The sequence below is a fragment of the Colius striatus genome, chromosome 1, assembly GCF_028858725.1.
Source record: "Colius striatus isolate bColStr4 chromosome 1, bColStr4.1.hap1, whole genome shotgun sequence".
Classification (NCBI taxonomy): Eukaryota; Metazoa; Chordata; class Aves; order Coliiformes; family Coliidae; genus Colius; species Colius striatus.
The window spans coordinates 101462961-101607139 of NC_084759.1; the positions used below are offsets into that span (position 1 = coordinate 101462961).

Sequence of the window (144179 nt, forward strand, 5' to 3'; positions counted from 1 at the left end):
GTATGGGGTTATGTTCTAGATTTGTCCTGAAAAGAGGGTTGATAACACTGAGATGTTTTAGTTATTACTGACTAGTGCTTGCACAGAGTCAAAGTCTTTTCTGCCTCTCACCCCATCCCACCAGCAAGAAGGCTGGGAGTGCACAAGTTGAGAGGGGACACAGCTGGTACAGCTAACCCAAACTGATCAAAGGGATACCCCTGATCATAGGGCATCATCCTCAGCATACAAAGCTGGAGGGAGAAGAAGGAAAGCAGATGTTAGGAGTGATTTGTTTTGTCTTCCCAAGGAACTGTTCATTGTGACAGAGTCCTGCTGCCTAGCAATAGCAAATGGTGGATGAATTCCTTGTTTTGCTTTTGCTTTGGTTTTGCTATGCTGATTAAATTCTCTTTATCTCAACCCACAAGTTTTCTCACTTTTATCTTTCTGATTCCCTCCCCCATCCCACCTGGGGAAAGAGAGCAAGCAGCTATGTGGTGCTTACTTCCCAGCTGGGATTGGACCTTGACACTGTAGTACCATAGAGAAAAAAAGTAATGCTAGCTTAAGTTTGATAACATCAAATAAGTCCTATATCATGGTCCAGAAGACTTAATTTTAATTAAAAGAAATTAAAAATATATTATTAGTTGACATCACAATACCCAGACAGTTTGAAATGATAAAAATCTTCCTCTTGTGTACCAGTAGTGAGCATGTCTTTGGTGCACTTTTATACAGTTCATAAAGAGTATTTTTTTCACAGTCTGATCTCTGACTGGCATTAGCAGAGTAGGAGGGAAGGATGGGAAAACCTTGAAAGACCAGAACATTGCTAAGTCTGATAGCTTAAAATGCATATGTGCATTTTAACATTTACATATGTGCACACCTAATATAAACCTTGCTTTGTACAAACCTAAATTTTGCTCATTCTGGTCAATAATACCAAAACCTATCTTCCAGGAGTTATCAATGTTACTAATATTATCCATCCATCTGGATATCTTAGTTAAAAAAGATAGCAAATTATTTGATAAGACTTAATTTCTGTGAAGGCAGATGCAAGTGGCATTGAAGATCATCAGGCTGTTCAAATATTTGTGTGCTAGCTTGAGTGGTCTGCTTACCAATGTGCCTCTCAAGAAATACTGACCAAACAGACACTGCAAACTCTACAGTGTTGGTGCCCTCTATTTATACTGTCGTTATATATTCAGAAAGAATTTGTGGACCAGCTGAGGAAAAATAACAGAAATTCTGTAACTGGTGCTAAATACTGTGTCCAGTTTTGGGATCCTCAGCTCAAGAGGGACAGAGAGCTACCAGCCCAGAGCTCCCAAGATGATCAGGATACTGGAGTATCTTTCATATGAAGAAAGGCTGCAGGAACGGGGGCTGTTTAGTCTAGAGAAGACAAGACTGAGGGGGATCTCATTAATATTTACAAGTATAGAAATGGTGAGTGTCAGGAGGTTGGGGTATCCCTCTTTTCTACGGTATCTAGCAACAGGACTAGAGGTAATGGAATGAAGCTGGAACACAGAAAATTCCCTTTAAACATAAGAAAAAAACCTATTTTACTGTGAGGATGAGGGAGCAGTGGAACAGACTGGCCAGGGGAGGGTGTGGAGGCTTCTTCCCTGGAGGTCTTCAAGACTCTCCTGGACATTTTCCTGTGCCACCTAGTGTGGATGGACCTGCTTCTGCAGGGATGTTGGACTAGATGATCTCTAAAGGTCCCTTCCAACCCCTACCATTCCATGATTCTATGAATCTATTAAACCCATCAGGGTTAATTTGGCTTTTTAGATAGTCAGCAAATGTATATGTCAGAAGGTATATCATATCCTCCATGGTTTTGCAAGAAAAATGCAGGTAGTGGTTTGTGAATTTATTACATCATGTGAACTCCATGTGGTTAATGGTCTTTGGTGTGCAGATTATAAGAGAATGTACTTTATCAAAGGATAGCTTAATAATCAGCCTGTTATTATTGAGTACCTGAGACAACATTCCTCGTTTTACTGCAGTGATAGACAAGGTATTTTATCTTCCAGTGGTTCCCCAGTTAAAGTACCATGTATCCCAAAGTCTATTTGGAAAAGTATTCTGTCCTAGATAATTCTATTTTCAATGCTGTGAATTGGAATGAAATTATAAAAAATGAAATTAAATGAAAACTTCCATAAGTAACTGAAGAGATTGTTGGCTATTATAATGCTTTCTTTATTCAAATGAGAATTCAGAAGGATGTTTTTTTCTTCTACAGATCACATAGGAGGGCCATCATATAACATATTAGCCTCAAAAGCTTTGAGCTATCTAAATATCTCAGAGAGTGACACTTCAGCCTCTTCAAAAAGAAAGCCATTTTAGAAGTAGTATTCAAATACAGCATTCAGTAATTGAGATGTCATAACTGGTCCAGGAAATTCTGATCCAGGAAAGTTGCAACAACAACGGATGTATCAGTGCTCAGAATTCCTGTGGCAGGAGCTGCAGGCGTCTGCAACCGTGGACAGTTCCAACATATGCTTTCTTCATAGATTGATTACTTGCCATTTTAAAACACGTCCATTTTTGCCACCTCTAACATATATTTGAAAGACTGTCCCAGAAAGTCATGTGTACTCTCATTAAAAACTTTCTATTAATTTTAGGGTATATATATTCACAGAGAGCTAGTACCTGTTTGAATTTGTACAGATGAAAGATTAATGGTTTTTTTCTGGAACGGCCATACGTTGATCTAAGTAAATGTTTTTTACATAGTTAAGGGTAGCCCAGTGAGTGATCTTCCTGTTAGACAGAATGAAGCCTTGGAGTTCTTCATGAGATGATTTTGAGTGGAGAAAGAAGGGAATAGGAAAAGGAGAGAAAGTTTTCCTAAGTTAATCGGTGTCACTAAAGTAAAAGAAACACGAAGTACTGTCCTTTTGTCAAGTCTGAGTCAATTTGTTCTTCTAGATTCATTACTTACTGTACATACTAAATCTTCTTTTCCCAAGACTTTCTTAAAAAAAGATTATATGATCTAACAATTTTCCATATGTACATCTTCTGGATATACTGATCCAGAGAGGAGTAGCCTGACTGTGAGAGAAAAGCTGTTCCTGCTGCTTTGCAAAAGGTAACTAATTACAGTGAGTTTAAAAGATATAAGATTTCTCTTTTTTTCATTTTATATTTAGCTATTTACTTTAGAAAAAGTGAACTTTCCAGCAGGAAATCAGGTACCTCTGATGTTTCTTCAGTTTTAATTCTAGTTTCTAGAAAATTTTAGACTGAGTTGACATTTTAATGATTACTCAAGTAGTTAAAACAGAGTGTTTTCTTGCAATGAAAAAATCCATTTTAATGACCCCTGAATGTATTGTTTTAAAGTACAATTTAGAGACAGCACAAACAAAAAATGGCAAGAATCACTGTTACATGAGCCTTAAGACAACCTCACATAATCAACTTAGAACTGTCAGTAATGTCTTTATTTTATGGGTGTTATTTGGCCTTGGGCTGAGTGGGACTGAGCTGGCTTTACCAAGCACCCTGTGACCAAGTGCCTGTTGCTCAACCTGTCTGGTCTCCAGCCCTGTGAGTCCTCCTGCTGAAGGGGCTGAAGATGAATAACTCCCAGGGGTACTGGGGAGCTGTGGAGCAGCTTTCATCCTTTCCCTAGAAGAGAAGAAACTTCAGAAGAGTTTGCATGGGCTAGCTGAACCTAAAGCATATTCCACTTGCCTTCATTGCAAGCAAAACTGAACCCTAATTTAAAATGCAGCTGAAGAAATAGAAGAGTAAGAAAAAGACACAAGATACATGTCATAGAGATCCTCTTTATAAACAGACAACTATTTTCCCTCCTATTTACTTGAAAGTCCTTGTTGTTGATGATGTCAATAGTATCTGACATATCAAGGACATTTTGAAGGTGATTTGTGACTGTTTGGCTCTCCATATTTCTTGTTCAAAGGTCAAGAAAACTGAGCTGAGTTTTCCTTTTACCAATTATTTACAATCTGTCAGCTTAAAACCCTTTAACAGTAAGAAAACGAAATAGAGTTGTTCTTTATGAAGTATCTATCTTTCTCCTTATGGCTTCTGAATGTAGTCCAACATTTACAAAAACATGCAAATGAAAAAATCATGTAAAAATAAGAATGGAACTTTTTGTAGAGATAAAAATTAAGTTACTCTGGGGAACACAGTGATCTTACTAGAACTGAGTTGGTGGTAGGAGGAGCTGTCTGGAAGGCAGCAATACAAAAGTACTGGGAGATGCATCAAGTTACATCTTGAGATTTGTCATTATCATGCAAAGCTTTTCCTAATTTAATATCTAATTAGGTCCCACCTCTATAGCTGTGAGACGCTCAGGTGTTGCCAACAGTCAACAGAAAATCTTCCAGTTATCTAACAATGAGGTATTTTGAGTATCCAGAGCCTTTAAAAATGGGGGTATGAGCAGGAGTGAGTGGAAAACGAGAAATAATGAGATACAGTCAGAGCACAACTGAATTCATTTATTTTTATTTGAGATCTTTCAATCAAAACTTTAATTTGGAAATTAAACTAACTAACTAGGGATATCAGTTCACATATAGGCCATCTTTATTTTTGTAATTCATAACCTTTTTTGAAGCCTACATGACTGGATCAGAGTTCAGGGCCATAACCCTTTCCCCAAAATAGCTTTCATGCTGTTGTGCCCAAGAATAATGATCTAAATAGAAATTTCCTCTGTCATATTCAAACTTTTTTCCCATCTACTACTGTTGTTGAGCTTGATTTAACCTCGTTAAAAATCCTGCAGAGAAGAAAACATTAAATTGTGTATAAAATCAGCATTGCATTGGAGTTCTTAACATCATGGAAAACCTTTTGAGATATTTCTGGGTTTTATAAACAAGGTTTCCATGAGGCAAAAAAAAAAAACGAAGCCTTATTTTTTTCAATGTTGGAAAGTTTGAATCATTGTAATCATATCAATGTATGCCCTTTCAAATATACGAAGTTTATAAAATAGCAACATTGACACAGATAATAGTAAAGCAGAACCTAAGAAATATTTGTGTCATCATAATTTGCATTATCAAAGGTGGGAATTAATGCTGAAAAAAAAATCTCTTCCTCTGATTAAAAAAAAACCCAAAACCTAAACAAAAAAACCCAAACCGCTAGCTTTTACTTCTTTTTTATCTTTCTTAAACTGAGAGATTTCAACAAAAAATAATCTGAATTAATTTTGATTGGCATGTTACTTTTTCCCCCAAGTATTTGACTAGAAAGTGAATCTTGCAGGTATATAGGCACATTTATTACTGTACGATTCATATTTCAGGAGTTAATGCTGTCATCTGGAATACCTTGCTTTACTTGATGTTTTTTGAAGAGACAATCATTTTATCAAGAAGCATAGGGTATGTGACCATCAGGTTCCAAGTGAACAAAAGAAACAAATAACTGGTAATTACTCAGAGACCAAAATGTAATGCTTAAAGCATCAGTGGAACGATTTCTGATAACTGCAACTTTTCTCAGAAACAAAGTCTGTTTGCAGCAGTTTTCTGGATTTTCCTAGCTGTGACAATAACAACAAAACCACAAGTGTGCTGTGGAGTAGGAAATCAATGCTGTTAAATTCTTCCATTTTTGTGTAGTTCAAACTGATATCTATTATTTTTATCAAAACTGCATAGACTTGAAAAAGCATACATATGTAATGCTGCACGCTGATTAATTTACTACGTGTCTTTTCAGAGTTGCTTGTTGAAACCCAGGTTTGTTAATACTTGTTTCATTAAGGCTGTCCTTTTTTTTTTTTTTTTTTTTTTTTTTCCCAAATAGTGGAGGGAAAAAAAGAGCTCGGTGAAGAGCAGCACTGCCCTCCGGTGGCCACATTAATCCTCCACACAGGTAAGCCTTAGTTTTTCCTTCAATGCCTCAAAGAGGTTCGCTTGAAAAGCAGCGCCTAGAACTGTACTGCCAACAAAACATATAGACATGGGATTGACATTTTCAAGTTAGGGCTTGAAAATAAAAATTTTAAACCTTTTCTTTTGTGTTTTGTTTGTTGGATTTTTTTTACAAGAATCTGTAAAATGTTTCCATGTTAAAAATCACTGCAAAATAAAAGTGGAGTAAATCTGGTTTTGGTAGGCTATAAGCACTACAGTGTTGTCCTGGTTTAGCCAGGAGCAGCTTTTGGCTTGGTAACAGGGGGAGCGGGTTGCAGTGAAGACCCTCCCCTGGCTCCTAGGTTCAGACCCACCTCCGGCCCGGCTGGGCCAATCTGGCGCCTCTGCGATCACTATTTAGGGGACGGGAATTTGAAATGCGAGTCGGGAGGTGGAGAGTGATACAAGATGGAGGCCACCACGCGGACCCTTCAGCCAGAGAAGGAGGAAGGAACGAGAAGCAGTAGACCGGAGACCCCTCTGCAAGCCGTGGCGAGAATACAAGCTGTGCCCCTGAAACCTATGGAGATTCGTGGCAAGACTGAGAGCCACCAACAGCTCCGTGTGAGTGAGCCCAGACGGGCGGGGGACTGTGTGGGGAGATGGCCATGGCCCAGGCCGTGTTGGAGAGCCTGCGCGCGGCAGAGCAGCCCCACACGAGAGGCAGAGAGGAGCTGCAGCCTTTGGAATAAGTGGGCATCGGAGCAGCCCGTGCAAGTCTGCCATGCTTGTGAGTTACCCCACGGACTTGCAGGGAGGACTGGTGTGGAGTTCACCCGTCCTGAGGAGGGACAAACGGCAGAAGCTCTCGGAAACCGACTGACTGAACCCCCCACTGCCTGCCCCCCCGAACCGTTCAGGGGGGGGCAAGGTAAAAACACCGGGATCAGGGCTCTGAACCCGGGAAGAGGGGAGGGGTGGCAAGAAGGTGTTCTTAAAAAGGCTGGTTGGACTCTCCATTGATGTATTACTCTGGGTTGTTTCATTTTGGTTATGTTTTGGTTGATTTTGCATTAAATTATTTTCTGTTTTCTTCCCCAAAACCGAGTAGCCTGGTCTGTTTTGTCCTGAACCTTAAGCGGCAATTAAGCCCTCCCTGCCCTCGAGCAATCCTCAGCCTCTTCGGTACTCGAGGCTAATCGTGGCCTTTGTTCCCTGATGGGCCTAAACCACGACAAGTGTTTATAAATGAACTCACTTACTTCAGTCTCAATCACTGTCTAATGAGTTTTGATCATCGTCTCACAAATTTTCAACCTCAAGATGGCACATTTAATGAAGATCTGTCATTAATCTGTTTAGAATTAAATATTCAGCTTTTGAGGTCTTAATGTTTTGTTACTGGACAAAGCACAGTAGACACTAGCTCAGATAAACAGAAAAATATTCCTGTTCGAAGACAATCTTAAAAACGTAGAAGAATAAAATGTGTATATTTTAATTTTGTGGGTATACAACTATGTTTACGTAGAGTTTATGTTGTTAAGCAGTTGTTTCAACTTAAATGTAATCCTTATGAAACTTACATTCTTCCACCTTTTTAAGATCACCATTGCCAGCCCTCTGAGATTGAATTTTCAAAATACTTTGTATCCACCTTGTAAAATTTCATTATGAGAAATTTTCATTTAAAACAGAATCAGAGCTCTACTTAAGCCAAAACATCTGACTGACCCAATCTACAATTATTCTTGAAGTATCCGTGTTCTAAGTGTTTTTGTTTTCTTACCATCTCGCATTCCTTTAGGATGCTTACAATTACTCAAACAATTCTTTTCCACTGTTTTTGGATGTTTCCCCATGAATTGTACCTGTACAGATAGATTTGTGGGTTTCAGTCAGTTCTTTATTCCTTTTTGTAAATATATTACATAGTAGTCCTTCTACTGTAATTTAGCATTTATATTTTAAGAATCCTTTAGAGAGGGGGGTTGGGATTTTTTTTAAGTGTCTTAAGAAAAATATACTCGGGCTTATTTAACTGAAAACATTTAATTAATTCAAACTACTGTCTAACCTGTTTTCTTCCGCCAGACATCAAGCTGAGACTTTGACCTGCTCATTTTAATATTTATTTCTTTAACCAGATGAATATTACTGAAATTCTAATTAAGAAGTAATATTTGCTTCTTTGCTCTTTTTATTGGCATATCTTTCCTTACAAGTGTATTTTTCAAGCTCTAATGTAATTTTTTTCTTCTCTTATATAGTCTCCCTGGATCAACAGAAATTCCTCAAAGGAAGTATTTTTCAACTCCCCCTGTTCTTCACTTAGATACTGATGTGACTTTAGCAGGTCTATGCCAGTTGTAAGACAGATAGCTTTCCTGATTGTGACATAATCTTGTGTTTCTCACCCATTCAGATATCATCTGTTTTACATTAAAAATATATATTTAAACAAATATGTTGCTTATGATCTTTGTTTTCAGCTGGATCATTGAGTATGTCGTTACCAAACCACTGTGTGCTAGTATCTTAGTGTTCATGACAGATTCCATTTCCCCTGCCCATCTTCTCAAAAGATATAAACTCATTCTTGAAATTTTATTCTGGAACATTCCTTTTCTTAGTGTGTACTCTAATTTACTTATTCATGTTGGCTGCACATTTCCAAATGTTGTGTAAATATGTTTCACTCAAAAACTAATTTGTTTAGCATTCATGGACATGCAAGATATTTTTAGACTCTTCTCAAGCTGATTATCAGCTCATCTCACCCAAACACTTTTTAAAACATGGATTAAATTTCATCAATTTTCAAGCACACATTACTTGAAATAATTGTTGCTTTTAATGTTGCTTAGATTCTTTTTAAATACTAACAGGAGTTCAAAACTAAGCTAACACTTTTATAAATATAGTAACTGAAAAAAAATACGCATTGCAAATTGTTAGAAAATCACTTTTAAATGTGTTTTTTTAAATATGTATTTAAGAAGTTGTATGTTTATATGTGCAAAATGCCATTGAAATCTGGGATACTCACTGTAAATTCAGATTTTAATTAACCTCTATAAATACATAATGCATATCTGGTTTTTTTATATATATCTTTTAAAATATAATCACCATTCGGTGACATCCTAGGACTTGTTTCATGACCAGGTATCAATGATGACAGCAATAGCAATGTCAGTGAGAGTCTCCTTGTTCAAGTAAGCTTTGGATCAGGCCTACTAGCAACAATTTTCAACTGTGAACAACTGAATTCATGGGAGTCTACATAATACCTAAAAAAGTAGTGAGCTATTCCTAAATAATCAAATGCATTACACCCCTAAGCTTAGCTGATCCTTCCAGGTATTAGAACAGGTAACTTAATTATCTGTATCTGTACATTTTGGGTGATAAAAGAGCCATATCTCCTTGCTATCTAAATGTCAGTATATAAAAAAAAGACCTAATGAAGCTGAACTTGCAGGTGCAGGAAAGAGCACTTTAGTTCTACTACTCTGCAAAACTGCAACAAGACTAATACAGCCTGAGGAAGATTGTAAAATGAATTATCCTTAGCTGCACTTTCTCTTATGGCCTGATTCCAAAGCAAAGCACTTCCCTTTCATTTGCTATAAATATCTTTTCCTGTCATCCACCAGTTTATTTTACTTTAGGGACATGATCAGCTTTTATCTGAGGATCCATTTCTGATAGCAGGTAGCATCATTTGGAATCTTTTGGCTTCACTATCACTTTAGAGTTTTTGTGCATTGAAACTGGTCCTTTTTTTCCTTCTTATATTGGAGATAGTGAAAGCTGATGCATCAGCCTCTGATGTTTCATTTTGGGATAAAAAGAATGACCAGACAAAAAAGCAAAGTCTAAATAAGATCAACACAGACACAAAAAATTCAATGTGATGGGTTTTTTTAAATCAACTTTTAATTTAGATAGAATTTCATACTGATTCTACAAATTAAGAAAGACTAACTCTCTCTAAAACCACTTTATTTAACAACTGAAAGCTAAAGTCCTCGTTTACCGTGCATGGAGGGTACACTGTATTAACTTTGTCACTTTACATACCATGTTGTCTATATTCAAGGGAGCAATGAATGATTCAGTGTGCTTGCAGAGCTTCCAGACCCTGGTTCCCTATACAGTCCTGTGTGTAGATCCTGCATATATCTCCTTTATCCATGCCACTTAATCTGTTTATCATCACCAAAATCACCTGGATCATCTGTCTGGATACACTCTGATGTTAGCAAGCAGTTACAAAGAGTCCATGTGCTTTGAGCTGAATGGCACAGAAGTGAAGGATTAATGTACTCTCATCCCTCTTCTATCATATCTGGCATAGCTGAATCACTGCAAGGAATATAATTTTAATCTGACACAGGCCAATGAAAAAACAAAAAATTGCATTTAGGGATCCCCGAAAGGACTTAGAAACCACTAAAAGTTGGGTGACTTGGAGAAATATGCCTGGACTGGAGTTCATTTGGGCTTTACCTAAATCTGCACTTAACACTTATGAGTAATACCAGGTTGTCGTATGTGGTCTTAGAACAACTAAAAATAAGCTGTTTACCATTTACATTGAAAGACAGCCTAACATTCTATTGCATTTTATCTTTGTGCACTGCTTATGTTACGGAATGAAATATTATGCCAAGAAAGGTGTAAAACAGAAAAGAAAAGTGAGATTAACTAATAATTTCTTGGAGAAGAATAGATTTACAAAATGGAATAAGACATAATTTTTCATTAACATTTAATGTTATGTTCATAATTTTCTGTTTCTTAAAAAATTTTTAGACATCCATGTCAAATTCTAATCATCATAGTATACCTAAAGTACTATGAAAACAAATATATGGCTTGGAAATAGATAACATTTGCTTAAAAGTTAATTTTGCACACTGAAAACTTGAGGAAAACCTTTGAATCCTTCTGGTGTGTATTTTTTTTTTCTTGGAAAACTCTTAGTTTTTAGTATACACAATAACCAAGACAAAAGTTCAGAACCTGTCAGAAGTTGTTGGAAAAGTTCCTTTGACATCGCAGGAGCCTAAAATCTGTGTAGATTAACCACTCCTTATAAAAGTGGGCTCTTAGAAACATATATCTTAAGATGTCTGAAAATAGACTGCTGTCAAGCAGGTTCCAAATTCATCTTTACTGAAATGATGTTCAGAGAGCATAGCATATATGTTACAGTCAAGTGTCTTTTTAAAATTTTTAATATGAACTTCACTACACAGTCAAACATCACTATGAAAGTAACACAGAAGAGATGCTCAGTGTAACTACTGCAGCACAATGCAGAAAACTTCATGATTCACACAGTAGCATAAGATCTCATCAGTGAGAATCAAAAATCTTCTTTTCTGATAATGGAAGAAGAAAACTATGTTTCATATGTCCAAGTTAAAATAGAAATAATGTAAAAAGAATGAGATTCAAAGATAAACAAAGGGGCTCCTTTTTGATAGCTAATATGTTTTTCCCAAGGGGCAACAAATCGAATAAGAAAGACGATTTTTAACTTAAGAAGGACTCTGAAATTTAAAAATAAAAATGTTTAGCTCAACAGAAACATTAAATCTTGCTTTGAAGTTGGGCTAATGTGTAAAGAAAATTCACAAGAGCTAAAAAGCAACTAGTTAAACAGTTCTATTTTCCAGAACAAGGACCAGCACTACAGGTTTTGGTGCAGCTTCCTGAGAAATAAAAACTTAACTCTGTTGCTTAACAAATTATAGATAATATCTGACAAATGTTAGACTTAACACAATTTTAATGCCTTCACAGACATACCAGTGAGATTTTTTTTTTTTTATGAAGTCATGGTAAGAGATGTATATATATATATATATAAAACACTAAAAAGTGTTTAATAGTGAGGACATATGAGTATATCTAACTCTACCCTTGGGAAAGAGAAAGGAAGCATGGGGTGAACAAAGATCAAAAATTGTTTTGGTTGCAGTCCTAAATATTCTACTCTTTCATGTACTACCATATTCAATATATGAAGTTATTTCATATGTATCCATTAGTAGTCTCCTGTGCATAGAACAGAGATTAGTAGATTATTTGGTAGTAGAAGAGCAGCTATAAATTAGCTAGCATATATAAACTCTATTATTAAATATTAAGAAAAGGTGATCTGTAAAGCAGAAAGTTCTAATTCAAATTGTTAATAAAAGCCCAGCATATAAAGCATGAAGTTAGAAGTGCATTTTCATAACCAAAGTGCTGAGTAAGATTACATAACATTCCTGTACTGTAGTGTCATAGAATAATTAATTTGTCATGTGATAACTTATCTTTTTTAATCATGGTAAATGATAGGGAAATTACATTAAAAAATATTTCACCAAGTGCCATCCACTTTTAACACTGTGTCATTTTATCATGGTATTTTTGTTGTGAAGTCATCCATTACACACGCTAAATCTGTTTGGTTTTTAGATTCAGATAAATTCTGCTTTGTAATCACAGAATGTTAAGGGTTGGCAGGGACTTTGAAAGATCATCCTCCTGCCAGAGCAGGACCATCTAGAGTAGATCACACAGGAACTCATCCAGATGGGCTTTGAATGTCTCCAGAGAAGGAGGCTCAACAACTCATCTGAACAGCTTGTTCCAGTGCTCCATCACCCTCACCATAAAGAATTTTTATCTTGTGTTTGTTTGGAATCTCTTATGTTCCAGCTTGTGTCCCTTACCCTATCATCAGATATCACTGAGAACAGCCTAGCTCCATCCTCCTAACATCCACCCTTTACATATTTGTAAATATTAATGAGATCACCCCTCAGTCTCCTCCAAGCTCCTCATCATAAGGGAGATGCTCCACTCCCTTCATCATCTTGGTGGCCCTGCCCTGAACTCTCTCAGGTAGTTCCCTGTCTTTCTTGAACTGAGGGGCCCAGAACTGAACACAAGATTCCCCTTTCAGTCTAATCAAAAATTACTTTTCATATTTTGAAGTCTGTGATTTTTCTGCTTTATCTTGGTACCATTAGTTTTATTTTCAAATTTTAATAAATTTAATGAATTATGCAAACTGTAACAGAAAGTAACAGTGGAGGTAAAAAAGCCTTAAACACAGGCAGACTAATTAAAAATAAGCAAAGTCCAGTACTCTGTAACTCTTATATCATTTGTCAGCTGTTGCAAAAATTTAATATACCTTTTTATAACTGGTTGCTAAGAGATATGATTAACAAAAAGATATTTTATCTTAATAAACGTTCCTGTATGTTAGAGTTGAACATTTGAAACTAATAAGCATCAGTAGTTTACTGGTTCCGATGAGTAAGTAAATTATACTTTTCATTAATACTTTGCTTTCCATCACAGGTATTTTAAAGGAACTTCATAATTAATGTAACATTCTTGATCATGTATCAATACAATTTATTTTTATGTCTAATCATGGAATTGTAGAATGGTTCAGGTTTGAAATGACATTTCAAGATTATCTAGTCCAAATCTTCTGCCATGGGCAGGGACATCTTCAACTAGATCTGGCTGCTCAAGGTCCTATCCAACCAAACCTTGAACATTGAGGGTTGGAATAGATGATCTTTCAAGGTCTCTTCCAACCCTTAAGATTCTGCAATTTCCACAGACATGACATCCATAACCTCTCTGAGTAATCTGTTTCAGTGTCTGTTTCAGGTGGATTTTTCACCATCCTTACTGCCAAAAATTTTTTTCTTTATATCTAATCTGAAATAGTCCTCTTTTAATTTAAAACTATTGCCCCTTGTCACATTGCTACAGGCCCTGTTCCCATCTGTTCCTAAATTTTTTGTAAGCTTTCTTTACATATTGAAAGGCCGCAGTAAGATCTCCCTTCTTCAGCCTGAACAATCCCAATTCTCTCATCCCGTCTTCATAGGAAAGGTATTCCATCCACCCCATAAATTTTTGGCCCTCTTCTGGACCCACAAGTCTATGTCTTTCTTGTGCTAGGGACCCCAGAACTGAATGCACTACTCAAGATGTGGTCTCATGAACGTAGTGTAGCATAGAGAGGGAGAATCCCTTCTCTCCACGTGCTGGAGACATTTCTTTTTATGCAGTGCAGGATACAATTGGCTTTTGGAAGAGATAAGGGCTCTAGTTTTATATCAGAGGAAATTAAATCTGCACAAAGTACAAAAATTATTATCTTAGAAGGCAAAAGTTCATTCAGCAGTGAATAATTAATCAATTCCAGTTTCCTGGGATACTTGGTGATAGTGTGCAAAGTGTCTGAAAGAATCTGTGTACATCCACTCAGTGCCTGAATTGTGCTGTCTCTTTTGCTTTCTGTACATAAATCAACTTTATGGGACCTTTCCAGTAGTTCTGTGGCAATTTAATTTCTTTAATACTTCTTTATATGGAATCTTGTTAAAATATTTTGAAAAGTGTGATATTTCCACCATATCCCTTTATCAAAATGTCTATTGCCATTCTCACAGCACATATTTCCAAAATACCGACTTAAATGTTATTGACTACTGTTTCAAAATTACACAAACAATTTTGTTCATCCAAAAATACAGACATTCAAAAACACTGAAGATAACTGTTCAATTAACATTCCTCATATTTTTTTGTATCCTTGAGTTTATCTACAACACAATGACTTTACTCTCAAAGTTTCTTTCAACGGTTTCTTCTTAAAATTCTGTTTACCAAATAATTTCTTCATTTTTACATGCAAAATTTCAAGTTACTGTACAGGATGAGTTCCTTTAAGAAAGAAAATCTGTCATAATAAATGTTTTAATTACTCATAGTTGATATAAAATATTTTTTGCACCTTAGTCTACATATCTTCGTGTTTTTCAAAATTTATGAGGCTTCCTTTGTATTTTTTTTTTAAATTTTCCAGTATTTCTGGGTTTTTTTACCTTATTTTGCAGGGGTTTTACCTGTATTTTATTTTGCTTTTTGTTTTCTGGTTTCTCCTTCCAATATTCCTTCTTTAACTTTTATCTCTAAATTTTAATCTCATTTTCACAAAAATCTCCTAATTTTTTGTATATGTATTTTGCAGTGAAGATTGCTCTGTTCAGAGGATATTATTTTTAGAAATATTTATTTTTTTGTACTTTAGCTAACAAATAGTTTGTTTCTGTGACTCTTGAATGAATAAGAGTACTCTGTTGACTTTCCCACGTAAAAGCTATTAGTTGTCCCATCTTTACTGTTTCAAAAATGTCATATTTTTAACGTTTTTAGAAAACAGTTTAGAAATCATTTCTAAACATATTTCAAATTATTTTAGTTCATTTCACATAATTCCTAGCCAAAAGAAAACAAAACTGAAATGATAACAATAAATGCTTTTTATAATTCCATCATGCTCTTATTTCTCAAATTTTTATAGTTTGTAGAAATATTGTTGTTTGTATGGTTGCATTACTACATAAGTTAATAGGCATTTTACTGAACAGTTTCACCCTGAAAAATTGTCCTTTTTCTTTGTACTTTACTATTCATGTAATCACATGTGACTTCAGTGAAAATCATTGTTCTGGGAGATTATGCTGTTTCCAGCCACCATACAATCTTTTTTTAAAAAACGCTGCAAAAAATGCACGTGGTGACAAAATATGACAAAAAACCTGACAAAAACTTGATCTCAAAAATAAAGTCTCAAACATAGCCAGCAAGAACAAACATTACTGGAGGGAAAAAAAGAAACATGTATACTGGTCCAAGCAAAACACTAGTGTCCTAAATGAGTGCTACAGTGTAAGAAAATATTTTAAATAAATACTGAGATGTTTTATAAAATATTTAAATTAAAGTATATTTATTTTTCATGCCTGTTCTTTTAAAAAGAGTCATCTATCTCAATTAATCTTTGTTATTTTGGAAAAAAAAAAACTCAGAGTTAATATTTGTTATAAAAGATGTGGAACTCAGCTAACTCAGCATTTACAAATTCTATATACTACATCTGTGTTGCCCCACCACCCTAAATCTCTGAAAACTTGTTCAATCTATGGGTTCTTATTCCTCTAGAGTAGAGTCTTGGAGGAAAATTTCTATCAGACTGTGCTAAAATCTTTTTGCCCCCAAGACAGCAAATCTAATAATTCTTAATATATATGGATTTTTTTTGTTGTTGTTGATAGCAACAGGAAAACCTTACAATATGGTTGTACTTTATCAATGATGTCTTAGAATACCTGTACAACACAATCTAGCCTCTGAATTTAAATTAAAGGTGACTCTTTTGTGACTGAAAACAGTTAATTTTTCACTTATAATTTAAAGAATTGACACAGACATGAGAAAGGAAATTAATTGTTTTTCAATCAACAGAGTTGCCAGACTAATTCTATTGCTGTAATAAATTATCACTTCTAAATATAAACAACAAAGAAGAGAGATCTCAAATCTATTTGCAGGACTAGTACTTAATAAGACCAATTTCTAAGGATAAACTGATTCAAAATGGGTTGCTTACACAAAGTTGGGAAAAATCAGGTTTACAGGCAGGATAGTGATTACAGGGTTTTGACATTTCTATCAAAATAATTGACACATCTGTTAGCAGGAAATGCCAAAATTTTGAGTACTTGTATAGCAACAGTAAAATAGATAAACACAAGCTAAAATACTGATATAGTTGCAAAACTTAATTTTTTTTCTTGTAGAATTATATTGAAGTATCCCCTTCCCATTCCCTGTCTCTCCCTTCTAATGAGGGAAAGAATATTATTTCAAATCTGAAATATTGATGTCATCTATAGGGAATAATTTAAGGACTGATTTTTTGGCAGAATTATCATTTAGTCAATTTGAAGGAGATGGGGAGGGAGTACTTTTTGCCACATTTCAGTTTGACTTAAAAGAGTAACTGTTTTTCTAATTTTCTTTTCTATTTTCCTTAAAAGCATACCAAACGTGTCAGAGCTGATTTACATTTGTATGTAAATCCTTCCATGCAGAGTAGTCCTGTGCCTCAGTTGTCCAGTTTTCACTGGTTTTGAGTGGCAATTCTGATTCTTAAAGGAAGACAAATTGAGGCTGAAAACTTGTCCTAGAAAACAGTTATAAAATTTAAAATATTATTGCTAGTATTTCATGTATTCCGTTATATTTGATGTCAAGCATTTCCCAAATTGGATAGATATTAAAATAAAGAAGTCATCAATAGTTCTAACACAAAATTATTAAACATTTTACCCTTCAGCATCTTGGGAGCATTTAAACCGTTTTGAAAGAGATAGTCTTATCTTTGTAACACTCAAAATCGACAATGAGGAGCAATATGAACACAATGACCAAAATTTGAACTCCTGTTCAAATAAATGAGTCCAATCACATGAACTTTTGAGAAAGTAATTACATGCCTGGTTGACCTCATTTTGAAAACCTAAGACCATTTTCCTCATCCTTCTCTGTTATCTGTCAGCCACTGTTAAAATAATTATCATGAAAAATACAAAAATAAGAAACCCATTGTAAATTCTTTGTTTTATTTCTCCATCATCTTGTTAAATATCCAATGTTAAAAGTCAATTTAGTGGAAGAAGCTAAATGGATTATCCCAGAGGTCTAATTTTTCTGTATCTACTTAAATGAATATAAATTATCCTGTATTAAGTACTTATTTTCTGGAAGTACAGAGGATAAGAAACTAAAAATGATCAGATCATTTTGTGATCTAACTTTTGATCTCTGTTATCTTGTTTGGGGGATCTTGAAAAAGAGAGTAAATAGTTTATTTATCCTTTCCTCCAAAACATATACATAATTGATACCCTATTGTTATGTTAGGTAAAAAGTAGAATTTCTCAAAGGATTCTGCACTGATGTAACTCTTCCTTGATTTAAGCTCAGCTTCTACTGAAAGTTTTACCACAAATTTCAAAAGGAAACAAGCAAGAGTGAGGATGACTGGTTTTGAAAGGATATGCAAAGTATTTTAACATCAAAATCTGTCATACTGTCAAAATGTTTTGCAATATGTGTAGGGAGAGCAAGCTTATGCTTCCATTTGACACACTGAGTAGTAGGTAAATGCTTCTCAGTACTCTTTTACAGATTTCAGTTTTCTCCTCATTTTGTGCACTTTTTTTATGAGTGAACTCCAAGAATTTCAGATTTACCTCTTCCTATCTTCTCCTGTAACTTGAGTATTCTCTGTCTGACTCGTGTATCTGATTTTCCTTTGCTCTGGCTGATGCAGCCAATCAGAAATAAACCGTAAGAGGTGGGTTTGTTTCTCATGGTCTGCCTTTCAGAATTCAGTGCTGTCACATCGGTAATATAGCTTCACAGAGGATTACAAATGTTTCATAAAACCAACATACAGATTTCTCATATCATTCCAAAGGCTTAAAGACCAGTTCAATTATCTTGACCTTCATAGTATTGAATATATATGTTAGAAATAGAAATAATTAGTGCTTCTCGGGCATTTCTTATTCCTCCTGTTATGGAGGAACAGATATTTCCCTAGATCTCATTTGCCTTGAGAGTTGGGCAGAGAAGAACCTCAAGAGATTCAACAAGGGCAAGTGCAGAGTCCTGCACCTGGGAAGGAACAACCCCACGTACCAGTACAGGCTGGGAGTCGAACTGCTGAAGAGCAGCTCTGCAGAAGGAGACCTGGGAGTACCGGTTGATAAACTATGAGCCAGCAATGTGCCCTTGTGGCTAAGAAGGCCAATGACATCCTGGGATGCATCAAGAAGAGTGTAGCCAGCAGGTCAAGGGAGGTTCTGCACCCTCTCTACTTTGTCCTGGAGAGGCCTCATCTGGAGTCTTGCATCCAGTTCTGGGCTCCCCAGCTCAAGAGGGACAGAGAACTTCTGGAGAGAGTCCAGCGCAGGGCCACCAAGATGATCAGAGGACTGAAGTGTATTCCTTATGAGGAAAGGCTGTGGGAATTGAGACTGTTCAGCTGGGAGGAGATTGAGGGGGAAATCTCATTAATACTTACAAGTATTTAAAAGGTATATGTCAAAAGGATGGGGTGGCATTTTTTTCTGTAGTGTCCAAAGATAGGACAAGGGCTAATGGACTAAAGCTGAAACACAAAAAGTTCCACAAAAACCATTTACTGTAAGAGTGACACAGCACTGGCACAGGCTGCCTAGAGAAGTTGTGGAGTCTCCTTCTCTAAAGGTATTTAAACCTCTCCTGAACACATTCTTGTGCAACCTGATCTAGGCACACCTGCTTTAGCAGGGCGGTTGGACCAGAGGTCCTTTCCAACTCCTATCATTCTGTGATTCTGTGAAATATACAGTGGTAAAAAAGCTGTGTGTCTCGTGTAGATAAAGTAGTTTGTATATAGTCTATCATTCTAAGAAAAAGCTAAGGAAGATGGGAGAACCACGCCTCTGCCATTTTAATTTTCTTTTCAATGCTTCCATGTTAGCTTATAAGGCACAAATCTATATTCACAGTAGTGTTGATGAAATTGCTTTCATTCATAGCTACTGTTACATTGAGGTAAATTTACTGTTTTCAGCTGGTGCTCAACACTGACTTTTACATTAATTCAATCAGCACATCAATAGCTTTGATACTTCCTCTTGACCATTGTCTTTTACCTGCTTCTTTTGCTGTTCAGTGTTATTATTTCAGTTAAGACTGGTTCCTTCCCATGTGTGCCATATCTGATGCTACCTCATCATATTTACATGTCTCAGAGAATTGTGCATTGCTATGCTCTTTTCATTACTTAGATGGTTCACACTATTTTGTTTTCTTTTGTCATCGGCCTTCACTATGTTTATATGTTGATTGCTATTATTTTCACTTTGTTCCCATGAATATAAGAAGGCATGTGCATCTAGGGGTGCAAATCATCTATGGGTGCAAATCAAGCTAACATATTCAATATGACTAAGTAACCTACTTTATCAATGGAAGGCATTATGTTATACTCAGCTCACCTAGTTTTAACTACCTAAAATTTTTATATTTATGTTTTAAATATTTATTCATAATGTTTCTTTATGCAACGAAGAGGTATTGACTACCTCCATAAGAAAATTCTTTCCCTTACCCTTAGATCTCTAAATTTGGGTGAATGTTTCCCTTTACTCAGTGCTAGCTGCTAGCTCTGTGATCACTTCTGCTGCAGTAAACTGGATTCATCACAGATTTCTAGGTACTCTTAATCTATCCTACTTTTATCATAATCTCTTAAGAAATATATCTGTCTTAAAGTAGGATTCTCTGATTCTGTCTTAGGAATGGGTAGAAAAGTAAGCTGCAGCTGCTCAAAATCAGACAAAATGTTGATTGATCTGGAAAGAAACATCAGTGTTGTTCTGTGAAATCTTTCTGGACTTGCTTAAACTATGGCAGTTATGATTTTGTTGGTGCTGGGTTGTGGGTTTTTGTTTGATTTTTTTTTTTTTGTTATGTTTTCTTTGTTTTTTGGGGGATTTTGGTTTGTTTTTTTAAATCTTCCTCCAAATTATCGGAAAAGTAATATATTCCGCTTTTACTTGCTCTGTACTTTTTTTTTTTCATGAAGCCGGTCTGAAGTATTAAAACTCTTAATGCTACCAGTGCATTTTTAATTACTTTCCTGATATGGATCAATTAATACAGAGATAGATTAGTTTCCAGCAATCCATTTGGGTCATTTCATGGAATAGTTAATTTTAATCCATATTTCTGAATCCTACTCATATACAATACATATATTCATCTCCTATATGGGTTGTATAAAATCCATGGGGGTTCAGTGCTTTTTTTCCCCCTTTTTGTTATAGGCTTATTGGAAGTCAGAATTTAATTAAATTGTGGATGCACAAAACAGCATAGATATAAGCTCATGTGATAGGAATCTAAAACTCGTCAGAATCCTTTGTCATAATTTCAGCATGGTCTTCCATATAAAGTAAACATATTAGTTACTTAATTGCTCTCAGTTACCCATTACTGTATGATATTGCACACTGCACAACCCATCTGTTTAGTGATCACCCCTGGGAAATTTATTTCTTGTTGTGTGTATGTGAAAGTTCTTGGATAGCATCTTAGAGCAAATATCCTTCTCAGATTACTCCCACTAACCAGTAAATTTTCCAGTCTGATGAGATCTGTCAGATATCACTCAGAGTTTTCAGCAATTGTTATTTCCTTATATTTTTAAAGCCCAAATTTGGAGAGTGCTTAGGGACTGAAGGCGGGAATCAGTGTTCAGTTCCCTTTTATACCTTCCCATCTCTTCAACATATCTTAGTCTAATAGAGACCTACAGTACCTAGGCCTTTGAGCTGTTATACTTGTCACACAACCCTGAAACTAGGTTTCTTTTTTGGTTTGGCTTTGGAGGGTTTTGATTGATTGGATTTTCTAATTAGCTCAATCTATACGACTTCAGGGAGAAAATAGAGACATATTCCTTCAAACCTTTCTCTTGACTATAATACAGAACTTTCCAAATGTATTCAACTTTTTTGTGTTCTATATCATCAGTGTTGTCATCATATCTAGTCCAATTTAAAGAAAATTACTAGTTATTTGTATCTTTGATACTGTATGCATTTTTTTAAATTTTGTGATTTTGTCTAAAAATCTCAAGATAAGAAATATCATCCTAAAAACCTGAAGATTCAGCAATTCCTCCAAGTGGGATTGCCCTGGAAATGGGTGAAAATAGTATATATAGAAAGACTATGTAGTCCTCTCCTAAGTCATGACTCTTCTGACAAGCTCTGTCTTGCTGGGTCAAATACTCATGAGAGGACGTTTGAAGAGAGAATAGCACATTAGTGATGTATATTATATCACTCTTCCTTGAGCGATATTAAATAATGGATTACAGAAAGAATCATATATTTTTAACTAATAAAAATTCTGATAACCTATTTAGTAAATGAGGTCCATGTTTTTCATTTCATGTGAAGCTTGATAGCTGGCTGATCTCTACCACATATCTTCCTCATCCTCAATACATGTAGTTGGATGAGCTGAAGGTAATGAATATGCAGGTTTTTTATTTTTTAAATATGGCATTACTGAAAATTCCATTTTAAAATTCTCTTTATGATGTTATAGTACAAATAAGCTCATGATCTGTTTCTGTGCTTTCACTGCAGATCCATTGATTTGATTTTCTACCTTCCTCTATAGAAGTCTGCATAGCAAAAGGGACAAATCATTTAGACATCTGAAAGCTGCAATAAGAAAGATTATATTCATTTAATTTTGCTAGGGGAAGGCAAGACTGTGTGGGTAACCAAAACATTTTCCCATAGGTAGCTAGCTGTTAATGGAATGTCAGGCTTTAGGTATGTTTGTGATAGACTGAGTATTAGCAGAATTATCTGAACACAACATCCTATCCTTTCTGCGTCAGCAATCTTTCCACCCTGTACTGGAGATTGATTGAACAACAAAATAAAAACAGCCCAATAAGGCTATAAAACCCTTGGAGCTGCACATGTGGATGTAATATAAACAAACTAAATTATGGATCTGTTAGACTTCTACTATGGCAATGACTTCTTTCTTTAAAAATTACCTAATCTCATGTCTTATTAGTATGACTATAGTAATAATTAAAAAAAAATCAGTACTTCAAAAAGTTAATATCATTTCTCTGGTTTTGAACACATTAATAGAATGTTTGCCTTTATACTCTTTAGCTATTTTTAAATCATGGTGTAATTGTTTTATTATACAATTGAAAATTTGTATCATAAAACTAAAGCTTAGAGAATAATATACAATTGTATTCATCAGTCTCCTATTTGCAAACTGGAGATAGACTTAAATAATTTGGTTTATTTTATATTATTTTCTCCAATTATTATTTTCTCTGCTGCAAGCTGTTCATGACCTATAAATACTCACAACTTGAAATAGCTTCTCTCGGGTTTGGTAGGAAGATGGGTAAACATTCACTCTTTTCCTGAATGGATCACACTTATTTATCACTTTAGTCATGTAACAAACCAGCTAAATAGAACTTTCAAGAGTCCTGCCTGTCTATAGAGAACATGGAAGTGAAAAATAAATTTTAGAATTCTAACCAATAGAAAGAATATGCAGCTGAAACTGAAGGACAATGAATAAGAAGGAGCCAAAAGGGGATTTACCTGTGGGCTGGTGATTGAACTGCTGGAGATCAGCTCTGTAGAGAGAGGCCTGGGAGTCCTGGTTGATAATAAACTAACCATGAGCCAGCAATGTGTCCTTGTGGCCAAGAAGGCCAATGGCACTCTGGGATGCATCAAGAGTGTGGCCAGCAGGTCAAGGGATGTTCTCGTCCCCTTCTCCTCTGCCCTGGTGAGGCCTCATCTGTTGTCCTGTGTCCAGTTCTGGGCTCACCAGCTCAAAAGTGACAAGGAACTTCTGGAGAAAGTCCAGTGCAGGGCCACCAAGATGATCAGGAGACTGGAACATCTTCCTTATGAGGAAAGGCCGTGGGAACTGAGGCTGTTTAGTCTAGAGACAAGGAGACTGAGGGGAACTCTCATTCATATTTACAAATATCTAAATGGTGGGTGGCAGGATGTTGCAGTATTACTTTTTTTTCTGTTGTATCTAGTGACAGGACAAAGGATAATGGGAAGAAGCTGGAACACAAAAAGTTCCATTTAAACATAAGAAAAACTTATTTTACTGTGAAGGTGAGGGAGCCCTGGCACAGACTGCTCAGGGAGGGTGTGGAGTCTCCTTCTCTGGAGGTTTTTAAAACTTGCTTGGATGCGTTCCTGTGTGACTTGATCTAGGTGGACCTGATTTGGAAAGGGAGTTGGACTAGATGATCTCTAAAGGTCCCTTCCAACTCCTACAATTCTGTGACTCTATGATTCTATGAAATGAGGAATAAAAGAGCAGAAGAAAGTCAATGACTAAAAGGAAATTTGCAGTTGCAGGATGTACTTGTCACTAAAAGACATAGAAATGGTCTGACATCATAAAGCTCAACCAACTTCAACAAATGCAAAGTCCTGAGTGTGGGATGGAATAACCCTACGTACCTGTAATGCCTGGGGTCTGACAAGGTGGTAGAGGTGTCTAATTGCTGTTTTCAGTATAGCAGAGCAGATGGAGACAGATTCAGAGTTGTTTAGTTAAAGCCCAAGAGAACAAAAATTACAGCAACTGAAATTCCAATGAGAAATGAGGGGAAAAAAATACCACTATGCAGGTAGTCAGTGCTGGCATAAGAAATTTTTCCAGAGTGGTTATGGGTTTTTCCACCTTGGAACTGTAAAGATCTTGCCTGGACATGGCCCTGAACAGCTTGATCTAACCTCAGTTAGTACTGGCTGGAGCAGAAGGTTGGACCAAATGAATTCATAGGTCCCTTCCAGCATAAATTGCTGTGCTATTGTAATTCGCGATTAATGATAAGCTAGCACTGACAACGTCTTCTCCGAGCATTCTGAAGATTTACAAACAAATATGTGAAATCATAGGTTCTTATATTCTTTTTTAACGACTGGCAAGTAGCACAGACTATATGTTACAAATTAACAAAAGAGCTCACCCTTAATTATTATCAGCTCAGAGTCCATGACTCGCCTAATAATTATTGCTACTATGACCTTGTTGCCAGCTAGAGTTGTTTAACAAACAGGAGTCACAACTCCAACTGGAGACTATGCATGCTATGTCCTCAGCTAGACCGTAATCAATGTGTATGAGCACATATACAAGCCGACTATCCAATATAAGGTGCTAGTAAAAGAAATGAACTGAAAATGCCTACAATTCCATTTAATCTCTTGATCATAAAAGCATAAATTCAGAATTTAAAAGTCAGTGACATTTTTTGGTAATAGTGTTCATCTCTCACCAGTAATATATGACGTCAGTGATACAAACAGTTAAATTATTCCAAACATAACAGAGGAATCCAAAGTCCATCTGAAAAAAAACCTCCTCATATCCATGGTAGAAAATGTCATAATAGGAATAAGATAGTAATAAACCAGTATTGTTTCATGAAGCATGGATGACTGCAGTGAGTTAAATTTGGCTGGATACCAGAGGTCCGTATAGACACTTCCTCACTCCCCCTCCTCAACAGGACAGGGGATGAAAACAGGAAAAAGTATAGGGACATCACTCACTGATTATTATCACAGGCAAAACAGACTTGGCTTGGAGAAAAGTAATTTAATTTATTACTATTTCCAAGAGGTGCAGTGGGATGAGGACTGAAAAGTTGTGATCAGTCCATAACAGTTTCTCTCTGCTGTTCCTTTCTCCTCACATTCTTCCCCTGAATCCTCCGTGGATCCTTCCATGGGTTGTAGTCCTTCAAGAAAAACCTACTTTAACCTGGGTTTTCTCACAGCTGGCAGTTCCTTCTTGAAATTGTCATTTGCTGCTCCTGTGAGGTCCCTCACAGCTGCAATGTGGATATCTTAACCATCATTTTAAAAAGCAATTCTTGGTTCTTGCTTTGGTTCATGAACCATAATGACTCAAAGATCTCATTTATTTGTAGGATACAGACTAAATTAACTCTTGCTCTTTAAGGGCAAAATGATTAAGCTGTCCTGAATTTTGTTTTAAAAACTGGATTTAAGTAAATTATTATTTGTCATTAGTAACGGGAAACATTACTGAATTTCTTTCGTTGTGTTATGATATTATACAAGGACACTATGGTCAGGCCAAGAATTTGTAATTTGAGAATGCTTTAAACCTGATCAGTTTTGTTGCAAGAGCTTTCAAATATCTCATTTCTCAAAGACTAGGCAGAGAACTGTTGTTATTCAAGAGTTTTATTTCAAGCATTTCTAATTTCTTCTCAAGTTTTATTATCCCCACTCAGTCAATTTACAGGTAGCTAGAGCCTGTCTCTTCCAAAGATTGCCTCAGGTAAGTTTCCATTTCCTTTTATAGGCAGGAATATGGCTGGTGTGCTCAGATTCTCCAGTTACATATGGAGAGCTGAGAATTATCGCACCATAAATCTGGCTTTAAGACCTCTGATCCAGAGTCAAAAACAGTAGCTCAAAGAACACAAAACATAAAATCAATATGACTTCACTCTTCTGGAGCTGATATACTCAAAAGTTTAGACAGATTAAATACGTAACAAAAAGTTTTGGACTGGTTGGTACATCGTTTAATTTACTATGTTAAGCATGCATCACTGGCCATTCACAATGCTTTAGCTTTATCAAGGGATTACATCTCATGGTACTTTCATGCCTGGCAACAAAATATAAAACAAGCATATATTTATTAATATCTTCTCTGATTAGTTCTCCAAATGTCTTTCAAATATCATAATGAAAGAACCATGACTTACAGATTAAATTTATACTGCTGAATTACTGTTCAGTAATGTTCAGCCAAACATTTTGCTGAACTATTGCACAGTAGTGAGCAAGTCATTGGCCAGTGTTTCCTATATGCATAAAATTAATTTTAAAGCAAAATTTTAAGCAAAATGATGAAAGATATGGCTTTCACTCTTGTCCCCATAACTGAACATATGAAGAGTTACCCAAAAAAATTGTACATGCAGTAAATCCAATAGTAGGATATTAATTTATGCTTCACTTTAAAACATCAAATGAAAATAAATAGTACAAATCCAGTGACCAAACATATTTCTGTTATTTTGCTTATCCTTTATCTGAGACATAATTCTGTTTGCTTTCTGAAGAGTTTTCTTTTCTTCATATTTGCATATCTTGTACATGAATATGACTGCTTGGGAATGTTGTAAAAACCTATGTCAATTCAGTTTTATGGTGTAATTGATTTCCAAGTGTCTCCTATAAATATCTGCTCGTGTGAACAATTGCTCTGCTTTTCAGGTAGTGTCTTTTTTCAGTCCTTAAGTCATACATTATTCCAAGGCAGAAATGAAGCTTAAAAAGTCATCTGATAAGAAATCTGTTTCTCTTAGTTACTATGAAATTTTGTTTGCTTCTCTGTTTGCATTTCTTGTGTGTGTTTGTGTTGGACTGATTGTACTTTCGTGGTTATCAACCCAGGAGTTAGAACAAGGTAAGTAGCTGATATTTAACCTTTTCAGAAGTTCTTCAGTACACTTTCAGATTTCAAAGCCAGTGGTCTTGTCACTGTAACTGTATTTCATATTTCTTACTATGCTTTTAATGCGGGGTGGGGAGGAGGGTGGATGCCCGTGTGTCTTACTTTCACTTTCTCCCAGAAACTGATGTGAGCAAAATAGGGAAAAAATATAAGCATTTAAAGCATGTTCTGAAGCCATAGAAAGTAATTTTCATGCTTTAGACTTTGGAAGAGGACCCTGGAATGCAATCCAAGCTATAAAGCCTTGGTTATTCAATTGTACTCATCAACTAAAGAAGGTTATATGACAAACTGTGAATTCCTACTTTTTTCTCCAATGAGGTTTGACCTAGAAAGGCATTGATAAACCACTGAAATCTGTGTAGAGCTTTAGGTGTTTTTAATCTCTTAGAATCTTGTATTTTTGTTTAAAAAATAGTCTTTTAAATTAATTGGTTGATGTGAAAGATCCTGCATTAGGCAGTCATGTCCCAACCCTATGTAAAGTTAAAGTAACTCATTCTTAATATTTACCCAATGCTCAGAACATGATAGAATCGAGTTACTGATAGACAAAGTAAGTCAAATTTATAATTCAGTATAGGATGATTTTCAAGTGGAACTGAACTTTCAGTTTACAGATCTTGTGGATGTATGTTAACTGTGCCCTAGTAAGGCCAAGCCTAGAGTACTGTGTCCAGTTCTAGGCTCTCCAGTACATGAGAGATAAGGAGCTACTGGAGATATTCCAGTAAAGGACTGATGAGATTATGGAGTCTCCATCCTTGGAGATATTAAAAAAACACCTGAACAAAGCACTGGGCAACTGACTGTAGGCAGATTTGCTCGAGCAGAGGGATTGAATCAAATGACCACTAAAGCTCTCTTCCAATCTCAGCTCTTCTGTGATGTAGCTATTTGATTGGAGAGAAATGTATTTAGGTCTATGAAGACCTCACAGCTAATAGCAAAAAGATCTTTTGAAATGAGGTGAAGGAGACAGGTTAGGCAAAATGTCCAAGAAATATTTTCTTTTCATTGCAGTGACTTTAGTACCTGAAAAAACAATTCTAATATGCTGAAGTTCTGGTGCTTTCATTAACTAAAATTCCATACTATTTAATGCTGAAGCATGTAAGAATAAACTAGCTGAAAGCCATATTTTTTAAAAAACCTCTTTTTTGGTCAGAATATTAATGTTTTCCCTTTAGTTGCTACTGCTTTTCATTCTAGATATTAAAACTTGTTCTCCCTACCAACTTTCTTCCTCTCCTACCAGAATACTATTACATTCCACTAAAATAAAATGAGATTAAAGGTAATGATGGTGTATTAGTGTAGCTGGAGAAAGAGTTTAAATTAATGACTTAGGTTTTCGAAGGTGAATAGGCAAGGATTCAATCATGTACAAACAATAATTATAAAACGTTTTTATGAATTATATTGGCATATGTAACAAAAAAAGGACTTTATTTGAAACATTTTTTTAACAGATTCACATTTGTTGTAAGGATAAATGGCTGTCAAAGAAGCCCAAAGTTGACTGCTGCTACTAGTTGATAGTAGTAAAATGGTATCATTAGGCAGAGCTTTCCATCACAGTGATGTAATCAAAAAGAGTGTACATTGATATTAAAAATCCACAGCATTTGATACAAGTAGTGAAGTAGTAATTCTTAATATTTTTAATTCAAAACACTCTAAAAACTCATAATTCCCCATTATTCTTCCCATGTATCTTTTTCTCGTGTTAGATATCACTGGACATATCTTTATCGATTCACTATACTTGAAAACAATATTTACAACAGAATTGAAAGTAACAAGAACCAAGGACAAATAGTATTCATAAAAACATGCTTACAGTTGTAACTATTTTAAGCATTGAAAAATGTCTATCATGTTTTTAAAATCAGCATTAGGCAAAATATCTCTGATTACAAAGCCAAATAGAAAGCTAAAAATATTGTATTGATGATGTGTGGAGTACAATCTAATATAGTGCTTTTCATTCATTTTCATATCATTCAAAAATTGAATTTTTATTTTATTAACCAGCTGAAGTATATGGGAATACTTATGGCTACATTGGAACATTTCAAATACTCTCTGGAACATCATTCACTCCCACTTTGCAAAACAAATTATCATCTGATTTCAAAGTCCTTTCCTTTGATGTTGAACAATTGGTAAGAATCTATTGGTCTCTGGTTAATTCAAGACTATTTGTTAAGTATATTAATTCTCTAACGTGACCTACTGTTGGCTTTTTCCTCTCTCCCAGATGATATACATTAGATCCTAAGTTTGATCAGAACTCATTATATTCTTTTTTGTTTAAATTAGTGAAGTGTCAAAGAAAAAGTTTGTCTCTGCAGTTGAGAGTTGGGAAGGAAAAGTTATTAAGTGTTAAAAACATTAATGCAGTGAGCACTGGGTGTATTTTTGGTTACTGCAGTGGTTTAAGATTTCTCTTTTCTATATAGATACAAGAAGTCTTTCAAGCAAGTGATCTGAAAAATGAATTTAGGAGATGTGAAATTTCCCAGTTTAAGTAGGTACAATTTATTTAAACTTTGCAAATAAACATAAAAAATAAATATCAAAAGTCTTCACTTAGCTATTAGTCTTAGGTGTGCTTACCAATACCTTGCTTTTCAAGAGATCCTGGGAAACATGCTGCATTATTCCTTTCACATTTTGCGTCCTCCAAGTGCTGCTGCACTAAGTTTGACACCATGTTTCCTCAGGCAGAATTGCTTCTGACTCCTTTATGTCCATGCCATGACCAACCCAGTAAGGCTGAGCCCTAAGATGAACTAAAAAAATTTCTGTATTTTAAAGAATTGTTAATTTATTTAATATTTTCCCCCAAAGTTTATTAGTTTTTTTATTTGTTCAGGGTTGCTGGCCCTTGTCATCTATAAGAAAGTTCAGGTTAGAGATCTGATGGCATAAGCTGAATGGAAATCTGCTGATTTGTGTACATGAATCCACATGTGGCAAGTGAGGCTGCCATTTGACAGCACATAAAGCTGCATCCTATATGTCCTAAAAGCTCCATAAAATAAGAACAGCAAAATCTGTTTCATTTATGAAAGCTTATTTGATGTCATATTGCAATATCCTGTTATGTTGGTTGTCCTAATGAAAGTCAACTGGCAAAAAAAGTTTTATGTATACAGTGGGACCTGTAGTGTTAATTCTATCTTCACTATTCTTAATAAGGTTCTGATTCAGCAAAACACATGTAACGTTGTCTCCAATTTTAAACACTTTCAGAACAATCTTCTATCCTATCCACCACATTATAAACTCAAGAGAAATAATATACTTCTGTGTTGTGGGATTTTTTTATTCTGTTTTTTTTTTTTCTACAGGGAATCTGAAGACGGCCATGAAAGAGAGTCAGAGGGGTAACTGCATATGACCAAGTTTACTTAAAATATAGGCAATAGACAATAATGCTATTAATTTAGAAATTTCCTCTTTGAACAGTGAATAGATGAAAAAATACATCTTTAGAGATCTAAAGAGCTTATGAAGCTTCAAGACACAACTTTCCCCCAAAAGCATTCTTTAGAATTAGAAGGGAAAAAAAGAGTCCCTAGGACAGTCGGTTTTGAAAGAAAAATGAGAAAAGTCCAGTGAAGTAGGTGGGAAACTAGATAGAAAGGATATCCGTTTTTGCTGAGCTTGCTTGCTGAAAGCTGCTTAGATTGGGTAACAGATCCCATATTATCATTGGTAGCTTAAGTTTTAAATAAAGAAAGATCTGATGACACACTGGGATAGGCAAGAACAAAACAGAGGACAAAATATTAAGACTCTAGAAGAACTGGAAGACCTTGAGAAATGAACTATATAATTACTTGTCTTCTAGGTGAGACCACAAAATTAACATGCACATTACATGACACTAAATGATAAAATTCTGTGATTCTGTGGTACAAGTTGTTGTGATAAACATGTTTTCTGTGAACACATAAAGTAGATAAATATTCAGAGGAGAGACATTTAATTTGAGTGACTCTACTTGCAAAGTAAAAATGTGTATTAGCCAACCATGAATACATGTATGATGAAAATGGGAAACAGATTTTAATTAGAATAATTGTTTTATTGTAACAGTGAGGACATAAAACTAATTAACTAGGAAGCTGCAGTATGATCACTTTGTGAAGGATTTCATAACATCAAGAGAATGGAGCACACAGTGGTAGGAGTAGGTCACTTCCAGGTTTTTGTATTTGTGAAAGTAGATCAAATCAGCATACTTTGGTTTCTACACATAGAAGGGGACTGGTTCTCACCAAAATTTGCTCATCAAAGATGGAGACATCTCTGAGCTCGTAGCTCAAGACTCTGTGAGTAATGGGGTTTTAAAGTTTTCTTATCTGATCAGTTTAGACCCCTCTTTTAGGAAGAGACCGATTATGCCAATGAACAGATTATTTCTTTCATCAACTACAATGGGAATCTAGACATTTGCACTGTAAACATCTATATTTGGTAAAATTAATTCCATCCTGTATCTTGACACAAATACCACAGAAATCACAGAAAATCTGATGTCAGTGACTGTTGGATCTGACTTTTAATACATTGGTATGGATTTGTCTTCACCTCATCTTTGAAATAATACTTGAAATATTATTTTATCTCAAAAAATATTTTCCAGTAGACTCTTTTAATTTAGAGTGTTTACCCCTTTGGGCAATCTCCTTGTTATTTCACTCTTGAAACTGCTGAGTTACAAGTACAGCAATAAAAGTTTTTGCTTGCTCAGCATGGCCTAGAGGTTATCAGAAACATGTAAGAAATTAGAGTGGATTTTCTTTCCATATATTGCAAACTGCAAACTATGCCCAGCAAAACAGCAGGTTTAATCACCTCTTATCAAAAAGCACTACTGAGTCAGTTGCAACTGGATGATATGAATGTTTAAGTATAAAAAACTTTGCACCTAACTTTAAGTAAATGGATACTTATCAAGTGTCATACTTTGACACTACCTTCATCTAGCTACAAATTTAAAATTTAATAATACTATCTAGAAGGAATGGGAGAGAGTAAACAGAAAACACTCTGGATAAGATTCAGGCCCCATCAAAGTTAAACGTTGTTTTACCATTTATTTCCAAATATGTGTACTTTCAGCCATTACTGTTGCCATATGAGAATACAGGTAGTCACATAGTAGATCCTCGTAGATGCAGAATCCACAGATGATGTTTGCTTCCAAAAGTGATCACTTTGTATTATAGTTTTGTATAATGAATATTTCCTAATGCGTCAAGGTTAACCATCGCTCTTTTAGGGCTTGAAGTGGCAGACTTGTTGAATAGCAATAAACCTTCCTCTCTCAGGTTTTTCAAATTCAACTCTGTTGCAGCAATTGATATGAATGTTGGTTTGTGTTTTTCCACAGTGAAAATAAGAGCAAAAAAACCCTGCTTCTCTGAAGTTCAAACCTACCTGATAATTAAGAGGTGCTTCTTTATGTGTGACCTTTGCCAGTCAACACTTCAGGACACTGACTTTGAAATGGAACTTGTGTTGGAATGAATTATTGTCTAGATAATAAGTCATATAGTAGACTTACTTCATTAGCTTGTATAACTAATCACCTTCTCCGTTTTGTACTCCTAGTGTTGTTGTGATCTTCAACCTTTATTTGACTCAAATGGTAACAGTTGAGAAAGTTAAAAAGGAACTGCGTGAGGGTATCAATGCAAATAAAACCAATCTTACACAGACTTTAAAAATTGATGAAAACAGCATACAAATCACAGGTAATCCTACCGAACATTCTTTCTCTATATAAATCCTTGAGATCTATAGGCAACATGAATGAGAACTTTGGGTCCCAAATAGCATTGGGACAGCATTGTATATGTTCATTAAGGAAGGAGTAAAGGACAAAGCAGTGATTGCCCAGTGAAAACCACTCCATTTGATCTCCTTTATGTAGCATAACAGTCGTAATTTCATTATCCCTCAAATTAAAGCAATTAAGCCCCAATTGTGTTGTTTCATAAGTAAATGCAATTATCATTTTGTTTTGCTAAAGAATGAGGAAAAGGGCTCAGCCTCACAGTAGGTGAAGACTTGTTTATTGAAAAGATGTCAGTAAAAATAATAAACTGAATACAGAGTGTGGCTTCTAGAGAAGTATGGCCAAGGAACTGACTTCACATTCCTTTAAAGCTTAGATGAAGTGCAATTGGGAAAAAAAAAAAAAAAGAAAAAGAAAATAATATTGTTTTAAACACTAACTAGTTTTAAATTCTGCAAATATACAAATACAATGGTCTTATGTAAGTAATGGAAAATTTATCAAAGCCTAAGTGGAAGCCCAATAAGATCAATAAAAACCCTTTTTTTAAATTTCAATAAGCTTCGAAATAGACCTTCACTGAGGCTAAGGATAAAAAATAATTGGAATCTTTTGAAGCGGAAGTTGATTAGCTGACATTTGAAGGCCTTCTGGAGATACTACTAAGTAGCAATTGAATGCTTTAAGAGGAATGGGACATCTGGTGTGCAGTATCTCTTATTCTGTTCTGAAAGGTGCATTTTTTGCTAAGCAATTTAGTTCTTCAAAGGGTAAATTCAGAGTCTTGACATCTTTATTTCTCTTTACTACCTCAACCACATATAAAAATTTCTTCTAAATAACTCATCACTGTGGAAAGTGATTGCTCATTATACTTCAAAAATGCCACCAAAGAAAATTATAAAGAGCTTTTTAAAAGGTTGTGTACCTATTGATGAACTTTGAAATAGTCAAACTTTTTTTTGCCATGGATCATTTAAATGCCTCTTTTCATAAGAGATATCACCTGTCCATTCCATCAGGAGTGTCTCAATAAAATAACAACTGTAACTAATGAACAATCATAATCATATAAGGCACTTTTGCATTCTATATCTCAGTGTGCTCTGCAAGGGAAGTCGTATTCCTATTTCAGAGAGGGAGGTAACTACTACACAGAAGTGACTTGCTTGAAATCAGTTTTCACAATGATTAAAGGAACTTGCTTTCTTGCAAATTATCCCAGGTCAATTTTCACTCATTTATCTAATCTAAGTATTGTTCATCAAAATACAGGTGCTTTGAAAATCTCCATAGTTTAAAAAGTATCAAGACAGAGATTTCCCAGATGAAGACATTTACTATAATAATACAATATAACAATACTATAACAATACAATAAGAAATAATACATTTAATAGAGATTGAGTCTTGAAAGGGACTAGTTTTAAACTTTCCTTCTTAAGAAGATCATAGAGTTTGAGGAAAAACCTGGAAGCAGAATGACATAGTCAAAAGGAGGGAAGCAGGACAATGACAGAAATTCAAAGAAAGATAGTCACAGCTGATTTTTATTTTAATTTTTAATCTTTTTTTCCCTGAGTTGTGTAAAACTACATATTATGCAATAAAAGTTTATAATGAACTTGTTTTATTCCAGTAGCTACTGAAAGTCTTACTACAACGATGCCTTTAACTTCACCAGGTCAGTATTTTTCATAACATAAACTATTTTTTGTTACTGATAAACAAGACTTGCTGTTCAGACAGTATAACTTGGTAAATTTGCCTTGCTGTAGTTCTGGCTTGGCTGCTAGGGTACATTCAGTGATCGCCACATTTCATTGTTTCTTACTGTTTGAAAAAGCAATGATTTGAAGTCTATACAAAAGCTCTAAGATATTAAAGAGTGGATCAAAATAGAAGTTGAGTGTCCAGCTGAGTCAAAAGCTGACGTTTTCATGAATTTAGGCAAGTAGATAAAGCCATGGAGTCTTCTCATGGTGTGGTTAACAGTATATTGAGCAATGTTGATAGATAGACATTCCTTCTACTACCACTGGAAGGCTTATCATGAAAGGATATGAAGCAGACACAACTCCTTTGTCTCACAAATTCACAAATCTGCCAAAAGTCAGTCAGACATCTGAACAATAGCTGAATAGCAGATGTCTTGCAGCAGGAGATGCAAGCAGAGTTGTTGCATACAAACTGCATCTAAATTAACACATAGAATTTCTCCATGCCATGGTACTCAAAACAAGAGCTTTGTGTAATTTATGTGAGCTAAAGAAATATGACTACAGGAGACAAGTATTTATTGTTAGTGTAATTGCAGTCATAACATGGGAAGAGTTATTAGTCTACTGACTGAGCTACCAACAGGTATAGTCCAAAGTGTATAGTTATAACTTATTCCTAACGATACATTTAAAACTGCTAGCAATTTTTCTCCTACCTATCCCTTCCTCTGGTATGCTATCTCAATGTTCCCCTGAGTCCTAAGTTCAATGTTGCTAATCATACTCAAGAAGAAATAGGGAACGATAGTGAGGAGTGGGGAATGTGCCTGAGTATATTTGCTAACACTATCTGATTCCTTGCTTTTTCTGAGTGTAGCTGTGTGAGAACAGTTCATCCAGCTGCGCCTTCCCTGTACCTTTTTCTGGATCTTTTTAATCTCTGCCAGAGGAAATGTGTCCTTAAATTTGATGACATAGAATACTTTATAATCCATTTAATACAAAATGGCCTATCTTACCTTAATAGTGTTTCCCAAATTAGCATGTTGTAGGAAGTCCTTGTGCACATTTCTTCACTAGTAATATGAGAGTAGGAACATCTAACAAAAGTCTATAACCAACAAACATCAACTTTTGACAGCAAAACTAGTAGATGAAAAACTGTAGAGAAAGCCTTACTGAATCTCTCACTTTATTCCTTCTGACTTTCCATCTTACAAACTGCAGTGATACGGGCATTCTTTTCTGCTGAGGAAGTAATTATTCTACCCATATATTTGAGTCCTAATGCAGAAATTAGAAATAATAAACACAGATACTAATGCAAATTCAAAAAGTGAAGGGAAACTATTGGAGAGCTGGAAACACCAGGGGCATATTCTGTGACCATAATTAAAGGCATCAATAAGTGGAAGTTGTTTTGCAGTAATCACAAATAAATATTCAATTTTTCCAGAATATTTTGCAATTTGGTTACTAACACAAATCTGCCTATGTTCCTGTGAATTTGTTCATGGGTAAATATGAATACACACAGGTATGTATGTATGTATGTATGCGTGCTTGTAGGTAAACATACAAATACTAGATAGTTTTGAGGTTCCTCTTCTCCCACTGCAATAATTGTTTTGTTGAGTAGTGTTATTTATAAGAAAATGTACATATACATTTTAGTACTAATATTAAAGTTGCCTTTTCTTGTTTCAACAGATCCCACAAGCCTAATTACAAGTTCCTTGACACCATCTTCAGGTCAGAACTTTTACACACCAGGGGAAGGAAGCAAATAAAGCACTTCTGTTATTTTAGTTGAGACGAGGGGAGTCCTTTGGAGTTGATGAAAAGCATGTGACTAGAATTTTAAGAATAAGATTTAAACTATGCTGGGGTTCCACTAAATTTTTCTTACGTTTATTGTGACATTTTACCTTCAGGATCAAGCCACTCAATATGGTATTATCTAATCAGTACCTAAGCTGTGGTTTGGGGATGCAGCAAGTAATGCACACACAAGAGCAGATTAGCTGCTGCTTAGTTCTGCCCAAGCAACTGCAGAGGTGCTCTAAGAGAGCAAGAAATAGAGTTCTAACTTTGGACTGTGTTTGCCTATGTTCAGGACATCTCACCACAAGCAAGACTTCACCGACTTCAGGTAGGTAACTATGTATGGGGAGAAGCAGGGAGATTATATGAACAGTTTAAGCCTGCAAGGACTTCTAAAACTGTATGTTCCACAAAAATTGAGTATGTGTTGTTTATATTGATATATAGATTGACACTCATGGTGATTGCTTATTTTTGTTTCCTATTAGTTCTTGGGGCTTTTTGAAAAAAAAAAATCAAACAAAAACTAAACTAAACTAAAAGCTGTTAGCAAACTCTTATGTGAAGACGGATAGAAAGCCAAATCTGTTCATATCTTTGAAAATCGCTCCTAGCCTTACTATATAGTTGAATATAAATGGCATTCATTATAATTTTCAAATGTGTCTAGTGCATTTACTGCTATTTTTCAGTTGACTATAGAAATTACGTCATAATTTACAGCCATCTGCTGTAAAAAAAAAAAAAAAAAAAAACTAAAAATCTAGAAAATGTTAATTTATTTCTATCCAGTAGGTGGCAATGCTGATTAGTTTTCCGAGTTGAAGAACAATACTAAATGATGGTGTCTGTCAAAGATGTTTCCTTGCATACTGGGCTTGTGCAAAATGTATTCCTAGATTATTGGTTGAGGTCTTTTTTTTCTGGGTCTAGAATGCACAGTTTTGTCTCTGCTTATCCATATCAATTCATTCATTGGCATTGTATGACCTCTGACACTTGGCTAAAGCATGTTTTGTTTGGGTTCAAAATGGTAGCTCTCTTGCTTCACACTGTCTGCATTGTTAATACAAAAAGTGTTTTGTATAGTACTTTGAAATGCTATAATATATCCAAACCAATTTCAGTCTTTGTCACTTATACTGATATATAATACAATATCATACAAGCATATATTAATCTGATTACAGAACTAAGTTTTAAGAACAATTGAATCTAGCAATAATGGCTAGAGGCAGCAAGATGAATTTTACAGATTCATATTTGTCCTTCTTACATAATAAATTTTGACCTTTTCCAGTCAATATTTACTGAAGTAAAATAATTATGTAAATATTGCTAGGTGAATAGTTTCAACATCATCTAATGTAATTTTCAATAATTTTTGATTTAGGAGTTATCCAAAGCTTATTTTAGCTGCATAGTTTTTCTCATTTTAATAGGACCTAATTGACTTCTGTAGATATCTAAGACTAAAATCATCTAAAGACTAAAACAGCATGTTTGCAGTGAATGAATATATTTATGTCTAGAAAAACAGTTCAAGTGAGATTCCATGACTTTAAGAATCTGATCATACATTCTTTTTGCAAATAGCTGCTCTTAACTTATGAATTTAAATCACAACTCTGATATTCTTGGCCTTTCAAAATCCAATCTTCAAGACTTTAATTTTCAATATATGCTGGTTAAAAAATGGGATTCTTTAGCATGATGAATTGCAACATTGGAGTCTGATGAGGTTGAAGAAATTTAATTAAATAGTATTCAACTAAAACTAGAGATTTTGCACTGGTATTTAAACAAAAGAATAGTTTTCTTATGTTATTCAAGCATAAGAAAAAGGAAAATGTCATTTATTATATTGCATCGTTTATGTGGTTAGAGGAAGGAAAAGTTCATAGAAATTTTATTCCAGTCCTACTGCAAGTTTAGTTTCAAAAATTACATAACTACTTAGAATTTCCTCTGTTCTATGCCAAATTTTTCTTTTCTTTTAGTATGTGATATTTCATTCCAGGCTTCTAAAAATTCAGTTTTGTAAGACAAAATAGAGAAGATTATTTGATTTGTGCTGAAGTAATGAGATGTAAATAATTTTCCTTTGTAGTGAAACTGTGATATTGTTAATGTTATTGTCCTCATTATTTCAGCTGAGTGTTTGCCAGCCACTAAACTTTGTGATGATGGTGTAACCTGCATTGAAAAAGATTTATTTTGTGATGGAGTCTCGGACTGCCCAGATGGTTCAGATGAATATGAGAAAGAGTGTGGTAAGAATATAAACCCCTGTAACAAACTTAAACCTGTCTGTAGACAGGGAATAGTTCATTAAATGCACAATGAAGTTCAATTCCACTAAAAATAAAAACAAGGGTAAATGTCATAAACTTTGTCTTGTAAATGGAGACAATTTTAAAAAAATTCTCATTAATGAAGAATATGTTTAATAAATAATAAAAAAATAATACAATCTGGCTATATTGATAAAAATAATAAAAATAATGTTTTTACATGAATCTTAATTACATATAAATATAATGTAAATTTTTTATTGCATAGAAATACATTAAGACATTTTGTAACAGTAATATCAAATAACATTTTTTCCAAATATAAATTTAAATTTTGACTCTATACAGATATAAACCTAGTGTGATAAACCAGACAATGGAATGTCTGGAGTTACAGGTTTCTGTTTTGATTCCAGTATTAAAAATATCATCATACAAAACACTACAAGCAGCTTTTCCCAGGTTAGTATGTACACTGAGACACACTGATATTATACATCCAGAAACTCAGATAGGGCAATGGGTCGGGTGGGTGGAGGGTGGGCAGTGACAGTATTTTGCGGACAGGACTGGTGAGTATGACTGCTGCTGCAGCAGGATGGTGCCCTGGCAGAAACCCCAACTCTGTTGGCCACTCACCTGCATTTCACTACATTGAGCATTAGGGAATGGGACTGTCTGTATGACTGACACAAATGTTTGCGTTGCTACCACCACAGTAATAGATGCTAGATGATGTTGAGAAAATCTGGGCAATGACCTCTAGCTAGCCCTTCTTGAGCCAGAAGTTAGTACCTTCCAACTTCAACCTCTTGGTGATACTGGGAAAATCTTACAAACCTGCAACCTGGTTGGGATTCTGTCCTTCAGCATCAGTGCTTTTGCTTGCCTTTATCTGACTGCCTGGTTTACCTGAGCACCTTTTCATGCAGAGCAGCCACTGGTCTATGTAGCGGTGAACACAGGGAGTCTGACAGCATTATTGCTTACTAGAAGGTGTGTGATTTTTGGTAGGGAGGAATGCATAATAATATTTTACACATTGCTCTTCAGAGCCTAAGCTCTCAGTTAAAAATCTGTAAAATCTTCTTGTAAAGAAAACTTTTGCAGATGTTTTATGAGAAGATGGAACAATTAACTCCCTGAGTGGTGGGTTTGCTTGTTCTTTATAGAATTCTAATCTAGAAATCTGAAAAGCTTGTATCCTTTCTACTGTGAGGACAGCCTTCTGGGCTTTCTTGAGAATGGTGAGGGCAGTCTAGCCTGACCTTTCAGAAACATGTAAAGTGCTGGTCTTTGGTTTAAAAACAAACCAACAAGTAAAATATCACTTTTTTTAAAGAATATACAAGTCTGATTCTGAAGGCTGGTGACATGCTGATCTCTTCCATTAGAAGTGAAATTTTCTTAAAAAAATATGTGAATTGCAGACCTACCCTTACCTGCTATTTTCTGAGCACAGCCAACTCAGAAGGAAGATTTAGATTAACTTTTGGGGGAAAATATCCATCAAAATACTGAGTGGAACAGTCGATGAAACACACACAAATGTCTATTTAGCATAACAGCTGCATCCAGATAGATCATAACAGCGTTAGGCTCTGTGCAAGACCTCCTACAATTGAGGAAATCAGAAGGTCCTAAAGTAGCCTCCAGCTAGGTCTTTGTTCTACTGCAAGTGTTAAGGTAACACAACCCTAAAGAGTTATCCATCCATTCATTTCTACCATCATACTATTGTTTTGACACACAGATTGTGTCTGGGGTGTATTTTTTTTTATTTAAATATAACTAATTTTTTTTTAAAAGATCCTTATAGTTAAGACATTTTATTACACGTTTCATTAAAACTAATAATTTTTATCGACTATGAATTATTAAGTCTGAATTTAGAAGTTTTGCTCACATTTTGTTAGAGATACTACATTCAGATTTGTTATATAGTCCAGAATTTAATTGATATTCAAACAGTGGCAAATGCAAAAATAAGCTCACCTATTTGCAGTCAAAGCTATGTAGACATGACTCAGTTGTGCCCTCGAGGTTACACAGTGGTTTAAGTTATGAATCATGCTTGAGTAGAATTTTTTAGCTGAGGCATAGCCTCTTATGCAAATGGCTCTGGGATCTGATTTGCATCTTACCTTGAATCTCTGCTAAATATAAGTTGTGAATGCCTTGCTCCTTTATAATTGAGGAACTTGGTTTTTAACTAGCATTTTAACAGTGACTGAAAAATATTTACAACTGAGCTGAAAATTTCAGGAATTTCAGGAATGTGCATACAAGTAAAAATAGAACGTCCAAAGGAAACTAGCTATGGTTACAGTCCACTTCAGGGAGCTGGATGATTTGCTCCTGTTCGTCTTTACTGATGTATTTCCAAGCAGTTCATCCAGTTACCATTAGTTTAGCAGTTTCAGCTCATAATCTTACAGAAATACATTGGCTATCACATTGACTATACATTGACTGGAGGACAAATTGTTGCTCCATGACTCTTATGCTACATTTTCAGCCTTTAAATTTTCCATTGAAAAACTCAGAGCTTTTCTATATTTATATATATACAGATTTCTTAGCAGACTTTGCAAAACCAGTGAAATGAACAGCAGTAAGCCATATACACTTTTGGGATTTCTGCCAATTTTTCCACCTCTTTGTTTTTTACTTGTGTCACACCCCTAGAGTAACTTAATAGTCACATAAAAGCTAAAATTGTCTAGATTTTCTAAAACACTTCAAAGAGATTTATAGCCAATTCATAATTCATGCTACAAATGCTCATGCACACAACAGAATTGCTGACCTTTAAACATATTGGTTTGCTATTTTTTCATCTTGATTATGAGTCCCTTTAGTATTTCTGATTTTCAACTGTTAGTGGTTTTAAAATATGGGATACAAGGGGGAATTTTATTAGACTTTTCCTGCATTAGGCAAAAATCAGTGAAGTCTCAAATTCTCAGCAGCTATTCAGGCAACAGAGAACCTTAATTTTTGGGAGTTTATTGTTTTAAATTATATTGAAAGGTTTCTTTCTGGCTCTGCAATGCAGTGCACTAACAAAAGGCATTGCAGAGCTGCAGTTAGCAGTTTCAATGAAAGGGTCTCTAGAGAAATGTGAAAGTCTGAACAGCAGCTATTAATAATGGCTGGCATTGCTGAAAAGCAGCCATGTAACATATAAGTGTAAGGAAAGGGAGACTGGAGGCTGATCCCAGGAGATGTTTTTCTTTGCAGACTCTCTTTGCAGTTATTATGTGTCTAGGCTAACATTTTGTGATTACCTACCTTGCAGCATCACTACAGTACTGAGATATTAATCATATGTAAATCAGGAAGTATTGTACTGCCCTTGGCAGAGAAAGATCCTGTCAAGCAAAATATGTGGGCTTGATCTGATCAATTCAGGGAGCTTTTCTATGCAATTCAAGGATAACAAGATTAAGCTCTCCTAATGTGCCCTGTATTCCATGTAAATAACTAGGAATGGACAGTAAGATGCATGTTGGGGAAGCAGTGAAAGTGATTTCTGCAAAAGATATCTCCTGTTCCATGAGTAGACAACTGAGGTTTTTCTGAGGGCTCGGAAAGAAGGCAAAAAGTAATTATTTCAGTGGTTTTGCCTGCCTTTGACAACAGCTGGCACTTTCCTGCAATGAGGACGTACTGTGAGGTTCTTCAGGGAAATAGGACCAATCTGATCCATCTTCTTATTCACTTCTGAGATAGTAAGTAGGAACAATCACTCAGCTGTGAATGAGCAGCCTAAGGACATTTGCCTGAATCTTTCTGTCCTGTTTCAAATTCCTTACTGTCTTTTAAGCGATAAGAAGAAACAAATAAAAGGAAACAATAACAGAAATTAATTGTTGATAAGAGCAAACTTGTCATTACATTTATTAGTTATTTATTTGTAACTTCTTTATAACTTTATTAGCTATTTCTGGTTTTATTATTGCCAGTGCTATAAACTCCTTTTTAGATCAGGATGTATCTTGATAACCATTTGTAACCATACCACTTTTTTCATACTTCAGTAATAACAAACTGAGCACTTTCCTTCTTCTCATAGTGATATTCTTCTTAATGGGAACTGGTTGTAAATATTAGGTAAGGATAGAAAACACATTAATTAAAATGGCAGAAAAAATATTTCTATACCAATATCTAGCCTACTCTGATATGAAAAGGTTATACAGAATAGTAACTCTCTTCAATGGACCTTTTTTCTCAATGTGTTTAAATGTTATGTGTTCTGTTTTTCTCTCAAAGGCCATGAAGACTGCAAAACAGAGTATGTTTCTATTCCAGTTCATACATTAGACATATCATTGTTAATGATGTTCATTCTGCATAGTCTTTATTAATAGTTCATGCCTGAGCCTGATTGAAACAAACCTTAATTTTTATGTTATGTTTACTACAGTGCTAGTCAAAAAGAATTTTACACTTATAAATTGAACATATAAGGAGCCCTCATTCATCATTTTATATATAATTTCCCAAAGGAAGGGTATGCTAAATAAAATTTCCATTTAATTTTTTATTTGATTGATTATTCATAATTTGGATAGTCATTGTAGGTATGATTTCATTTCTGATGTTAATGAAAATCTCCATCTAATGTCTAATTATCTTCCTCAAAATGAGGAACTTGTCCTTACCTCTCCAGATAATCATGTACAGTACTGATTTTATCTTTGTTCAAAGGCTCTATGATGCTTTCTGAAAAACTGAAGAAATATCATCATCAGATAGATTCCTAACATAATGTTCAAGACATGTAGCAAAATCTTCAACAATGCTTCATTGTCTGCTGAAATAAAATAGCTCTACGTGAACTATCATTTCCAATCTTGCTGAGGCTTAAAAGTATTTTTTTAATAACTGCTTTTTAGAATGAAGAACATGCATAGAATGAAATAACAGCACCAAGGAAACAAAATTGATAAAAGCTTTTTTAAAAAATATTCAATGATGGATGCCATTTAACTCAGATGAATAAATGCGATAGCTGGCAGGAAATGGGATATTCACTTATCTCTTTGAGTACTTAGTAATATATGAAGCAAGGAACTAGGAAGCTAATAAAAGTAGAGATAGTGATAGTCAACTGTACCCCTTCTTGCTTTAATTCACATGATATCAAATTGTTTCTGGTAATGCAAACAGTTTCCTAACTTAAAGTAGCTGTAGATGAGAACAGTTAAAGCAAGATCCTGTTTCCTTATAAATGTCTAAGATAAAATGAAAGGAAAAGAGTTGGATTAGTTGAATTCCACAGTTGTATTTTGATTTTTTGGACTTGTTTGGACTAGTTAGGATTACCTGGATTGTCTCTAATTTAAAAGTAGATTATCTGTACTGCTTTTCTTCTCATATAGTATTTTGAGAACAAATGATCACAGGAACCAAAAGTGAGAGTAAGTGAGCAATGTGTTTTACTTTGTCTTCCCATTGTTGTTTACAAAGCATTTCCAAGCTAATCCATGTAAATCAATATCAAAGGTCACCTTCATTTTGGCTCTGATTCTGTTTTTCATATGGCATTTAGACAAACATTCTTCATTATATCTTTACAGCTACAGTTTGTGATGGAAAATTTATGTTGACTGATTCCTCTGGGTCTTTTCATTCTATGAATTACCCAAAGCCATATAATGCAAATATCATTTGCCAATGGATTATACGGTAAGCCATTTTCCAATAATTTGCTACCTAACTTTTTTGTTATTACTGGTATTGTTTCAACTTTATGCCATATATTTTTATCCCCAAACACCCCATCACAGAAAATATGTAACAGCATTTGCTCTTTCATATTTATGTAGCTTTTATTTAAAAATTTGCATGCCTAACCCCATAACTATATCAATAATTTTCCCAATTACAAAAAATCTTAGATGTTATTTTTAAGACATCCTGTGTATTATATGCATAGACAGCAACACACTTGTAAGTTTAAAATAAATCATGTAACTCAAAATAATAGTAAGATACTTGTTTTAAAGTATCACAGTAAATACTGCTGTTTAGGTTATAGCTGTATATGATATAACTATTAGTAACAGCTGGAATTTTCAGGAATTCCATGTCATTTATGGATATACATTTAATCAGGGTGTTGACTAAACAGCCCCAGTTCCCACTGCCTTTCCTTGTAAGAAGATGGTCTATACCACTCATGTACAAAACAGAAGCTAAATTTTTGAAAGAATTATGAATAACTGCAAATAGTATTATACAGGTGCTGCAGAGCTACTATAGGTTGATAAATGACAAAAACAACCATCTGTTTTAAAAAAACCTGCTTTTACCTGCTTTAAAAAAAAAAAAAAAAGGCAACACTGATAGTAAAAGCCTGGAACATTCAATGTGGTGTTCACATTTTGTCTCCCTTTTAAACAGAATTGTTTCTATGAGGGAGGAGTCTTTTGGATTTTTAACTAACCAATGAGAGAGATGCTGTTTTAATGTTTTTATTATCCCTATAAAAATGTTTTACAAGTCACTTTATAATATATCCAAGATTTTATTTCTCTTCTCTTCTAGGAAGATTCAGTTCCTAATATATACTTAACTGCAGTGAATAAAGGAATTATTGTACTGTTACAGAAGGTTTATGCCCCATTCCTTTGGTAGTTTTACAAACTAGATGTTTGCCAAATAGGTCACCTTGATTAATGTAATTTTAAATTGTTCATGACTTAATATAATTCAAGCATGCAATGAATTTAAAAAAACGATTTTTTTTAAAAAAAAACAACATCATTTTCAGTTTGGAGGTTTATTTTTCTCTTTGTTTCTTTTTATTTTTAGTGTGCCTCAAGGGTTATCCATCAAACTGAACTTCACTTCTTTTGATACACAATCATATACGGACAATTTAGATATTTTTGAAGGTATAGGACAAACCAAGGTTTTAAGAGGTAATGTTATTTTTCAGCTAATTTCACCTCCTCATTAATAAAATTAAACTAGCAAAATATGCATTTTGAAGTGAAAAAAATTGTGTGCATATGTTTAACTGGGAGAATGCACCTGCATAAAACTTCCTTTTTTAGACAACTGATGTCAATATACATATCTGTTCTTACAAATTGGCCAGATAGATGCTTCTTTAATACACTAAGAAACCTCTACTTTTTTAAAAGACCTTATTTGAACAACTTTGATAACTTGACTAGAGCTATGGTCTTGTGGGGTCCATGTTTCATTGGAAATTTGTTAGAAGATCCTGTAACATCACATGTAGTAACACAACATGAAAACACCTCAACTGAGACTGTGCTATGATAGTCCCTAAAATTCATTACAGGCATGGTATTGATTTCCTCAGACCTTGAAATATTTATACCTTTATCTCTGTCTCTATATTCTATTTTGGAAAACTGGGATTTTGCCAATTTTTCACAAGACTCAGTCTATCCGTCTGAATTCTATCAGAAGTGGAGTACATACATATACTTAAATACATAGAGATGTCAGAAAGACACATTACTTATCATTATTTATAGAAGTAGGGACAGAAAGGGAACAACATATAATAAAAAACCTGCAACAAAGAATGGAGAAAATCTACCCTTTGGTATTATTTTGAATTTGACCTCCCTTTGGAATTGCAATTTAGGTGTAGATTCCTTCGATAATATTTGCTCTACATCAACCGTTAACTCACATGGTTTTAAGGAATGCTTGCAAGGGGACCATTGATACCACAAAGACATAAAGACAATGGTCAAGACTGTCCTTCAGTTGAACGCCTAAAACTTTGCAGTTTCAGGGGTAGACTTCCAGGTATTGGAAATATGAAATGTAGAAAAAAGGACTAGAAGAAAATTCTAGATTAAGACTGGTAAAAGAACATGGCAATGATGATAGGGGGGAAAAGCACATATAATTAGAAGTTTTTCAAATATATAGTATTACAAGTATGTAAATAGCTCCTTCTCAGAAAAACAGTCTCTCTGTGCAAAATTGGACAAGGACTTCCAAGGAGAAAGAACAAAGACAAAAACTCTCACAGAACTGTGAGGAATTCAGGATTTTCATTATCTTGAATACAGTCACTAGTCAAACTATTGTTGCTTGACATCATATCAGCTTTAGACAGGGGAATGTATTTTACTGTGTGATGACTTGTAGCAATAATTTTACATACATGGAACTTATATGAGTGAATTTAAATTAATTTAGTACTTAAAGTCAAAATTTAGGTGCATTGTATCACAGAATCATAGCACTGCTCAGGTTGCAAGAGACCTTGACAGATCCTCTCGTCCAACTTATCATGGAAATAAAAGTATAGATGAGATTATCTAGCACTCTCTTCAGGCAAGTTTCAGAACATTCCAGTTGTTCCTGTGCTATATTTCTTCATGCATACATCACAAAAGGAAAATCCTATGTAATTTCATGGTTTCCTTGATCTTTTAATATCTATAAGTGTATGTGCTAATTTTTAACTATGAGAGTAAGTATATATAACAAAATATGTCATTAATACTGGGATTCTAGAGTTTGAGTGACTTCTGTGAATTTTGATAACATTTACAGCATAAGCATAAATATGAAGATTAAAGTGTTGCATATGTGTACTATAAGAGACATTTCTCAACTAGCTGATATGCACATTGATAGATATGAGAGATGGGATATCCAGAATATTTAGATGGCAGCCAAACTAAATGCCTTCAGAATTTTGAAGCTATTTTGCACAGTATCACAGTACAAGACGGAAAGCATTATTTGAGACTTAAAAAACAAATCCACTGTATATTTTTGACAGCACTGGGGGTTTTAATGTGCATGGGATTGTTTTCTTTCTGACTACTTAACTGTTTATTTGTTCTCAGCTTCCTTATCAGGATCTAATCCTGAGACAATCTTCATTTTTTCTCATGAGGCTACAGCACAGTTTATGTCTGATTTTCTTGAAAATTACAATGGCTTTAATGCAACCTACACTACATTCAACATAAATGAACTAAACAGTAAGTGTTCTTTTTGTTTGAGTGAGTTCATTACCCTTAAAGTTTGGTGAAACTGTATTTTTAATTTGATAAAGTAGAGATGAAAAGGGAAACAGTATTTTCTGGCCTCAGTTCACTAACTAGAAAGAAGAAATCTCACATAATTTTAAAGATCAAATAATTCATTTCAGTAAGACTGTCCACAGGTTTACAGGTCTGTATCTGGCAGTAGAGTTATGTATTGCAAAGTTAAAACTCTGGCTTTATCTTTAGATCCCTCTCAGCCAGTTTGTTCACTGAGGAACACTGACACTAATCATGATTTTGTGATTGCCTGACAGTACCTGGTCTCCAGAGCTTCTAATGTCCTAATTTATTGCCTTAAGTAGTAGTTCCAAATAGTAAAACTAGCATTCAGGAAAATACCTGCTTCAATAAATAGGCAGTGAAAAAAAGTCCAGATGGAGCAAATCAAATCTCCAGTGAGAGCAAAATTCAACAATATGACTCATGCATTGTTGTTCTTCAATAGTCGGGGGAACAAAAAAATGCAGATTGGCCAAATGAAGGCTTCTTCAGTCATTAAATTTTGAATAGGGCATGTGATTGGATATGGATATGCTGTAAGTAGCACCAGCAAACTGCTGTCGTGTGCAAACTCTTGCTGGAGGCTGACCTGAACTTCAAGGCGACATGAAGACACTGAGAAAAATATCATGGGAGCAAATGTGACAAGCATATTGCAGCAAATATATGTGATCAAAGAAGGAAAAGGAAAGGGGCATCCCTGGTGCATGGAGCACAGCACTTACCACAGCTGGAGAGATTCGGACTTTGGCAAAGAAAGGGAAAAGAGCAGGGTTAGACCTTAGTATTAACTAAGTAAGGAATCCTTTCATCCTTTCATTCCCCCATCACATCACTGGTGAAAGAATTAAAAAAAAAAAAAAAAAAAAAGAAAAGGTTCATAAATGAGAGTAAGATAATTTAGGGCCACTTTCATCAGTAGTATTTTGTTACCGAGTACACTTGACATGTTCATTTGAGTAATTACATTGTATTGCATTGCATAGAAGAGGAAATTGTGTCATCATGGCCTCCATTTTTTAAACATATTTTAAAATTTACATTTTTTGTCACTCATTCTTATGTAATTCAGAAAAAAATACTTAAAATCTTAATCATTTTTATTTACTAGAACTTCTTATTCACAGATTATGAGAAAGTCAATTGCACTTTTGAAGATGGATTTTGTTACTGGATACAAGATTTAGATGACGATTCAGACTGGGAGAGAGTTCAGGGTCCTACCCATCCCTCCATGACTGGTCCTAATTTTGATCACACATTTGGCAATGTGTCAGGTAAGATCAAGTACAAGTTGCTTGTAGATCAAAGGAAAAGCTTGATTTATCTCATGTTGTACCACTGTATCACCATGGATTCCTCAAAGTGGTATTACCGAATTTTATTCTGCCATAAAAACAAGTCCAGGCTACAAGACAAAATGCTTTATGCTACTGATTGCTATCTCATGGAAATACATCAAAATTAAAAGAGGAAGTTAAGTAATACATACACTGATTAAAGTGTGAGATATTGAAAAATTTAAATGCTATTAATATGCCTAAGTGCCTTATCTGAGAATGGAATTTCTACTATGCAACAGTGTCATAGGTCAAATAACTGTATGTTTACCCACCCTCCCAAAAAAAAAAAAAAAACCCAAATATAATTACATTTTAGGGAAATAATTTCTATTTCTTCTCTACCGGTCACACCCTTATGGTTGCCACAGAATAATTTTTATTTAACATAAAGTTCACCTGCAGGGCACATCGGACACCTGTGTCCCTGGTTAGAATCACTGAACCAAACATGCTCATTTTCAACACATTCAAAACACACGAATACTCCAGCAACTGCTATAGCAAAATAACTTCATTGGAAGAGTGATCACATAAAATTTGGTTTTAATAAAAGAGACAGTAATATTTTGAATGTATATAATGAATGCTTATCCCAGAATTAGACTCCAAAAGTTTTTTTTATTTCAAGACAATCTCCCTCTTAGCTGATTTGTCATTCCAGATAAAACTAATAAATATCATTTTGATTTTGCAATGGTATGTGTATTCTTCACAAGACTTATATGGAACATATTCAGTGAAAAGTACCTGGAAAAATTGAAAATTATTCTGGAAAAAGTTAGTCCCAGGAAAAGAAAAATGTTATTCAGCACATTATTGTATAGAAATCATATGCTCTCTGACTAAATGCACGTTTTCTAAACAATCTTCGGAACACTGTTTTATCTTCCTGCTTGACTCCTAGGTGATAAATCAAATGAAAGAACATGAAATCTGTTTAATAAAGCAACTGGCAATGATTTCTAGCTCTCTCGAAAATACTAATTTTAGGAGATCTCTCTTTCTCTGTGCCGGATCTAAGCTGACATATGTAATGTTGCTATATGTAATGTTGCAATTATATCGAATATTTCAATTTCTGCAACCTACATTTAACATAAAGTGTGAGTTGCATCATTAATATCTAGCTATTACATATATTCAGTGAGAGTGTATTTGTGGCATGCTGCTCTTGAAAAGCAAAGGACTTTAATACATACTCTACAATCGATTCTGAATGTTCAGAACTGATGAAAGAGTATTGCCACTTTACCTATTTGAAGGCCTTTTCTGGAAAAGGATGCTATGTTCATTTTCTTCAAGTTAGACATCATGTATATTTTCATGCATGTTCTGTAATTCAATAAAGGTAATGAAAGGTCCTATTCAGATTTAAGACTAATTTTCAGATACTTCCCACATGTAAAATCTAGCCAATCCAGAAGTATAATAAAATAATATAATATATATATAATTTAAATTATATAACTATATTTATTTGCAGATAAAATCTAAGATTACAGCCATGATTTCAACAAAGCAAGAATTTTATTTTAGGACTTTTTTCTTGTGACAAATCACCATGCTTCTGTAGCCTGGCTTCACATTGTATTTCCATATGGCTGCAGGAAGTCTGAATTCAACTCAGAAAAAGTAAAAAATGCAGCTTCCCCAAATAATATATTTCCCTTATGTAAAGTGCTTCACCTTGGTACAAAATATTCATGTAGTTAGTCATTCTCTCACCTTCCTCAACATGCAAATGCTATTTCTCATTATTATGTGGATAAAAGTTATAAAAAAATGTTAGAAAATTCTTCTACAAAATCACACACAATGTCAAACAGCAAGATATTTTCATAAGCTAGAAATCATTCTGGTGAATCTTTGCCTTCACTAAACAAAATCAAATCCAGTTCTGAGGAGTGTCTGACAAGCTTAAAACCTAGTATGTTGTAGACTGATGAATACAACTTGGGAAAATACTAAACATTTATTGTGTCAGGAATCTTCCCCGTTATGCAACATTATTTGGCCTTGACAATATTGATAGTATTTTTAATATTAAAAAAATTTCATTTTAAAAAATTAAATAAATAAACCCTCAGCAATTCTGTACTGACTAAAATGTGCTCATTATCTTGCAGGATTTTATATTTCAACACCCATAGGACTCGGATTTGGAGAAGAAAGAGCCCGGATTCTGAGTTTGCCTTTGGTCTCTTCAGATTCATCTTGTTTAAGCTTTTGGTATTCTTACATAATTCATAAATGTATCTTTTGTTTAAAAATAAAATCAAATAACTTTCATATTAATTTCAGTTAGTGTGCCAGCAATACAGCATGCTTCTGTTTGGATTTCTTGTGCTCAGATTTAATGTATTTTCTTTTTCATCCTGTATCCGATATTAATTTCTATATAAAAACGATATCAAGAATTTCTGAAATATCTTTTCTCATGAAGTTTAACTAGACCTCTACAGAAAATACAACAAAGTACCAAATACAATTTCCAGGTGTAATCTGAATGTAAGTAATTTTATTTTCATCTTACTACAAACTAGTCCTAATTCTATGAAACTCTTTCTAAAATGAGAAGGTTCTATGATTCTATGATTCTCTTTTTTTTTTTTTTTTTTTGTGAAATTTCATTTTGTTCTAATAATGCTAAATTTGCTCTTCCCTTTCTAGGTATTTCATGTATGGTAGTAATGTTTACCGTTTAAGAGTTAGCATAAGTAATGAATATGATTTGGAAAAGATCATTTTCCAGAAAGAAGGCAACTATGGAAACAACTGGATCTATGGACAAGTAACTTTAAATGAAACATCTGATTTTAAGGTTTGTTAAGCTGCTAGTTCTTTTTAAATTTTATTTTAGTTAAACAGATGATTCTTCTGCTAAATGAACCAATTGATCCTTATCTCCAAAGATAATATCTAGTACTACTTATTAATTCATGCCATGTGAGCATGCAGAGGACTGGAGATTTCATTTGAATTGCCATCTCACACCTTTCCTACTCTAGAATTAAAATATAATCATTGTATAAGAGAGAAAACCCTAACATTGTCATGGGACAATCAGTGTTATCAGGAAAGAAGCTTTGCACAAAGCAAAGGTGTTCAAAGCTTATTAAAAATTAAACTTGGAGTTTAAAATCTCACAGTGATATGAAGCAATTAGCTGAGAGAAGCAAATTAAGTAATATTTAATTTCTTTAATTAATCTTTAACTGTAAAGAATATGCTAGACAATTTCTACAGCAACTCTTTATTGAAAAAAAGTTATTTTTATCAGTGTTTGAGATGTCTTGTCCCTCTATAGTTTTGATGGATGCAAAAGCACTGACAGAAAGATGCATTTAACGTCTGAAGACATAAATGCATTTGTGACAGGGCTGCATCAAATTTCCAGCAAATGCTTGTTGTCTGTGATCTAAGGAAGAGTGCTATACCTAGCTGTATTTTACCAGCACAAATTTCTTGCTAGCAGGATTACTTTAAATATATGGATACTAAAGAACAATGACAAACAAATGAGGTTAATTAAATTTTTTCATGGAGATGTGACACTAGATCTGTAAAAGTTTGGACTAATGAGTGATACAGAATTTGTGTTTCAAAACTTACATACACATGTAAATAAAAAAAAAAAGGCTATTGAATAGCTTTAAACAGTGTTCACCATTTATTTATAGAAGTCCCCTCACTCCTTCGAATGACCCACTTAGTTTGCATACTGCTGGGGTTTTTTGTGAGAAATATTGCCTCATTCCTAATGTCTTCTGACTGTTTCACCAGCATAGTTTACTGTAGAAATGAGAACATTCAAGAAAGAAGGCAGAAGAGTTCATTGTAGGAAACTGAAAAATTCTAATTATTTTTTTTTTGTGAACTACAGATTATTTTTGACGCATTTAAAAAGCCTGGTCGCAGTGATATTGCCGTGGATGACATTGGCCTAACAAAGGGAAAGTGTGATGAAAGTAATTATGTAGAGCCAACTTTTACTCCAACTGTTACTACTGTGCCTTCTGGTCCTAGTAAGTAAAAACTAAATTACAGCTGACTGGCATTTCCTATTACTGTATTTGTGTGTAAGTGAATCAGAATTTTCAGCCTTCAGTTTTATGAAAGTCTCTCTTCAGCATTATAAAATTATTTTCAGGGTAACATACCAGGGATCCAGTTCCCTGCCCATGACTCCATTGATTGCCACAGAATTGGAAGACTCAGAGCTTAAACTATAGGTACATTATCTTATATAATCGTTGTATCAGAGCAATAAGAAAATGAGCACAGTCACATAATAATATCACTGGGGATCTCAATAGCAAAAAATCACCAAGCTCTGGGAGCGCATGCACATTGTCACCTCCCATATTTAGGTGGATGAATCAATAATAATCTGGGAATGGTTTAAGAATGGAGTGCTTTCTATCTGGAACAAGATTCACAATTAATGAGTTCTTTCCAATATGCATTTGGATGTATTGTTATTCCCACTACATCTGATTACATTACAAAAAGGAAAACAAAAGCAATATTTGCCTTGAAAGAAAATTTAAATAGAGAAACAGAAAGGAAGAGAGAGTTAGCAGTTCTGGTTTTCAGAGAAAATGAGTGGATAAAAACACTAATCAATTCCTTGATATAACAACAGGTTTCGATATTTGCATACATTATGGAATGTATCAAAACCTAATCCTGATTTGTTCAATTGTAGCTTTGCTAACATTGGAGAGTCAGTGCTGATAAGTGCTTGCTCTAGTAATGATGGGTCTTTGTTTCCTACTCTATGGACTCCATGTCATTTCATCTCAGTGTCTTCTTATGAACCTTATGAATTCCAGGTTCAATGGTAAACTGGAGGAGAGTTGGTCTTGTTTGCACATTTTTACCATCTTCTCCAAGTCAAATAGAAGTTAATGAAATATTACATGTCACTACCTATAGCACATATGCAATTTTCCAGGCATGTTGCACATATGATCCATCATATTGCAGTCTTTTAGTGGAAAGCACTGAGATTCAAGCTTCCTCAAAACCCTTCAGTTTCACAGAGCTAATTAGAAAAATTTCACTTAAAAAAACATTAAAAAATACCTCTAGCCATCATTATGAATCTGGAAAAAGTATTCAAAACAGGGAAGACTGCACATGACGTTAACCAGGTTCATGCACTTTCAAAGCAAAAACTGATGCAAATATGAATAGAACTTATGGAAAAAATATCTGAGATGACTTTGTAATTTAGTGTGAAAGAGGCATGAATTTTTTGGGGGGGAAAAAATAAAGAGATTTCTGTGAAAGACCTATTCACAGATGACTTCAAATCATTAAAACAAAGAGTGAATATGTTCTTAGGCTGCCTCCTGTTACATTTAATATCACTAACAAAGCACAACTAGTTGCTCTTTTGACTGTATATGATAAAGAAAAACGGTCAAAATTAAAATAATAGAAAAAGGCTATTTGCCTTTAAAGTAATGCTGGGGAGAGGTGCTGATGCCTGCTGCCTCCTTTAGGTGTTGTGCATAAACGTGCAAGTTAACATCAGAAGACTGTGTGGTAAATAGTAGCTAAGTGCATCTATCAAAACACCAAAGAAACATAATTCAAACTACAAATCTCTATCCAAAAATACAGTTAACCATAAATTTTTAAAATTTTAAAAGAAAAAAGGCAGTGGTCATGTGGCATATAAGTCCTTATGAGACAGACTAGAAGGATCTCTACTATCCTTCAATATGATACAAAAGCACAGTCTAAGCTGTCGCTTGGAATAAAACAACTTGTTTGGATAACTTTGTTGAGGCGTGCTACATATATGTTATCTGTAACCTGCTGAAAATAAATGAACATTATAAATCATCTTCAAAGAGGTATGAAATTTCTTTGATGGATGTCATGCAAGCTTGCTAACACTAATGGTTCCACTGCAAATGTCACTTCTATAAACAAGAGATGAAAGAACTTGTGCTGAGCCAATTTCTTTTGCTAGTCTTAGACTTCCAGTAAGAGGCACTGGCATTATTCACAGTGCCACAAAAGAGCATTGAAAAGTCAAGAAAAAGAGTTTTGTGGTGGTATAGGGAAACTAGATTTGCTTTTGTCTTTTGCACAAGACTATCAATTTACACTTTGATCAAAAACAAAGATTTCTTTCATCTTTACATTAATTTGTAACCTGCCTTTTAACACAAACAAGAGTGTGGAAATTACAGTGTAGATTCAACACTTAGGATGTGTATGTCAATATACATAATTTTAGCCAAAGCACAGAGGAATTTTTTAATCAATAGATTATATATTATTTTCTACAATGGTCAGAAAATCAATTATGCTCAGGAAAGGACTAAAAAGGTCCAAAAGACCAAAAGATCAATATAAATTTAAGGATCACTGGAATTTTTTCCAGGCTTTACACATAGTCAAAAGCAGATCACATTTACGTTGTCGTTGTTTTGCTATTAAGAAAGTTAAGGAGGGCAGGCGAGGTACCTGAGGACTGGGGAAAGGCCAATGTCACTCCAGTCTTCAAAAAGGGCAGGGAGGACGACCCAGGAAACTACAGGCCAGTCAGCCTCACCTCCATCCCTGGAAAGGTGATGGAACAACTCGTCCTGAATGTTATCACTGAACATATGAAGGAAAAGATGGTTTTCAAGGGAATCAACATGGCTTCACCAAGGGGAAATCCTGTTTGACCAACATGATATCCTTCTATGAGTGCATAACCAGCTGGCTACATGAGGGGAGAGCAGCAGATGTCATCTATCTTGACTTCAGCAAGGCTTTTGGCACTATCTCCCATAACATCCTCATCAAAAAGCTCAAGAAGTGTGGCTTGGATGAGTGGACAGTGAGGTGGATTGAGAGCTGGCTGAATGACAGAGCCCAGAGGATGGTGATCAATGGCACAGAATCGACTTGGAGGCCTGTGGCTAGAGGAGTTCCATAGGGATGGGTTCTGGGGCCAGTCTTGTTCAACATCTTCATCAACGACCTGGATGAGGGGACATGGTGTACCCTTAGCAAGTTCCCTGATGACACCAAATTGGGAGGACTGTCTGATTCCCCAGAAGGCTGTGTTGCTATTCAGCGAGATCTCAACTGGCTTGAGAGTTGGGCAGAGAGGAACCTCATGAGATTCAACAAGGACAAGTGCAGAGTCCTGCACCTGGGAAGGAACAACCCCCTGCACCAGTACAGGCTGGGGTCAAACTGCTGAAGAGCAGCTCTGCAGAGAGAGACTTGGGAATCCTGATAGATAATAAGCTAAACATGAGCCAGCAATGTGCCCTTGTGGCCAAGTAGGCCAATGGCATCCTGGGATGCATCAAGAAGAGTGTGGCTAGCAGGTCGAGGGAGGTTCTTCTCCCCCTCTACTCTGCCCTGGTAAGGCCTCATCTGGAGTCCCTTGTCCAGTTCTGGGCTCCTCAGCTCAAAAGTGACAGAGAACTTCTGGAGAGAGTCCAGCACAGGGGACTGGAACATCTTTTATACGAGGAAAGGCTGCAGGAACTGGGGCTGTTTAGTCTAGAGAAGAGGAGACTGAGGGGAGATCTTAACATTTACAAATATCAAAATGGTGGATGTCAGGAGGTTAGGACATCCCTTTTTTCTATAGTAGCTAGCAACACAACAAGGGGTAATGGGATGAACCTGGAACACAAAAAGTTCCACTTAAACATAAAAAAACCCCATTTTACTGTGAGGGTGAGGGAGCAGTGGAACAGGCTGCCCAGAGGGGTTGTGGAGTCTCCTTCCTTGGAGGTCTTCAAGACCCACCTGGACATGTTCCTATGCAACCTGATCTAGGTGAACCGGCTTCTGCAGGGGGGTTGGACTAGATGATTTCTAAAGGTCCCTTCCAACCCCTACCATTCTATGAAAGTTGATTTTGTTCTGCTCATATCATCAGATAAGGGCCATATATTTTTCAAGCAGCTTTACAATAGCTGTGTTTCTGTTTGTATATACAGTAACATTCCATCAGAAAAAAGCCAACACAATCTTTATTTTTTGTTAATGATATTTACAGAAAGTAGTCGTCATTGAGAGCCATACAGCTGAAACGTAATATGCTTGTTTGTCAACATGTGACTGTTAACAATTCCTTTTCCTTTCAAAGAATCCAGCTTTTCTTGCCAGGAGTAACTTGCTGAAATAGAAAGTTCTATAAAATGGCTGTCATGAGCAAGTTCAAACCTGTCTTGTATTTATTGGAAGTTCCTCCCAGTGGGATTCAACAGACAAATTCAATAGGATTATACCTGTAGATTATGCAATGCCTAAACAATTGGCTCAGAGTATGTGACACTGAAACACATAATTAGAGTTTGTAAAAAGTCTAAAAGTTTTAAATGAATCAATTTTGATTTAATGTATAAACCACCAATAAACCAAAATTTAAAAGGCAGGTTTCTTCAGCCTTAACTTCTATTTCCTGAAGCAGGTGCAGAAGCATTGTTTATTTTTTAATAAAGTAATCGCAAGCAACACAAATGGCAAAGCACCACAGTTCATTCTGATGGTACAGGTGAAAAAAAAGAATAGTTCTTAATACGAAGTAAAGTTTTAGGATATGGAGCTGACATACTTCTGATGTAAACAATCATATAAACTATATACTAAATATATGTAGTACTGTTAGCTAGGTCTACGTCTGTGAATGTACATATACATATCTACAATATTTGATTTTAAAGAAATTTTATTCATTTGTATATACAAGTGCAGTTATACGTGCTTATGATAAAGCCTTTTTCTTATTGGACCAAAAGTTTCAAAAAAAGTCAATGGCTGTTTTTACCAAGTAACTGCAAATGTTTTCAGGGTCCTGATGAAATCAAGATAACAGTATAAGCAGTTTTTTGCTCTCAAGCTTATTTGCTAGATCACGATATGTGCTTTCTGCTTGAGTATTTCTACTAATGCTGCAAGAAAATCAGAGAATAAGCAAGACATACAAGCTAAGTGCATAACAGGTTATATTTGAGGTAGAGGTGGGCTTTCTTCTCTGACATTTTCTAGCTTTTACATTAATGCACTAGTAAATTATACAGATGAGCAAATCACATTCTTTTCTTCATATTTTCTGTTATGTGCACAGTTTACAGACTAGTAACCACCAAATGAAGGACAATGTCCTTCTCCTAACTATATGGGAAAGACTTCTCATAGCACCATGGTGGATACAGCTGTGCACCTGGGCATGTGGCACTTCACAAACAGCAAGAAATTAAATATAGCTGTAGATAACACTAAGGTATTGATTCTATATGTCATAAAGTCTGACTTAGACATCATAACTAATAAGGGTGGTGAATTCCTTACACACCTTGTTTGCTTAATATTCTATATCCTTACCAAATGTTGGCTTCTCACAACTCCTTATTCAAGCTTTATACCAACGCCATCATAAGTGAATCCTTACACTGATGAAGTTAGATTGAATATCATCTTCATAAAATTATTTTTTCCAAATTATCTTTCTTACAATGAATTGCAAAAGTAAAACAATAACTTTATTAAGTTTTTGAAATGTTTTCCTTTTCAGCTGACTGTGGAGGGCCGGTTGAACTCTGGGAGCCAAACAGTACATTCAGCTCTGAAAACTTTCCAAACAATTATCCTAATCAAGCCACTTGTAAGTCATTGTTCTCCAAGACTTTAGGAAAAGTTTAGCCATATAAAAGGAGAAATACTAAATCTGCTTTCCCAAGTCAGATGCTGTCAAGTGAAGATCTAAACTGTATACAGTGGATTGTCTTAACTGAAGTCTATATAGCACTTACCAGAAGCTAAGGAATGGTGTACCAGTTGAATAAAAAGCGATGAAGACAACCATAATCCCTTGGAATAGGTTCAGACAGGCCAATTCCATCATGTCTATTATATCCAATATTTTTAGATCAATGCAGTAACAGATGAGATGCCGAAAGTCCGCATTTCACCATTATACCTCAATGTATATGCCAGGTTGATATCATCATCTCTTGTGTTAAATAGTTAACCTTTGCTAGGGGCAAAGAATGTGTGTATGCATTTTGCAAGGGTTCTTCCCTTTAGTGAATGTTTCTTAATATACTAGTGAGAAGACATTCTTAAATGTCTTAAAGACAAAACATATTCTAATGATGTTACTTGAGTTAGATTAAGCTACAGCTGGGAAAAGTGAAAATGTTTCAAGATTGCCATTGTGATGTTCATGAAACAAGGATGAAGCAAGGAAGATAACTTTGTCATCACTTCTTAATGGAATTGTAATTATTTATTACTTCAGTTTTAACTGAAGAATTGTTTAGGATGTTAATCACAAGAGTTGTAATTTTGTTTTTGTCCCACTTGAGATATGAAGATTATTCCCAAGTATTAATTTCACAAATACCCAAATGAGATTCCTTACTAGTGGGAAGATACTTTTCATTATATGACCAGACTTTTTAAAAGTTGTTATAAGATTTCCATAGTATCCATACTTGCATAGATAAATATTATAAAGTATAGATTAAACAGAAATAAATATTTCTTCTCTAAAAACACATCTAACTTTAAAGACAGGCTTCTGTGACCAATTATATAAATTAGCTAACTATCAGATAAGACTTAGGTGACAAGACTATTTGTTGTATTTTCACAAAAGACATAGCTTCACTACTTTAGGAAAACTCACATTTGTCACGAAGCGTAAAAAATGCATCTGTATATGTCTTAGGAGCCTAAATCTAGTCTTCAAATGTGTTTTAGAGAATGAGAGTCAATTGAATTTTGGACATGGACTGCATATGTTCCTTATTTAAAGATAAGATTTAGGCTTCTAAATCTCCTAGGCAATTCTTAACACTTTAGCAGAGGTGTTTTTTCAAAAAAACCCTTCTTCAACATGAAAATGATACAGTAAATATCACAACTGAAATGGCGATTTTTGTGTGTGTGTGTTATTATTTCCTAGGTGTGTGGTACTTAAATGCTGAAAAGGGAAAGAACATTCAACTTCATTTTCAGGTTTTGGATCTGGAAAATATTTATGATGTAGTTGAAGTCAGAGATGGCAGAGGACCAGATTCCTTACTTTTGGGCAAGTAATGACATTGGGTACAAAAACTAATGTAATCAAACAGCTTGAGCAAACTGATGGATATAATACAAAAGGAATCAATTCTCTCTAATTTCATTATACATTCCTTCACCTTTTTGGATCCCTGAAGTTAGAAGGAGAACTTGAGAAAGTATAATGTGTGTGACAACATATTTCCCAAAAGTTTGCACACATTCAACTTTCTATGTAATCCAAAAAAAAATTAACTTCTCAATAAATAAGACTCCTCATCTATGTAAACAAACAGAAGCATAACCTCTTAGTCAAACCTTATTTTTCTATACTGATATGGCAAATTTGCAGTTGAGCTTTGATCATTGTGGTCAGATAGAGGTTAGATTTGGGGGAATAATATATCCATGTGGAAAGAGTATTTGCTGTTAAGCTCGAAACATTTTGAAATACTTAAAGACAAAATAGCTTAAATGTATTCATGTTCTCCTGGAGAATAGCTGTCTATACAGGACAAGACCCATTGCCAGATGTCTTCTCTACAACAAATCAGATGACAGTAACACTCATTACGGACGAGGCTGAAACAAGGAGGGGATTTCTTGCAAACTTTACTACTGGCTACTATCTAGGTAAGCGTAAAAACTCTTGTGTTTAAAAGGTTGTGTTACTGGTCTAATACATCTGAGAAACAGTGGAGAGTGGAAGGTGACTCTCAGTCCTCAATCTACTGAAATATGAAAAAATTAAAGAAGGCTAGCAGTTATCCAAATTTTATGTTTTCTAGCAAGACAAGTGACATCTTTGTTGCTTTAGTGTAATGTCTGTATCATCTGCAATTCTGTGTGATATTATGTGAAACAATGACTCAGTATTTGGACAGCAGTGTTTCTGATCCCAGCCAATCCTCTTCTGAAAGATTCCCGATTTGGTTGATGACTGCAATTAGGCTTTTCACTCATATAACTAATTGAGGAATCAGCTCTCCAAAAACATGCAAAATGTAGCCAAATGCTGAAGTACATGGAACAGCAATAAATCTATCAGGACAAATACTCACACTAACTCCAAACCAAAATTTGACAGAATTAATTAGAGGCTTTATATTACTTCTGTTGATGTCTGACAGCAGAGAAAAAAAAAAAAAGAAAAAGTTTGTATTCAGAGATGTGTGAAGTACCATTCATTTTCATCAACACAGAATCAACAAGCATCTGTGTCCTTTTTCTCAATTTCAATATCATAAAAGGCAAATATCTCCCAGAATGTTTATCTAGCTGCAGTCTTTTGATAGATTAATAGTTATTATTTTTCTTAATCTTTAAAAAAGTCATAGCCATTGCTTTACCTTTGTAATATCAACTCCTTTTAGTCCTGTTGTGCAAGAGACTGAGAGGTAGGTTTAAATGGACAGATGATAATTTTGCTGTTTCTTCTGCTTTCTCACAGAATCACAGAATTGCTCAACCCAATACCTCTATGCTCTTTTTTAGCTGATTCCACATCTTTGCTGAGTCAGCTTTGCCCATACTTTGTTGGAAAATGAAAATTAAGCTTAACAAAGCAGAGTTCTCAGTGTCCATTGACAGTTGTGGTTAGATATATTAATAAGGTTCCATTTGCAAAAGAATTATGCTTATTCATGATCTTTGCAGCCAAAGGACAGAGGCTGACATCATTAGCACACAGGCCCAAGTATAAAAGGAACATCAGTAAATAAATTAATTTTACAAGAAAAGCAGACTTTTCAGCGGGACACACAGCGGAGGCAAGGCTCATTTATTTGCAGCTGAGTGGCCAATTGAGGTAATCCACAGGTTCCTGGAGCATGAGGAGCAGAGAAGAAGTGAGGAGACCTGCCAGGACCACACAGCTCTTGCAATGGGATGGTCCTGCTGGGAGGCAGAGCTGCAGCAACCACAGGGGATTTAAACATTCCCCAGGGAGCACGAACGACCAGTAGAATGGCAAATAGGATGGGCAAACAGGGCCTGGTGTGGCAGTTCATGCAGCAGTTGTCACAGGCAGGGCGAGCAGGGATGGAAAGCAGGAAATGATCCCAGATCCCACATAGAGAGCTGCAAGTCAGAGAAATGCTCCTGCTTCAAGTTAACAAGATAAAGGGCAGTCACCTGGGGACTAAAGCCAAGGCTCATATGGACAACAACCTGATGAAGGTTGATGCATTCACCCAGAGACAGCCAGCAAGGTTGCTTCAGTCCAGGTGGAGTGCAGGGGTTGTCTAGGATGTTTAGGGACATCTGCTGAGGTAAGTGTGTGTTATAGGTGCCCTCAAGTTTAAAAGCTACAGCATCAGGTGAAAGAGCTGCAGGTGTTAGTAGACTCTGTAGTATGAGAGAGGCAGAGGTGGAGATCGACAAAGGCTTCCACAATCAGGTACAGGCCTCCAATGAATCTGATACACCTTGGAACCTGGTAACAAAAAAAAGTAGAGCTTCTCTTCACAACCCCACTTTCAGAGACTCCTTCCTTGGAGGTCTTCAAGACCTGCCCGAACATGTTCCTGTTCAACCTGATCTGGGTGGACCTGCTTGAGCAGGCGGATTGGACTAGGTGATTTCTAAAGGTCGCTTCCAACCCTACCATTCTATGATTCTATTATTCTTTGTATTTTATTTTTCCATAAAAGATTGAGTTTTTGGAAATGAAGCATATTTTGAAAAGAAATAAGTTCTGTCAGTATGCAATATAATAAAACACCCATCTAAGTGATAACCAATTTCTACAAAAAGTCTGACATCAATTATGGCCACTAAATATGTGAAAATCTGGTTCAGGACTTTTATAAAACATATTCTTTTCCTTCCATATTGTTCAATAGGCCATATTGACTGATGATTGAATCATTTTATCAGAAGCAAAGCAATTATCCTGTCTTATATAGGACTCATAATTAAATGTTTAAGTTAGTAAGTCAGAGAAGGTGGAATAAAGAAAAAAAATCAATAAAATTTAAGTTTATTACTATATATTTTTAGAAATATAGAAATATGCCATTCAAAAAGAACTGTGGCCATAGGAAAAAAATCATAGCTTTATATTTACTCTCTTCTTAACCTGTTTTTGTTACATAACTGATACTGAAGTAGCTCAATATTACTTTTGTGAATTAATTCCTCATTGATTTCTTCTACATTTGTGTCTTTCACCTTTCCTTTCAGGTTTTAAACTCTTGTTTTTAAGTGCTCCTTTGTTTCTGTCTTTAATTTGACATACTTTAAAGCTTCGAAACTTTTATAAAAGTGCTGGACATCCAAAACTTGAAATCAGTCACTTTGGACAAAATCTAATCTGGATTTGATTTACCTCTCCAAAGTTTATTACATATAACAGATGAATACTAGTAACTGAACAATGCTATCTATTGCAAAATATTTAAGGTATAATACCATAGATTTTATTTATCTGAAAATAACCTTTGTTTTGAAAAAGATACGGATAGCAAAGAAAAGGAAATAAAAGGTTTTGTGTACTATTCACTCAATTTTTGTTTCAGGTGAACTGCGTGATCACCAGTGAATATTAACCTTCCTTGTTAACGATGGATTAATTATTTTTCCTGTTTTCCTTCAGGAGCTTGCAGCGTTGATGAGCATCAATGTGGCAGTGGGGAATGTGTACCATTGGATAAAGTTTGTGACAATGTCCTTCAGTGTGAAGATGGCTCCGATGAAGCAAAGTGCAGTAAGGTTTCATTATACAAAGAGAAGGAATGCATGCATATTTGGTAGGAAGTACCTAGGAAGCCACAAAACTTCAGCTAGCGTAAACTACTGCAGATGCATGCAGCCTATGCCAATTCATACAGCAGTATTTCCCTGAGTTTATCAGGACCAGAAACACTTTTTCTGGATCTGTGTAGGCTGTTGAATATCTCTGGAAAAGGTAGGAGGCTCCTCTGTGCTTAAAACCATGACTGCTTATAGCAGTTTCAAAATTCAATGAAAAGTCATATGTTTTCTTTCTGAATTCATTTTATATTCCCAAATTCTATTACCTTTGGGTGTTATTAATTTCAGTTTCATATCAGTATAAATTCTGCAGTGTAAGGTAGAGAATAAGAGTCATCTTAATGGAAATTCCCAGATAGTCTTGTTAGTGTAAAGCTAAACTTCAGCATGTGGCACCCTCCAGACTGCCTAGACACCACCCCATGGAAGCATTGTCATAGAGTGAAGTGATGGCACAGCTGCAAAAGCAGCATCCACTGCTCATAGTGGATGTGCATGTTCTTATAACAGCAAGACCAACAACTGCTCTTTATAGTCTTCTGGTAAAATCATTCTTTCCAAAATGTAAGTGTATAGTATATACCTTCATTTCACATAATATGGAAATAGCATTCTCTGAACAGTAATTTAAATGTAAAACTGATGTTAAAATCATCTTGGGCCTATCACAGAAATGAAATTGTTCCTTCTCACAAATTGCTGATCTGATAATCTATTGTGGAGGACTGCTAAGGATCAGATATGTCCTCAGATGTTTTTCTGGCAGTTGTCATTGATTTCAATGTCTTCTACATGCATGAATATATTTTTTATATGGCATATAAAAATACATGTGCATATATAAATTTATGTATTTGAAGGCATGGATTCACTCTTTGTATTAGAGCAAACTTATTCTTCCATTAACATGTATAGAATAAAATTCACTTGAGCTTCTTAAGCAGTTGTTAAAGAAAATCCGAACAAGGTAACCAATATCTTCATTCACATGATGTACATTTTACCAAAGATTGATTTTACTATAGATTGCCTATTATTTCATAACAAATTACCTCACATTAAAGGTCTGGGAGAATTGTTTCCAAAAACCCATTTAATCCAAACATTGGCTGAACCAACCTAAGCCTTAAAATAAAATGAAAATTCAATTGAACATCCTCACATTGAGTCTTTTCAGCATCCAAAAAGCTTGCTCATTTCCCTGAAATCAATTTCAGTTTCTTATCAGAAGTGACAATTTGAACTAGATAATCTGTCATCTTGAAATACTCCAACTTCTGAAACTTCTCAGGAACTGCAAAGAAATGGCACAGGATACTTCTTCCTTTATAGATTTCTAAAACATATGACATTTGAATTAAGGAGTTTTTGGGTGCTCAATGATTTTTATTCCTTACCAATAATGTATTTGGAGATGAATATGGATATGATGAGGAGAAAGAAACAGGAATCATAGTTACAGTATATAAAATCTTTCACTAAATACTGTACTTCAGAATAATGGTTCTGAATATTTTGTTTTGGGAAAAATAGACAGAAAGATTGTTTGTCTGGGAGATTTTACTACCTGTGTGTGTGTGTTTTAACTAAAGCTGCAATGAAAACAGTGAAAATTCTGATTGCAATCGGAACGGTAAAATCCAATTTCTCTGTTAGCTCTCGTTTTAACCTTATTTCCAATCAGTGTTACTGAGCATCATGTAGCTAAAGCTTCACACAGTATCTGGAAATTACATAATGCTAGCTAAGAAAAAACGTTTATTAGAGTGATGGAAAATGTGCTGTTTATTGTGTATTTGTGAGACATTTGCAAAATACAGAGTATGAAACTCTCCTGTGGTAGAAATGTAGGAAGAGATAAACATAACATTTCCTTCCTGTGGGAACACAACATCCTGGAAATGCTGGGTTTATTAGCACTGTTAATGTATTTTAACCTATTTTTATTCTCTGCTGGCAGTAAATTGTTGTTTATATTACATTTCTATTTGCTTGGAGCAGGGGGAGGGTGGTTACCATCTATCTAAAATGCTTTTGTCCATTTCGGTCTACAGTGAGATTGCTTAATGGCTCTCTAAGCACTGAAGGGCTGGTACAGGCCAGGATTGGGAAGACGTGGCACCTGGCATGTGCAGATGGCTGGAACAAAGAGATTTCAGAGAGTGTTTGCCAGCTGCTGGGGTTAGGGTGAGTGAGAAACATTCACTGTCCTTGTAATTTGTTTGCAGATTTGTTGGGTCTGTATGTTGGTGTTTTCCTTGTCACTTGTGGTGTTACCATCCAAAAAAAGGGCAAATTTATTTTCTGTCTTGGTGTGCCAAAAAATTTATATTGCAAACTCTGTTTTGATGGCATTCATTGCAAGACTGATGACTGAATATGGCAAATTAGGCATGAAGATACATATTGGAGAACACTGAGAGAGTGATGTGGAGGTATTAGTCTTTCATCACTTTATGTCATCATTTATGTCTTCACTTTTATAAGAATGATTCAAGGAGCAAACATCAGTCTTGGCTGCTCTGCTAATGTTCTTTTCAAGTAAATTCAAGATAATAATCTGTGTATTCTGCTATTGTGCTCCAAATACATTTCATATCTATCCTTGGACCCAAGCTGACAGGAGACAAAACTGTATTTATCTTGAAGTGTACCTAGAGTGAGGAAAGAGGAGGAAAATATATGACTGAAAAAACAGATTAGGCTTCCGTCACAGTTTAGCAGAATATCCGGAGAAAAAGTAGGAAGGATTGAGTACAAACGTATGTTTCAGTCTATGGTAAAGTTTAGAGCCTAAATTCTGGCTTTACTTAGAATGTGTGCTACTTCACTGACATCCACTGAATAATAGCTTTTCTACAGTCCTGATATTTGTAGGGAATGTCACTCATCCAAGTAATAATCAAATTCTAAACTTGTTATTCATTATGTTGGTCTCTGATCAAAATTGGATGCCTGAAAATGCCCTTCTGATAAATTAATTGTGGAAATCTGAGAGTTAGGAGGACTTAGAAGAATATCCAAATGTTATTTGAAAATACTTTAAATCAGTGGATGAATGTGTGCGTGTGTGCTGGTTTGGTTTTTTACTTTTTTCTTTTTGGGTGCATTTACAAAAACATCAGATAGCTGCATGAACAAATCCTGATTGTAAGTTCTACATGTAATGATCTCGCATAGGTATGCGTATAAGAACACAAAAACTGTGACCAAATGTTCTTCTAGTCAAATACCTTGTCCTTTACAGTGGCCAGTAGCTTTCTTCCTCTGACTTTCTCCCTTTCCCCTGCCTCCTTTCCCTTTTTTTTGTGATCTATTGGTTCAATTTATATTTTTTGTATAGGCTTCAGTGAACTTTGTCTTCCATGGTCCTTTCTATTACCTTTTAAAAATCACTTATGCTTTCATCTCCACAACATTCTGTGGTAATACATTTCAGTCTCTGTAAACTAGCTAGATAGTCTTGCTTAAAGAAAAAATCCTATTAAGTTTCATAGCTACTTCTTTTTAACTCCATTTCTCAGTTTATTACATATAAAATGCATCACATTCTCGTATCCTGGGTGCTATCGCTGTTACTGATCCTACAGAATAGGATAAAATTCTCACAAGCATACATATCACAGACATATAACTCCTGAAGCATCACACTATTTCTGCCTTCCATAAATCCTGCTGTAGCAGTATATTTGTTAATAAGTGGTGCCATAATTATTACTAAGTGGATGTTTGTAATAACAGGTCTTGAGTAGTCTATAGCTCACTTTCCTACACTGAATGATTACCTAGAATCATGCTTTATTAGAGAAAGAGGTTAAAGTTCTGTGAGAATTTACTTTTGCTGTTACTTGCTTATACATTTGCTAGTTTCATTTCCTGTTTAATTTATGAAAAGGACTCAAATCGTAGGAGTCCTGAAACATATCCTGATTATTTATCTAGCTGGGCTAGAAAGTGCAATATTCCACACAAATTCTAATAAATTCATACTTGTGAATCCTTTTGCCCCCACTTTTCAAATATGACTGTCATGTGTGATACATGCCAAACAGGAAGAAAACCTAGAGGTATGCCTATGTGTTCATTGCAAAATATAGCATAGGCAAATAATTTACAAATATTCTTAATGAGACTGGAGTGCAAGGTGTACAGATGGTCTTGAGAAGCCTATACAGGATCCTTTGCTCAGCTTGTACTTGTAACTGTACGTCTGCAAAGACTGTTAAAACCCAAGCATTATTAGCACTGCTTTTTCTTGAACCAACAAAATAACGGACCAAGCTTTTCACCATTCAGTCTGTCATGAAACATGTTTGTTTCTATGAGAACAGTCAGCTCTGTCTTTACTGAATTGTACCCAGTAACAGTGGTAGAATTGCAACTTTGCCATATCCAAAATTCCAACAAGAACTGAGAGTATAGGCCTTGCTATCAACCCTGTAGTCTATTTTCTTCACAAATTCACAAAACTGAGAAGGAAATTAGTTCACTGGAACACAATGCCTTCTTTGAGATTTCCAGGTCCAAGAAAATCTTGGTTCTCCAAGAGAGAATATAACATACAGCCTGAAAGAGGTGTAAGTGATCTCTCAAAAGTTATACACACACAAAACCCACATTTTTATGGATAACTTAGGAAAACAAACAAATCACATGATCTTAATCTGCTATAGAACCAATAAGAGCCTTGTGCTGGATGTAAGAAAGAACCTGGTTCTCAATATGTTCAGGTCGTGTTTCCAACAGTGAGGACCAGAATCAGAACAGTCCTAATAATTTGGCAATAGATTTAATTTCATATCAGTTGTCACCAAGTGATAATGTACACTTCGATCTGAAAGCCACAGGAAGAGTATTGATGATTTAAGGGTATTTGTAGGTCCACAGCCTCATTTAGGATCAGATACTGTTAGTAAGCTTAGCTTAAACCCATTGTTTAAGAAGCTTCATTTCAAACCCAAAAAGTAATGAGAGATTACATTAATTTATCATTTTCAAATTTTCTTATAAAAAATTGTGTGCAAACAACCATTTAGAAAGCAGCAGCTCTTCATATGAATCTGCATGTGAACAAAGCTTTTTTTATGCCAAAGAAAGTGTTCACTATTTGTAACTTGCTACTGTTCTTCATTGTTTTTCTTCTGTCAGAAAATAAGCAATGAAAGGGAACACTACCCTGTGTCTCTAAAACAAATTAAACAAACTGCAAACATCTCACAGCCTGAGAACTAAACAATGAATTACAAAATGTGTGAACACATTTTCTTCAAACATCAAACACCTTGTTTGCATTTTTTTTGAAACAAGATTGTAGCTACCAGACAATTGCACTACTATATTCTGAATATTTTTTTCAGCATGGTACCATGTCATCTGAATATTTCCCCACATTTGCTACTGCTTATTGTTACTGAGCACATCTGAGACAGAATTAGATGTTGAACTCACAGTGATCCAGAAAGTATTTAGGTATATGAGGAACAATAATATCTGAGGAATTTACTGTGTGGATATCTTTGTACATCTGTGTGTAAGAAACTCTGAAGACTAAATTTTCTCTAAATTTTGCCTAGTGAACATATGGAGTGGAATGGGGTTTAATTAACATCTAGGTTAGCCTCTTAAAGGCCTCTTTTGTCACAATCTGCAAGATTTCTGAAAGTTCATTTTCTGTAACAGAAAATAGAGCTGTGACATTGTGTTTCTGTACCTGCAGAATAATCTATATTCTTGTTACTAAGTTTAATATCTCCAGGAAAAGTGTATGATTTCCTAGAGAAATGCTTAACCCTCATCACTTACCAATAAGTTAATAAAAAAAAAGAGCAGCAGATTGATTTTTGAGGTCACTAATAATTTTCAGTTCTGCGTGCTTCAGTGCATTAAGAAACCAATGAAACTACCAAATGTTTTATCAAAGATTTTATTTTTTCAAAAGATGGGGAAGCTCAATAAAGCCCCTATGGTTACAAGGAAGCTCAGAGAAGTTCCAAAATGGAATTCAGAAATTTCAGCATTTATTTAAAAAAAAAAAAAAAAACCAACCAAACAGAAGCAGAAGAAAGGGAAATAGTTTACTTGATCTATGCTGAAAAAGACCAAGAAAAATCATGAGATGAGAGATCTTCACAAGTATATGAAGCTGCCAGAAGCTTTGACTTTGAAGGTTTATGGTGTTTGACCTATTGCACGGTCTGTTACAGTAATGTAGAAAAACCATATATGCAATTAGTTGAAGTTTCCTGCTATAATGTGCCATGGAAAATGCAAGCCAGTAATATTCCTAAATATACATACTCTAAGCTTTTTCTGATAACATGTTAATTTTTCACATTGGTAAAAGCTTCTGCTCATTAACTTTCTCAAGAAACAACTTCACGTCTTTTTCACACATTTGCCCTTCTCACAGTTCAGTGATTATACTAGTCTCTGAGACGTTCCTCATCATAGAATTTGACTATACCTATCTGGGTTGTCACTTTACAACTTTCTCAGACCATCTAAAAGTTCAAGTCAGGTATCTGGGGTAATCTCTGAAGTACATATTAGTATACTAGTGTTTGGTAGTTTAAAAAAGCCTGTATACTAGGCTAAAATATACAGCCACTCTCTATATATATCTAGAGACAGAATTCCATGATCTTCATCATTTCCAGCTAGGGAAACACTGCAGTAATGACTTTTTTTCAGTTGGGTGGATCATACAGCTCTGCTAGTCAAGCAGCAGGGCTGCTGAACATCTCCTTTCTCCTATGCTTAGTCTTACTTTTCACACACAGTAGATTTGCAGGCAGATTCTAGCCTTCATACTTGCCAGGAGAATGGGATTTACCACACTTGAAGAGAAGAGGTGCTCCCTGTGTATTAAACCTGCATAAATGGTTCCCTTCTTGGTCTTGAGATATGTACAGCTAAAGAGACAGATGGGAGTAAACTTTCACTCTGCAAAAAATTATGTAGTCCGGCCACAGCTTATCTTTTTTTCCCTCCCATTTCCTCAGGGGAAAGCAAATATGTTTCTTGGGTATATGTTCCAAACTGGTTGTATGCAGTATCGCAAAGTATATGATGCAGAATAGGCTATAAAGTAAATCTGGATATAGGTTTTAAATATCAAAACAATTTTTCTCACCCATAGAATTCTTTACAGGCCATATTTCAAAAAAAAAAAAAAAAAAAAAAACACCAAACCAACTTAATCAAGGAATACACCCCACTTCAGAGGAACTATCCTGGTTCAACTGGTTCAACAGCAAACATAGAATCCTTGACTTACTCCACACATTGTTATTTTTTACTTCAAGGGATCAACGAGGTGAAACTTAACTTCTAAGAAAGGCAGCACTTGTTCCATTAGATTCTTCATAGTTTAAAATACAGGTTCATTTCTTCTATAGGCACAGAAGCATAGAATCAGTATAAAAAGCCCCTGTCGAAAAAGCAAAACTGATATCTGAAGATTCAGTTATTACAGTTTCATTTTGCATACTTTTATGAAAACCCTTCATCATGGCACAGTAAAGCAGAAATTTATAATTTACTGCTATTAAAGTAATTATTTTCTATCTCTTTCAATCTTATTGCAACACTAGAAATCTTAGAATAAGATGTCAGAGTGAAAGTAGTTGAGTCACGTTTTAATCCACATGAGTTTCAAGCCTCAGAAATCTCCTGATAAAGGGTCATTATTTCATTTAAAAATTATGCACTTTATTCCACTAGCATAATCAATTCCCATACATTCCTCCATGAGTGGAACGGGATAAATAACCAAGAATACATATGTATGTTTTTTTCTTCCAGGGATACAAATATGTCATCAACTGTATTATTCACTGGAGATGGTCCATTTGTCAACATCACTGAAACAGCTAACCACAGCCTAATATTTACAATAAGGTGGGTGGAGGGAGGTTTCTTCCTCATACAAAGGATAACTGAAAATATGGTGGTGATCATTTATACACAAGTTTATCTCAGAGGTAACATGATTCTGTACGAGGTTTGCACTCTAAACATATCTAGGTTTTATTGTCTGTCTGCCGCTGAATTCTGTGTAAGTGGGCAAATCACACTTCCCCTTCCATTCTCATCCACTTATTTTAAAATTTAAAAGGAGAGAGAAGCTTGCTACATTTTTAGCTAGCATTCAGTACAATCTTAAGTGGAGTCCTTACACATTTACTGCAGAAATGAGAAATACCGCCATTTTTACAAAATACTTCTTATCTAGAAATCTCTAAACTATGAATATATAATATAGCAGAAGAATTTAAACGGAGTAGCATGCACCCATGATTATACAGTAGTTATCACACTAGGTTCTCTCTGTTATCAGTAGAGAAAATTAAGCACTCCAAATTGCAGTCCATTGAGATATCTCTTGAAATATGATGAGTCACACACTATTATCCACTGACTTTACCAATAGAGATTTAGGACTAAGCGTGGATTGCTAAAATAAGCAATCCATAGACAGGTATTTATACTTAGACAAATCAATCCCACTAAAAAATTATTTATGTGGTAATGTCTTCACATTTAGAAGTGAATCATTAGATGAGATGATCCTCAGAATACATTCAATTATGTGCTAATCTTTCTCAGTCCAAATAACAGCTGAAGTGATTGTGAAGGGTCCTACACAGTGGTAGAGTTTCTTATAGAGTAAATGAAAATGTAACAGTAGCACAGGATCATATTCTCAGTAAATTCTGGGATTTACAGTACACCTTGAAAAAGAGAAAGGCTTGTCATCATCAAATTAAAAAATAAAAATAAAAAATAAAAATTACTTCAATTGCTGTCTTTCTGCTTAGAAGAGAGCTTATTATACAAATTTTTCTGGAATCCTACCCAAAGCATTGAGTCAGAAAATTACTGTCTAACTGCCAAACTGCTGAAAACATGTTGAAGATGGCAAGAGTCCATATTCTTTCAGGTTTCCTTTCTAAAGACAGCACATAGTAACAAAGTAAGAATTTGCTATGTTGTAATTTATTTACAGTGAAAAAAAGAAAAAAAAAAGATACTTCTATGTTCTAATTAATCCCCCCAAAAATATCATTCTCATTGGTAGTAAAAGCATCTTAAACTAATGGAATATCAATGCCAGCTATTTTTCTTTTTTTTCTTGAGTGGATGTCTAAACCAGCATTGCCACCAGAGATCTTAAGCAGCAGTAATGATTTAAAGCTGTCTTTTGTTAATATCTGTTAAACACTAAAAAGTGATTAATGTAGGGGAACTGAAATAAGTTCATTCATCTTAGTTGTACTTCTGTTACTACCATGTTTCATCTGGACAGCTGATAGGAATCATTTTACAGGGTGAAGCCATTACAGATTTGCAAAATTTTTTTCATACATATAGCAAATGATCGAAAGATTACACAGAATTGATAATTTAAAAAAGCTGAATTCAGTAATTGGTAAAAAAAAAATATGAAATTCATTTACACATTGTTTTTGGTCTTTATTCAAGTGTAACTACCATTGAGGCCAAGGAGGGCACATAATAGGACTTGAAAGCTGTCGTGGCAGAGAAAGCAAAACTGTTTTCTGACGCCCTTAATGTATTTCTTGGCAGGAGAGCTTTGTAACAGGGTGAAACCCTGCCTTGAAGATATATGTGAGCAGATTCCACAGGCATAATTGCTTTTGTCAGTCCCAAGTGAAAATCATACTCACAGATGTCCCAACGACTCCAGATTTCTGGTGTATGCACTGCTTCACAGATGATGCTCAGAGAGGTAGATAGGACGGACACTCAGCACATGCAACGTCTCCATTGCTACTCTCCTGTGCTGACCATGAGGCAGCTGGGGACTGGTGAATCGAAGTGCAGGCAAGGAAGTCTTTTTTTTCTACTGGAAGCTAGCTTCAGAAAGAAGAAATGAACAGAGGCCCACAAAGTAATTTCTACTAAAGCAATCAGTGGGGACCGTTGGTGGTACAAAGACCCTTGTTACATACAGCTCCTTGCTTTAATGATAAAAAATAGGGACAAGTATGACATGTTGAATGCTGGTTTGGCTAGTTTATGCATCTGCCTAAGGGAAAGCATGGGTTTGGATAAAGTAGCTAATATACAGGATCACTGACAACACTTAAAGCCTATGGAAGGAATCTGGTCAAGAGTAGTTAGTTGCTATCTGGTTTACACGGAAAATGGTATCGGCTTCCTGTGTTTTTATGAATCTCTGGTTGTCAGCCTCGATGTTCACTTCACTAGCAAGGGATATCCTTATAAAGTCAATACAGATTTGAATTAAAATCACAGAATTTGATTTCCATTTTTTAAACTGGAGATTTAAAATTATGCATCTATCTTGAAGGAGAAAATGGTTATGTGAGACTATTAAGGGCTGGAGGTGTAAGAGTGGTCTTACCCACTCTGTAGTGAAGATTCAAGTGAAGATTTAACTGGGGAGGTGGCAGCTGGTTACAATTCCCACTTGCCCTTCTTGTACCACTATGCCATTGTGAAAATGCTGGGTCACATCATACATTATTTCCCTCACAATAGATAAAAAATTTAGAGCAAATATAATGAGGGATACATATCACGCTTAAGCATCCTTCAATTTTCTGTTTAAAAATGTTGTAGAAATGCATACTGTAAACTAGTGTGTTGGCAGACCGTTTTCTTTTTCCTCTGTTATATTTCTCTGTGTATCAGATTTAAATTGCTAGCACTCATACTTTTCCAGGTGTTCAGATTCATTACAAGCTATGAAGATAATCTTAAAACCTCTGGGTATCAGAAATACTTGAGTAGATTTGATCTGTGGTCTTATGCTCTTCAGACTCTGGCTTTATATATCTGCTAAATAATTTCAAACGGTGTATATGCAGACACATATTTTAAAGTGCATTATAATGTTAGTAAAAAGATACAGTGACACTGAACTAACATCTTAAATTCTTTGGTCACACTGATCTCTAGTGGTAAGGTATTGAGAACATCTCAAAAGCCAGAAAAAATACAATATGCAGTTAAATTTTATTGAGAATCTGTCGCAGTTAAAATTTTATTGAGAGTCTGTCATAGACAGATGACTCATTTCCCTAAAACATGAGGGGTATAGTTTTATTTCCATAACATGTATCATTAAGTGTCCATTGAAGATGAATATGTAAATTTTGTATCATATCTAATATTATATAATTAAAATATAATTCAAACATATTGGAAAATATATTTAACAGTTTAAATATAAATTAATGCACTTATATATATATGCTTATATACATTTTTTAATATATTTGTGTATATATGTGTATTTGACAGTCATTTACTGTTATCTGGTGTGCAGGTAGTTGTTATTTAATTGCAATTTCATTCTAGGGAACACTGTTTGAACAACCTGGTGGTTCATCTGCAGTGTAACATTAAACGTAAGTACATACATCCTGAGAATATTTCACTCACAGAAATTAAATTGTTCAGTCCATAAAGTTTAATGTTTATAGTTTGAATTGAAAGGTTAGGGAATGGACTATAAAAGCTATACTTGAAATGATATAAACACAAGAAAATTTACAGTCCTCACTTGTTTTCAGAGTTAAGTGTGCACTAGAGATGGGTCTATACTGAAAACAACATATATATAAAAAATCCAGAAGGTCTGCCGAAAAATACATCTAAAGCCAAGTTATAAAGTTGCATCTTGATTTCAGCTATAAAATGCAAAACTTTTTTCGGCAGTAATAATATTTTTGAATAGCAGTTCAGATTCTACAAAGATTCTATTCTACAAATATTCTATTCCAAGAATATTAGCGAGTCTAATAAAATATGCTATATTCCCCCAAAAAAATCTACAAATTTTAAAATTATTTTTATTTTTAGCTTGTGGAAAATACCTGGCAACTCAGAAAAATGGAACAAGGATTGTAGGTGGAATGGATGCCAGAAGAGAGGCTTGGCCTTGGATAGTTTCACTCCATTTTAATTCCATACACGTTTGTGGAGCTTCCCTTGTCAGTGAAGAATGGCTGGTGACAGCAGCGCACTGTGTATATGGGTAATGTTCGCTGCACTCAGCAGCACACACATTCTGATACTCCCACAATGTGCAGGTATTCAAACAGTGGATAGTTGTCAGTAAAGCTGGGTTGAAGTATGGTTGAAGCATCATCTGAGCTGTCAATCAGTTCTATGTAGTACAAAACACATTTCCAAAGGATGACACTGGGGAGTGGCACTTTGTAGAGGGCTTCTAGCTATTTACTTTAGAATTAAATCAATATAAATTCACCAGTGCTTCTTTCTCTCCACTGACTCCAGAGTGTCTTTCCAACTAGCTGAGATGGCCACGTGACATCCATGGATGTCTTTCTTTTTTTATTTTAATGATGAGTAAACACTTGTTTTATGTGCAGGTTTGTTAAGGAGGCATCAGATTATTAATAATTTCTGACACTGATATAAAAAAATAACAACTAGCACGCTGTTTAATTACTGTGTTTTAAATCACTTGTGGGATCAGCTAAAGGCTCTTTTACTTTCTGGTAAATCCTGGAAACTACACAGCATTTGCTGAACAATGAAGAATTGCACTTTAAATATATGGTGTTAATAGTGAGCATTTGCACTTAACCCATAATTAATGTGGGCCTCCATTAACTAGTTGAATCTCTGCCAGTGGTATGATGGTAAAGGATGACATCATATCTCATAAAGGTAAACTCAGTGTTGCCTGTTCCTCCTGTTTACTGTCATAAATTGATAAAGACTTATTGTGCATCCTTGGAATTAAATCTGATTTATGTGCTTTAATTAGGCAGTATAGGATATCCTCTAGACTTTTACCATTTGAAGATGTGACTCATATTTAAATACTTTCTAGGCTTTGCTTCCATACTATCTATAACAAATACAAGTGCTATAGAAGACACCTAGAAACTGGAATGGCAAAAATAGAGACATTCATATTCAGAATTATAGTAGAGCTTTTATTTTATATATCTACGTAGTAAGGCAGTAGATACGGCCAGTACATTAATGCTGCTTCATCGCATGACAGGAACAATATTCTGCACAAAGACACTGAAATGAAAAGGATCAAGCCTTCATGGTTTACACACAATAAAGCCGTACCTGTCTTGGTATTTACTTTTCAATTAAGTCACCTTTCTATTTTCACTTCAGTCTTAATTTATCATCTTGACTTTGCTAGAATTTTCCTAAACATTTAACTTAAATCATTTAACTTAAAAGCCCTTAGTTTAGAAGAAGATAACCTCGTGATGTCAAACCAAAAGATTAGCAGAAAACAATTCATTACAACAATGTCTGCAAATATATTTTTGAAAGTACGAAGTGGTAAATAATTTGGTTCTCTAACTTAAATACAGCCTCAATCCAGCACATGTAGCTCAGCAAAAAAAAAAAAAAGAAAAAAAAAAAAGTAGATTATGTAATATTTAGTCTTAGCACACCTTTTTCAGCTTAGAAAAGATTAAGAGACCAATTTTCTGAGTCTATGAGCTGCAGCATTTCCAATGACGTTTTAGGCCTACTGTTCTTTAGATATTCCATACTAATTTTCTAACTGGGATTGATATTAATTGCCTAGTGGGCAGTCAGCAGTATTCTTCACAGCGTTTAAAAACCCATAGCAATTTAGTTAATGTGTTTTCCTCCCCTGCACTACTGTCTGATTAATTCTTTATAAATAATGCATTATGAGCTTAACATTAGGAAAAAACACAATCATATATTTCTACAGTGTAGATATTTAAAATACTATTACTATCACAACATTGTAAGCACGTCCACTAAGTTTATTTTGGCAAAATGTGCAAATGCTATGAATTATCATGAGGTTAAAGATTAACATTTTACCTAACATACTTTTCAAAACTTTCATTAATCATTCATAATTGTGAATATTCCTTGAAACTTCTAGGAGGCAATTAAAACCATCTCAATGGAAAGCAGTTTTTGGCTTGTACAAACAATCAGATATGACACAGCCTTCAACAGTAGTTCAAACTATCGATAAAATAGTTATAAACCCTCATTATATGAAGGATACAAAAGACAGCGATATTGCTCTCATGCATTTTCAATACAAACTGCAATATACAGGTAAGTTGTTATTTTGCCATAAAACAGATTTACTCTATTATGCAAAACTCTAACTGTGCTAAGCATATGAGGATGATGGGATGGCTGCACATTTTTTTTATATCCTAATAATTCTGGAGTCACTTCAATACTTTTCAGATACCTTGCCCAAAAAGAGGGTTTGAATTAACGTACATTTTCTATGTGACTTCATAAAAACCCAAATACAGGGAAGAGGTTGAAATTGCTTGTTTCTCGTTCACAGATTATATACAACCTATCTGCTTACCAGAAAAAGATCAACAGTTTTTACAAGGAATTAACTGCTCCATTGCTGGCTGGGGTTATATTGTGAATGGAGGTGAGTCATCTGCTTGGAAAATTACGATGGGCAGGAAGCCATGAGGAAAACCTTGCTCCTGATTACACAGGGGTTGCTAAGGTCAAATAGTTTAGAGATGTATCCCTCCGTGAGAAAATCTGGGAACCATTCCTTCTCCAAAGCAAAGTAATAGTGTTATTGACATAAAAAAAAATGTACATATCTAATATCACTAAATTGTGAAAAAAACCTTATTGCATCACCTGAGAAGTTATGATGACTATTTTTCTCATTATTATTTCCAGATATTGGATGGGGGAGAAGGAAGATTAGTTTTTCTGACAATGTGCAAATTATTTTCCTCAGAAGTCAAGCATACCGACTGTAGTGTGAAATGTATGCTCTTTTTGTATATCATACTCCCGATTCAGAGTCTCTGTGAAACAATAAACATGACATTTCACTTCCACAGTTGCTTGTACATTTGCTTCTACATTTTCAGAATAAATTTGCATTTTAAATTTTGGGTAGGAATTAGTAAAATACATTTTTACAAAAAGACTCAAAGTTACACAAGGAATAGTAGAGAAGCACTGGACAACCTAAGCTCCTAAGCCTTTAATTTTTCCTTAGATCTCCCCACAGAGAATTCATAGTCATTGATTTCAGTAATCTTGATTTAATTATAACCAAATTCAGTTCCATTACACAAATGAAAGCAGGATTCAGTCAACAAGCACTGTTTAATCAGTGACTGTGTTACAGGGGTATAAGCCTAAATAGTAGAGCAGTGAGGTGCGGCTTCCTGTTGCTTGTTAACATACCCAGCACGCTGGAACAGGGATAAAATCTTCAGTGTTCTGAGCAGGATGTGCACATTTATTACAGCAGGTAAATGTACTTCATCTTTTCATCAGGTCCCACTTCAGATATATTGCGAGAAGCAGAGGTCCCTCTCATTTCAAATGAAAAATGCCAGGAATGGATGCCAGAATATAATATTACTGAGAATATGATCTGTGCGGGATATGAAACGGGAGGAGTAGATTCCTGTCAGGTAAATACAAGCAACTTGTTTCCACTGATAGCATACACAATATCTAATTACCAAATAAAATATTCCCTGATCCTTCAGTCATTAAACCCAGTCACTATTCATTAATGTAATTTCTACTCACAGTATTTTGGCCATTTAATATTTTATCAGGATATAAGTTGAAAAGATATAAATGCATTTTGTGTCATCTTGATGTAAACAAGCATGGAGGCAGATAAATAGGAGAACTGGAAATTTTCTGTACTAACCACTGAATAATTACTGCCAAGTAATTCCATAATGGAGAGGGACGTGCTTAGAGAAAAACAGTACAAATACCAAGTACATTGAAGAGTGCTTCATGCAGGGAAAGAGTGAGAGCAATGATGATTTTCCCCAGAATCTATAGACTCTGAAGGCCTTTTCTAAGTGGATGCCGGAGTACTTTGGGGAGGCTGCCTTTCTGCATTGTTCTCATTTGCTGTTTGCTGAGGGTCTAGTTTTTATCCATTCCAGTTCTGCTTATAAGACACTGCTTCACTTTGAGGATGTAGTCAGAGTTGGCTTTCATGTCATTTTTCTTCCAGCAGTATGCAATCATGGCATGGAGACTGGCTGGTTCTCCTCATGTCTGATGAGGACCACTCTCATGTGATTGCTCTTGTCTTGCCCTTGCACCCTAAGCCTTCATCAGGTGCAGTGACTTTGGCTAGGTTAATCTAGGAGGAGTGTATGCAAGCCTAATTTCCCTTGCCATTCCTTCAGCCTCTGTGGCTTTCCTCTTTCCTTTTTGCCTGCTGAACTTCAAACTGCAAAAAAAGCAGCATAGCAATATAGTCTGATACAGAGCACAAGTGACCAGTGTTTTGATCAATGACCATTCGACCATAAGCAAAGATATACAAGTGAGACCAGATAGTGCTTCAGCCTTTAAGCTGCTGCCACCGCTTTTGAATATTTGTGGATGCCCTAGAATTAGAGGCAGAAGTCTTTTAATGGCTGAGTCCTTCCAGAACTCTCCCATAAAACTCCATTCACTGTGCCATGCAAAGACAAAAATAATACTGGTTCAACTAACTCAATAGACAACAAAAATGAGTCATTGTTTTCTTTCTCATCAAAACAAGGTACTCATGGCTGACTCATCCCCCAGTTCAGCCCCTGGGATGAATCAAGTTAGGTCTTCCAGACACTATTGTAACGCTTCCATCTGCTAAACTATCAAGAAGGAGGTGTAAAAAGGACAATCCCTCTTCTGGCAATCTTGCTATCTTTTACTCTCAATTTTACACAGCAGAAACTCTGAGTAGTTAAAAAATAAAACCACATTTTGGCCAAATACATTCAAATAAAAAATAATCCCACACTTTTCCCCAGGCTTTGCAATAGATGAAGAGCTAAATGTAAAAGTAATACACAAAAGAAAAAAAATATTTGAAATCCAGTCTTGTCCTGAAAGACTGATAAGAGCTTAAGATCACATCCTTCAATAACAAACAAAAAAAAAAAAAAAAAAAGAAAAAAAGGGAAACTTTACACATGGAAGAATTCATATTGACCTCACTTGTGGTATCCAAGATACAACGTCTATGATTAAGGATCGATGTGAACAAAACATCATAAACAGGCTCTCTTTCAGAGTTGACACTATTCACTTTTAACTTTTCCATTTCATCTCACAGGGAGATTCAGGGGGCCCTCTGACATTTGAAGATGGTAATGAGTGGGTTTTGGTTGGTGTAACGTCATTTGGCTATAAGTGTGCACTTCCCAGACGACCAGGAGTGTATGTTCGAGTCACCATGTTTGTGGACTGGATTAAAAATATCATCTATTAGCTTGATACTTTTTAATGACAGAAACAGAATGTAGAGGCTGAAAGTAAGTCATTGTAAACCAGACTAGCAGTTCCATGTCACCATTACAGAAAGTGAATACATACTTACATTTCAGAGAGGAAAATATTAATAATTGAGAACTGTATTACCAGTTGAGAGCAATATTTCAAAATAGATGCTGTGGGTTTGTTAATACATCTTTTTCATTATACTTTTTCTTGTATATGGGACCATGGGGAAACAGTTTCTTTGAATGCCAGTGCATTAAACACAGAGTGGAGAGTTTTACAAAGTAGGGCAGTTAAAAGGAAAGAAAAAGTTTGTGAATTGCAAATGTTTTGGGTTGTTCTTAAGTAGTAATTTTCAATGTATGTTTCCATTTCAACGCATAGACAACTTTTCTCAGTAATCTCAACACACATCAAAATGAAGTTGTATATTACCTGTTGAAACTTGGCTCATGGGAGTTCTTCTATCTTGTCCATTACGAAAAGCTCTGGAATGAGGTTTATGGATTGTGCATATAGATCAGATATTACGCTGCTTTGTAACGAATAAACTGAATGTAAGCCAAAAGCTCTCTCTTGTGTAATTCATTTGGAATTAATGCTATTAAATAAAGGCTGAATATAGCTTTTTAGCTTTCTTTTTAGGAAAGTGGTTTGGTAATTATTCAAACAATTGAAGAAATGTGCTTGTGTGTACATCCAAGCAGAGACTCACAATACTACAACTTCCTTTTATAAAAAGTAATGTTTTGGGTTTTTTTTAAAAAGCATCTGATAATGAGTATAAGCCATTCCTGGTGAATAAAAGTAACAGGGCTCCTTTGATATATTGTAGGCTTTTTCTGTACTAGTAACTTGTAATACTGACTTTGTGTTTTGTGTACAAACCATCCCAAGAGCCTGTTGTAAAATTCTAAAGGGGAAAGAATATGATGAAAAAGAGGGGTGTCTTTAAACCTCTTGAGTTCTAAACATGTTTATATTAAAATACAATTATCTACTTGCTGAAATGCCATAAATCCAATGGTGTCTTAATGTCAGTGTAATATGTTACATTTCCTTCATTTCTGTTTTCAGCCTACTATAAGAATTTAATATCTTTTTAATTCCAAAGTACCCCATGAATGTAAAATGCATTCTAGCTTAATGTGTATGTGAATCTACACATATACACATAGATGTATGCTTTCTGTAGGAGTTCCCACACTTGGTGCTTACAACGCTAAACACAGATACAAGGTGCTCAAAACACAAGAGACTAGCTTACAGAGGTTGTCAGTCAGTGATAAAAATTATCAAGTCCCCAACTGCTTTCAGGTCTTCATAAGCATTAGAGGACTAAATTTTTAGCTTTATCAATATTTCTGAAGCCACAGGGAACACAGACAAATGTAGTTATGCAAGAGAGAAGACAAAAGGTGTTTTAGACACCTTCTTTCGTATAAACCACATGGTTTTAAACATTAAAATGTTCAAGTTAAAAACCATATCCTTCACAGTGGACTATTGTTTCTCCTGTTACTCTCCTTCACTTGAAAACAGTCACTAAAAATGAAGTGCATTCTATCAGTATAAGTTGATTCAAATTAACCAATTATGTTAAAATTTCTAATTAAAATGTGACATGATTTCTGCATTATTTATCATACATCACAACTGTAAATTATGTTTCAGTCTGTTAAAGAAATACAAAAGTCACTCAAAGCAGATCCAGTCACTAGAAAATCTGCTTCCCATAAATACAGTTGTATACTTTTATTTGGCTATTTTGCTTGCTTCCCAAAACACAAGGTGTAAATGTATTTTGAGGTATACATTAACAAATCATCCCATCAGAATAAAAACTTCTCTATTATAAACTGCATTATAGGAACATATTTGTAATATACACTGGTATAATTAAAAATAAATATTTCAAATAATATATGTGTAGATAAAATCAACATAACCTCAGTTTACAACATAATAGCCTTCATTTAGCATCCATTACTTCAGCTGCCTGCATATTAATCTGTGGAGAAAGCAGTCATTACTACATTAAATCAAACGGCCAACATGGATTATCTTAAATTGAGTCACAGTTCCAAGATGCTTTGAAACAGAAGGTGGAAACTTGATGTTGACTTAGGCTTGCTTACACCCAAAAACAGTTTAAAGAAGCAAACAAGAGCTTTCTCTCTCAAGATGCTTCTTGACTGCAGAAGGCCAAGATCACTATGGAAAAAAAAACAAACAAGCAAGCATGTTCCCTGAGGAAAATAGGTGTGGCAGGAGTACAATGCTTTTGAAGTGCCAAACAAAAGCCATGACATCCATCTGATTACTAGTTAGGGTTTGCTGGTCATCCTTAAGTTCCTTGCCTCACCTACCGTTACCACTTGGAAGAGATTTAGAAAAGGTGGGGTGCAGAAGGGCTCTGGTTAATGAAATATGTCACTTGAAACTGGAAATAATTTTCCTTTCTGCATTCTGTAGACTTTACAGGCACATTTTATCCTTACTCCTTTTTGTGTGTGAAAATAAGGGAATTAAAGATGAAAGAAAGTTGCATACGTGTGGGATTCATATGTTTTGCGTGGAAAAGAATAGCCAACTTACAGGTGGAAGTCAGAAGACGATAAGTTTTATCTATGCACCGTTTGCAATCTTCTACACAGGATTCTTAAGTTTCTTTAGATTTTACCACGAATCTAGAAACAACATACAAAGTGAAGAAGATAAATGGAAGGAAAGTACTTCCTTCCCTGAGCTGGGGATATGATATGGAAATATTTTTGTCCTGATAATCATTATTTCTTATTTATGTACAGTATCCAAGTACATAATAATAAAAGCACACAGAGCTTAAGATTAGTCCAGGCTGAATAACTGCCCAGCAGTTTCCCTCACCCTGTAAGAAAGACATTTGAAGGTATTTGCATTCTCCTAATTGCTGTATGAAAATCACTTCTGTTTCATTAATCATAGTATTGATTGCTACACCTTTACATGTCCTTTGGAAGCACCAAATAGGAAGAAATAGCTAATACTCAAGTTAAAGTGAGTTAATCTTTCAAGACCATAAAAAAACCCTAAGTTCTTTTTAACACAGTTGTTCCCAAAAAGGAGCAACACTTAAGTCAGGAGAAAAACAATTCTAGTCCTGGTCATCCAGTAGGATCATATTTTCTCTCTATTTACAATCACTAAAAAGGAAATTGAAGTAAGGGATTGAGAAATGAAAGAAGTTGTGACTGACTGGAAAAACTAGAGGATATTTGAAGTAGGAATAGCAATGCTTAACCTGAACTACAGAAGAAGGCTTCTTCAAAGAGGATGTAAAAACATGGCAACTTTAAGATGTTTCTAGAAGTGCTTCAGTAATATCATTGCATACTTGGTATTAGTGTTATTGAAAAACTTAAATGATTTTTGTTTTACTCAGAAAAATTGATACACTTCTCTAAACGCAAAATTGTGGTCATCATCAGCTTGCACAGCACAGGCAACCCAAAGAGTAGTACAGTGTTGTTTTCACCCGTGTCTTCCCAACTTCCACTCCATGGTAGCTTTGAATCTGTATGAATGTAAAGTCAGCCAGGGTGAACTCATGCTCCTGAACTCTTGTTGCAACTGCAGCAAAACCCCTTAACTTTCTGCTACAGCACTAGAATGTCAGCAACAAATCTGATCGAGTGCTACTTCTGCCACCCCAAGATCTGCTCCTAATGATTGGTAAATCCATTCTTATGGCACAGAAAGCTCTTAAGTACGGACATTAATGATGTTAATAAGAACTCTTAAGGAAGGCATTAAATGCATCAGGGTTACCTCTAAATCTGTCTATCAATTAACATAATTAATGTTTTTCTAGCTAATAGTCTGAGTAACACTTGAATAGTGATACATTGAAAGTGAAACTTTCAAGAAAAGACATTTGTCTTCTCTTTAATCCACCATTACATTATTCCTAACAAACTACTAGCTATATTTATAATGATCTGTAATGGGTTTTTTTTAGAATGGATTTACTGAAATGAGTCATTTTAATCTTAAACTCTTTGCCCATTGTGATTTTTTTTCCTCTCAGTAAAAAGTAACAAATATTTTACCTAAATAACAACTGATGGATGCCTTCAAAGAACATCTCATTAATGAGATATCACTTGACAAGTTATTTATGTTGACCTTGGACCAATAAATCAAAAAGTGACAATCATTATCTAGTAAAGTGGATTTGTTATTCGACATCAAATGACATTTCCGAGTCCTTGAATTTTGCCACATCAGATTGATCTCACAATATGGTGGCTGCCTCTGCCAGTGATCATGTTAATATTTAATAAACTATTTCGTGTGCTTGAGGATAAAAAACTGTGTTAAGCATGCAAATAAATACTAAACAAATATTTTGTATCAAACATTTATGCAAAGATAAATAATTGTTACACTGTAAAATTGTCAGTTCCATTTACAGTACATCGACCAGGTTACAAGGCATGAGAGACTAAAGGAAACAAAGAGGGTTTGTTTAACTACAAACAGTCTTAAAACTGATATACATTGTAGATATTTCCCCATAAAAACTTCAAATGCTCTGTTCATTTCATTGCTCACAACTAGCTAACTTACATCTCTTAGCAAAATAAACACATACCCTTTATTTAGCATGGCATATTTTCTTAGTGAATTAATAATCAAACATTATATAAAAATTATCTGAACATTTGCCTCAAGGGGGAGCTTACAGTTCATTCCTCTAGATCCTTTGCATTTTCAAGCCATTCCGAGCTAATGTTCTTTGACGACCTTATAATACAACTTGACCACAAAAAGTTATTTTTGCTTTGTTTTCAGTCAGTAAATCATTATACCTCCATGCTACTGTCCTTCCTAGGCGTCTTTGAAATCCATAGTGTGGACTGGTTTGGGCTGGTTTTTGTTCTTCCTTTACTGAAAAATAAAGACATAAATATTTTCAGTGCAATGTATGCCTTTGCAGTCCTGCTACAGGTTTGTGGTCAGACCTGGGTATTTCATCCCCCTATTTGAAGGCTGCCTTTGTTGCTCTTATAGCCCAGCTTCCCCAGGGTCATGCCCGTGCTGCACTAAGCACAGCCCTGCAGCAGTGTGTCAAGGTAAACAGCTGTTACCAACTTTACCGGATGGTTCTGCTTAGCGGTGCTCCTCCCGGGAACCAAACTGACTTGGCCTCTATTTAATTATTTCACTTCAGTTTACGTTCACTCACATCTCCTTCTCCTCCAGAGAAGGGTGTAGAGACCGATCGAGCAGGGTGGTGGGAGGCTGGGCACTCCCCCTGTCTGGGGAGATGTATGGACAGTAGCCCCCGTTGAACATGCTGAGGATGCAGCCCACCCATCCCTCAGCCCTGCCCACGGACACCCTTGAGCTGCTCCCCCATGGCCATGCTGTGCTAACAGGTGCCGGTGTGCACTGCTGCAACAGAAAGCCTCTTCCCTTCAGGGCTGGACTAACTTCCAATGAAGTAATGGCACATGAATCGTACTCCTAGCAATGAATGACTGTTAGAAAGCTCCCTTAGGCCTAGCTGTCATTCAAAACTGTCAATAGTTTGATTTGTCTGGGTTTTTTTTAAATGGAAAAGATAAATCAGGTTACAAAAGTAACTTGCTCTGCAATACTGGAAAAATATTCACTCTGATCTTTACAGGCAGCCCTGAGGTACCCTGTAAGTGGAGGTCAGACTTTCTACATGGCTAACATGTCTGTTACAACTGCCACAACACACCACCTTTCCTCAATTAAATGGTAGATGACAGTGCACTGCAGTCCACTGAAAAGTTGCACTTCATGTGCTATCGCAGCTGCATTTCAATCAAAATGGTTTAGTGTCTGGCTGCAACTGGAAAAAATATGTCAGTGCAAAATATTAAGTAAAAAGCAGAGAAGTAGTCCAACAGTCCTGTAAGCTGGAAATCTGAAAGTCAAGATCTCAACAGTCCTATACATTCAGCTTTACCTCTTTCCTGTTTGTAAATGTAAGTAAGTCTGTGTTGATTTGAAACTTCCTTTGAGGGAGCTGAATGGTACACTAGTTTTTAGTCCCTCCAGACTTACCTCTTGAGTCCTACATTATGTATCTGAGCCCATTGAAGTAACTGAAAAGACTCCTATTGGTTTCAGTGGACTTTGGATCAGGCCAAAATGCTACAAACAAAGCAACTGCAATGAATCAAGCAGTTTCAGCACTTCTTTAAGAAACCGCTTCACTACTTTTTTCCAGATAATTCAGCAAAATCAGGCATATTTTGTAAATTAATGAAATGTTTTGAATGAAGAGTCCTTGCCACAGAGCAGGCACAGTTTCTAAATACCTTGGATCAGAAATTAGCTATATAAAACAAGCTTATCTTCAGTGAACATATGCTGATTTTCAACAGCTATACATCTGGTGCAGGAAATAGGTTTTAGTAAGAAAGGTCATAGAGACGCAATAAATAGCTTGAGCATATTGCTGTTTTGACCATCAAATGCAATCATAGAAACTGAGAAATATACCAGGTTGGAATTTAAACTTTCTGCAAGGCATTCAGATGATAATGGAGATGGGTCTTTGAAGCAGTTTCTCCTTGCTTCCCTGGAAGAAATGAAACGGAGAGCATCTAAGCATGAATGAGCTGATAATTTCTATTAGCTATAGGGAAGATGTTTTGCTTTGCCTTATTACTACCCTTTAAGAGCCCAACGCCAGGCAAAATTGGTCATGACCTTTCAAGCTAGGCATGTCCTGGTTGGCCACGGATTGTGGCTTTCAGAGGAAAGGTCACCATGTTGTGGAAGCCTAAAAAAGAATGAGAAGTCAGGTTCATTTGGAAATTTGGGCATCCCTTTTTCCCCAGCAGGACAGAATCTCTTTCCTGAAGCTCTTTGGTGTCCAGCTGACCAGTTCAAGTGGTTGTCTCTTTTTTCGATTGTCTTTTTGCCCAAAAACTGTGTATTTGTGACAAATCAAAATATTTTGCAAGGCAGGTCATATATGGAAATAGAATTGAAAATAGACGGGAAAATATTTTTTTAAAAACAAAGTTTTCAACAGATGAAAAAGAAAATGCTTCATTTCTGGTGGTATCAGAATATCTCTTTTGACTTAAATGAATTAAAGGAAATTTAGTTTACTTTTAATTAAGTTTTGGTGCAACTCAAAATAAACACTCTAGAAAAAAAAAAGTCTTTATCTCAAACCCATTTTCTCCCTGACCTTTGCATCATTAAATCTACCAAACCAAGCAGCCACCTGAAAAAGTACGACCTTCCAAGTTGAATTTCCAATATCTATGTCATGCTATTTTTTAAGTCTTGGAAGTTCAGACGAATTACTTCTGGATGAACTGCTATAGCATCAAAGGCCTGATCAAAGCCCACTGAAGCCAATATTACTACTTCTATTGATTTCAGTGGGCCATGAGTCTCTCTCACTGTTTTTACAGAAGAATTCAAGAGCTGAACCTTTTCTGGGGAGAGAAAGAGCTGCCAGAAAAGGTATGAACATATATATCATACTTACCAAGAAATCCGAGTCCATTGTAATAAGAGTTCCAAGATTACTTACATAATTTGTATTGTTACACATATCTTACTACTTTTTCTGCTTTGAGTTTCCAACCTTTTACAGCCCCAGCACTGAGGTTTGAAAACAATCTTTTACAACCATGAATTGCCTGCCATAACACATTGGAAAGTGCACATTTTCCTTCTCTCGATAAGGAAGTGCATAAAATAAAGGCATAATCTAGTTTATGATGCAGACCTCATAATATCTTTTCTTTATCATTACTTCTTTCAGTGAGAAACATTACTAATGAGTGTTGCAAATACCCTCATCGTACATTTGCTCATTCAGATACAAGCAGACTTGAAATTTGGAGTGTTTTCTTATTTGAAACAAAGCATTTCCACTATTTGCAGAAAATGCTAAGGGAAAGTCACAAGGGAAAAATAAAGACTAAAATTGAGGAGGATTATTTTTTTCTAATTTCCTAAAACAATGGTAGCATATTCCTTACTATTCCTGCTCTTCAAGAGAGATAACAACTCGTGAATATGTTCATTACTCTTGTTATTTTACAAAAAAAAAGTCTTTTTCCATAAAATATATGTTGGTTTAAGCTTTTCCAGATTACATTGAGTAAATTTCCTGAAATTAAAAAAAAAAAAAAAAACAAAACAAACATGTAGAATGATGAGTATCCTTGAAAGTTTCAGAAAGGTTAAAAAAAACAGCACACCGTCATATCTTGGTACGTCATATTTTTGAGCAAGAGAAAAAGTCCACGTAATTTTAAAGCATGGATCAAAACATTCTATTTGCATTATAATACATCTGTTTAACACTACATCTATGTACACATCTCATTTGCTTCATGCATCATCTTTGGCAGATACATGATGTACAAAGGACTTGCACTGGCGTGTGGCTCAAAATATGGTTTTGTTTTTTGTTTTCAACTTGTCTGCTCCAGAGGCCCATCTGTTGCTCAGATGGTATGCACACTGAAACAGCATTTAACAGCTCCTAGCCTCTTAGGTTCCTCTATAGAACAAACTGCATTTTTGGTCAGAAAATTAGGTGAGTCCTTGAGTTCACTCTGTATTACTGAGGACCTCACTATTATTCTCCATAGTCCAATTACTGTAGAGGTGCTAATTATGATGGAAGAGGTGAAGTAAAAGTACTGACAGCAGCTCAACCTATCAAATGGTCAGCAAAGATATCTTCTTCAGAAACAGGTGAAATCCTAACAGCAATATACTTTGAGAGACCTGGAAATATTTCACTATATTGTGGAAAAGCCTGAAGGTGAATGTTCAGCTGTAACAGCTGTAAACTACTTGGATTTTAATAGATGAAAAGATGCTTATTTGCATATTTGGGGACAGATGTAAGCAGTTTTTCATTATGAGTAGCTTGCCAATGGAAATATGAATTCTACATTATAGGACTATTATGTATTAGTCTACTTTACCTTTTATGAAGCATCTGGAAACAGCAAGTCCCAAAAGCCACTAGTATCAACAGCAGTAGTGGTATAGTGGGTATTACGACATAAATTAGATTTGGAATTATACCTATAAGACAAAAGTTCTCATTAACATCTCCCATGTTGAAATACTCTTAACCATATGAGTAAAAATCTGCAGCAATATATCAGGAAGGCATTAACTTACACAAAAGAACATTACTACATTCCTTCTAGAAGAAGAGCTCCAAAAGGTAAGTCAGCAATATCAAGAATAAAATAGTACTTCTCCAGCAATGTGCAAAATATATCTTAAGCACTTAAGTTCTGACATTTTCTACATGCATCAACATGAAATTTCAAATTTTGTGACTGCAAATTCAAATATTTTAACAGACTATATTTCACAGTTTATTATTTCTACAGTCCATATAGCTTTCCTACTCAGTTGCCCCTTGTATGTTGGATTCCCACTCACACATGACCATAAACAAAACAAACACTGCTCTTTTCTCCTCATTCCCCTCAGAAGACAAATGTGCATTATCCTTAAAAACATTATCCTTAATCAGAAGAGAGATAAAGGTGCTCTCCTGCAGGTCCCTGAACAAAAGCAGTATGAAATGGTACAAACTGGGACTCTATTATCTGCCTGCAATAGAGGATGACATGTACAATGTACAGAAGGGTTTGGCTACTTTTCAGTCAGCATATGTTCATGTTTTAGAATAGTACACATTTAACATACAAATTTTGGAGAATTTCTTACCCATTACCCTCTTGAACAAATCTTCACTAGAAAGAATAAATATGTATGTTCAGGTTGCATTTCTTAGAGTTTTAGATAACGAGTTTTTGTATGATTTGTATAAATATACTGATTTCAGTATACAGTTCATCAGTATATCCATTCCTCTGGAGTTACAAACAATGGAAACATCAGTTAGGAAACTGGCTCACATTCAGCCACTGTAGGAATGGAGCATCAGCCTTCTACAATGACACGGAGTACTTGGGGGAACTATGGCAGAGTACTTGTTCTTCAGATAACTGAAAGATTCATGCCTTATGTGTTAGGAAAGATTCATTTGTGCCTTTTTTTGTGAGCTTCGGGTACCAGATACAAAAGATAACATATGCATCATATGTTTGTTACATGTGTTGGGAAAGAGGAGGGAAGGAGATAGAGAGGGGCAAGGGAAGGGACTGGTTACTGCAGCCTAGAAGGACACACTTCACAGCTGGGTGAACATCAGTGAAATCTTGCACTTGATAGAGATTCACGAAGATCATGCACAACAGCGTAAGTTTCAAGGACTGCCAAACTGTACATTTGGTTCAAAGTTTGGCAAGACATGGAAATAATTTGTTTCCACACAAAGAAGACTGACTAAAACTCTTGAAATGCTATTCATTTCCCAGTATCACACATTCCCTGTATTTTCAGGGCACTTCCTTGGGAAATAGGCTGCTTCCGCTCATTGACAATGACGGAAATTGTTAAAGAATAATTTAACTGAGTCCACTGTTAATATTTTTACCAGGACACTAAATTCAAATGAACGTATTACCTGTTTCAGTAGCAATAACATGATATTGATCTTCTGGTTTACTTGTGTCATAAGTATTTCCTGCTGGTACTGTAGGAAAAGTATCTGAAAAGGATATCAGACATTTTAGGAAAAAAGTGAGTAAAGATATGGCTGCTATGTTATTAAATAAATTAATAGTAATTATACTTTAATTTGTATTGGAAAAATGAACACTTTCAGGATTGATTAAACTGCTCGGTATAAACATGTGAACAGGATTTTACAGCAAAATTGGGATTACATCTGGAACAGGAACTATGAGCAGTGCTATGCTAAACAATAGCCATATATTTGTAGCTATCGCTCTCTAAATGATTAATTTTTTCCTATGTTTCAGCCAGTTCTAAACTGTGCCTGTTAAACTTGAGTTATTTTGGAGGGCCTCGCATGCTATGCTTAGAATTATGTATTTACCATTGCAACTCAATTTAATGTTTCAAAATTTCTTACCGTAATCTTGCTCCGCTCTGTCTCCTAATGCTTTTTCTAAGACATTATCTGTTAAATAATATTTGAAATTGATTGTTGAGGAATGAAAAATGCGTGTAATAAAACATGTTTTCATTATTTTGCATGCAGCATCACAGAAATAGATATGTTCTCTAAAACAGTAATTACTTAACTCTTCTGCATTTAATCTTCCTGCCAAAGACTATTTGCAAACTAGTGTCAGATCACTTCTAAGTAGCAAAAAATAGTATGAACTAGAAAAGGGATATAGTTTATTCTAGCTCCAATTCTTGGTGGCCTCTACTAGGTTACTGGCTAAATCAGTGAATCATTTAGTTTCCCGGGCTGAACCAAACTCCTAACATATTCAAAGTTTCAATATAAAAAGTGCTCTTGATTAATACTTAAATCTTATTCATGTTTTCAAAATAATGCTTACAGAACACTGGCTATGAAGCAAAACAAAGCAGTGCAAGTAATTTGTTTTTGTAAAAGGCAACCCTAAAATACAAGTCATGGATACTGGTTTCTAATACATCACATAAGGAAGTGAAATTACTAGAAAAGGAATGATAGTGTATTTCTGGTAATGTATCAGAAACTGAAGAACCAATTCATGGCTTTGAGTTGTAATGCAGAGGTTCACAAGTTTACTTATGGCTATTGTTGCAACTAAAAGTTTACAAAAATTACAGAATTAATTACCTCACATAGGACACAGGAGTGCAAACTGTATGAATGTTTGAATAGCATTCCTTTATCATAAGATTAAACGGATATAATAGGGCTATCAGCCTATAGCTCTGATAAACAAAAAATGCTGGGAGAGATTGGAGAAGCAATAAAGCCCACTAGAACAAAGGCAATTATTTACTTCTTTGGTAAAAACTGGCTATGTTTTGTCATATATGAAGAAAGATACCAAAACACCACAAAGAACTGAATTGCTGGGTCTAGACAGAAGAGGAGATGAGGTTTTAATTTGATTGCATAATCAAACCTACAGGAGTTGGACAAGAACTAAATGTGGTTGCAATTACCAACCTATAATTAAGTTTAAGATCACTGAATGGTCAATATGATCTAAAGCCAGACTGAATACTGCAACAGTAAATGCTGTCAAGGGAGATACTATGAAAAGGGCTTAGAAAAATGGAAGTGACCAGAAGTGTAGCCACTGTTTGAGTAAGACTGGCTAATGAGCATTGCCCTGAGCTTGCCACTGATAAAATTAGATGCAGCTTCATTATGGTCACTAATAACCTCTGGGTTTTGGCCTATGACTGATATCATACACCATATACTCAAAACACATAGGAAAGTTGTGAAAAACAATGCACTCAGATAAAGTGAAATTCAATATGAATGTGGCAATTTAATACTCCTGGTAAAATGGATGTATTTTGTATTGAAAATGGCTGATGTTGGAGCTATTACAGTGATTCAGGGGGGAAATAAAGGTCATTTGTAAGTCTCACTGGGTTTTAGATAGCAAATGTAATTTTCTTACAAACATTGTGGTATTTTCTTCAGGCATTGAAAGAAATGTTATATACCTATTTATATACATTTATGCATCTACTCCGTTTTTCCACATGACAGAAAAATACATTTCTGAAGAAAAGTCTGTTTTGCTAAAGAGCACAATTCCAACAGTTTGAAAAATAAATAGCTGCAATTCAGTAGTACCGTACTTAGCTGCATAACAATGTCAGTCCCAATAATAATCTACCTACATATTTTTTGCCTTATTATCTACCTTATTATACACTAGTAATCTATTTCTACATAGTGAAAGAAATAAAAATACTTTTTCATTGTTATCACTTTGCTTTCTGCCAAACCAAAACACCTGACATTTTTTTTCAGATAGTGAAAGCAATAAAAAAACCCAATTCTTTACCACATCTCAACTAGAATGTTAAGCAGTTCACTGTTACTGAATAATTGTTTCACTTTAATCTCTTTTGTTTTAAAGACATGAAATATACCTGAAACTGAGACATTTTAATCAGATCTTCATTTTCTGACATGAAAATGTTGTTTTTTTACATTTTTACAGTGTTCTCTTATCTGCCACTAATTATGATCACTTATAAGAATGATAAAATTCTATACATCACAGTTCCTTGAAAGGCCTGTGTCACCAAGATAACTGATCATCATGAAATAGTGATAGTCATAAATAATTTTAGAAGCAGTAACAGATTCAGGGGAGTGAGGCAAGGAGGAATGTATAATGCATGGCTATATAGAGACTTTCAAGCACTTAATATTTGCTTGCAATATTAATTGCCATTAACGCCATTAAGGCATTAGACGGTGAGAAAGCTATCTATCCATCAAAAGTGGAGGAAGAATAGCCTGAATCCCTACAGACAGACAGATCTCTATGAAGAGTGTGATGACTGCTAATCATGAGTATAGGGAAAGCTGGTAGGAAATTGCAGAACAAGGTAAGTCAAACAGCTGCTTAGAGCAGGATTTCATATGCATTCTGACTTTCACCTTAGTTTTTGAAAAGCAGGCACATCATAAATTACTTGAAAATACTTGCAAGATTTTGCTGAAAAGTGTGCTGTCATTTACTCTAAGTACTAGCAAAAGTAGAAACTATTACAGGTTTAACTTGAAAGTTTACTTTTCTCATCCTTTTTCTGTTTGCACAAAGTTCTAGGTTATAGTTCATGCTTCCTTTATTGACATATACAGAACCTATGTCATGTGTGGAAGTATAGCCCAATTGCCTAAGATCTGCTTCTCCTGTCACCATCGGAACTAGTGTACATCTGCTTTTCATATCTATAAATCTACATGCATGAATGCAGCATTTTCTTTTTGTCATTCTGGACTTCATTCTTTAAGTCAAAACTTTTTGAAACAGCCATCACATGTAAGTTGATATTAAATGGTAAAGATCTGAAAAAACAAGGACAGTGTAATTTTGGGTTTTTTTTAAGTAGGAGCAAGAGCTGTCTTAGTCATCTTACTCAACAGTAAACAAAGGAGGTAGAAAATGGCCACTTCAAACATTTTGTGGTGATTAAAATAACTAGTAAATTAGTTAAACCAAACTCCCAGGTAAACCTGGGAATGCATGGTAGCAAAGCTAACCTTGAAAATATTCTTATTGGCTACAGATAGGTTTATTTATCATTAGATCTGACATATTACATGCCCTATTAATGACAGCTAAGGCCCACATACACCAAAGGAATCAGTACCATAGGCCACAAAATATTTGGCAATTCCCTCACAAAACAAGATGCCACTGTTTTTCTAGGAAAATGTCCTGCCTGTGAAATGCAACTTTAGTTTCACCTACCTGGGCTGTACTTGCAGATAAAATTGTGCTTCATGTTGCATCTATCATCATTCCATTGATAAAGATACGGCCCTCCCAGACCAGGGTTTGCAGTTGGCTGATGATACATCACAACACAGGCTTCACTTCCACAGGAAGGCTCATCTGTATACCAATTTCTAGTAGTACACATAAAGACAAACTTTTAAATTTTGAAGACAGGATTTATCAAGACATCAAGGAAAAGAGTTTGCATCAGTGAAGATGAGGAAACTCCAATAGCCCCATCCTCTTCAGAGTATGCTGCATTTACCACAGCTCCTCTTTGAAAGGAGTTTAGGGCTCCACATCTCTAGCTCTTAAAAAAAAAAAGATGACCAAATAAAAAGCTTCTGCTATGCTACCTGGTTTCCTTCCTATTTGACTCTTACCTGTCCCTTTGCCACAAGTCCTGTGACTTGCTGCTACTCTGGCCTTTAACTTAATCAGGATATTAAAGGCTTTTCAAAAGACGGGATAAAACCAGGACAACTTAAACTAACATGCATTAATTTACTGGTGGTTTGCTCCTTGATTTCGAGTGGACAGAGTCTTGCAGAATTTGTCTGACTGCTTTCAGATCACATCCTGAAGACTTCATACGTGGCAGAAAAACCTTCAAAACCCCATATACGGACAAACTCAAGAGATGACTGCAAAGATAGTTGTAGGCTGAAGCCACACTATGCCATCCTTCTACAGCTTCAAATTCAAAACCCTGGTTGCCAGCTCTCTCTTATCTGAAGTTAAGGAGAGATGCTGCTAACTTCACAAAGCAGCAAGTCTTCAAGCTTTTTCTAGAAGACTTGACTTGCCAGACATCTCACTTTCCATGAAACCTTCTCAGTAAGCAGTTTTACAAACTTGCCTGAATGGTGAAATACTTCCATCGGCCCACTGGTAGAGGTTAGGGCAAGCACTTGAGGTGGATAGTCCATCGCCACTTCTCCACAACCCAATCCAGAAGTCACCATCAGAAATCCCGGAGCCTGATTTAGTGAGGTTTTGCAACATGTTTTCTATTAGTTGCTGCTCAGCTTCACTTTCCAAGCTCAGTAAAGCTCCGCCATCAATTTCACAAGCTTGGCGGGCCTCCTGAAAGCCCACACGTCTAGACAAGTCCTGGAAATAAGCTAACTTGTAACAAGAATGCTTGAAGTCTCCATAGCACACCTTTTGACCTGAGAAATATAAATATGAGAGTGTTTAGAGTACAGCAACAACTATCACAACTGGAAAAAAAAATATAGCACAGTGTGCATATAGTGATGGAGAAGGACAGTATGTTTTTCTTCGGCCCTGGTCTGAAAGGGCTCACAGTGATACACTGACATTGCTTAAAAACATAGCTTTAATTTAAATTGCAAGTATCATAACATTCATGGGAATCTATGGCTTTCTTCCCATTGCTTGTGAAACTCTCCAAGACACTAAATACGCGCACTAACTTCCAGGAAAATATTCTCTACTTTAATGACTGTACCACCAGGCCCCTCTGTTAAAGGTAGTATCTTTTTGGAGGATATTCTCTATACAATTTCATAGTAATGGATCAACTCCACTTTTATTTTGTAATCAAAGCTATCAAAGAAAAATATGATTAGAGTTCCCCATGTTAGAGGCAAGAAGCAGCTAGCAGTTTCCTGATTCTGCTATCTAACCTTGAGAGGCTGTATTCACAAGGAACCCACAGATACTTTTTGCTATAATGTGTGTCTAAGTACAACCTGTAAGCATGTGTAGAGAGTGTCTTCCTCTTTAAAGGCATTTGATCTATGACTTTAGTGCAAAAAGTAGGAATAAGAAAAAAAAAGAAAAAAAATACTGACACAAATTTGACAGGAAAAGAGAACAGAGAATAGACGAGGAAAAAAATCTCAGACATCCCAATTAGTGGGCTATCAAGAACCTGCAGGCAAAGAGCATTTTGCAACTGGATAAGGATGTTGGAAGGGCTGGTGGGATGAGGGTCCCCATGCAGGGTTAGGGAACGGCAAGGAACAAAGCAGGAATAAACAGAAAGGGGTATAAAAGGGGCAGGTCACATGTAAAACAGGGTGTATGTGTATGTGTCTCTGGATTTATGCCTCCCCTAGTGATCTATCTTTGCCAGCTGATCAGGAGGAAAGGATTGCTATCTGCATTTATGTGGGTCCTGCATACAGATGCTGTTGAAGGGCACTAACCATTTACAAGGAAATTACACCTCTCCCTGAAATTAAAGGCTGGATTCAAAACATTAATTCAAGATGCACGTGTAGATTTATGGGGAGTCCATTTTCCACTGTCTTGTTCTTTTTATTTCCCAGATTTTAGAAAGTATCTCCTTCATGATTCCTTTTTTGCACATTCTCCTCTGACGCCAAGTAGTACGTGTATCAAAATATCCCTGTCACAATTTCAGTCATACTGGGAACATTCATGTCACTGAGATGAGTGGGCTGGATACTATTGATCTGAACTCCTGTGCCCTTCCATGGGAAAATAGTTGGCTTTGTACCCATGTTCTCATGAAGTCTATGCTCTTCTGTGACTCTACTGAAACCTCAAGTGACCTCTCCAACAACACAAATGAGTCCTTGCTAGCTAATGCACCAAACTTTTTCAGGGTACTTGCCTCCCAGTCATGAAGACTCACTTTGCCACATGGCACGTGCTACTTCTGAGCTGACACAAGCCTTATGTCCTTAAGCTATAAGTTCTGCTGTATACTGGTCCAACACTATGTCAAGGCTCAGCTCCATCACCAACACTAAGCTGAGGTGGGACTGTCCAGAGCAGGGAGGAGGACAGGCACTTGAGCAGCTCAGCTGCTGCTGTGCACTGCAATAGGTGCCACTGCAACCCCTAATATGTGCCCAGTAACAGACTGCCACTGTTGTGCACTCAGAGCAGGAAGCTCTTTTGGAGCTATCCAGAACGTTGATGTGAAGGTCCAGTCCATGTGTTTATCTGAAAGGATCAGGGAGTTAAAGTCTTGAAATTGTGTGATTATTTTTTTTCCTCCCCCTAAACTGATCTGAATCATTTTGGAGGACACCATTGCTATTGCACATGTTTGTGAAGGGTTAAATAACTCTAAAATCATGTATTATAAAGTGAAAGAATTGAACAAGACAAAATTTGTGCACAATTCAACTTCTAAATTACTTCTCATTCATATGTTGCCCTCTACATCTGTGGCAAAAGAAATAATTTCCTCCTTACAGGCTGATCATCTGTGCAAGAACACAGCTCTAGAAAATAAAAGAGAAAACAGGAAAAAGCCAAGAAATATTTGGTTTTAAGACCCATTTCATGTGAATCAACTATGCAATGTAGAATAGTAAGCTTCCTGGAAGAAGCTGTGTTTATTTTTTTTTTTTTTGTTCTAGTTAATTTAATCCCTGTGTTTAGGCAATGACCCACTCTGATTCTTTCCTTTCTTCTTTTGAAGAAGCGAGTTCAATGTGTTAATGGAAATCTGCAGTTGTGCCTTAATAGCTGGCAAATCAGTTTTAGTGCTCTTCTCAGAACACACTGAGATGTCAACTTTTCAAGCTTAATTTTTTACAGCTTTCTCTACCTACTAATTTCCAAACTACAAAGCAGACATAATTTACCTGTGAAAAATGACAGAATGGACCGCTCTGTAGAGTGGACAAGATAAGGATATAAACATTATGGGCTATTTTACCTTCTTCTAACATCTTTGCAGCAGGCACGACTCCACTGTTAATTCTAAAGCAACAGTTGCTATTTCAACTGTATAAATTGAATTCCATTTTTTTCTGTCACAATTGAATAGAAACTAGATTTTTAAGCAAGTCTATCAGAATGAACCTGCGTATAATATTGTGCAATGTGAATAAATATAGGCAAGTTAGGCCTTTACAACTTTTCCAAAAAATCTGCTATGCTGCTTGAGAGATAAAAGAAAATATGAAGGAAAACATTGTTTCATCATAGGGTATCCAGAATGTTCTTGTATTTAGTCCTCCCTTCAGCATGAAACCAAAGATCTCACTAATTATTTTAATGAGATCTAAGAACTCATTCTTACTTTTTTCCCTTACAAATGCTCAGACAAGTTAAAGTTTCAACTAGTCCTATATGAATATCTGCAGATGTGAAAATTGAGTCCTTATACTCTTTCTTTCATGGAGAGTATCAGCTCCTTAATCCTCAAGCCACTTTCCCTCACCCAAGCAGAACAGTCCAGACCCTAGCCAGAAACATACACTTGGGTTGTTGTCATGAATCCATATCTTTTCCATCAACAATTGCCCTCTTGCCAGTTGAGAGAAGAGTGCTGTGCTGAGGCAACAACTAACTGACAAAGACTGCTCTTCTCTTTCTCACTAGTTACAGACTTGCAAGACTAGGTCTCCCCAATCTCCTTAACGGAAATGTTTCCAGGTTTGTTCTTTTTACCCCTCCTGCGCACACTAACCATACAACATAGCTATGGTCCTGTTCCCTCAGCCTTAGCAGCTCTAGCTGCTTCCTGCAGAAAACCTGAATTGGCTGAAACTTCCTTGCACTCACTTTGTTTCACAATCCCATTAGCTGAGGAAAGCAAGTGTACAGTACTTGCTCTAAGAAACACTAGCTACAATTTCCATCCATAGGCATCAGTTTGCATCTTGGGGTATCACACAGCAGCCTCATAGTAAAATGTTTTGATATCAAAAGAAAATTAGCTTTTATTTGAAATACCTGATACCTAGTTAACATTTCTGCAGAGAATTCTACAGCAAATACAATCTCTTTCAAGAAAAGGAAAAACAAGCAAATTCAGTTGGTATTTCAATCAATTATGTCTTCATTATGTTCTCATAATTATGCTTCACTAAACAGAAATAATAAGTTCCTTTAGATCAGTCATCACAGAAGTTACAGCATAATGTCATTTAGAAGCAAAATTACTGATGAAGTACACAGCTCAAAGACTCAAGAGCATCGGGCTCAATCCTAACTGCACACCCTTGGGCCAAGAGGGGCACAAAGATTATCATGAGTAACATACGAGACGCAGATAGAGGTTTTGAAGATAAGCTCTCTACTGCTAAATCCCATCCCTCTTCCTCTTAAGAACCTTGTAAACTAACCTACAGTCCAGAGTCCGCTACCATTAGCATCTACCTAGACTAGTGAGGAGTAACAGCTGCACATGCATAGCATATGTAAGGAGAGAACAAAGGAATGCACAAAGTCTGCTGCATAAAAGTCCATTACATTTTCCTACTGTGACTTTCTTCCCAAGATAATGGATTCAGCAGAAAACACAGAGAAGCATTTGGTACAAAGGAATGTGAAATATTTAACACTAATCAGAGTCCCAAAGGTCAGTAGGAGACTGATGGAGGACTCTGAAAACATCAAAGTAACAAAACAAAGACACAGGCTTTAAGTAAAAGTGATCATGAAATAACTGCAAGACAGAAATCTACATAAATTAAGTATTCCACAGGCTAATACATTTCTCTGCTTGTGTTACGAAGACTAGCCTTAGTCTTAAACTTATGTGAGCATATTGATCTCAGAGGTTGTGTAACCAGCACGCAAACCACTCAGCGAGATACATTTTCACCTATCCCTGTGTCACAAGGTGCTCCACGTCAAGTCCCAGTAATGTGTTCAGTAAGAAACTGAAAGGTATTAAATTTTCCTAATCAAATCTTGATTCAAAGCTGATGCATCTTGTCAACTGACCTTTGTATTATCCAGTCAGATTTTGATTAGGTACAGGTGGTGGTCATGTTTTGATATGTTACTGATGTTGATGTTTTACTGCATCATATTTGCGTCCATCTACTGAATTTAATTTGGTTTCCTGGTGATTCACATTACTTTTTTTAAAATACTACTGTCATAATATTTTGTAATTCAATTCTACCTTCATTTATGATAAAAGCAAATTGCCATCTTCTCTCCCAAAGCTTGCAATACTGAAGACACATCATTCTCTAGTTGAGTCAGTATTAAAATCACCAATGTTGCTCAGCTCATGTTCCTCAGCATCCTAAGGAATTCCAAGTGCTCACAAATTTCCCATTCAAATACAAATGCTATACAGATCACACACCAGCCTCTATCTGTATTAATACCTTCATAGCTAATTCTTCCATATCTTAATAGCTACTTTTTCCTCCCATCCTCCTAATAACCAAGTCTGCAGAGAGAAGAGACATTCATTATCAATTTAAACTTTCTCTGGATTAGGAGTTATGTCTAATTGTCATAACACAGTTTCTCTAAAGTGATCTTTCTTTTGGGAAAAATGTTCAAAGGTTCCAAGTCTCTTGTAAAAGCCTACATAAAATAACTGAGGGCCACGTTTGCATATTAAGTAGCCGGATTTCAGGCAGATATGTGTAAAGGTAGGTGGTTTGTATACATTGTATCATATAGTTATTAGAAGGTAGACAATGTCTAAGGTGGTTTAGTAGAAGCTGGCCACAACCTCTCAAGCAAAACTCACCTATTAACCAGACTTCTTGCAATATTTGTCACAAGAGCCTCACCTTGCTAAATTCTTAGTCATTCACATGTAAAAAGTACAGATTCATAGACAGCAGGTATGAAATGGTAGGTAAAAGGCAAGTTCTTTCTTATCTCTCTCAAAACATAGGACATAATCTATCTTTATCCATTAACCACCTCGTATATTGTAAATTCATAAAGATCCCGAGACAAGACCTAAACAACCATCTCAAGGATTACTGCAGCTCTTGCAGAGGAAGAAAACATGGCACGATGGAAGTTGTAAGTAAAAAGAAGGTATCATATTCTACAATTCATACAAAGACTTCAGTTATGCAGAACATGAAGCTACACAAGAAGTATTTCTCTGAGTCCAGTCCTCATCATCATTTTCTCTTTTGCTATGGGAACTGGTTTTCAAACAATTTATGGCTGAAATTGAGCTTTCACCTGTATGTCAGCTTTTACTAGTTATGCTATTGTGTTTCCAAGCACTTTTGGGTACAGGAGTTGACTTGGTTATTTCTGAATAAAAACTGCTCTCTACAGATTCGTAACAGCTACACTTACAAAAACTGAGCAACCAACAAGCAGTTATTCTGTTTGTAAAGGAGTACTGAGTACTGCCAATTGGAATATTAAAGAACATTACTTATCATTACCACTTGGATTTTGCCATCTGGCTGAATAGAAATGCAATTAAAATGAAATCTCATTGCTTCCTTGCATATTGCAGCAAAATATCTTCTTCGTATGGGAAGGGCTGGAAGGAGGATCCTGGGAACTATAGGCCTGTCAGCCTGAACTCAGTGCCGAGAAAGGTCATAGAATAGACGATCCTGAGTGCCACTGTGAGGCACATACAGGACAATCAAGGGTTCAGGCCCAGACAGCGTGGCTTTATGAAGAGCAGGTCCTGTTTGACCAATCTGATCTCTTTGTATAACATAACCCACTTAGTGAATGAGGGAAAGGCTATGGATGTGCTTCCTGGACTTCAATAACGCTTTTAACACAGTCTCCCATAGCATCCTCATGGAGAAACTGGCTGCCCACAGCTTGGATGGACTTGTTCTGAGATGGGTGGAAAACTGGCTGGATCATCAGGTCCAGTGAGTGGTAGTGAAGGGAGTGAAATTCATTTTGTGGCTGATCACCAGTGGTGTTGCCCAAGACTCAGTGCTGGGGTCTGTTCTACTTAACATCTTTATCAGTGATCTAGATGAGGAGATTTAGTGTGCTCTCACTAAGTTTGCTGGCGACTCCAAGCTGGGTGGATTCATAGACCTGCTTGAGGGCAGGAAGGTTCTTCAGAGGGACCCAGACAGGCTGGAGTGATAGGCGGAGGCCAATTATTTGAGGTTCAACAAGATCAAGTGACAGGTCTTGCACTTGGGCCACAGCAACCCCATGAAATGCTACAGGCTTGGTGCAGAGTGGCTGGAAAGCCTTCTGGCAGAAAAGAACGACTGAACATGAAGCAGCAGTGTGCCCAGGTGGCCAAGAAGGCCTATGGCATCCTGGCTTGTTTCAGAATTAGTGTGCCCAGCAGGACCAAGGAAGTGATTGTTCTTTTGTACTTGGTGCTGGTGAGGCTTCACCTGGAATACTGTCTTCAGTTCTGGGTCCCTCACTACAAGAAGAACAATGAAATGCTGGAGTGCGTCCAGAGACAGGCAATGAGGCTGGTGAAGGGTCTATAGAACAAGGGAGTTGGGGAAGTTTAGCCTGGAAAAGAGAAGACTGATAGGAGACATGATCACTCCCTACAACTACTTGAAAGGAGGTTGTAGGAAAATGGGAGTCTATTTCATCTCTTCAGTAATGTATGATCGGACACAAGGAAGTAGGTTCAAGTTGCACCAGAGGAGGTTTAGATTGGACATACAAATTGGACCGAGATGGCTAATAAGCATTATGACAGGCTGCCCAGGGAGGTGGCAGAGCCACCACTCACGCAGAGATTTAAAGACACGTAGATGAGGTGCTGAGGGACTTGGCCATGGCAGGTTAGTGGTTGGACTTCACGACCCTAAAGGCCTTTTCCAACCATAATGAATCTATTATTCTATTCTATGACAAATTTTTATCTAAATACATTCTTTTGGGGGAGGTTTGTTAAAGGCTGCTCAGAACCTGCACTCTTCTAGGTCTCAGGAACATTCAAGCAAGGCTTCCTAGCCCTGCAAAACACAAATAAATTTTCCATTGTTTTGAATAAGGTGCTGGGATGTCTTTTCCAGACTGCAAGTTTATCTGGATTTTGAAAATCAGATGTGATGTTTCATATACAAGCTTGTTCTTAATGTACTGGGAACTGGAATATCTGCCCATATGAAAGGTTGCCATCTTCACCAAGCAGCTTATTCACTCATTTCACAATCACATACAGAATCTTGAGGGCTGGAAGGGACCTCGAAAGATCATGTAGTCTAATCCCTCTGCCAGAGCAGGACCAGCTAGAGTAAGTCACACAGGAACTTGTCCAGGTAGGTTTTGAATGTCCCCAGAGAAGGAGACTCAACAACCCATCCGGGCAGCCTGTTCCTGTGCTCCATCACTCTCACAGAGAAGAAACTCTTCCTTTTATTTCTCTGGAACCTCTTGTGTTCCAACTTATACCCATTGCCCCTTGTCCCATCATTGGACATCACTGAGAACAGCCTGGCTCCATCCTCCTGACACCCACAATTTACATATTTGTAAATATTAATGAGGTCACTCCTCAATCTCCTTTTCTCCAAGCCGCAATTCCCTCAGCCTTTCATCATAAAGATGTTCCACTCCCTTCATCATCTTGGTGGTCCTGTGTTGAACTCTTTCCAGTAGCTCCCTGTCCTTGAACTGAGGGGCCCAGAACTGGACACAATATTCCAGATGTGGTCTCACAATGGAAATGAAATATTTATTTCTTATAGTTAGCTTCTCAGCCCTGGCACATATGGCAGAGATCTCAGGCCACCAATACAGACAGAGCTATAAAGAAATATCTTGATGTCTAAAGCTTATTACAAGCTAATCAACACTTCACCATTCATAATTGACCTGCAAGAAAACATACAATTACAATTATGCAAATTAATACAGGATAAATATATTCAACTGGAAAATAAAATACTTTTTTATGCAACAGTTTCAGACACTAATTTTAGTGATATTTCAATGTAAAAAAAAAATCTATGAAATATTTCAACTACTTTTTCCCTCTGCCCTGGTCAAAGCATTAAAGCCTGACAGTTTTCCTTTCTTCAGAAACATATCTAATTTTTGGCACTGGCTCTGTTTCAGACATCTAGCACATCATAAATTTAAAGCCTGAGATCCACTTAGCATTTCCTGTAATAACTATTTTCCTCTCTTCTGATCATATGAACTTTACAAGTATATCACAGGACTGATTATGGCACATAGTCACTTGCTTCTATAAGGGGCCAGCACACAAACACATTGTCCAAGGCATTCGTGTAAAGTGCCAACATAGTTCCTAAGACAACCCCTTAAAAGCTGAAAGTTGCCCTTTTCTCTTGTTAAGAAAAAACTGAGGCTGGTGTCAGAGCTATATTTTTCCCGTTTGTCTGAGAGGCCTATCAATCTAGTCACTGTGAGCAATGCAGGCTCCTTGGCACCACCATAGTGAGAACAATGCACTTCAAAACTTAGCACTGGCATCCACGGAGGTTCAACATGGTACAATTTGCATCTTCTCAACTGGCAATAAGAAATAAGTTACCACAGGCAGAGGACATGAAGCAAAAATATTTTCTTATGCAACGTTCTCAAGACCTTAGTTTCCCTAACAATGACTTATGTTTGTTAAAAAAATTCAAAACTAACCAAAGTACAAGTCTTCATGGGTATAAACACCCCTATTCACTTTCACAGACAAAAGCAGGATGACCAATGATAACACTCAATGGAATCAACTCAAGCCTATTCAAATTAGAGGAAGTACAATGTGTTAGGATGACATACACATCTACAAGTCTGCTCCAGGATGTGGATTATTTACCCAAGACTTAAATCCACTTATTGCTGAAGTTGTTAGCAATCTTTTTATTTCACTGATTTCATTTTTCTGAAGTCTTAAACACAGATACTAACATCATTTTTTTATATATCACAACCTAAAGACACACCAAGAGCAGTCCATAATTTCAGCTATTTAATAAAAAAGCATAAATACTGACAGAAACACTGTCAAGACTGACAAATTAAGTCCCTTCATCAATAGCTTCTTGTGTGGCTATTAAAACCAGAACTGACTTCCCAGATATTTTTAAGACAGACAATATGGCAGCTAGTAAGTTGTTGTTAACCTGTTGGGGAATAGAATTGACAAAAGGCATAGAGTCAGAATAGCTTAAGTATAATGTGTACCAGCCAAGTGAAACAGGGAATATCCTTATTCTCCTGTCCCAAACCAATGGATATTTTACGCATACATAACTTTACGTACATCAGTAGACTCTCTCAAGAGGATCTCTCACAGGCATAAATTTAAGCACTTCCGAGAGTTTCTGCAGATTGCTCATTTCTTATTTTTGTCTCTTGAAGGAAATAGTTCATAAATCTTTAGTCATTAAAATTTATTCTTTGTCATTATCCAGAGCCAAGATCATCTATTTGCATATTCACTTTCTGGGAAATTTGAATGCCTTTTTCCAAATAAGTGTATTTTCATATATTTGATACCCATATTTGACACAAATATAAGTAAAATTTAATACATTTATGGATGTGAAATTGTAATAATTTCTTTGATATACAGACTTAAAGTTTCCAAAGGTGGAACACCTTATATGCATCTCAGTACAACTGTGCAGTAGTGTCCATCTTTTTACAATTAAAAAAGAAAGCAACAGGCAAGACCTTATTCATTCATTTTCTACTACAAAACATGGGAAAAGGCAGTCCACATGGGATCTTAGAATTGGTGACAGTGCATTCAAGGCAAAAATAGAAGGGTTCTTTGAGAGGAGGAAAAATACATTAGAATAATTAGAATATTTTCTAGAAAGGCAAATTATCCTACATTATAAAATTAAATAGCACATAAAAGCATAATTAGTTAATTCACATCTCATGTATACAACCCTGTATGGGAAGAAACAGTTGAGGTATAGCATAGGACTCGTGGCATTTTATGAATCAAAGTATGTTTTCTTGCAAACAGCTTACAATTGAGGTGTTTGATCCACACAGGATCAGACCTGAACTACAGAGAAGTCAAGGTACAAAACATGACTTAAGAAGACAAGAGACTTTTTTCAACCCAGCTGCTGCAAAGGGACAGACAGTGTGAGTTGGATGAGTACATGGTGAGGTGGATAGAGAACTGGCTTAATGACAGAGCTCGGAGGGCAGTGATCAATGGCATAGAATCAAGTTGGAGGCCTGTGGCCAGTGCAGTTCCACAGGGATTGGTTCTGAGGCCAGTCGTGTTCAACATCTTCATCAATGATCTGAATGAGGGGACAGGGTGTACCCTCAGCAAGTTCTCTGATGACACCAAATTGGGAGGACTGGCTGATTCCCCAGAAGGCTGTGCTGCCATTCAGCCGGATCTCAACCGGCTTGAGAGTTGGGCAGAGAGGAACCTCATGAGGTTCAACAAGGACAAGTGCAGAGTCCTGCACCTGGGAAGGAACAACCCCATGCACCAGTACAGGCTGGGGATTGACCTGCTGGAGAGCAGCTCTGCAGAGAGAGACTTGGGAGTCCTAGTTGATAATAAACTGAACATGAGCCAACGATGTGTCCTCGTGGCCAAGAAGACCAATGACATCCTCAGATGCATCAAGAAGAGTGTATCCAGTAGCTGAAGAAAGATTCTCCTCCCCCTCTACTCTGCCCTGGTGAGGTCTCATCTATTTTCCTGTGTTCAGTTCTGGGCTCCCCAGAGAGGCAGGGAACTTCTAGAGAGAGTTCAGCACAGGGTCCTCAAAATGATCATGAGACTGGAACGTCTTTCTTATGAGGAAAGGCTGCAGGATCTAAGACTGTTCAGATTGGAGGAGACTAAGGAGGGGCCTCATTAATACGAGTATTTGAAAAGTGGATGTCAGGAGGATGGGGCAACACCTTGCTGTAGTGTCCAGTGACAGGACTAGGGATAATAAACAAAAGCTGGAATGCAAAAAGTTCAACTTAAACTTAAGGAAGAACTTCTTTACTGGAAGGATGAGGAAGCCCTGGCACAGGCTATCCAGGGAGGGTGTGGAACCTCCTTCTCTGGAGGTTTTCAAAACTCACCTGGACACATTCCTGAGTGACTTGACCTAGGCAGACCTGATTGAGCAGGAGGGTTGATCTTTAGAGGTCCTTTCTAACCCCTCCCTTTCTGTGATTCTGTGACAGCACACCAGCTTTTTCTCACTGGGAGCAAGACAAGCCATGTGAAAGACAAGCGAACTATCCATACTGTCCCACACATTATTTATCACAGTTGCCATCATGGTAGTAGTTTCTCTTGGGCCCAGTAGTCAAGCAGGGTACAGGGGCTTGCCAATTATGGGTTTGAAAATTGCAATTTGAGGTACAGTCCATATTCAAATGAAAACCTACAGTAGAAGGTTTCATCTACAAATACTTAAGAGTCTGACAGACAAAATTCAGGTGTCATTGCACTAAATTAAATTATGCCTTTTGAGAATGAACTCTATTCAGTTCATTACCCACAAAGACACTTCTTTCATTATTTTACTTTACAATATTTTATGACAACTGAAATCCTGTCATAAACTGTGTGAATTAACATATCCACATCTTTAAAGACATCTGAAGCAAATAAACCTATAGTTTAGGGGCAACTCTTGCTGTTTCATGACCCATCAAATGTTTTGCTTCCTTTCATGTTTTATATATCCAAATACAGTTACATAAAGGAGATACACATTGCTTTAAAACTGACGCAGTATTTAAACTGCTATTGATGTAATAGCAAAGAGCAAAATTTTAAAAGCCAGAAAAATATAAAAAGATAGAAAAGCAGTCATTAAACTGTAACAACTATGATTAATACATAGGCTGTTAAATGATTAGTAATAAGATTAGCTTGCATCTTTCCTGCCCAATAGATACTTAAAGTAATTGCATCTTTCCAAAGTGCATTATCATCACTTTAGGTTCTTCATGATGTCATGGGACAGCAAGGCAGACTCAGCAGTTTCTCCTGAGCCTACTTTTTTTTTTCTTTAAGAATCAATTCTCTGGCAACATTAGATATTCTGATATGGAGGTTGTTAGCACTGCTCACAAAACATCTGTCTAACTACAGTAGAAATTACAAAGTCATTGTATTACTTCAACAGTTCCAAAATTGAAGATGACTAAGAAATAACACCTAAATGCAAGTTGATTGATGTCAATAATAGTTTTAATTACATCCTAGTAAAACTAACACACTCGGAAAAAGAAACAGAAAATCTATATCTAAGGCAGTGACATTTGGAACAGGTAGGCCTTTCTTTATCTGCCCTCTTGACACTGTGGTCAAAATGGCTGAAATGTTGCAATTATTACTGGGCCTGCTACAAATTTAGTGCAGTAAACAGGAATCTTTCCACAAGGTCCAGCCAGCACTCCAGTGAATTCCAAAAGCAATTGTGAGTGATAGGAATTATATATTTCACTTACTTGGAATGAAAGTAGTGAGATTTACATTTATTCCAATTTTCCTGACTGAAGCACATATTGCCAATTTTTCAGAAACAGGTCAGTTTAAGACATAGACTCATGATTTCAAATGCAAGTCCAAACTGTTGGTTCTTACATATGAGAGAGAAAAGTCAGGTGGACAGCACACTGACCAATAATTCAATAGTACTACTTTTTCTTTTAAAAAAATGCCAACTACTACTAGTACTAGACCTTGTGCATTCATGTGCAGGTAAGCAGGATAGGGGTGCAGTCCTTGAGAGAGGAAAAAAAGAGTTATCCTGACAGAATATCAGGATATTCTCACATAAGTCTTCTAGATATCTTTGGCTGTTACTATCTAGAGAATTTTTATGTAATGACTACAACTTCACTTAATATACCTAATAGTACATAAATAGTTCCTTCTCTAAGTGGCTTCAAATTCTCTCCTGTATTCTACTACCCAAATGTTAGCCGCCTAATACAGTGATGTGAGACTTGTTATATGTTTTGAAATGCCCCAGGGAAATACAGTGTAGAGCCTGAACTCTCAAAACCCCAAAGTCTTACATGCATCTGGGGACAGTTTGATTAAGCAGGATATACATACTACACACCGTTTTAAAAGCTGGGCCTCTACTCTGTTACATGTCACTTAGATGCAGAATCTTCAGTTAGAAGAATTAAGGGATTGTGTTTCCTCAGGCACACATGGACTCCTGCACTGAGAGAACTCATCCACAAGATACATTTTGCATTAGTAATCTTCACTATTCCTTCAAGTAAGTGTTACACAGTATTCATAGTGTTAAACTAAGAGCTTTCCTGTATCGTATATGACCAGACAGTTAACATTACGACAGAAGCAGATGAAATATTTCAGGGTACATTTCAGGCAGGCAAGGTTTTCTAAAATGTTGGACATACTGCTACTTAGCTATTGTTTCCCAGAAGATACAGTTTCACCAAAAGCCCAACAGCATACTCAGTTCTGCATGCAAACTTGCTTCAAATAAGACATCACTAAAATGGTCAGTGACTGTACTCCATCAGCAAGTAAGAAAATTATCTGAATGCAGTAATCAAATGCTTTAATCAAAAAAAAAAAAAAAAAAAAAGGTTTTCTTGACATGCTACCATTACAGCCTCTGAAACAATTAGATACAAATAATTTGCATTGTTCTGGAATCAGTTCATAGAGACATATCTTCTTACCTACATATGCAGAGATTCACACACTTAACTTATTACCAATTGCAGTCAAGCATGTTAATCTTCCTTTCAAGATAAATGCATGGATGTGCTCACACAAGCAACATGCCAGCAAGAGTCTGTTAACTTTAGCTTGGAGAGTTTGATCTAAAGTGCAATTAAAAACAATCGTTTCAGTAAATTTAGCAGCCTCTAAGAATATATACCAGTGTGCTGGAAATCCAGAACATAGTCCTACAGCTCCTAAGATCCCATATTAGATACAGATTTCTGACACAGATTAGATATAGGTGTCTTGCTCTCAGTTTCAGGAGTTGTAGATATAGCTTCACATAATAAAGCTACTTGTGCTGCATGCTCTTCAAAGTTTGCTTTTTCCTCCTAACTGTATTGCAAAGAAAGAACACTCCTGCATAGCTGCAAACAAATCTCAATATATAGCTGCTCCTCAGAACGATGCTGTGACAAGTCCACACTCTTATCTTTTCAAACAATTAAAACAGGGCTACTTTATGCAGGCAATCAATCAAATCTAAAAACCTGCCTCTACCAGACACCATCATTCTGGCAGGAACTGACTGAAGACCAGTGCAGAAGTTTGACAGCCTTCTGTCCTCTGAAGCTTTCTGCCCCAGTCCCAAATCCTTATCTGCTCCTGCAAACCCAAGCCTTTATCTGCCCCGGCTCCGACGGGTGCACTGCTCCTTGGTTGGCCTCACGGGACTGTTCACCTTCACTAAACTGGATGGAGCTTCTAAGAAGCAGCCGAGGATGGGGAGCGCGGAGTCAGCCCCCGCGGCACGCTCGCAAGTCGACTCCATAAGCGTGTCACTTCACAAGTGGTTTGGTCCCAGTTCTTCCCCTCTGTGGTTCCCGCTCCTGAGGGGGCTGAACTCCCACACGCGCCGCAACTTGCTCCCGCGCTTCCCCCCGCGCCCGCTGGACACCAGCCGTGGCCCCGCGCACTCACCGCTGAGGACGCGGCCGGCCAGCCCCCCGGCCCCGCACAGAACGGCGGCCGCCAGTATCGCCGTCAGCCCCAGCCCGCCTCCGCACCCCATGGCGGTGCTCCTGCTGCCGGCTGCCGTCTCAGAGGTGCTACAGATGCGCTGATACACACCGCCGAGGAAGCAGCGCTCACCCTGCTCCGCGCCGCTGCGTGCCCTCCGCGCCGCGGCCCTACCTATATCTGCTTCTCCGCCGAGGGCCGGCCCAGACGGGCGGCCAGGACCGCCCCCGCACCGCCCCCCAGCCGCCCCCCGGCAGGCCCCGACGGCGGCCGGACCCTACCCGAGTCCCGATGCCAGCCGCAGCCCCGCCGCTCTGGAGGGCCGGGTGCAAGGATAGACTCCGGCGGACAGGCCGGGTCCCGCCGCACGCCAGCCTAATTTCGGGTGGGCAGGGGGCCAGTGTCTGCCGTGGAGCCGGCCAGCGAGCGGTAGGGGCACCCGGTGTCACCTGCCACTCCGCTATGGAGGCTCCCGGGAGGGGGCTGCCGTCAAGCCCCACGCTGTCGGGTCAGTCATTCGGGGTTAGCACCTGCCTAGTGAGTGACATCAAGACCCAGGTAGCCGTGGATTTCGTGTCTGTTAAAGGCGTTGTAAGCTTTCCTGGTTTGTGCTTACCCTGGCAAGAATAGAAATGTAATATTGCAAGCTTAAAAATGCATGTTTGTGTACACACACACACACATATACAGGTATATGTAATGGAAAGTGTCGTTTTCTCACTGCCTTAGAAGATATTGTAGTCAAATTCACATTACTGTCACTGAAAATACACTGTAGTAATACTCTGGACCTCTTCAAAGGACTACTTTAAAGACTTTGTTCTTCAGAGCCATGTTGCTAAGATGTTCTCTACAAGCACAACTTGCAAATTTATTACTTGTTTACTTGTGAATATTTTGCTTTTAAATGGGATAGATCATTATAGGTAGGTTTAAATGACATCTTGTATGCAAATTATTTTGCCAGTCAACTTCTAGTCCTCTGCCAGTCCAACTTCTAATCTTTCTCAGAACTCATTTAGAGATCATATATGCATGGCATATAGGTAAGTCATTTCAGGTTTTGAAGTCAATACATCTCAGATTACTGGACTTTAAAACACTTGATGGATTTCCTAGCTGACTTAAAGCTACCTGAGATCAGTTTCTTACTAAATAAAACCTGGACATTTATAATGGAAAATTAGTTTAAGCATTGCTGTGTTTTGCTACTAACTTTTTTCAAGTTAATAGGAAAGCTGTTTATTTGTTTGACTGATACAGATTTTTTCCGTGTGGATTTTAGACTTACAAGCCAATAACTACTTTTTTCTACATCTGTAGAACAGGGCCGATGTATAGAATCTATAGGTAAATTGGGCTGTGATTTAAAAAAGACCATACTGAACAATACATTCTGAAATGGAAAAGTTACCTTAAATGTCCATGTCATTTAAAATTCAGCCTCTTGTTGATTTAAAGTGATGGCATGGAGAAAGAGAAGAGCTTAACCAAAACCTGTAATGAATACAATGAGAAATTTTGGTACTCAAAGCCTCTCAACTCTCAGTTTTTAACCTACTCCTGTATTGCAAATATGAGGAAGTTCAAGTTTGTCTGAATTACGTTGATTCTCAAGTGATGTCCAACCAAAGGAGGTAAGGAAACTTAGAAAGTTTTCCAGATTGTAAAGTCTCATACTGTCTCAGGATTGACAGTATGATAGATAGTAACGGATGAAAGCCTTCAACTGGTGGGACTCTTACAGTGAATACAAGCCAAAAACAGCAAAAAGGTCTTCTTTCTTTTTCTTATGCCTTTGCAACACTTTGTTAGCTTGCAAGTTCCTAAAAGCACAGTGAAATGAAATACTTGTGTATTCTCACAGCTAAAAAACCTCTCCAGGCATCCACAACATAACGTCCTTTCTAGGGAATCAACAGCACACAAAGGGAAACAAAACAAATTCTGTCTTAAGCAAATTATGCAGCACTTTTTTGACATGCTTTATGCTGGTTTAATAGCCAAAATTGTATATACAGTGACTGCTCCTGGCATTCTGCTGAGCTTTGCTGCACTTCTCATCATAAAAGTCTCTTGTGTGGAGAGGGGAGAAAGAGTAAGTGCACTTGTCTTGAGACCAAACTGCATTTTCATAATTATCTGCAGACACTTTCCAGACTTGCCTTCAATTTATTTGCAGCCACTTGCCTTCTTTCCTGCAGGAACCCTGTGATACTGCATCAGAGGTGCTTTTCTTGGTAGTGCCAATTCACACCAGCTAAGAAGTTACCTACTGATCTGTGTCTACTTCTCCCTGTCCCTTTTGTAGTTGAAGCATATTTCTTATTTTCAGGAAATGGTGGTTTCCCTTTCAGTTAAAAATGATTTTCTTCCCAAACCTGGCAACTGCACAATTTGCAATTGTTCATGTGGGCCTTCTAAATGATGGAAACAGGACTGTCTGCTGGGACCAGGCTTATGGTTTTTATGTTACAATTCAGTCTGTTGATATTGTGGTTTCATCCACAATGTATGAACATAAGACACAACGGCATTGTGAAGTGGCTGAGCAACCTACCTAGAATTTTAACAAATTACAGTAACTGTATTCCAACTCAAAAACCTAGCAATGCATACTTCAAGGTACCAGTACCCAAAATAGTAATAACTTCTAGCATGTTAAAAGCTTATAATGACTATTGCAAAATTCTAATTGATTGTACGTTCATGAAACAACTCTTTGAAAAGTGAATATTTTTTCTCTAGCTTTGCTATTTTGCCACATGGCAAGGTTTCATTTACTGATGTGAAGAATACAAAATTAGAAAGAGAATAGTTTAGCAGAACATAAAGCTTTCCATGTATTGTTGTCTTGGGCTAGGAACTTTTCTAAGATAGCTTTTAGTCTATGTCAAATTGTTTGCCATATCATAAAACAAAAATAGTAAACTTAAGCAGTTTTCTTCCATAAGGTAGCTAAATCACTGAGTAACTTAATGCTATTTAGCCTGAATAAAGTCCTTGATAAATATAATGACTAAATTCTGATGTGTTTCTCCTTATAAAAGCATTTTAAACACTTTAAAGACCAGATTTTGTCAATCTTATGATTACTATGTAGTATCACTGACTAATTTTCAAAGAAGCTTAGAAAAGAAACAAAAGAAATTAAGTTGGAATAGTTACTCTTTCAGGTGTTTTTTACCATTCACCAAAGTGTTAGTGCTCTATACTTGGCCTTTGTGAATGCTGTTTATAACGTGAGTTACAGCTGTTTACTCAGTTCATTTCTCAGCAATGATTATTTTAATTTTCTTTTTCCCACTTACACCTAAAATTCTTCTGTCATTTGCCCTTAAGCCTAAGTGATGTAGTCTCTGAAGTTGCCCTGGTATACAAATGAAAGTAGGAGGAGGAGAAGATCATTTTTTAATACATTTACCATGTGCTGTGGCTTACGCATGGATAACTTATTAAATAACTTTGCTAGAGCTCTATCAATTTGATATCTCATTGGCTTCCAGAAACGGTTTAAGCTACTTAGCTTCTCCTGCCAATTTTCTTTGGACTATAATAGCATTATGTTTTTAATGGGTATTTTTATTTTGTTGTTATGGAAAAGCATTCAATACAGCTGCTAAAAACATTTGAGAAGATATGAGATGTACTAGAGAGGAGACAAGACTTGTGAAATTTTAAGCTTCTTTCACCACTGCTTACCAGCATCTGAGACACCATCTACCCATAAAGGTAACATGAGTCAAAAGAGAAAGAGGAGCAAGAGAGAGAAGAAAGGGAAAAGAAAGGAAATGTACCATCATTTGTTATTCAAGAGTCGAGAAATGTATGTCTAGCCTGCACAATATGGTGCTGCTTAGAAATTCCCAAAGTACCTGCAAGTCAGTAGTTGGGGGGGGGGCAGCAAGGCATGCTGGCTTGAATTTCAGTACTCCAGTTAAAATGGCACTGTTCCTACTTTAATCTGTCCAGCTCTGAAGCCAGCTAATTCAGCACTAACTCAGGTATTTCTGCATAGTGCTGCATTGCACAGTGCAAAATGCCATTGTGGCTGTACATGCAATGCAGTATGACTGACAGTTACACCAAGTTCTGCCAACGAGAACCAAAGTAATTTAATTTCCTTCGATTATAATCCATTTAGATGCAGCATATAGCAGAAGCAGCTTTTAAAGAAAATGAAAAAAAAAAACCATTTTAGATAAACAGGGTTTCTTAAGGGCCACAGGATATTTTTTTACAGATTGGCACAAAAATTGTAAGTTCACAGATATTTTAAGCATTCTTAAACTGTGATGTCTTACATTGAGTAAAATAGCACGCTTTTACCTCACTTTAATATCTCCTTAAAGCTAGTTCTTAAGCAAGATTTTCATGACTAAAGATCAATTTTACTAATATTTCTTGGGCTGGGATCACACTAATCAGAAAATGAAACTCTGTGCATGTCAATTAAGCCTGATTCCCAAACTAGATGCAAAATACTGACTCTAAGTGAACAGCAGTTCTGTCCCAAACCAAGATAGTAAGTCATATTTTGAACGGCCAAGATGAGAGCATTTTGATAACTTTAAAGCTGTATTATGAAAACACATTCAAGGCAAGGACGTAATTGAGAACTACTCTTCTTAGAAAATTCATCTTTCTGGGCAAAAATAGTGGTTCATTAAAATTCACAGCTGAGTCAAATCTCTATTCACCTTTTTGTCTTCTTAGGGGAAGCAGCAAATGTGTGGCAATATTCTCTTAAAATGTATGCCCAGCTTCAGTGTCCAGGTGGTCTCTACTGGAAGATATTAAGTTATATCTTTGGGCAAGCACAAGCATCTGTATGTCTTTACTTGATTTACCTGAATGAGAACTGAAATTCTCGTAATTGATATAATATTTGATATCATCAAATATCAAAAGCTATTAAAACTATTAACACTATTCTTTCACTGGGTTACTCTGTTTTCCCTGTGTACCAGAGATGATAATATGACCTCATCTGAATGCTAGGGTCTCTGTGTATTACAGATAATAGCAGTATTTACATAAGCCTTGACCCTGCACCTCACATGAGAGATGTACTATACGTTTCCGTTTTCATGACTTTCATGATTGTCTAATCTTATTTTCTGTTCTTGTATTTTATCAAAATCTTTGCTGTCTGGAATTTTATATAGATTTTCTGGACAACAAGTTTGTTCAAGAATACCATGAGATTCATGCATGAAGTTTTCAGACCTTGATTTTACTACTACTCAACTAGTATTGTGACAATTGAGCAGGTTCGGTTTGCTAGGAGTCGATCAAGCAAGACAGTAACTGTATGTGAGAGAATACAGACTTTATCTTCTACTTCTTTAGTCAAAGGGTTATTTTGTCCTAAAAGCTTTATCTATTTCTTAAAACACGACTGCTAGGCTGACACACCCGTTCTTTCCTTTTCAGATGCTTTCAGGCATTTGTAATGAAAATGTGATTTAGAGAAGATGTAGCAACCAATAAAGGTTGACGATGATTAGATCTGCCCACAGTACAGGTTGCCTGACAATCTCAGGATCCTCCATTTTCCCATTGAACCTAAGGTGTGGATTTGGTTTTGCTGTTTCTTCTTCTCATAGGGGGTATTGTGTAGGCTGTCAAAGGAGAACCACGTGTTATTTTTGAGGATGTAGCATTTTTTTCTTTTAAGCACTTTCATGCTATGCATTTCACAGTTTTCTTAGCTTTACCAATGCTTATTCTGTTTTCCTACTCCTTACTCTGTTATCCTAATTTGCTAATTCTATTATTAGAACTATCCTGCAATATTACCCTATCTCAAACGTCCTTAAAGCACTAGGTTTCCCTAAGTCTGCTGATACCAAGGTCTGCTGCTCATTCTTGCTCTTCCTGGTAAGTAATGCTGTGAAAGCAAGTCTGTAGCGTTGCTTCGTCCTGATCTCCTCCTAACAGCAATGATATGGCCACACGTAGAACCTTCTTTGTTTCCTGCCACACCATTCTTCTTCATCTCAATTTACCGATAAACTTGTTTTTCCGTTTCGGGTTATGCTGCCCCCTAATGCTCGGACATGGAATCTACATACCAGCCAAGGATGTGAGTTTACCCGTGCTGTCTTCTCCCTTCTCTGGGATGGACTTAGTATTTCCTAAGGAGAATAATGGAATCATAGAATGGTAGAAGTCGGAAGGGACCTTTAGAGAATAAGGAGTCTTGCCTGTCACTCATTGTTTTCTTTAGTCATTGTATCAACTTTTTAATAACCTGAGTAGCTCTAATGCAAATCAGGATTCAAATATAAGGGAAAAAAAAATAAAAACCCACACCAACAAACCCACAACCAAAAGACTCCTCTTTATTTAACCCCTTTATTTCACAACCTTATTCTGTTTCTTAATGTGTTGTGGTCAAGTCATTTGATTTGTTAACAAGAACTCTCACCAAGCTTACAGCTTTGTGTTATGAAGTTTGTAGTGCATTTGCTTCAGTCTCTTCCACGCAAAAGAAATAGGCAATGTTGATGCTGGCGATATTACTTGAAGTCTACCTCATATAAATGTCTGTTTGAATCTGTTCTTCCTGGCTTGGATAGATCAGTTCACGTCTCTTATCAAGACTACCTGGTGGGTTTGCCTATGATACAGAGCAAGTGAAAGAGAGTATCTTGTATGTTGTGTCAAAGCAGATCAAACTATGCTTAAGGTCAGACTGGATACACTCACAGTGCAGGACATGAGTGTGTATGCAGAAATGATTTCTTGTACTTCTACTGGCTGAACTGTGTGGACTGTAATTTAATGCAGTCATGACCAGCTGAAGCAGAAATACAAGAGCAAAGGGAAAGGGATATCAGAAATACACAAGAGAAAGATTGTCTTGTGTTGCTCCCGAGGCTGTTGTACTTGGATGTCAGCGTTTGATGTCTCAAATTTTTCTCACTGCCCTTCTGATCCATTCTTGCCATCAATAATAATATTACTTAGAAAACCTCAAAATAGAAAAATAGTTCCTGGGAGAAAATTGTTATCCTTCTTCAAGGGCCACTCCAAAGTTCCTTAGAAGATGAGGGCAGGCACAAGAAGGTTAGCTTATACTAGCACTAACTAGTTAATGTTTCCCAACCCTGCTTGAACTTCCAGGTTCAGGGCAGAAACTGAAAGAATAAATCTCTAAATCTCCGACCTTCATTTCCTTGTTGGCCTTGCAAAAGTTCATAGCTTGAAATTTTTGCACAGCCTCACAGCTTATGGCATCCTCACATACAGCACCAGATCTGATCAACATCTGCTACATAAAAGTTTCCTCTGACAACGTCAATGATACTCTGGAGTACAGCTTCTCTGTCCCAGATGTGAGGACAGAGGTAAAGGACTCAGATCCTGCAGTCTGTAGTGTACAGAAGGATAAAGCTGCAGGAAACTGAAAGATGACTAAGGATCACATGCAGTGGCTTAGATCTTTAATTCCTCTATATGGCAAAGATTCATCCTAATCCTTTACCTTCTTTATTCTCACATGCAAACACATTTCCTGCACAAGACTCCTTCACAGCTCTGTCATTCAAACCAGAAGTCCTACAAATCAGAGGTTTCCAAAAATTGCTTCCTACAGTGATGTTCCTCTAAAATTCCAGATTTTTGGCCTACTGTCTTTCTGGCTCAGCTACTGGTAGCCAAATCTTAGCCTTTCTGCCTGAGCAGACAGGGTTTCAGACTGGTATACATTTGCACTTTTGGTGTATACATAGAGTTTAAAAGGTTTCTGATTGAAGATGGGATGCTTGCGTAAATACAGCTTGAGAAATGGGAACTGAGTGGGCTGGAGGAAAACTTGGCAGTTCAGATGATAGCTAGCTGCAAATAAGGCAAAACGTGCAAAAGCATAGACTTATTTGCACACCTGACCTTTAGTAGTACTCTAATTAAGGAAAATGCTCAGTATTTGCACAGTAAGGTAATTGCCTTTTCTTTGTATCCTACGTTTTTGTAGCTGTGACGTTCCTTGCCTTGTTTGCTGACTTTCTAGCATTTCATTTGAAAGACTGGGCAATATGGTTTATTAACATGATCTAGTTCTCTGACTGGAATCAAATGAGCTGTGATGCTGAAGCTCTGAAAGAAGCTAAACCAAAGGTCACATTGATATTCTAACCTAACATGTAATGCTAAACCAGTGATCTCCATTGATTTTTTTCTCTTTAACAACTGATGTTTTCCAGGTGCAAGGTCTAATAAGACTACCTATACCTTGGGGGATTGGTTAATATGGGGTAGCTTCATCATAGATCTCCCTTCAATAAGGAGAATTTCCATGGTCTCACATCTTTCAGTAATTCAGATAGCAGTAACAGGATGTCAGCCACTCCTCACTGCTCCATGATTCTAATTCCTGGAAAGCTGGAATTAATTCAGTTGCAGATGCCAGTTGTTGCTGATTCAGCATTGCAGTGATAAGGTGGCTGATTCAGCATGAAACTCATTTACTTCTAGGCACGTACTGGTATCTTTTTTCATGAGTTAAGCTATTTGTGATCTTCTCTACCCCGCAGAAGCAGGAATGCCAGTTATAACTACTGTTCTTGAATTCCTAATGATGTCTAATCAATGTTAGGGATGCCAGGAACTCTGAAGGCTTGGCTCTCATGCTTCTGTCTAAAACTGAGGTTTGGCAACTGATAACATCTGAACATGCTACTGATCCTAAATTCTTCTGTTTTCCTTCTTTCTTTTCATCCATTTCTCCCTGCAACATCCTGAACTGGCTTTTTGGGAGAGAAAACTCAGTCCACACAGAAAAGAGCCTGCAGCAGCTAGTCTAATGAATAGCATGCATGTGAGATTATATGATTGGATTAAAGCTTCGTTTGTTTCAAGGGTAGAAGGTTTTGTTCAAGGAGGAAGGAAAGAGAACTGATGACATCTGTAGCACATAAAGAAATCTAGATATTTAAGAAATAAGAATTCCTATGTGAAAAATTTTATTAGTAAAATCCTAAAAAAAAAGTGTAGAGCTTTACAGAAGGTAAGGGATGTTTCCATTACTAGAGAACATTTGGTGACTTCTGTTGCAAGAAGATACACTATCTGGTATACTACTTCAAAAACAAATATCTCAGGTATTTTGTCTTAGTTAAACCTAAGCAAAAACAAGTACCAGTATGTAAAGAATGCCGATTACACTTGCTACAGTGAAAGCTCTATGTCATAAGCTTATGCAATACATACTCTGACTTTAAATATGTGGAATACCTTAAGGATATCTGCTCATTAAAATGATTCTTGTCAAATGGTATATTGCACAAGTTGACCCATGGCTTCATGACTTTCCAAACTTGGAATGCCTTCAGCTCTCTAGAGTTGAATGTCAAATGACAGGCTATATCTACAAGGAGATGGGTTGGAAAATGCTTCAAGTCCTGGTGGAGGAAACTCAGTACAGAAAACTGATTTAAATGTTTATTGTTTCTTCTGAGGTCACCTGACTATCCTTCTGTATATGTTGTAAACTCTTATGTTTAGTTTTGTAAATAACTCAGATATTAGGGAGCATGTTTAGTGAAACTGTAGAGTTGGTATTACTGGCAAGGTTCTACCATATGGCTAGTCCACAGGCAAGATAATTAAAGATTTTTCTTAACCTTTTTGGATCATCTTCCCAAATGAAGGGCACTCTAATTGGTTTCTGAATGTGTCAGGATTCTCTGCCAAAATCCTGCTAACAAGCATTTCAGTGAGGTAAATATACTACTTAACCAACAATAAAAAGCTACTTACTTTTTATAGCTCAATGAAATAAAATTAAATAAGCAATTATATTTCATTATATAATTATATTAAAATAGAACAAAAAAATACTAAAATTTACTAAAAGTTTTGGTGTCTCAGATTCATATAGGTTATCAATTTGCAACTGTCAGACTAGTAGAACTGCTCATGGGAACTGAAATTCTATTAAAAGCAGCAAGATAAAATCTTTTCATCTTTGAAAGATCACATTATAGTCAAAATATCTGTTCTTTTGGAGTTGTTGCTCAATTATGATTACTTTAATAGGAGAAAAAGCTTGATTTTTTTTAACATTTAATTTCAGGGATACACAAACTATGTCACTAATCAGGTAATATATGTTATATAAACACATATAGGTAATAATATATTTGCTAATGTTTTAGTATACATTCTGTATGTGTATATATATTAGAGTATAATATTCCCCACTGTACAAGTAGAGTGATGATATCTATAAAATAATCAAGTGCTGTAAACGTGATTTTATCTGTCTCAAAACAGTACAAAAGCCCACTAATTCCTGTTCTATATAAGCTGCTTCAATCATAAAACTGAAAACAAAAATGATCATTTCATTTGCACATATATCCATGTATTTTTGCTGGTATTTAAAGAGTTTTAGAGACATATATGGTACAACCAGGAATGTTAAATTGCTTAACTTTACCCAAATGGTTAATGGTATCTACTTGTGCCTTTTTTTAAGTGTTTGGATATTTTGTCTGGTTGGGATTTTTGGGGAAGCTAAAAACTTAGCACCCATATAACTAATTAAATTATTAAGAGTTCAAGCGTAGAGTCAAGACATAATGGCAGGATAGTACCCAAGTATTTGTAAATGCATGACTACTACTTTGTTATTCCTATTTTTGTTTTTTCTTATCAAATATGAATACCAGACTACTTTTCTTTCTTTGTGGATTCTTCTTTTCCTCCTTCCTAGATTTTCTCATGAGACCAATCTGTACTCTTCTCTTGCACCGAAATGGAGCAACCTCACTCTCAACAGAACCACCTAGTTTTATGCAAGTCAATTTCTTGATCTTTCTTTCTTTCATGAATCTCATTTAAACATTTAGTATTCTTCAAGTTAGGACTAAATTTCTCATTCATGGAGATAAATCCATCCCAATACATTATAATCTCTCACTACTTGAATCTTTTCCTTTGGATATTGTTTTATCTCTATTTTTGTTTGTAACATTCCTTAAGTGTTCTTCACCAATTGTCCTTTCACAAGAAGATTGTCTCCATCCTCAAAGCACAGAAGCTAGAAATGTGTGGTTCAGCCGTCTGTTAAAGGAACCATATTTGAAAAGTTTGGAGTATCATAACAGTTTAAAGATAGTTTTGCTAGCGCAGATGTTATAATAAACAAAACCAGAAAAATCTTAAAGCATCCTCTTCTGATCTCATGTGTGTTGGCCCTACTTGCCTTAAGGCCCATGAGAAACTTGCTTCTGATTTGAATGAACCAAGACTTGGTAACCCTCTTTCTACAAATAACATAAATTCAGTATCTCTTCAGGGGCTTTATTGATCTTTCTTGACATGATGTCACTGAACAGTTCCCAAATATCTAAGATACTTTCCCAGGCTGCCCTGATCTCCCGGAGCCATGCCTAGAATTGTCCTGAGCCACATGATCTGTTCAAAATTGCTGTTAGTCTTGCAGGGAAGCAAGGATTTAATTATGTTATCTGCTTCAATTTGGGATGTGTATGTGGGAGATGTGAAGTACTGAAAGTCATATTCCACAAGTACCTTCACTGATGTTCACTCAATGTGAATGTACCTTGCATGAAGGTCCTGGGGAATGGAAGGGAGCCTTCTGGAAAGGGACATGTTCCTCTGTAGTGCATGTGGATAAATTTACAGCACAAATTCTATGTTTTCAATAATAATAATAATAAAAATAATAACAACAACGTTACTGGTGGCAATTGGACAAACATGTGGCCTTACCACTCTTTCCTCGAGAGTCCTATACTGCCATCTTCTGGGGGCATGAACGGGAGAGAACTAAACCAGGGAGAAATGAGCAATGAGGAGCTTAGAGAGAGGATACTCTGTTTTCAAAGGCTAAGGAAGCAACTCATTGACTCTTGAAACCGTTCACAGAGTTCAGGAAACAAGAGGATTTCTGAACTCCATTTTGCATCTTCTTGACTTCTGATTAACTTGTGCACTTGCATTTCTGTATTTAAGATTTCTTGATCTGACTGTGTAGTATACAGACAAACATCCAAGAGAATCTACTTGCATCTTCAGCCTCTTACTAATTGTCATAGTTGCAGTAGAAGCTGACCAAAGTAACTTTGGACAAGCTCTTAAATTTTGCTTAAAAATCTATTTGAGTTACAAGTTTGAGACGTTTAATTTCTGCTTTACAAAAAAAAAAAAAATATAAAAACAAAACTTTGTTAGAAACATCTATCTCTAAATTTCATATTTCTTCATTCTGTGCTATTGAATTAATTTGCCCTTTTTACATTACTACTTTCATGTTAATACTTAGCATTTTATGACAAACTAGGTATTCCAAGTTAGAGCTTTCTACAGTCACAGTCAAGGTTTCAGAGAATCCTAACAGAACAAAGATAAGTTTGCCAAACCATATTAAAAAAGAAAAACTAACAAAACCTCTTATGCTACTGTGTCAAAATAAACCTTTGAAGTTCAGCATATTTTCTCCAATGGTGGACTTTTCACCCTGTTATGAGATCATCACATGTGGTCTATATGCCATAATTTATATTTCACTGAATTTTCAGATTTCAGAACTACTTGCTTATCTATGAAAATCAATATATATTTCTGTATCCATTTATTAAGTTGTGATGGAAAGGAAATGAATCATTACTCACTAACTTTACTTTGTTCAATATGATACAGCATTCATCTTAATAGCCTCTGAAGATTTTGTCACACTTAGTGTGGTGGGTTGACCCTGGCTGAATGCCCAGGTGCCCACCAAAGATGTTTTATCATTCCTCTCCAAAACTGGACAGAGGAGACAAAATACAGTGAAAGGCTCAGAGATCGAGATGAGGATGGAGATATCACTCAGCAATTACCATCAAGGGCAAAACAGACTCAAATTGGGGAGAATTATTTTAATTTATCACAAATCAAAATGAATTAAGGTAATTAGAAATGAAAATTGAATTTTAAAACACTTCCCATGACCCCTCCCTTCTCCCTCGGTCTCTACCTCCCTGCCCACAGTGGCAGTTATGTTCAGTTTACCACAGATTGTCCCTCTTGCTGCATCCTCTCAAGGGTACTGCTCCTTGCACTTCCCCTCATCCATTGTAGAGTGCCTCCCAGGGGAAACATTCTTCTCCAATATGAGTCTATCCCATGGACTACTGCTCCAGCACGGGTCTCTCATGGGGTCGCAAGTCCTGACAGCAAATGTGCTCCAGCGTGGGCTCTTCTCTGTCCATAGGTCCTCCTAGGAACCAGCCCTAGCACAGACTTCCCTAGCATGAGGTCACAGCCTCCTTCAGGCAGCCACCCGCTCCATTGTGGGATCCTCCCTGGGCTGCAGGTGGATCTCTGTTCTACTGTGGCCTCCATGGGCTGCAGGAGCAGGGCCTCACCATGGGCTGCACCATGGACTGCAAGGGAATCTGTGCTCTGTCGCCTAGAGCATCTCCTCTAGAGAACTTCCTTTTCTCAAATATGTTTGTCACAGAGGCATTACCACCATCAGTAACTGTCTCAGCCTTGGCCAGCAGAGGGTCCATCTTAGAGCCTACTGGCATTGGCCCTATCAGATCCAGGGGAAGTTTCTTGCCACCCCTGTAGCACCCCCTCCTAGCAAAACCTTGCTAGGTGAACGCACTACATTTAGCTTTACACCACTGATGTCACAACCACTCGTCCTTTACTAGTGATTTGCATTCTCTACCCATTCCAATGCTATTAATGTGTTTCAGATGCTAATAGCTATATAGTTCTTCAGGTGTGCAGTAGGTTTGCTTTGAAGCCTATCACTACAAATGCAAGATGCAAACTAAAAATGACAAATGAGTGTAAAGGTCTTTTCTAACCATAATGATTCTGTGATTCTCTGATATGATGATTTACTTCAAGGCTTTGTTTGTCTGCATTTGTAACTAAAAAGAAGACTGTGGGTATCCTTCTATAAATATCATCTTCAAATGTTTGTTTAGTGAAAAAAATATGCAAGGATAATCACGGGGTCTGTGTAAGGATAAGTATGATCACTTGTCTGTACAAGAAATAACAAAGTAAGCAATTGTAATTTTATAAGATCTAGATGAAGTCTCCTTTTCTGGAGGTTTTCAAAACCTGCCTGGATTCATTCCTATGTGACCTGATCTAGGTGGATCTGCTTGAGCAGGGGAGTTAGACTGTATGATCTCTAAAGGAGCCTTCCAACCTCTCCCATTCTATGATTCTAACACATTGTCCTTAGGAATATCTTGGATGCTATGTTTAAAACTTTTATACTAGTTAAGTACCTGAAATATCCTTTTGATTCACTAGTAAACTTAAGAAGCTCAATGGGGCTGTCATACTAGAACTACTAGCTAACTTTTAGGACTTAGAGAGATTTTAATTCAGCATTATCTAGGTGATAAATTTAGTCATCATAAAGAAATTTCGGGTGTGCTAATAAGTTCTTGATGAAAGCTGTCTTTGCTTGAACATGAACAAGATCTAAGGTTTTCTTTTTCTTTAGTTGAGGGACAGACCAAATAAAAGTGCAGTGTTAAAAGCAAGCTGGGCAAGAGCAACTGGAAACCTCAGTTTTGCAATCTGTAAGTGCAACTATCATGTTACTTCTGTTGTGGATGCTGAGAACTGTTTAGTAAACAGCAAACAAGCTGCTAAAGCGGTGTCCAAATAGATACACTTTCATGTGCCTTTGTAATGAACTTTGGATTATTTGAGGTGAGGGAATTGGTTCAAAACTATCTCCAGTCTTGTGCAAAGAATTGTGTTGAAGGCCAGACAGAAAGTGTCATGGAGCCAGTGGAAATACTTTTATTCATTTTACTGGGCTCAGATCCATTCCGTAGCTATTTAACCTCATCTGCACTCATTGTCATGACACTGATACTGGCAACTTGTAGGTGAAATCTGATCTAATGAGGGAGAACTACGCTGTGACAAACCTCATACAGGACCACACGTCGCAGGAACTGGCATTACTGGATAATTCCTCACCTGCCGACTATCTTGCCCTTTTGTAATACGTAATTATCCATCCCCATAACTGTTGGGAATTTTACCATGTGGAAGACATCCTTGAAAATTATACCATAATGAGCATTCTGCTTTTTAAAACATACTTTCTGAATAGTATTATGTGAACTGTAATTAATTCTGGTAGGCTCAGAACAGGATTATGAAACTGCTGCCTAGTCTATCTAATCAATTTATTGCATCAAAACACCAAATAAAGAAACAGAAATGGGGAAAAAAAACCCTTCTGTCTACAAACTAAGTTTTCCTGTTCTGTGAATAAAAATATCAGTTCCCTAAGGAGGAAGAGAATTATGCTGAAAGTCTGCTGTAGCATTCATAGTACCAGAGCTAATATAATAATCATTACTCACGTCATCTTCATGAAATAGAGGAAAAGAACAAAGGTGAACTAAATGGTCATTAAAAATACTTGAGTTTGGGAAGGTGCTTTTCTGGAACACAGGGGCTTTTCTGCATGCTGTGGATTTAATTTGACGAATTGAAATAAAGTTGATCAGAAAACAAAATTTTTACTCTGGAGGAATAGTGGGATTTTTCAACCTGTGACTGCTAAAATTAAATGTGAATGAGAAGATTAAAGATCAATAATTACAGTAACTTTGTAAATATATAATTACGGAGGTTTGTTTTCATTTCAGAGCTGATCAATAATACTTGTAATTCATAATGAAAGTGAAGTATTTAACCTGAAATTGAACACTAAAGTGGAATCCTCTACTAAGATCAAAACAAGTGAACTTTTTCCTCCCAGATATGAAAGACCATTTCTGAGCCTCTACTCTTGCCAGTGGCCAAATTCAGGGACATTATGACAAAGACTAAACACATGGATGACACTAGCAGGAGGATGGGAAGGCACAGATCATATAGGAAATCAAAATTACTTTGAGATTGATGGTGCATGCAGCCCTTTTATGGAAAAATTTTAGTCTTAGGTTTGTTTCTAAGAGAACACAGTCTGGAATTCAGGGGTTGAAATGAGGATTAGGAATCTGGTTTCTTCAACCTGTCTCTCTCCTCATCAGAAGTCTGTGCTCCAGCACTTTAAAGGCATCCCAGCCTGTAGGGCAGAATACCCTGTTGCTGATGCTGGTTCAGACAGGCTTTCACATTTCCCTTTCAAGTACACCCTGGAACTGCAGCATGCTACTGAAGTCCTGAAGGTCTATAACAAATTTGCATTGTGCTCCGAAAAGGGATCTGACTCTCCTCTCCCATACTTGTTGTTTTAAATTTGCCTAGAGATAATGTCCAAAGTTTTTATTTTGTTTCAGGCCACCACAATTACTGAAAACATGACCCTAACTAGATCCTATTTAAATTATCTCCTCTTGTCACGGTTTCTCTTTATTACCCTTCACCCTCCTTAATTTCATCTCTCTGTATATTTACTTCTCTTATGTTTTGTCACACAGCATCAGCTCACCAAGCTGAGTGTTTTTACTTTCATTTAAGGACAGAACCTAGAAATAGTTGTCAAAATGGATGTCAAATATCTATGTACCTATTTCAAAGTTTGAACCTCTTATACCCACTAAGGAAGGCTATTTTCCTAAGTCAGCTGGACTGCTATTGATCTGTCATCAGGTAGAAGTTTTGAGGCAGTATATGAAAACACACTAAGACAGCAGCGCTGCTTGAATTGTGTTCTGTTCTGATCATTAATCAAAGCCTAATCTTAGTAATACCCAAACCTCACCCCTTCTGAAGGTTTTCAAATGAGTTCGTGTGGGATCAAATAATTTGAAATGTGTAACCAGTCAATTGGATACACAGTTCCTCAGGGTGTTGTTAGCATTCAGAAGACCAAATGCAGCTGTCAGCTTGATTTCAATTGTCAATCTTGTTCAAACAAAGGGTAGTTTTGTCACCAAGGCTGAGCTTTGAGACGGGCTTCATTTCTAGCTTTTCCAACATCCTGGAATTATCTAGAGGTACTTCAGATCTCAATCAGGGAAGTATAGTTAATAGCATTGCTCTTATATCAGATATCTATGGGGCTTTTTCAAAGTAGTCTGTTGTTTGAGGCAGGCATGTTTTCCTTCTGGATCATACTAGCAAAGGTGGTAACAATAATCAGAGCTCCCGGGCAACAGAGCAGCACAAATAATAATGCTGAGTGCAAATCATTCCAGCCAAGAGCTGAAGAGTGTCTGCTTGCATAGGGACTCTGAAGATCTTTTTGCTTCTTTTATGATCACTAGTGATTTGTGTGTATTGTCTTTGCCAGTGTATTATGCTTCACTTCCATAGTCAAAGCACAGAGTAAAGCAAAATACTCTCTTTTGATAAATTTCATCTGCAAATTAATCACTCTTTTTTTCTCCTGAAAGAGAAGAATGTCTGTTTTCATCTGGCATTTTAGGTTGGCTCTTAATTAGTCTTCTGACCTGTGTCACTGGGACATGATCAGGCATTTGGAAGTCATGGAAACCTCTTCAGCTGCTGAATCAGGCGGTAAAAACAGTTCTATTTTTCTATTGTCTTTGATGCTGAAAAATCTCAATATTCACCATATTTGTAAGTTAACTGCTCAGTAGCCACTTATCTGTAGCCACTTCCCTACCTCAGCTCTTGCCATACTACTAAATAGTGAAATTAACTTTAATAAAAAAAAGTATACTGTACTTACAGACTTGTGCAGTACATTCTCTACTAAAAGAAGCACTATGTTAAATGCTCCAGAAGAAAATCTGGTGAACTTGCACTTACCATTGTCAAACTACACAAAATGCTACTAAGAATTTATCAGAAAAAGTGATTGGGGGAAAATATTTCTGATTTTGCTTTATCTAGGTGTTCCTGTTGCACATCTTAAAGGATTGAGTGTTGAAAAGTGTGTGGGTTTTGAGGGGGTTTTTTTGATCTTTGTATCAAGCAAAAAAGAGGATGGTTTACACCTGGTTGTCAATTCTTACTTTCTCATGTGCTATTTCCCAAATTCTGAAGTTTTGGGGTTTTTTTAATTACTATTTGGACACATAGTTGCAGCTGTGAAAATTCATTCACATAATATATTTGGCTTTAAATGTGGAATCTTCTCCTCTCCCACACCTTCTCTAGAATTAAACAGGTTGAAACCCTTATCAGTGACTAGATTAGTACTAATTGAAGCAGGGATTAAATTAGGCAGTCAGGGACCTCATTTCTACTGAAAAATTCATGAACTGGAAAAAAATAAACGTGCAGCTCAACTTTTGGGGGTTGGACCTCTTACGAGGTCCCTTCCAAACTTTAAGATTCTTTGACTATATGATTCTGATTTAAGGATTCTCTGACAGAACCGGTAGTAATAAAATCCAAAGAAAACACCATTTCACATGTGAACCGAGGAAATTTGATCTGAAAGTTACTGATTCATAGCACACCCAGAAGCCTGAAATCAGTGTGATGTTTCATGGACATGTGGCTTATCTGACATGTGGTATTTGCAATGCCTAAGTCTTGCATACTATTCCTTATGAGCTATTTTAAGGAAAGCTCTAACAGGTTCTCTATGAAAAATGAACAGAAAATTCCTGCTTCTCAATTAAAATGAATCGAGGTGACTCTGCCTGATTATAATACTTTAGACATATATATGTGTAGCTATTATTTTGCCTATTTTTTTAATGCACTAGTAATGCCTACCACAGATAGCATTGTGTTCCCATGGATAACTTGATGGTTCCGTCAAAATTTTTGACAGAAGCCAGCCAGTCTAGCCAACTGCTCAGCCCACACACTGAGAGTGAAGCTCACCAAATGGATCTCTTTGCTGTCTGGGCTTTTCAATTTCCCAGAAAAATCATTTGAAAAAGATACAATTAAACCTTCCTGCCAACTACATTAGATAGTCAAAGGATCACTCAGTCAAGGTAAGGTTCTGGCCTGAGCATAGATCATTGTGGCTTACAGTGGGCTGTCCAGATAAATAGGATACATTGCGTTAGTGTCTCTGAGTGTCTATTTTACTTTTGTAGCCACCTTTTGGATAATCATGTAGCTATACAGCTTCAGTAAATCTGAGGCTGTTAGGAGGTCTTCATTATAGAGCTTCTTCTGTGAAAGCTCTACAAACTACACAGATAGTTTTTCTTTATTTTTGGAGGAAAAATAGATAAAACGTATTTCCCATTTAATTCAAAGGAGCATTTCTATAGAAATGAGGTTAAAACAGGCTAAGGCTTCTTAGGATATTTAAAAACTGACATTTATTAGTGCATAAAAGCATACTTTTATTGGCTCACTGCAGAATTTACAGTTACAGTTAAGAACTTCACTTTATAGTATATTTCAAGAATTTCTGTTATCTGTGCCATAGTGCCTTAGCTGGTAAAAAGTTTGCCTGATGTATATACATTACTTTATTGACTTGCACTTTACTGGGTGATAGATTTATTCCTTTAAGTGATACTGAAAGTAATAAATATAAGACTTCAAATGAAAAACATTTTTATTGGCACAGTGGAGTGAGACAGAAAAAAGTTGATAAAGTCTTGGCACAAGCAGTCTACACTTGTGAAATGAGGCCAAATTACTGAGGAAAAACAATTAGAAGGGAGCTTCAGCATGCTGTTCATTATCCAATAGCTTAAAAAAAATGAAAGACTGAAAGCCTGGTTGTGAATTTTTCACTGAAGTAAAATCAGTGGTGTATTTTATTGCATAATGGAAATTTTTTCCTGGTTCTAAAAATATTCCACTGCACTATTTACCACAGTTCATTGTTACTATGTGTGCTGCTCAGAAAGTGTACTATGGATGTGTAATTCATCATAAGAGTTCATCATCACAGAAATCACATCATGTGTAGGAGGGTTGTAGAAAAATGCAATAGTAGTGGTATTTAGTGATATCTTCACATAGCATATAAAGTTACATTTGTTCAGGTTACTAAGATAGAGACAGAGGTCAGGCCTTTCTTGTATACATAGTGAGAAACGTAAGGGCTGTTTTACACAGAGAAGTTGCCAGTCCTTTCCACATCCCATAAGAAATGCATAAGTACTTGCAAAGCAGGAAAATATTCATAAATAGCCCAGAAAAGGTGATAGTCAGTTATAAAATGTCATTTCTGATGCTGGGAACCCTGAGATGATATGGTATCAGACAGACCTATGGTCATAGCACAGCATGCTGCACAAACCACATCCACAGTGGGGTTCACCAGCTCTAAGGTCACTGGTATTCTTTTAGAGTTTTGGTCAAAATACAGATTTCTATATCAATTAAAGCAGTCAGGACTGGAATATGGACTTAGTTTTGAAGAGTCCCTTGAACACTGCACTCTGATATTCTGATCTTACTAATAAAGATACAGTTCCTAAAGAGTTGCTACTGTATTTCAACAGAACAAGATAATATACTATACATATACTCCAGATGTGCACTCTGGTTACATCTACCTCTACTGACTATCCATTAACTGTATATCTATTGACTAAAGAGAAATCACACAACATCCATGATACAGAGACATATACCTAGATTAAGCATTATATGCACCACAAGTTCCTTGTACAATATTCTTCCAGGCTAACCACAAAAGGTCATACCAGATCAATTTAGTAACAGCATATAAATCTCTCATCCCTTCTAACACTTACTAGTAAAGGCAGTAATTCATCCAATTCTTTTTTATCCTGACTTTAAGCCTGTGGGACTTTTATTAATTGGGACTCATCTCATGACCTAAACGAGTGCCATTTTGGGTCATCTGAAATATGACCCAAAACATCCTGCAGCAATGTTTCATTATGGCTTCTGTAAAAGTTTAAGTACATAAATTGGGCAGTGCCACATGTCAATTTTTATTTCTATATAGTTAACTAGGCCATGCTAAACTTCCTGTTTTAGCTAGGTAATTTCAAGCTTTCAAATCAACTCTTTCTAAAGCTAATATAAGTATCTCTACTACCGTAGAACCTGTACTATGCACACACTGTTGAACAGATCTAACAGAATTCAAGAATATAGATTACATAAGCAGTAGAAATTCCTCCTACTGATCCCAGTAACCAAAAAAATTATATTTCTTTTATTGCCTAATCAGTTTTTTTTACTATTGGCTTTCCAAATGCAAAGAACCAGCAGTGTTGAACTGGGAGCACTGCTGTATATCAATCAATGATTTGATTATAAACTTTTCTCATAGCTTTGTAAATTTACCAGATCTGCTCATTCATGTCATGTATTTGCAATGATGCATCTACTCCTGTCTTATTCTTTGAACTGAAAGTAGTAAGGATGGTTTTGAATTATCATTAGTGGTGACAATCGCTTTTCCTTTTCATGGATGATGCTCATTTAAAAGGTTTCTTGAAATAGCAGACTGCTATCTCTTTTCTTATTTCACTAGATTTTAATCCTGAATCCTCATAAGTAGTGAAAATAATGAAATTTTTATCTTACAAATCTCATATAACAGTTTTCGATGGGAACATTGAAATGTGCTGTTAAGCTATTTCTGATTAACATCATTCAGATTTAAGATTTTAAGTTCTTTTGTGTCTGAGATGGCAAAAGCAGACATTCTGGCATTCTTTCCTCCTATAATTTGATGTAAACTCCCTAAATCAGTCATTACATAGCAATCAGTGACAGTGAGAATGTAAAGTGCAGTATCATTGATACCGTGTAGCATCCTAGAAGTAACTCTTCATTGGAAGATCCTGGCTTAGGGAACGGTGAATAGGTTATGCAGGTGAATTACTTTAGCTGTGGGGTTATGTAGTAGCTGGGAAGACATTGTCTGGAGAGTGAGTGTTTGTTTTGTTTGATTTTTTTGTAAAATCTTTTCTAGTGCTTACTATATCTGTAAGTAAATAACTTTTACAGAGTCCAAACAGGTGAGAATACATTGATCAGGGGATCTCTTTCCTTTGATATCGATATCTCAGAGCACATCTGTATTTCCATCATTCTGCATGGACTTTCCTCCCAGTTGTATGTCATTTGTTGTGGTCTATCGAAACATAAGTTTGCAAGTCTGATGGACAAATAATGCTGCCTTCTATATATAGATGTGTGAATAGAACATGCTTTTGCTTTTTGAGAGTCATAGCCAGAGTCAGCAGTTAACATATCTGCCATAAGGAAGGCAGGAATTTATGTTTATTGAATTGGAATTAAGCTTTGCAGGTGCCAACCCATAGAAGTTCACTGAAACTTCATGGCCAGCAGCCACTGAAATTGAATATCTGCTGAATAGGGTGTTAAATTAGCAGTGCTCCTGAAGAAGGCTTGCTGATACAACGTTGTCATATTTTAGTATGTCAGAACTGTTTTATGCATGTTTCTGACAAAAAAGATGAATTTCACATGACAGATCTCTTGTTTGGAGAGACGCAGGATGATTAAGCTACTAATGCAGTTTTTTATTATTCCTTTAGAAGTATTGAAAGACTATTTCTTTAAATACAGCTCAACATTGTGTGGCAAAGGTTGAGGCACCTGTGCAGCAGTGAATGCGGGCTATCTAAATATGAATGACTAATTATAAGGGAACGGGAAAACACTAGTTTTCTTTCATAACTGACATGGCTTCATCCTATTCAGAATAATCTGTTGGGAAAATAATTAGCATAAAGAAGACAGAGTTTTGATAAGTAACTTTGATGTTCATAATTATAGTAATTTTTGTATAATTTCTTTCATTCATGCTCATGTTTTATTTCAGTTTTCTCTTCTAGTCATAAAAGCTGATATTAAATTTTAGATTAAACCTATCTCACTGTAGACAGTCTCCTTAGGAAAAACTGTTATCTTTGTATGATAACAGTGGACTTCGCACAAATTTACCACTAGGATTTCTTTTGATCTCTTTGTATTTATCTTCCCTACCATAATAAATCATGTGGATTATTATGCCAGGAAGTGTCTAGAAGTATCAAATTTATCATGGCATAAAAAGAAACCTTTTTCACTTTGTTTGCATAATGATCGTTAACTTTATTCTAGAGCAAAATGCAACATCCAAAATGTTGATCAAAGATTGGAAATATTTTGATTGTTCTGCCATTCGAAAAATAAAGGACAATCTTCCTGACTTAGCTTCTGAGTCAGAAGTAGAGTCTATTAGAGGGTTCTGAAGGTTGCCAGTCTGTATTTTGTTTATTCTTGTGCTTAATGCTATGGGAAAGTTTTTATTCTGGCCTAGCTTTCTGTAAGCCTTTATAATGTATCTCAGTCAGCCAAGAAATTGAATTTCTTACATAAAATTTTTTTACACAATAGTGAAAAAATTAGTTTAGACATTAGTAATGCTTTTTAGATCTCTTTAAAAACAACTCTATTGAATAATTGCTGCATCCCTCCTCTCATTTTCTGCCTAAGGAATTAAATACTAGGTTCTCCTGGTAGCTGATTTGGTGTTAAATTGCTTATATTTTTTTTCCTATAGGAGAACAGTACTGGTAGGGAAGCTTTATTTCTCTTTCCCATTTAGTCTAGTGTTTGTGTACACATGTTTAGTAGGAATGCTTGAAATTCAGGCTACTTACTCTGAAACCCTTCTTAAAAAGAAAAAAAACTATTGCTGTGATGTAGATTCCGTCAGTTTTTTTTTTCCTGATAAATTCTGTTACGTATAAAAGGCTGACAGGGTTCTCATAGCTTGTGTAGTTAAACTATCCTCCTGGCTGCTCACAGCTCAGTGATTTTGGAAATAATGTTTTGGATAGCTATGCTACAATAGGAAGACCCACAAAATACAGAGACGTTGAAGGATGAATTGTTGCATGTGTTTCATTGAAATCCAGAGAGTCTTTTGTGCAATGAAATTACTGTCCTGCAAAAGAGAAAGAGTTCTGGTCCCCAGCTGTGCAACTCAACTACAAATTGTTGAACAAGGCAGGCAACTCATGACAGAGCCCTGGTGCAAACAGGCTATATATTGAGAATGCAAGCTGGGACAGGCTGCAAAGTTGAAATTTAGAAAAGTTGTCTAGGCATGAAGGGATGATGCCAAGAAAACCAAAGTTCAGCTAGACTCAAGATCTATTAGGAACATGCATGAATATTAGGGCGATATGAAGTGTTTCTACCACCACATTATAATCTCTCCCAGAACCCTGTACTTATTTGTGGAGTTCAAGGAGGATAGCTAGCAGCAGAGGGTGAAGACTGAGTCAGGAATAACTTGATCAGTAAAAGTCCATGGGATCATCTAAGGGTGATGAGCCAACCAGTCAATGTCCTTGAAATGCCAAAACTACAGATTGGTCAGCTGCACTTCAGTCGCATGGAGCAACTTACTTTGGAACACTTTTTTTGGCATATACACCAGAAGGGAAGGATGTGGAACAGTTATCATGGATTCACCAAGGGTAAATCATGCCTAACTAGTCCAATTACTTTTTAAGATGGAATACCTAGGTCTGTGGATTAGAGAAGAGTAGCAGATGTCATTTACTTTGACTTTTTAAAAGCTTTTGATGCTGTCCCCCACAATATTTTTATGTTCATAGTACAGTGTTATGGTCTGGATAATTGGACACAACTGACCAGATGATTAGACACAGAGAATGATGTAATAAGTCCTGCTCTAACTGTAGGCCAGCAATAAGTGTAATACCATTCAGGGTTATCCTGTGCTCTCTCATTTGACATATTTGTCGATGACCTGAAGGAGGTGATGGAGTGCATACCCAAGTTTGCAGCTGACATCAAATTGGGATGAGCATGTGATACTTTGAGGGCAAGGCCATCCTCTAGAAATATCTAGACAGCTTTGAGGAATGATCCAAAAGAAAATTTTGAAAAATCAAGGACACATGCGAAGTCTACCCCTTGGAAGAAGAAACCACTGCTAACAATATAGGCTGGTGATTACCAAGCTGGGGAGCAACTCTGCCAGAAAAGACCTGGAGCTCTGACCAGCAGCAAGCTGTGCATAAGCCAGAAGTTCCATGACAGCAGAGGTGACCAGCAGCATCCTGGGCTGTATGAGCAGGAGCACAACTGCTAAATCAAAGAAAAGAATTATCCACCTCTGCTTGCACTTGACATATGAAATCTAGACTGTGTATAGTTTTAGACCCACTCATGAAAGAAAGATTCCTATAAACTGGATAAAGGTCAGCAGAAAGCCACCAATATGATCAAGGGCTGAAGCACTTGCTCTGTGAGGACAGGCTGATAGACCAGCCTCTTCTTCAAGCTGAAAAGGTGAAAGATAGCTGGGAGGGGATTTAACAGCTTCCTATCCATACCTATGGAGTGGTCACTGAGGAGGTAGAATCATTACTGCAGTGCATCACAGGAGCATGAGAGGCAACAGGCATGAGGTGAATCAAAGAATCACAGAAAGGTAGGGGTGGAAGGGACCTCTAGAGATCGTCTACTGCCTAGTGTTTTTAGGGGGAAAAAAAAATCTATTTGTCCCTTTGAAGCCAGATTACTTAACCCTATATAATTTGCTTTCCAGAAAAACACATTTTCTTATTTTCTGTTTCCTACGCATCAAAGGACTTCCTGACAGTCATCATCAAAACCCTGGAAGAATTGATTTCATGAAAATAATATCCTTAATAATCAGAATAGCTTCTGTAATTTTTTTTATTTATTTTTATTTCATTTATTTCCAGTTGTTACTAGAAGTAGCATGCAGTGCCTTCTTAGGGAGTTGCTGTTACCCAGTAGTTCTTCCCAATTTGCAACTGGCTTTTCAGCAAACTTTCTGATCCTTTAAAATAGTATTCCCCCATTTCTACAAAAAATGCTGGTTTAACTTTTGTTTGAGATATCCTTGCTCAGAATAATTTCCCTGAACATTCAGTTCCATTTTTATGAGACCTCTGTAAAGGAATGCTTTGATAGCACAACTCTTTCCTAGTAGTTCCAGATTCTAGACCCTGGAGATAAAGGGAAAAGTCTGGAGAATATCATCAGGGAAGTTGCTTTTATTTCAGATTCTGTTTAAAAAGAAATAATAGGAGGGGTCTCCACTTGTTTTCCTGTGATGGAGAATCATTTCCCAATTTTATTTGTTTCAGTGACAGAATGAAATAGCCAAATAAATCAGATCTTTATCTGACTACAATTCCAACAATTACATTTGACAATTCAATAATTTTTGTTAAGAAAATTTAACAAGAAATCATCAAACACACTTCTGTAACTCTAGATGATGAAGTTCTTGACAATAGGGCAAAAGAAATACCATGAAAATAGTGAACATTTTAAATTCTGCTCTTTTTCATCAGCTGTGATAAAAAATGTAAATATATGATAAATTGACTTCTGGGTAAAATAAAGACACATTCAAAACATCCAATTAGTAAGTCTGACAATGATATTTAAGAAATAAAGATGAGACAAAATGAAATGCTGGCTAAATTATAGCAGAGAGACAATTGGAAACTGATGTGGCAAATAGACTAAAGCCTTCAGTATAAGCCTGCTTCACCACAGTGGTGAGAATCTATTTGATTACTGTCCACAACCATAATACACAGCTGTACATTCTGAAACAGCATCAGTAATTGCTGCACAGCTGAGAACAGTCTTCAGGCACACAGTGTTGTGTTTGTCAAGAAATCCTACAGACAAAAGTGAGACTGTTCATTTTCATTTTTAAGATTTTTTATTCTCTCTCAATATCCTAGCACTTGATTCTCTGATATACTTCCTTTCTCTTCCTTTGTGTCATCTCTAAATCCCTGTGTCCCTTTTCTTTTCTTCCTCTCTCTGCATACGAATCTCCAACTCACACAAATACTACTTTACCACCTGATTTCTCCTTTTCTCATATTTTAACATTTCTCCATCAAATTACATATTTCATTCAACTCTTTGTTCTCATCCGCATTAAATCATGATGCTTATTTCCAGCAGTAATGTGTCAATATGTGAAATAAAAACATCATAGTCCTTTAACCTACATTGGTCAATTTTAAGTGTTTGATTTTTTGAAATGTTTGTTATATATGTCTTTTTTAAAACACCGTAGAGCAATGTTTCTTGAACTATTTTGAGACCTCAAGGTGCTCATGGTCTTCCATCTGACAGGAAAGATAAAGAATTAAAAAGTCTGTATAATGTAACTTGTCAATATGATACATGTTAGTCTTTGGTGGTGTTTGACTACAATTTTGTGTCTTTCTATACATTGCTTTTACTGTGTAAAAGCCAAAATAATATGAAGCTCAAAAGTTTTAAAGGCCATGTAAAAAAAATAAAAGTCATGCAATTCGCACAGTTTTTTAAAAAAATAAATAATGCAGCAAACCAGAGACCAATATTTCAGATCTAGATTCATCCTTCAGGTATTATTTGTTGATGGGAAACTCTAGCACATGATTCTGGTTCAGAAAAAGATGTTTCTGGAATAAAGAAAGTAAAGCTCCAACACAGACAAATACAGACAGGCTAAAAAGACACCATCATTGAATGCTCAGAGGTGCTCCAGTGCTTAGAGTATTACCAGTCAAGATTATTTAGCAATTTTCCATGCTGAATTTACAGTGTATTATACCTTTGTACAATATAATGAATGCTTTAGTCTTACAGCAAGCCATTATTTGTTCAGATAACAAAAGATAAGAAATTCTTCTGCCATGAGTATAAATGAAGATAATTTGTCATGCTAAAACATCATTGATATTGAATCCTTAACATATCGCTCTGGAAAAAAAATTAGTTTAAACTATCATAAAAACTGTATTTGGATCATTATGATAAAAGTGAGAGAACTTTTTCCCTAAAAGCAGCAATAGTTTTCAGTCTAAACAGTTGCCAAAAAGCCACTCCCTTTTAACATGTTTATGTAAGATTGCCATCATGTCATATCTGCTTGGTGGATTGTGGTTTTGAATCTTTTTTCTTGCTAAGTGTCCTCTCTGAAATAATTTTAGAATGCTTATATTTGAAACTTAAGAATGTTAATTTAGGCAAATCAGCTTTCTATTATTCATAATTTTCTATTAATCATAATATTATTATATTTGTGGGTCAAATTATGTTGATCTAACTTGAACAATCCACAAATGGCTTCAATCAGGCAATACTGGTGATGTGAACTCCAAACTTGTGTTATACATTTTGACTCAGAAAATGAATCTAAACACTACTGCAGTGACCTGTTTCTAAACAGAAGCAACAAAGGCACACAGAGATGCATTTCATATTAGAATTTGATTCTACAGTGAATCATCTATCATTTAAAATAAGTCTGAATGTCACGTTGTCAGACTAAATAATCACTTCAAAATATATGATTTATTGTTCTTCTGTCTTCCCTGGTACAAAGCAGGAAATCTATTGATTTTTTTTTTTTAAAGCCAATTTTTATTGTGGTGTGAGGCAGCACAATTGCTATTAACTGTAATATTGTATGGGCAGTGAAACAGTGAGTTCTGTTAGTTAATGTGCAAGCAAATATCGACCAATAATTGTCAACAATAAATGTAATGATACAAGACATGAGTGTTTGTTCAGCATTTTATTTTAACAATACAACAACTGAAGAAAATGTCAGAGTAGGAATCTAGCTACCGTTAAAATTTATGCAATTATTTCTATCCATCTAGGTTTGGTAAAACTGTCTGTGAGCCAAAGTTCTAATGACTTTAGCTTTAGAAGAAAATCAATGGTATGCAAATAATTATTGAATTGTCATAGACTAAGCAAAGTAACTCAAAGATTTAAACAAAAGAGGAGGTTTAATTCAAAGAACAAAGACATGCTACAATTTCCCTTGAAATCGTTTTTGTCACTGGTCTTTTTAGGAAAAAAGTACTGGGAAAGTACTGGGAAGCTGAGCAGCAAGTACATTTAAAACAAAGAATAACTACTTCTTTTACCTGGAACCACATACATACTCCACTAGGAACGGCAATATTTTACTTTTTGCATGTGAGAGCATTTCCCTAATAATCCCTCTGCCACACATCAGTGAAGCAATAGAAACTATGGCATAAAGCCTTTCCTGGAACCCATTGGTTTCAGTGGTGCTACATTCCCTCACCTCGAGAAGGGTAGTACCTCTCAAGCTGTACCCCCACTGAAGGATTAATATGTTTTGTAAACCAGTAAATAGTATTTTACCATTGCTATCAGAAGGCCATGGGCCTTGGACTTGCTTTGGACTGAGATAGCTTTAACAGGTGCCTCATAGCCAAGTGAATGCCAATGGCTTATATTTACAATGCAGTAAGAAAATTTGTATTTCTCAGACCAAATAATTGTATAGCTAGATGAATCTTTAATTCATTATTTGGATCCTTTCAGGCATAAGTAATGTCCGGTTTCAGATCTGAGTATTGACATTAGATAAGGCTGCTGGAGACCTGCAGAAAAGTGAGAAACATTTGCTACCTATTTTGGGTAACACAGGATGTGGTGAAATGAAGCAGAAGGGTAACTGACCTCTTTATTGAAAACCAAATGATTTTTCTGTTAACATTAACCTAAACCACTAAAAGATGAAAGATTTATTATCAAATTACTAGGAAACACAAAGCATTCAATTAAGATTTGAATCTGTGGCTGCATGTTTTGAATTCTTCATCACAGGCAAGTCTTTCATGAATCACTTATCATTTATGAAATATATTATGAGAATATGTATAATGTTCATTTTCTCAAAGAAGTAATTAGAAGGAAGTCAATTATTTCAACAGATTCTGTATTATTTAAAAAATTATTTTCCATCAGTTTTGTCAGTTTTCCTCAGTGTGAAATGAAAAGCAGAATAGTCATATTCTTAGCTTGCTTTCATGTACTTAATTAACTATATTACATTGTAACCCAGTAAGTATGGTTATACTTGCCACTATTAGGGGCGAGCAAAAGGCTGTGTCTGGTCCTCAGAGTGACTGGGCTGCTCTTGGGCTGAGCAGGGTTCACCAGGCATCCCATGGACAAGTGCCCATTGCTCAGCCTGTCTGAGCTCCAAATCTGTGAGTGCCATCAGGGAAGAGGCTTACAGCCCCAGGCAGTCTCTGCCAGACAAATGGACCTTGGGGGTATTGGGAGGCTGTGAGAAAGCTTTTACTCCTTTCCTGGGAGCAGGGGGAAGGGAGAAGGCTGAGATGAAAAAGTAGGTAATGAAGTGGCATGGGATGAATTGACAACATCACCACAGAGAAGAGGCAAATACTAGGAAGGTGAGTTTGTACCTGTAGCGACTATGACTGTTTTATTAATAAGGCTTTTTTACATGGGATAATTTGGAGTATTTGACTGTGAAGGTGCTAACTGGACAAGCAATAAATGTGATTTTCCCCTTAACTATTTTTATTATAAGAATATTTATCACAGACCATGTATCTAATATGCTTTAGGCTAATTTGTATAAAAATTACACTTGTATTTCAGAAAATGCACAAGTGACTATTTTTCCCCCTTATACAATGAAGAATAGTTAAAACACCCATGTTCCTCAGTTAATTTGTGTACTAAGGACTCCTCAGATATAGTTTGCTTCCTGTCCTCTTGTTTTCTCTGAACTGCAGCAAGCCAACATTTCACTTCAGTATCACAAATACCTGCCTATCTTACCAAATCCAGGTCATGTATCCTTGTAAAATGCCTGAGAAGCGGGAAAAGTACTGCATAACTTAGCACCTGAGGAACAGATCTATCTTCAAGGACCTCAGATATGAGATGAAGAATCATCTGCCCTTGGGCAAGAGGGGATTTGTATACTGAACAGGGGTAGTTTTTGTAGCATGATGAAGTTGAAAAAATACACTGCATGCCCAGCATTAAGTCATTGACGATAAGAAAACACAATATCCTCACCCTGAAAAGATCTGTGGTGTTGTGCACGACTTCCCAGCTGACATTATAAAACATTATAGTTCCCATTGTCACTTTTCCTTTATTCTTTCACCATATTACTTTCTCAATGGCACAGAATCAGGTATTTTTCTTTTCCCTTTCACTTCAGAGTGAGAGTTGCCCAGGCAGGTAGGAAAGCAGATTCCACAGGAACCACTGTCCTTTTAAGTGCCACCATACACGTCTCTAGAGAGACATCTCCAAGATAAAGGACAATAAAGGTGATATTTTTCAGGGCCCACAAGCAGAAGTGTAGATGGTATACTAGCAGAAACTATTTGCTAATAGAATATTCGTGCACTTTCAGTTTGAAAGCTTTTAAGTGTAACAGATGGCAGTATCACCAACATAATGTAAGATAAGGGACATTGTCTCATACTGGAACACCACTCACTTGATTGATAATATTTATGAGCTTGGAGACTTTTTTTTTTAAATAACCTGATTGCCTTAATTTGACAAGAGTTACTTCTAAAGAGGCACTGTTGTCGTCTGGAAGTCATTTGGAAGCTATTCAAGTGTCGCAAAGGTCAAATTAAATGACTGGTCTTATTTCCAATGTGATACATTGCAAACCATAACATCTCTTCACAGCTGAAGCAATTCTGAACTTTTGCTTACTCATTCCTAGTCTTTATCAGCTTTTACTCTATTTACACTTTCAGTCCTTTATTTTGTGTTGCAGTTATCCTTGTTCTCTATATTCCTTCCTTCCTTCCCAAAGATTATTAACATCTTTTCTCTTTCTTTCTACAGATGGAGTGGATGTTTAATGAAAAATTATCAGGACAGTTTTCTAAACTAAGGTGAAAGCAAACCAATGGAAGATTCCTATTGGTGTAGATATTGATTGACTTATTTTATCTGTGTTGGTTTCAATATTTATCACTCAAACAATCACAGATAAGATCTAGTCATCCAAATTTTGAAGCATTTCAGTGTTCACTGGACAGAATTATTTTCTGAAACAGCAGAGTACATGGACTAGTACTAACTAGACATACATCCAAGACCACTGAAAACATTAGACTAAAGGCACAATGCTACTTGACCTCTAGTTAATATGTACTGCCAAAATTTTGTCTGGATGGTAATTGTTGAGTTTGATTTCTTATTAACCTATCTTATACATAATGATTGATGGAGCACTGTAAGATCTTTAAATTTTGACAAGCAAATCAAATATCTCTGCTACAGAATCCAATCTGGAATCTAAACCTATTAGCTTTTTAGGATATCTCGCCAGTAGGAAATTATTTAATCTATTTATTTTAATTCTCCTGCCTGTAGGACATCTCTCTCTGTCTTGGAAATAACATTTGACAAGGACTTCAAGATTATAATGTTAGGATTATAATAATAATTAGATCCATTTGCAACATTTCCTACTCATATTATAATATAATAGTACTGTAGTAAGAACTATTTGGTGTTTGGAAGAAAGAGTTGATTGTCCTCTTATAGTTGGTGCCACATTCTCAGATGGTGTAAGTCAACATGGCATCCGAGAGCTAAAGATCCTGGCTTTCATTTTTTGTACATACTCTGTTTACAATACTGTTTCAGAAGTATTGTGATGGTAATTCTTTCCCTGGAAATTATTATTTTTTCTATTTGCAAGTTTCTTTCCTCAATCCCTTTTTCATAGAA

General features: G+C 36.1%; 2 protein-coding genes across 2 annotated transcripts; one reads left to right on the forward strand and one right to left on the reverse strand.

Moving 5' to 3' along the window:
- Positions 1-26719: 26719 nt before the first annotated feature.
- Positions 26720-81057, forward strand: TMPRSS15 (transmembrane serine protease 15). Its single transcript, XM_062006266.1, is given in 28 exon segments — positions 26720-26864; positions 28950-29080; positions 29378-29445; positions 30272-30307; positions 32544-32686; positions 34370-34418; positions 36044-36050; positions 36519-36603; positions 38429-38548; positions 44158-44266; positions 45395-45504; positions 47431-47568; positions 48762-48911; positions 51104-51206; positions 51648-51798; positions 52861-53002; positions 58525-58614; positions 59920-60045; positions 60519-60650; positions 63613-63723; positions 65825-65957; positions 71574-71669; positions 75120-75169; positions 75624-75798; positions 77686-77867; positions 78112-78207; positions 79086-79225; positions 80887-81057. Coding segments are annotated over 28 exon segments (3189 nt in total).
- Positions 81058-85850: 4793 nt separating this feature from the next.
- On the reverse strand, positions 85851-111792 carry CHODL (chondrolectin). The gene is made up of 7 exons (XM_062006354.1): positions 111702-111792; positions 96285-96597; positions 95399-95556; positions 92074-92121; positions 91603-91686; positions 90038-90140; positions 85851-85982 (listed from the first exon to the last, which is right to left on the reverse strand). The coding sequence occupies exons 1-7, from the start codon at positions 111790-111792 to the stop codon at positions 85898-85900; spliced, it is 882 nt and encodes a 293-aa protein (XP_061862338.1). The 3' UTR covers positions 85851-85897.
- Positions 111793-144179: the final 32387 nt, after the last annotated feature.

What these genes read in the sequence shown, in the direction of transcription:
- CHODL (XM_062006354.1), bottom strand. Translation starts at nt 111,792, where the DNA reads ATGGGGTGCGGAGGCGGGCTGGGGCTGACGGCGATACTGGCGGCCGCC. An exon ending in GGCCGGCCGCGTCCTCAGCG is followed by an intron (nt 96,598 to 111,701) that starts GTGAGTGCGCGG and finishes TATATTTCTCAG; the next exon opens with GTCAAAAGGTGTGCTATGGA. An exon ending in TGTTATTGCTACTGAAACAG is followed by an intron (nt 90,141 to 91,602) that starts GTAATACGTTCA and finishes TTTGTCTTATAG; the next exon opens with GTATAATTCCAAATCTAATT.